This window comes from Danio rerio, chromosome 17 (genome assembly GCF_049306965.1).
Source record: "Danio rerio strain Tuebingen ecotype United States chromosome 17, GRCz12tu, whole genome shotgun sequence".
Lineage (NCBI taxonomy): Eukaryota > Metazoa > Chordata > Actinopteri > Cypriniformes > Danionidae > Danio > Danio rerio.
Window position 1 is genome coordinate 48,792,501 of NC_133192.1, and position 118,528 is coordinate 48,911,028.

The window sequence follows — 118,528 nt, forward strand, 5'->3', positions numbered from 1 at the left end:
TTTGAATTTACAAATGGATTTGTACATTTACGAATCGAGTTTTGAATTTACGAATTGTATTTGTGTATTTACGAATTGTGTTTTGAATTTACAAATTGGATTTTTGTATTTATGAAACGAGTTTTGACTTTCTTTATTGGATTTGTGTATTTATGAATCAGGCTTTGAATTTACAAATTAGATTTGTGCATATATAAATCGTATTTTAAATTTACAAATGGATTTGAGGATTTACGAATCGAGTTTTGAATTTACAAATTAGATTTGTTATTTTTATGAATCGTGTTTTGAATCTAAAAATTGGATTTGTGTATTTACGAATTGAGTTTTAAATTTACCAATTGGATTTGTGTATTTACGAGTTGAGTTTTGAATTTACAAATTGGATTTGTGTATTTACGAATTGAGTTTTAAATTTACAAATTGGATTTGTGTATTTACGAGTTGAGTTTTGAATTTACAAATTGGATTTGTGTGTTTACGAATTGAGTTTTAAATTTACAAATTGGATTTGTTTATTTATGAATCGTATTTTGAATTTACAAATGGATTTAAGCATTTACGAATCGAGTTTTGAATTTTACGAACTGGATTTGTTTATTTATGAATCCTGTTTTTAATTTCTAAAATATATTTGTGCATTTACGAATCATGTTTTAAATTTATAAACAAGATTTGTGTATTTATGAATCTTTTGAATTTACAAATTGTATTTTGGTATTTACAAATTGTGTTTAAATATATGAATTAAATTAGTGCATTTATGAATCAGGTTTTGAATTTATGAAATGCATTTGTGTAATCACGAATTGTGTTTTGAATTTACAAATAGATTTGTGGATTTATGAATTATGTTTTGAATTTACAAATTGGATTTGTGTATTTATGAATCGTATTTTGATTTTACAAATGGATTCATGCGTTTATTAATCACGTTTTGAATTTACGAATTGGATTTGTTTATTTACGAATCGTGTTTTGTATTTACAAATTGGATTTCTGCATTTACGAATTGTGTTTTGAATTTACAAATGTATTTTGTGTAAATCCGAATCGTTTTTTGAATTCAGGAATTGGATTTTTGCATTTACGAATCATGTTTAAATTTACGAAATGAATTAGTGCATTTATAAATCAGGTTTTAAATTTATGAAATGGATTTGTGTCATCAAGAATCGTGTTTTGAATTTCCAAATTGGATTTGTGTATTTACGAATCATGTTTTGAATTTACAAATTAGATTTGTGTATTTAAGAATCACGTTTTGAATTTTCTTATTAGATTTGTGTATTTACAAATCGTTTTTGAATTTATAAATTGGATTTGTGAATTTACAAATTGTGTTTTGAATTGTGAATTAGATTTGCTTATTTATGAATCGTGCTTTGAAATTATGAATTGGATTTGTGTATTTACGAATCAAGTTTTGACTTTACCAATTGTACTTGTGTGTTTATGAATTTTGTTCTGAGTTTATTAATTAGATTTGTGTATTTTTGAATCAAGTTTTAAATTCACAAATTGGATTTGTGCATTGTGGAAATGTTTTGAATTCATGAATTGGATTTGTGTATTCATGAATTGTGTTTTGAACTTGCGAAATTGATTTTGTAAATGTGACTTGTGTTGTGGATGTCTGAACAATATTTTGTAAATGTATTATTTTTGACACTTATCTGGCTCCATGGTAAGTTGCTTTATATGAAAGTTTCTGCCAAACGCGTACATGCTAATGAGAATATCCTGTATTTTGGGGGGCTTAGGTACATTTGAATGTTTGATTTAAATGCACAACAAAGGTTTGATTGAATGTTTGACGTATCCGCAGGAGTGGAATCCCACATAAACTGAGGCACTTGGATTTGTTTACAACAGAGAAAGAGGACACGCTCAAGAATAGCTCGTTGTTATTTTATTATTATGCTATGAGATGCTTGTCCTTCAGTGCATGTGCTCAGAGCTATATGCCCAGACTGTGAATCACAGGTAATAAAATTGTAAATAATGCTCAGAGCAATCATTTCTCTTCATAAGACAGCAGTTCATCATCAGGAGCTGCTGGTAATAATTATGATTTATTTTGAATGTGTTTTTTGAATCTGTGTTTTAACTCAGTGATGGCACACACTGACTGCCATTATACAGATATCAGAAAACAGCAGATCCAGCTAAAAAAAAAATCTTCTTTATTGTTCAACTGAAGAATAAAGGCATCTTCACCTTGGATGTCTTGAGGGTGAGTAAATTAATAGGATTTATTTTTACCTTTAACTGCATTTGAAAGCTTAGTTAATGTGTAAAACATCTACAAATGCATTTGAATTATATTTGAAGAATATACATTCAATCAAATTAATGCTACTCTATCCTCTGGGCACAAAATGGGTAAATTCTGCATTGTATAATAAATAATAGCTGCATGGTGGCTCAGTGGGTAGCACTGTTGGCTCACAGCAAGAAGGTCGCTGGTTCGAGTCCCACCTGGCGTTTCTCTGTGCATAAAAAATAGTTGACGAGAACACCAAGATGTGCATAAATTTGAAAATGCGCATTAAAAACACATGCGCATAACTGAGTACGATAACCTTTTTAGGTTAGATGTGCATGAACTGCAATGGACACACTTTTACAAACAAATTCCAGTATGTACATCAAAAAGCCATGTGATTTTGTTATTAGAGATCATGTGCTGATAAAAATGTGTGTGAATGGAAAAACCAGCAGGCTTAGCAGAAGGTAAAACATCTGAAATGTTGTTTTGTTCAATCTAAAATGCCTTAACCATTTAAGTATTAGTGGTCTTATATTATTAATTAGGCTACTGTACCTCCAGAACTGTCAATAGTGTCTCTGCACCCCGTTTCACCACACGTTCATTGTGTCTTCTGAGGTACAAGTTATTCATTAAATAAGGTAAAGATTCATGCAGCTTCTCCTACCGCAGTAAATTCTGTTTTTACTTTTGATATTTGGCGCCAGTTAAATTGGAAGTGATGATTTTGGTCTCTTTGACTCATTGGATGGAAACGCTGCTTTATTTGCACTTCTTTAATGCAATATTCCAGTTTTGCGCATAAAGTTAATTTGCTTTTGTGGATGGAAACATAGCTACTTACATCAGTATCAAAACAAATACAATGGAAGTTGATGGCTAACAGTTTCAAAAGATCTTTTCTAGATTACTATTAACTGGTGAATTATGCCTTTAAAGTTTCCCAGTACTGGGTTGTGGCTGGAAGGGTATCCACTGCGTAAAACAAAGGTAACAATTTATTTTAATGGTCCATTTGAGTATTAGTAGGCTGTCTGCTTAATATCTGTTGATATGCTCCTTTAACACACATTTAACTGACTAAAAGAAACTTTGCAAGAACAGTTGATACCAGAAGTTTACATACAATATAAAAAGGCCATTTTAAATAAAGTCAGATGTTAATGTGACTGAACTTTTTCTCTTTTAGGTAAATTAGGATTATCAAATTTGTTTCTGTTATTTTTTACACAAACTTTCTGTTTTGAGCAATTGTTATAACTTTTCTTGAAAGTCAAGTTTACATACAATAAGATTATTATGCCTCTGAAAAAGCTCAGATGATGGTGTAAAGGTTTTGGAAGTTTCTGATTGGCTAATTGACAACATTTGAGTTAATTGGAGGCACAACTGTAGAATACTATTTATGGAAAACCTCAAACACACTGCTTCCTTTTGTGACAACATGGGAAAATCAACGAGCCAGAATCAACCAAAAAAAAAAAAAAAGCCAGGTCATGGACCTAAAATAGTAAACGTTTTGTATAATTTACTATCACACTTTTTTTTTTATGGTTACGTTCCCTTTTTTAGAGTGTATGCAAACTTCTGGTTTCAACTGCATATGTCAACTTGCACTAACCCTAACCCTAACCCCAACCCCAACCTAACAGTCTATTTATAATCTTATGAGAATTAGCTGGCATGTAGATGCAATGTAACTTAATTCAATAAACGGAACATCACAATAAAGTGTGACCAAATTAATGAATGAACTATTCATTTAGCGTCTAGTTCAGTTTGCTAACAGTGTGCTATTGATCTTTCCAGCTTCTTTTTAACGCCTAAACCAAGGAAAAAAACTTCACCGTTTACTAGTTTCTGAAGCAGTCATATTGAGCTACTCTAGTGCTTCTGAATGAATGATTATGTAGAGGCATATGAGACTCACGCACTTCACCTTCACCTAGTTCACGCTAGAATAGCAAACTTCACATGTTATTAACCATACAGATGTGCCACCGTGTGTGTGTTTGTGTGTGTGCTCATCAGACAGACGATTTTTCTCAGGCTTTACAGCAGAGATGCTCAAATTAGAGTCCTCGATCCAATGTTGGCCCATAGTAACCTTTGATTGGTCCACTCTCGCATTTGAAAAGAAAGGGAGAATGATGAGGAGGTGGTTGGATGCCTTTGAAATAGATCTTTATTTTAATTTTAACGTAAACCCTTGTTTATTTGTTTAATTGCTGAGCAACAAAAAAAAAAACACAACTGAAATGAAATGTTTCAATGTTGTAAATGAATGATTTTTAAAATGTAAATACTGTCACTTCACCAAAAGCAATGCACAAGACATCGTGGCAAGCAAGGCAAAGGCAGGAGCAGGTCGACTAGTGTTTTCAGAATTGAACTCCATTGGGTTAAATTATACTGCACTTGTCAATATCATTTAAACCAACATTTTCTAGTTATTTTTAAGTATTCGGAATAAATTAGGAAATTACCTGTGGCAAATTTAAAGGGCTATGAAACCCCCTGACTCAGCATGGTGTTTAACAACTAGTTTGAAAAAAGTCAGGAAAGTGGGTGAGTCCAGCTTTGTTTAGGGGGAAATGTTGCGTGGCGAAAGAGGGAAGGGTTTGTATGAAATGAGGAGTTTCATTAACTGCACTACAGCTGATTTTTACACAACATAGATGAAGGGGAGAAAGACAGAGACTACCTTTACATGGACACCAATAATCAAATTATTTGCCTCATTGTGAATAAGACATTAATATAATTAAGATGTTTACATGATTTGCTTTTTAAATGTTCCTTTCATGATCCTGTTGTACATGTTATAGCACATAGATTCATTAATGTCACCATGATATTCACATTTCCTCCAGAGTTTTATGTAATTTTAGGTGTTTCATTCTTAATTTGTCGACTTTAACAGAAGTTTTGCAAATTCACTTTCATTCAGGAGCATTTCCCTCCCCCTGTGACAAACAGATATTGGATGCGAGTAACTGCTGGAGTAGTGTAGTTTTAATGCTATATGAGAGAGAAAAAACCCTTAGTATTTATCAGTAGGTGCAGAGAATACTGTCCAACAGCCGTGTGTGTATTATATTGCAATCCATTATATTGCAGTGATATTACTGTAAACTTAGTAACTAAATCATTTTGACAAAGGTATGTCTTTAAAAACTGAAAGAGTACTGCTGACGATACTAACTAACTTTGCCATCTAAATAAACATAAACAACAAACATTGATCGCTCATTTGCCCTATCTGTAGAGAAAGGACAATCAACACCAACTGGAACCATGTCTTTTTTTTTTAAGAAAACAAGTGACAAGTCCAGATTTCACAATTTCTTGATGCGTAAACCTTTCATGTAGAAAATGTTCCTTACAAACGTATTTTTGTCGCGTGTTAGCAGACCACTGTAATCCACACAAGTGGGTCCACCCACGAGCTGTGCTTTCATCTCCGTGAAATGGAAACAAAACCTTCATTGTGGCAAAACACTGATGACCCATGTCTCCAAACAATTATTTTTCTTCTACTTTTTTGAAATATGGTTTTCTGAACACTGTAACAGGTAAAAACAGTCTTCAAAGCTATATTGTGCATATTAATGAAGTTGCATCTCGTTCACAATTAAGCACGCTTATTAGTTCCAATTTTTAATTTGTAAGTTCGAACCAAATCTTTATGATGAATTACTGCTGAAAACTCAATGATGTCACTTTGTACTGGCCAGTACAGACATCCAATCTCCACGCTAGATTTTACACCATGATCTCATCACCATGATAACGAAAAAACAACCAATTTTCACTTGTTAGCTAAATATATGTGTCCTAATAGTGTTTTTAGCAACGCGGACATATATAGGGTTTCTGTAGATATCATAATGTCAAATTTAGGAATTTTATATCACAATATCATAAACACGCAAACACATAGAGAAGAGGAAACAATCACAAAAATAAGTGGAAAAAAAAGTATTTAAATTGAACAGTACTGAAGACAGCTTATCATTGAAATACAGAAAAAAACATCTTAAGGCTGATTTATACTTTCGCTTGTCATCGCATCATGCACCTTCGGTGACTGCACGCGCACCTCAAAGGGACAAGGCTCTTTAAAACAACAGGGGCGGTCAAAAAAAAGCCACTGTACAGTCAGACTAGAGACAGAGAAGTAGGAACTTTCCAAAACTATGCTATTTTATTAATATCATGCAAGATTTAAACTAATTATTTTTTATATTTTATTATAATGATTATAAAGATTTTTTATAACCATTCAAAAAAAAATTTAATCAAACTTTAATGCATCACCTGCTTTTGTTCATATCTTGGACAGTTCTGACTATTAAAGTTAAATATTAATGACTACAGAACATGGCTTCTCTACAATTATATTTTTATTAAAAGCAGAAAAAGTACACTTATCAAAAAATACAGATGTTTTTTTAGAGTTAGCCCAAACAACAATTCACACATAACTGGCTGGTTAGTTTCTGTCCTCTACTTATAAGCTAAAAAGGCAATAATGGTCCAACATTCCTGACCATTATCACCAATAAAGCCTAGAAAACAGGGCATCAGTATATTGTAAACAGATAGGTTCAAATATTCTTTTCCAGTTATCAACTTTTTTCATGTCCTCTTTTGGCTTTAACAAACATATCTGTTTTCCAAACTTTTTAACAAAAACTTTCCTCCTTTCCCACTGCTGTTGCAATTTCTAGCTAAGAATTATTGTTCATCTTGTTATCCCTATGATCACGCATGGACGGATAATAAAGATGTCTGTACAGTCGTACTTGTTTCAGACAAAATCTCTTCAAAGTGTTCCATATTCAACTCAAATCAAACATGGTGCTGCGTGAACTGTTCACCTGAGTCTTAAAAAAAATTGTGAACTCTGCCAGCCGAAATCATGTCGCACGCACCCACAAACTCACCACATTCACCCACGCACTGAGTTCAATAACAGAAAGCTGATTGGCTATTGCATGTTGGTCTCATTTGTAGTTGTAATAGAGCAAATTACATTTGGACTAATGAAATAAAGAACACCACCAAAACCAAGCAAAAACAACAAAGAAGAATTTAAATGAGCATTAGATGTAACATTACATGGACATTGGAAAAATAAGACCAGTGCAAAAATATTTAAGACCTAGAACAACAAATGTAAGAATTTTTAAGGCCGAAAATTTTACATTTTAAATTTTAGACTTTTTAAGACCCTGCGGAAACCCTAATATATATGACTGTTAACATCTCAAAAAAAAATGTGTTTTGGTGTTTCATGACCCTTTAATGTAATATGGTGTGTTATATTTGTTAGGTACATAATTGGCCCATATCCCTTAATCAAGTTTGGTTTTTAGCCCATTATAAGAAGGTTTGGGCAATCCTTCTCTATAGGATACATGAGAAGCCCTAAAATATAGTGCATTAGAGGGACACATGCTGTCATTGGTCAAGATGTGAGCGTGAGAGAATGCAGAGAGAACAGAGAGGATAGAGAAAACACCGTTTTGGAGTTGCTATGTTACCAACATCTCTGTCTCCGTCTCTCTCTCGGATTATCCATCTACCTTTCTCTCAGTCTCTCCATCTCCCTCAACTCCTCCTTTTCTCCCTGCTGTCTTTCATCCTCACCTTTCTCCTTCATCTTCTCACTGTCTCATACACAAAACACACACACACACACACACAAACTCTCTCTCTCTCTCTCTCTCTCTCTCTCTGGGTAAGGATGCGTGTCGGACACCAAGGTGATTTACGTGCACTCCTGCCATTATCCCCCAGAAGTGTGTGTGTGTGTGTGTGTGTGTGTGTGTGTGTGTGCGCGCCAGGCCAAGTGTGTGTGAGAAGCTGCAGCGTGAAAGGAAAACAGCAATTATTCATTTAGAGGAGATAATTAGTCATAGGAACCAGTCCTACTGCCTTCTGAACCGCACACACACACACACATTTGCAGTAAGCTTCATCTGTCCTGTGAATGTGAAGTGAGGCTACCATCATGCTAGGTTGTCATTTTTCACAGCAGCAGTTTTTTTTTTTCTGCGGCGTGTGTAATTACGATGATGTATGTGTGGCGTCTTTGAGTGTGTGTGTGTGTGTGTGTGTGCATCTAATATGGTATTTACAAGTGTGAGTGAGCTAACAAGAGGCTTTTCCTGCTATTCTCTCTATCACACATACACACACACACATAAATATTTGAATGCGAGTGTGTGTGTGTGTGTGTGTGTGTGTGTGTGTGTGTGTGTGTGTGTGTGTGTGTGTGTGTGTGTGTGTGTGTGTGTTCGGCCATGACGCGTTGACATGCTGTAGCAGGTCAAAAAAGCTTTTCACACATACACTCACACTGCCACACATACACGCACACACACACACACACACACACACACACACACACACACACGCACCTGCAAATCAACTCAAGCATTGTATACTCACACTTCTGCAGTATCTCTTATTGACAGACTGCAGGAGAGAAGCATTTACTCACACACACACACATACAAACACCACACACACACTCTCTCTCTCTCTCTCTCTCTCTCTCTCTCTCTCTCAGTAAACACTTCTCTGAGGCTTGTGGGAGGGAAACATTCACCGGCATCAGATTTCAGCCTGGACCACAGCCAGCACTCTGGCAGAAATGTGCTTATAGCATCAGCATTTACACACACACACACACACACACACACACACAAACCTGACACTGCCTTCCTGTCTGACAAACCACACACACTTTTTTTTTCACATGGAGATGTGTGTGTAAATATATTCAGTAAATTACAATAAACTGTTCCAATAATTTCTGCAACACAAGCGTTTAGCGAATTAGACAGGTCTGGTGATGTTCCTGATGAAAACAAAACTGTGTGTGTGTGTATGTGAGTGTGTGTGTGTGTGTGTGTGTGTGTGTGTGTGTGTGTGTGTGTGTGTGTGTGTGTGTGTGTGTGTGTGTGACAGAGAAAGAGAGTCTGGGGAATAAAAGCATGCTGCCAACATAGTAGCATGAGACTATCATGTGACTTTGTGCGAGCGTGTCTGTGTCTGTTGTACATTCTGTCTTTAGCGCTGAGTGCAAACACACACACTCACACACACATTCACAAGCTCTGTGATCCACGGAGGCGCCTCGCTGATCAATAATTTACTGAGCGGAGAGGGAGGGAGGAAAGGTGGGCGGGTGAGAGAGAGAGAGAGAAACAGACAGAGCACTTGTGGAAAAAATACTGATGAAGACGAGTGAAAATGTGAGTGTGCATGTTTAGAAAGTCAACACACATCTAAGCTATATCAAAATGTGATGTGTGTCAGACATGTGTAAGGTTCTTACTGCATTATTCTCCTTGTGTCATTAAAATCAGCTTCATTCAGGATTTATTTAAAGGTTTAAAGATGTGTCAAATACATACTAACTGCATTCAGCTCATTAGAAATAGTAATATTGTGAAATTCACTCCTACTTTCAGTAACTGTTTTCAGTTCTGATTGTAAAATGTGTTTTCGGCATCAACATTAGTCTTCAGAATCACATGATTAATCAGAAATCACTCTAATGTGATAATTTGATATGTTAAATACAGTCATGCTGGTAGGGCTATCACAATAATCAATATATCGACTTATGGCACAACACATCGATAAGACCTCAATCATTTTTGGCCAATTTATTAGGTACACTTAACTAGTACCGGGTTGGACCCCTTTTTGCCTTCAGAACTGCCTTTAATTATTTGTGGCATAGATTTAACAAGGTACTGGAAATATTCCTCAGAGACTTTGCTCCATATTGACATGATGGCATCACACAGTTGCTGCAGATTTGTCGGCTGCACATCCATGATGCTCAATTAGTAATAATGGGCCTAAAGTGTGCCATAAAAATGGCCCCACACCATTATTCCACCACCACCAGCCTGAACTGTTGATACAAGGCAGGATGTATCCAGGCTTTCATATTGTTGATGCCAAATTCTGACCCTACTATCTGAATGTCGCAGCAGAAATTGAGACTTATCAGACCAGGCAACATTTTTCCAATCTTCTATTGTCCAATTTTGGTGAGCCTATGTAAATTGTAGCCTCAGTTTCCTGTTGTTAGCTGACAGGAGTGGCACCAGGTGTGGTCTTCTGCTGCTGTAATCCATCTGCCTCAAGGTTGGACGTGTTGTGTGTTAAGAGATTCTCTTCTGCATACTTTGGTTGTAACGAGTGGTTATATGAATTACTGTTGCCTTTCTGTCAGCTGAAACCAGTCTGGCCATTCTTCTTTGACCTATGGCATCAACAAGACATTTGCACCCACAGAACTGTCACTCTCTATATATTTTCTCTTTTTCCAACCATTCTTTGTGACCCGCCAACCATTATGGCATATGTTTTGTGCAGCGAATGCCTTTCCAGCCGCAGTTCAGTACTGGGAAGCACCCATACACTCTCACATACACACTCATAAACTGCGGCCAAATTAGTTTATCCAATTCACCTCATCTCTTTGGACTGCGGGAAACGGGAGCACACAGAGGAAACCCATGCCAACAAAGGGAGAATATGCAAACTCCACACAGACATGCCAACTGGTCCAGCTGGGACTCGAACCAGTGACCTCCTATCTGTGAGGCAACGGTGCTAACCACTAAGGCACCGCTCAACCCTCACTATGCAATACATGATATAACATTTCCTTATAAAATGCTATTATTATTAGTTATGTTTTTTAAATAATCGATTTAATGATATTAAAATAAGTAAAACATATTCTTTAGACTTAATTAATTTTAATTCAGACTAAAAAACAAAGATGCAAAAGGTGCAAAGTTGCAAAAGGTGCAAAGATGCAAAAAGGTGCAAAGATGTAGTCTTTAAAACACTATGAATGAATGAATAAACGAATGAATGAATGAATGAATGAATGAATGAATGAATGAATGAATGAATGAAAACCAGTTATTCAGACTCTGATTGGCTGATCTGATGCATGCTACGCTATCCCATGATGCCCCACAAGAGAAATTATGAAAGGGAGTGAAGTGACACAACTGGTGCAAGTAGGTCACGTGATCAAGATAAAATGGCAGATGTAGTACATTCGAGTTACATTAATATTGCTCACATTCATACTGTAAAGAGGAATTACCAACCTATGTCACACATGACGTCACATAGGTTCCCAGTTGCAAAAAGAGACCAATAGCAAACATGTAGTATTGTGCAGTAAGATGCCAAATATGAAAGTCCAAAAATAGAAAACATAACTTTTACCGTACACCACACTGCTTTTAATGCCAACCGCAGATGTCTTTGGCTGAGCTGAATGAAGTGACGACCTAATTAAAAATGCTCTACTCAGCAGTTCTCATTTCATATCAGGTAGGTTCACGCTGTGCTGAAATTAAATCATACACATAACTTGTTTTTGATTGCACCAATGATTTCAGCAAAAACAGTTAAATATGGTGTGGACTGCGGACACTGAATGCTAAGAATGAAATGTTAAAGTGTAAGTTCACATACCCTGCCATACAGGTGCAGTTCGCTTTCAGAATGCAGTTTTGCTTGTTGAAGATTACCCAGACCTTGTGTAGCTTCATCTTTTTTTCCTTGTCTTTGTCTAGGCAGAACCTCTGTGTTTAGCACTTCATAGTTTTGAATCTAGTAATCATGGAACATTATTTCTTGCATATGACCACACAGAAAAAAATTGCTGGCATCCAAATACTTGTAGGCCTTTAACTTCTCTCTTGTAAAAACACTTAGAGCTTCAATGAGATTGTATAATTGGGGCTGGATGCCATTTCGTCTTATCCAATATTCATTGGGAGGGTGCTATCGCAAATTGAACCTGTCAAAGGATGCCGCTCACTTTAAGGTTAATTTTGCCGAACAACTGAGCTTATAACTGGGTAACAAGCTGTTGTAATACGCTGAAAGCTTTATGCAAATAATATATGTAATATGTAATCAATAAAACGTACTGCTAAGACAACAAGAAACTCTGTACCGCATCGGATGTCATTCCCTTGCTGTAAATGCTAGTGTTCCCATTTTTTTCTGCAACCTCGCTGTGCGCGCATCTTGAATGTTTACAAACATGGTAATACTTCTATAAAACATACTTTTTCAACGGCCGAGTAGTACGTTTCATTTCAAATGCAGTACCTACAGACGCAGACGTGGTCTCAGAATTTCATTCTAATTAAAGATCACAAGGGAAAACTAAATTTTTTGTCATAATGACATGCATATATGAATTGTTCACCACAAAACTAGCAATGTGAGCTATCAAAATATAAGGGTGCTTTTACACCTGTGAATCGATTCAGTTGTTCCGAAACAGGGATTAAAATTGTTACATTGTTGCTCTTTGCTCTTGGTGCGGTTCGCTTTCACACTGCAAAGTTTCTAATCGGACCAAAAGAGCTAAAACAGGTCATGTGTGAGTAAACTCTCCTCACATTGGTCAGGGTTTATTTTGCAGAGTCCCGCTTAGCTCTCAGGGGAGGTGGTGGTTTGGTGGTGTTAGACAAGGTGCGCACGACATGTCTGCTTCTGCTCCTAAAGAGCGAGGAGAGATGCGGTGGGGAGGCGTGAGAAGGGTGCGCGATGTATTTGAGGACCGGGAGGGAGACGCAAAATTACCGGGAGATTATCACTCGGTTGCAGGCATCTGGGAGACTCCCGAAACTTCCCGCCATACTCATAATTCTCTCTCTTTATATAGCCGTATGCCTATTACAGATCCATAAAACACTGTGATATAACCACACTCGGATGGTATCGCTTTCTCACTGCAATTGATCTGCTCCAGAGTTTGTTTTAATCAAACCGAGACCACCTCATTCAGGCGATCTCGGAGCAATTGATTTGGCGCGGATCCTAGCACGATTGCTTGTTTCACATATGCCAAACGAACCGCGCTAACTGGGCAAATGAGACAGGTTCCGAAACAAAAGCGTAGGTGTAAGAGCACCCTAAATGGTTAGTTTTGAATCCATGTGCATTTTAAAGTCTGAATGTTTTTAATTAAATTAGCTTAAATGAATCAATCAGCTATAAAAATATATATTAATCATCACATTAATAAAAAAATTTTTTAAAGCTGGTAAAAATTTACATTGTAAGAAATATCATTTTCGCAATACTCGCATATTTTATGCAAATTTTCTCACTATCGTGCAGATCTGTAATTTAATTTCTTAGCACATAATAACAGTAATAATAATTTGTTGCGCTACAGTTAGTGTATGTGTGCCAAGAGAAAAAGGCAGTGTGTTGTTTAATTGCCTCGTATTATCCAAGCAAAGCAGCGGCAGTCATTCTTTCACAGGAAAAAGTGAGAGTTAGACACCTTGTGCGGCTGTAGGCCAGCGTTCCAATCCCGTGACTGTGATTCTGTCATGCATGATATTCCACAGTTTAAACAAACTCTCTCTTCTGCCTGCCAAACACAAACACACACACACACACACACACACACACACACATACCGTCTCTGGATTTCACACTCTCTCCTGCGCACACATAAAGCCACGCAAACATTCGCACAGATAGTGTGAGAGTCAAAAAGACGTGCACAATTACACAAACATCCGAAACAGTCAGCACACTCCCCAGGGCTGTTAAATCAAAAGACGGAGATGATTTCAGCGAGTCCTGCAGGATTAATGGGAGATTCTCACATAAATACATACACACACACACACACACACACACACACACACACACACACACACACACACACACACACACACACACACACACACAAACATCTATGCAAAGTAATGCATCATTAGAAGAGAAGAAATGACAGTGTGGGAGTTAAAGCAGAGTTAAAACAGCTCTGTATTGTAGTGTGGGCTCAAAGAAAGTAATTTTCTCCCCAAAGTACCATATTTTTTTTTTCCTAATTTTTATTTTTTTTTAAGGATTACTTTTTCTGGATTAATAATATATTTTTTATGTATTTTTGGGATTGGTAAATCTATGAAAATCTATTTTATTATAACATCAAATTATGTTTTATTCCAGTTAAATCTTATAAGTGATTATTCTTTAGAGTTTTAATAATTGTATTTATTAAAATTATCATTATTATTACTATGAGAATTCAATTTTACTGTTCGGAAGTAACATGAAAAATTATTTAAGTGAAGCCAACCTTTTAGAGAAAATGCTTCATTTTTGGTGTGTAGATAATATGACAATAGTTTTGTCTCATAAAATGATAAAATTTGTTAATGTTCTCATACTCCAAACTTTTTAATTCTTCGGCTAGGCCATCAAAGTTTGTACAAAATTTACCATCTAATTTACTAAATAGTTTCTTTCTAATACAATATTTTGCTTTAGGTGACACGGCTGCTCAGGGGTTAGCATGGTCGCCTCACAGCAAGAAGGTTGCTGGTTCCAGCCTTAACTGAGCCAGTTGGCATTTCTGTGTGGAGTTTGCATGTCCCCCCTGTGTTCACAGGGTTTTCAAGTCAAGTCAAGTTGGCTTTAATTGTTATTTCAACAACACACAGTGCAGTATATAGTGAAACGAAACAATGTTCCTCCAGGACCAAGGTGCTACATCAAACAACACAAATTAACAACATTAGACAGGAATGTGCACTACTTTAAAAAATCTAGAGAATGAGATAAGATAAACTAAAATAAACAAATAAATAAAATAAGGCTATGATTAAGAGTATGAATAAGAGCGCAAAGTCCTCCGGTCTCCCCCACCCTGGGTGTTTCCCAGAACTGGGTTGCGGCTGGAAGGGCATCCGCTGCATAAAACATATGCCAGAGTAGTTGGCGGTTCATTCCGCTGTGGCGACCCCTGATAAATAAGGGACTAAGCCGAAGAAAAATGAATAAATAAATGAATGGAAACCATCATCAATGCACAATGATGCTCACTGAACCGATGAACCGAGATATCGAAGTACACTGAATCAATGACATGATAATCGTAAAGAACCAAACCCAACTAGTGTTGGTTCACACCCTTAAGTAATTAAAATCCATTTTTGTAGTGCAAAACAAGCACGTTTAAATAGTACTTTCACAGTTTAATACTAACACACACTAGTCCATATCATAGGTGTAAAGTCCTTCTTTTGATACATTCACCCACAATGTCCCAAATTCTGGGACTTCACACGTATAATACTGTAAATTCCATTTTTATAACTGGAATCATAAAGCCCTGTGTGTGTGTGTGTGTGTGTGTGTGTGTGTGTGTGTGTGTGTGTGTGTGTGTGTGTGTGTGTGTCTTTACAAGGCTTAGATCTACAATCACACAGTCTGAGCTGGGCTTCTTACGTATTTCAGGAGATAAGCTGCAGCAGCACTCTCTCTCTCTTTCTCTCTCTCACACACACAAACATACACAAGCAAAATCTGTCTGGTCTGCAGAATCACACATTGCTTCCCTGGCAAAGCTTCAAACCATCTGCCAAAGGTCAAGGGTCAAATGAAAAGAAAGCTGTATATAGAGCACGGCAACATGCGCAATTCTGCAGGCAGACAGACCGAGAGGGTCACAGAAACATATAAACAAGAATTCACAACCCGCATCAACCAGGCATTAGCAAGAGCGCGAGAGATTGTTCAAAAGAATGATTTGCTTCTCTCTGCATGAGCTGAGGAAATTCAACCCATGCCTCTGACACTGCAGAACCATATATTTCTGTGTGTGTGTGTGTGTGTGTGTGTGTGTGTGTGTGTGTGTGTGTGTGTGTGTGTGTGTGTGTGTGTGTGTGTGTGTCTGTCTGTCTGTGTGTGTCTGTGTATGTGTGCCTGTCTGTGTATGCCTGTCTGTGTGTAGTCAGGCAAACACACGTGCAGAGACCTGGAAATCAGCCCTCAGTATGTGAGCACATGAACAGATGAGGAGAGAGAGAAAGACAAGTGCTTAAATAAAGCACAGTACAAACACACACACACACACACGCAACCAGAGAGAGAGAGAGAGAGAGAGAGACAAGACAGAGACGAGGCCAAGCACAGACATCTGGCTTTAGTTAATGCAGTGCAGACCAGAATTAGAGTACTATCAGAGCGAGTCGATAAAACACACACGCAGCTGAAATTAATAAACCTCCGCATCAGACGGATGATTTCACAGGATGAATATCACTGCAGCATATAGAGTTGCACAATCCAGAGCGAAACACTGTCTGCACAAATGAAGCCTCCATCAAAACAGTGTTTGCAACAGCAGGCTGGACCGTAATGCAGATTCTATAATAATGATTTTAATAGAGGCTGAGTACTATAGCATAATATTATAATAGTTGTTATGCAGAATATATAGTATAATATTCTGCATAACAATATAGTACACAATCAGAAAACCTATTCGCTTTTGGAGGTGTAATTTAGCATCATTGATTTGAGCTAAATGCATTGGGTTGTAATAACACAGTATCAAGGCACTTTGTATAATTGCTTGTATACTGTTGTATCTAATCAAAATTAAATTTTGAATTTTGCCAAAACACAGCAAATCTTAAAGATTATTCACATTACCATCCCTTATTGTGTGATAACTGAACAAAAAGAGCTCTATTTTAATGATTTAATTACAAAGGAATAGCATTAATAGCATTTCCGGATCCACTTTTGCTATAAGGATGAAAAAAGACGCTTTGCGCTCTTGCGCATGGTCTAACAGGGTTGTGCTTATTTTCTTAATGAGTTATGGGTGTGTTTTGAGCATAACACGCATTAAAACAATCAGTCTTATCTTCTATTCCCTTTAAGAGCCAGTTGTGTCACGCCATGGCACATTTTCTATTTACATGGTGGCTTTGTAAGTGGAAAAACTGAACACTTGATTAGATCATTCATCAGAGCGAGGATTAAGAATGAGCCTCCTTCATGCGGCATCTTTACTTTCTTTTTACTTTACTTTTACTCTTTACTCCTTTACTTTTGTAGATAAGGAATCGGTGTTGTACGCACTCCACTCATTAGCCTACATATTTAAGTTCCTTTGTTAAGCGCAAAGATTTGTTTCAAAGCTGTTCCTAAATTCATGTCTAGTTTCCAGCAAATGAATAAATAAAAAACAATAACGAAGTGTGGTCAAAAACTTATCTCCAAACACACGTCCTATTGCTATGCCCTATAAACACAGGTGGAAAAATCTAAGCTTTTTTTTATTAAAACAAATTTAAATATGCATACAATATATAATACTACTGATAATAATAACATTATACAAATGCAAATTGTCATGAATAAACTTTTTTTTTTAAACTAACATGAAGAAGGCATGGAGGTAGTGTTTTTATATTTATGTAGAAAATAATAATTTTTGTAACATTGTAATCTTTTATTTGTCATATGTAAAGATATTTGTGTATTGCTGCACATCCTATGTGTATATTAAGTAACATGTAAGCGCATTGGACCTGCATAGGCGCATAATTAACATGCTCTGCGCTGGACTTTGGACCACCTTTTAGTTGGCCAATGGCGCAGTCTATTTCAGTTCCAGTCCCTCCCTTCAAGACTCCTTTCTATGTCTCAACACACATAAGTCCACAAAGTGGTGCACATTGATTTGCTATTTAAACAACATGGCACAAAACATGAAAATTAGGGTCGAGCTGGTATGAAAACAGAAACAAATCATGTCATATATGCTTTGCACCTTATTTTGCCGGGTGTAAGATAGGGTTTCATAGGGTTGAGAATGAAACGGCAAAAGTGAAACCCTAAGTTGGAGCTGCTCTCGACCAGAAGGACTTTTGTAGCTTTAATAAGAAACCAATCAAGTTTCATACTTACAGTGAAGATGTAGTTCTAGTTTGTACATTTCATTACGTTCTGCTTATAATGGTTATATTTAGGCGAGAAGTGAACTTACATATCTAAATTTAATTTATATCTTTATAATTTTATTAGATTATAGTTTTCATAAAATAGTTACACTATCTCTTGTTATCCCATGTCACACAAGTCATTTTAGAAACTGTTTTACTCAAATATCTGTAATTAAAATGTAACATAATAGGCTGTCATACAGATTATAAAAGGCTTCATTGTTAAAACTAATGCTGTTTAACGATTAATCGTGACTAATTGCATACAAAATTGAACATACATTCATTTTCCTTATTTATTAGGGGTCGCCACAGTGGAATGAACTACCAACTATTACAGCATGTTTTTACGCAGCGGATGCCCTTCCAGCCACAATTCAGAATTAGGAAACACCCATACACTCTCAGGCCGTACTCACACTAGGTACAGTTGCCTCGAACCGGGCCAAAGCACGCTTTTCCCCCCTCCCGTCTCCCCTTGACGGCCCACGCTCACACCACAAACAGGCCTCGGCACGCTTACGTCATCGCTGCTGCACTGTTCAGTGAGAAGCGCTCTCTCACTCAGCAGCACAGTGGAGATTTCTTTAGTTATATCGTTTTAGTCGTTTGATATGCAGTGACATGCAGTCAAATGTTTCGCCAAACAGTCCTTAGGGATGCGGTGACACGCAGTCAGATATTTCGCCGAACAGATCCGCCACTTTTGGCGCTCATAAACATTCATAAAGCTCTCGTTCTGCAGGAATGAGGAGGTCTGCTGAAGGCGCGCAGCTGTCGTGCTGTGAGGAGTTCTCGTCTTTAATAAACTACGGCAGTTTGCGTTCACTGAACAGTAAGAATGATTAATAAATCCATATGAAACAGCCCCTTAAAAGTCACATCTCGCTTTCAGTTTCGGGCTTTGGCGCGTTTTGCACTCACACACAAGCATACCATGAAAAGCCCAAGTGAACCGCGCTCAGGCACACCTCTTCCAACCGGGCCAGGGCCGGCCAAGTGAACCGTGCTTGAGCCCGATTCAACGCACTCACACTTCTCAAACGATCTGGGAAACAGGCCTGGTCACGGTACGGATGGCATAGTGTGAGTAGACCCTTACATTCACGCACCCAATTAAACACTACAGTCAATTTTGTTTTTCCAGTTCACCTATAGTGCATGTCTTTGGACTTCAGGGTACTCTCGGGATTCTCCAAATGAAATTCAAGGCTTTTTAGGAGCTTTTTAATTACATTTTAAATGAAATTCAATGTCAACTTCGTACCCATTCCAACAGAAGTATGAAGGGAAAATGTAAAAATCTGTATAAATTTTGAAGCCTAGAAAATAATTATATACAAGTGACTACTTGAATTAAATAAAACAGTTTATTTAAATTGGCAGTTATGTTTAATACATATGCAACAGCGTAACACACATTTGATTTTTAATAAACAAATAAATATAAACATTGTCTAGAACACTATAGCCTTCGCAGCTCTGCTGCCTTGGCAGCAATTTTTTCGCCCACACTCTTAAGTCCTGTCAACTTCTGTTTGTGGCTTTTTCTCAACGCGTTTGTCGTAGAGTTGGTGTTGAGCCACAATAAGATATGATGTTGCTTGGCTGTGGTGGCAATGCTTCTAATGTAGAAATTAGATTTGTGAACCTACACTGGTCTCACGGTTCGGTTCAGTTACCCTCGATTTACCAACCATTCCCATGCTTTATTCGGAAATGTATTCAAACGCCGGAAAAAATCTGGTTGGGTCCCAATGCAGACCTCTATCCAGAAGTATCACTGTAACAGCCGAGAGGAGAGGAAAAGTCACGCCAGCAGGTCACAGTGAGAGAGAGAGAGTTTACTTTCATTCTCTCAATTGCAGTGGAATAGGAGCTTCTGCTGTAAGCGTCAGTAAAAGACACTTGTCCAGAAAACACACAGGCAGTGAAATTGAGCACAGTTTCTGCGTTTTTAAGTAGTCAGAGCGTTGTAAATACTCGCGCTCGCCTCCCTCGCCATAGTAAGCTACGGCGACGCACTTTCTGCTATGACGTGGACTGCAAGATTCAACGTTACGCTGCATTAATTTTTTTAATTAGCCTACATTAGTAACAGTTAATTTTGTTATGGTATGAACTTTAATCCTAGGAAAGGCAAAAAATATATAAATAAAATTATATAAATTATAAAATTATATAAAAAAAGACCTTTGTAACAAAATCCAAGACTTTGTATACCAAATTCAAGGCTAGGCCTTAATTTGAGATTATCAAATTTAAGACTTTTTCAATGCTTTTAAGGCCCCGCGGGTACTCTGGACTTGTGGGGAAAACCAGAGCAAACGGAAGAAACCCACTGCAACACGAGGAGAACATGCAAACTCCATGACAATGACAACTGGCCTAGCCAGGACTCGAACCAGCAACCTTCTTGCTGTGAGGCGACAGTGTTAACCACTGAGCCACTTAACTTTATAACATAAAAAATCTAATTCAAAATCTCTCAATCTACAAGAAAACAACAAGCATAATTCAGGAAGGGAGCAAAAAACATCACATGTAAACAGTATACAGATGCGGCTTTTGGGCTGCTTTTTTGCCTTGTGGATTCACTAAACTTTAGTAAACCATAACAGAAAAGTTTATTTACAACAGGTGTTTGCAAACAAACCCAAACAGAAAAAATCCCACGCTATGTAGACCTTGAGATAACCCTCACAAACTGGCATTGCATGATGTTTTGATAAGAATAAAGAACAGCCAAGATCTGACTGTGCTATGATTATAATGATTTACACGTCATTTGAAACACCAGGAGGATCGACCAACAGAAACTGGATCTGGGGCATGACGAGTGTGTGGGCGGGTGTTTTATAACAGTAGTGAACATAAACTAGACTTATTGCTCTTGTGCCATTCAGAATACATTAAAAGATTACCGGAAGACCAGAGTTCATTCACCAGGATCTTATTAGTACTTCTGTCTGAATCTTAAAAGGGTAGTTCACACAAAAATTTATAGTTTATTTCACCTCATATGGTTTTAAACCATTTTAAGTTTCTTTACTCTATTGAACATAAAAGAAGATATTCTGATGAATGCTGGCTGATGCTGCGTTTAAACTACAAGCAACTCAGCAGCAAAGCGGCAAGCAATCATTCATTTTAATGGAGAGTAAGCCACTTCCGGCGACTTCCATCTACACGAGAGACATCGACTGTTATCGATTGATGCAATAAAGTTGAATATTCTTTAACTTTCTGCAAATAAAGAGCGACTTTCTTGAGGGACAGCCAGTAGGAGCACCAGTAGAGCTCACGTGATCCTCTCTCAGCTCCCATAGAGGCTGGTTGACTTCTCTGTGCTTGAGACCAACACAGACCTGCTTTTGCAGCAGATAATTAGCCACAGAGGACACACTTTTTTTCTTGGTCATCTTTGTAATTAAGCATTTTGTATACTGATTCCACTTATATTTAGTGTTTTCTCTGAACAATGAGGGTGTAACGGATCACGGATGATCAGAGATTCGTACTGATCACAACCCACAATTACATTATTTAACCAACAGGTAGTGACAACCAGGTATCAAAATATGCCACTGAATAATGCTGCAAAAATGATTCATCTAGCAATGAAACAAAGTTTAATGAGTGAATAACTGAATCATTTATTAAAAATGAGACAAAAAAATAAATATTGTTGTACAAATTATAGTGTCAGATTTCTACAATAAGAGTGATGAGCAACAGTAGCAGTAACAGTGACTTTTTCACGGTACTGAATATTTTACAATGTATTTTTATTCAGCCGATTATTTCTTCATTTTTATTTTTAATAAAATTACAGCTTCTAAGTTCTTTTTATTAAAACTAAAAGTGTCTTGCAGTACTGCTTTTGTAATAAATAGACAGCAAATTACATTTGTCTTCTCCCCTTTTTGGCTGATCTGAAAAAAAAGGTCCAATCCATGACTAAAAAAACCATAGTGTGATCCAAACCATGAGATTTGTGATCTGTTACACCACTACTGAACAATGTTTACTTTCGGCAGCAAATAAACTCATTCGCTCTCTTTAAATAACACCATAAACGTTACCTATGCAACCTCAAGGTGGGAACGGCCAAAACGGTTTCTATCACCTCCCAGAGCGACCGGCAGCTACAAAGTCGCTGCTATTGTGAATGAAGCATGACTTCTATAGCAAAAAAAAAGAAAATAGTTTTGAAGTCAATAATGTGTCCCAGTATTTTTCTTAATATCTTCTTTTGTGTTCAACAGAGGAATACACCCAAAATAGGTTTTGAACAAATGAAGAGGGAGTAAATGACTTGAAATGTTGCCTAAACTGTCTTTTTAAGATGTTAAGTTTCTTCTCGCCCGCAAAAATGATATATATTTTTCGATGGAGTCAATCTAAGGCCATATACTTGCAAAATTAAATAAAATTTTGCAAAAACAATTAAAGTATTGATCAAAAATAAATAAATAAATGCTAAGCTCCAAAAAAAATTTTTTTTTTTGAAAAAAAAGATTTAAAAAAATAAAGAACTGCAAAAAGAAAATCAGGTTTTGAGGAATAAAAAAGAAATTTGCTAAAAAAAAAAAAGAACTGCAAATAAAAATCAAGCAGTGCAAAAAAACTATATTTGCAAAACATTTTTTATAGGATTGCCTTTACTGCCATAAATTCTTTTGACTTCACCCCTTTGTCAAATCTGGGCCACAAAGTGAAATGCGCAGAAACTCACGGTTGACTAAAGAGCAAATCAAAATGAGCATTGTAATGCTATAAAAAAGTTTTGCAAATCTTTAGTTTTGTTTTTTTAATTGCATATATATCATTGCAAATTTCATTTTTATTGCTAAAAAATACATTATTGCTTTGTTTTTTGCTTTTGATTTTTGAGATTTGCATTTATTTATTCTTTTTTTTTTTTTTGCTAAATACTTTCTTTTTTGTTTGTAAAACTTTCTTTGATTTTGCGAGTATATACGGCCCTAGATTGACTCCATATTCTGAGTGTGCCAGAGCCTTTTGAGGTTTCTCCACAGGTTTGGAACCTGAGGCTATTTAAGTTATGAATTTTCATTACTGGCTTAACCGGCCTACTCAGTTACACAAACATAAACTGTTTTAATAATTATACAAAAATTTGATTAATATTTACCTTGGATTCAGAGCTGTTAACTTTTATTTTGCATAATTCAGAATTTAGGGCAACATGATTAATCTGTGGGCAGCACTGTCACCTCACAGTAAGAAGGTCACTGGTTTGAGTCCCTGCTAGACCAGTTGGTATTTCTGTGTGAAGTTTGCCTGTTCTCCCATGTTTGCATGGGTTTTCTCATGGTGCTCCAGTTTCCCCCACAGGCCAAAGACATGCGCTTTAGGTGAATTGAATAAACTAAACTGGCCAGAGTGAATGAGTGTGAATGAGAGTGTATGGGTGTTTTCGAGTACTGGGTTGCGGCTTGAAGCGCATCCGCTGTGTAAAACACCTGTCATTTCTCCCGTTTTTCCCAGGATTCTCCTGTATTTTACAATTCTATCCTGCCATCATCCCGTAAAGGTATTTTCCCGTATTTCTCTTGTATTTTCAATCTTTCTATAAAAGGTGGCAATAAACAATTAATAGTCGATCCTTCCTATATGCTACCCATACTGCAAAACCACCAGGGGACGCTCCTCGCTCTTTAATGTGAATCTCTTCTGACTTTTATTTTGTTTAAGCATGAAAACACTGAAATAAATATAAAAACAGCGGGATTCCCTTCATTTCCATTACAGGCATCGTCAACCCTCCTATGCAATCCTCAAAACAGTCATATAGCGATGCCTGACTATCAGACGTGCTCTATAGTGATAAACAGACAGTTTTCCAAACGGATTCTGCACATGCGATTTGAAGCGGAGCGAAAGTGGACACTCTGGGTTTTGGGTGCATGTTTGAACAGACATGTACATGTAATAATAACATCTAATAATTAATATGCCCTATTTTCACATCCCAATGTTGACATGTATGGTTAAACATATGCTGGATAAGTTAGCGGTTCATTCCACTGTGGCGACCCCTAATGAATAAAGACTAAGCCGAAGGAAAATGAATGAATGAATGGTTTACCATTGAGGCCCTATATCATGGCTACTAATTCGTAAAACTATAAACAATGGATCTTAAGCTATCTACTATCTAGATGTACTCAAGCTTTAAACCCATGAGAACACAGCAGAGTAAATCTACTGGTTAAAAAGGAGATGAGTAGCATTAGGAGGTGTGTGTGTATGTGTGTGTGTGTGTGTGTGTTTGCCCACTAACACGGCAGGAGGTTGTAACCCAGGGAAGCTGTCAATCACACAGCTAAGCCGATGTTGCCACGGGGACGTCGTCTAGCCAATGGTGTAAAAGACACGAGTCCCGAAAGACAAACATGCACTAACAGACACACACACACAAGCAGCACATGCTCATGAAACACATAAATACACCAGGAGAAGAGGCCGACAGCTGTTCTGATAAACAAGCGGAGCTGTATATTCCCAACCAGCATTAAAAATAAGAGCAGAACACTGGAGAGTTTCTTCATAGCAGAAATAAACCGAGGACATGATCCAAATGAAGCTTCACTGCAACTTAATAATGATAAAGTCTAGAATAATTGACCTCACAGAGGGCCACAGAGCTCTCAGACAGGGAAAATCCTGCTAGTTTACACTTAGACAAACATCCGGACACACACACACACACACACACATCCATATACACGCACACAGAAATACAGACAAACAAACAGGCACACATACAAACAGACAGACAAATACACACAGACAGACACTGTCACTGACACATACATACACTGATATATACACACTCTTACATGTACACACATGCAGACACAAAAACCCATAGACAAACACACACAGAGACATACATACAGACATACAAGCAGATAGATGCACACACATGCAGACACATACACAGATAGACACAAAAAGACAAACACGGACACACAAACCCACACTGATGCACACACAGACTGACATATACACAAACACATACATATACACAAACACACAGACCCATGAACACACACACACACTGTCATATACACAAACACATACAGATACACAAACACATAGACCCATAAACACACAAACCCATGAACACACACACACACACACTGACATATACACAAACACATAAAGATACACAAACACACAGACCCATGAAAACACACACACACACACACACACACACACACACACACACACACACTGACATATACACAAACACATACAGATACACAAACACACAGACCCATGAAAACACACACACACACACACACACACACACACACTGACATATACACAAACACATACAGATACACAAACACACAGACCCATGAAAACACACACACACACACACTGTCATATACACATACAGATACACAAACACACAGACCCATGAAAACACACACACACACACACACACACACACACACTGTCATATACACAAACACATAGAGATACACAAACACACAGACCCATGAAAACACACACACACACACACTGACATATACACAAACACATACAGATACACAAACACACAGACCCATGAAAACACACACTGTCATATACACAAACACATACAGATACACAAACACACAGACCCATAAACACACACACACACAAACACACACAAACACACACTGTAATATACACAAACACATACAGATACACAAACACACAGACCCATGAACAAACACACACACACACACTGTCATTTACACAAACACATACAGATACACAAACACACAGACCCAGAGCACAGAGACCCACCATGAACACACACAAACATTCATTCACAAACACAGTCACACACACATGCACACACTCACACACTAGCAGACACACAGATATAATCACACTCTCACACACACGCACACACACATTGCAGACACACACAGACACATACACAGATAAACACACAGTCAGAAACATACAGAGACCCATAAACACTGCACTTTCACTCTCTCTCACACACACACACACACACACACACACACACACACACACACACACACACACACACACACACACACACACACACACACACATATACAGACATACATACAGAGAGACACACACAGACAAATGCATGCACACACACACATGCACATACACACTAGCAGACACACACACATGCAGACACAAACACAGACACATACACACAGACACACACATAAGCAGGCACACACAAACACACATCGTCTATCTCTCTCTCTCTCTCTCTCACACACACACACACACACACACACACACACACACACACACACACACACACACACACACACACACACATAGAGACAGACACAATCTCTCTTACACACACACACAGACGCAATCTCTCTCTCTCTCTATCTCTCTCTCACACACACACACAGACACACACAGACACACATACAGGGACAAACATACACACACACACACAGAAAGACACACACACGCAGACACAATCTCTCTCTCTCACACACACACACACACACATAGAAAGACACAATCTCTCACACACACAAATATACATACAGAGACACACACAAACACAAACACATGCAGACACATACACACAAACACACACACATAAGCAGGCACACAAAGAGACCCGCAAACACACACAGATGCACTTTCTCTCTCTCTCACACACACACATACTCACACACACACATACAGAGACAAACACAAACTCTCTCTCCCTTATTCACGCACACACATACATACATACAGACAGACTCACACACACGCACTCTCTTTCACTCTCACACAGAGACGAGACACACGACAGTCAGACACATACATTTACATGCAGACACACACACGCGTACATACACAGACACACACACAGACAATACACACGGATGCACTATCACACACATACATATACACACAGACACACAAACTCAAATGCAAACACACACACACACACACCCAGGCACATACACACACACAGAAATGCGCACACTGACACATACTGATGCACTCTCACTCACACACACACACACACACATAGATATGCACACACACACACACACACACACACACACACACACAAATACACAAAGACACAGGCAGGCATATACACAAATATACAGCAGGCACACAAACACACACAGCTGTACAATCACAGATATAGCAGTCCCACACCTGTGCTGAGTAAATGAATGTGATTATGCATGCACACGGATGCAAGCCTCTGCCAACCAATCATACCACATATGATCTGAGCAACAACGCCAGTACTGTAATAACCAGTCACACACTCTCTTTCTCTCTCTCTCTCCACACACACACACAAACACACACACACTCACAGCTGGGAGCATATGACAGCAGCTGCAGGACCAAACTATCATTGCACAAAAACACTGAATACATTGAATAAAACACAGTCACGCACACACACAAACATCATGCTGCTCATTATTCATTCATTCAATTATTCTCCTTTGGCCATTTTAACCATCAGGGGTCGCCACAGCGGAATGAACCGCCAGGTATTCCAGCATATGTTTTACACAGCGGATGCACACTCATTCACACACATACACTACGGACAATTTTATTCATTCATTCATTTTCTTTTCAACTAAGTCCCTTTATTCATCAGGGGTCACCACAGCGGAATGAACCGCCACTATTCCAGCATATTTTAAACAAAGCGGATGCCCTTCCAGCTGCAACCCAGTACTAATATACACACTCTAACACACACAGACCTTCTTGCTGTGAGGCGACATTGCTAAAACTGGGCAATGATTCCACATTAAAAAAAATCAACATATTTCTGCTCTCTTTTTTGCACCCCAGCACATGTACCATTCATTTACAGGTAAAATGTCAATGAAACACACCGCCACAACTTCAGTTACGCAGTGTGTGCTCCTCAGAGGGAGATCTGCTCTTTCACTGAGCACTAGTGTAGGAGGAAAGTGCGCCTTTGACCCTCATAATTAGCTTCACGGTTGTAAAAATGCAAATATGCCTACTGCAGTACACACAGGGTGCCTGCGTGTGAAGCTTCAGTCTAATGAACCGTATACTGGCTTTACTGGAGTCAACATGCATTTGCTAAATGTAGTGATTCCACGGCTAATGAATATCCAAGGCGTTTATGATAGATTTGTGGAATAATTAATCAGGAATTTCATTCATTTCTTTGTTTTCTTCCCACTTAGTCCCTTTATTAATCAAGGGTTGACACAGCGGAATGAACCACCAACTTATCCAGCATATTTTATACATTGCATCACCTATGAAACCTTATTACTACATATAATTACCAAAATATATATTTTTTTCAGCTCTTAAATGTGTGACTAAAAATTGCTTATTGGGCAACACGATGGTCTAGTGGTTAGCGGCGGTTGGAAGTTGGCGGTTCATTCCACTGTGGCGACCCCTGATAAATAAGGGACTAAGCTGAAAGAAAATGAATGAATGTATAAGTTTTCATTTGTTAGGTGCATTAGATGGACTGGCATATAACCATAATTATATAGCATTTATAAGACTTAATTAAAAAAAGGTACGACTAAAGAAATAAAAGCTGTAATTTACTGTGAACTAACACAAAAATAAGTATAATACAACTTTGATTCGAAAGAAGGCGCCCGCTAAAATGTCATTCAGTATGATAACTAATGTTTTACATGTGTTTATGAATACACTTTTATAAATGTAACTTGATGCAGACACCAAAAATTATGCATCTTATCTTTGTATACATTGACAGGGAGATATGCACTGCAAAACATGCTTTTCTTAATTAGATGTTTTGCCTTGTTTCTAGTCCAAATATCTTAAAAACTCTTAAATCAAGAAGCATTTTCTAGACAAACAAAACACATTGTTTTAATTTAAGAAATAATATGGCGATATAAAAAAATTTTCCTTAAAACAATCAAAATAATCTGCCAATGGGGTGAGCAAAATAATCTAATGTCAAAAGAAAAAAAAACAGTTTATTAATCTTACCCTATTGGCAGATTATTTTGCTTTGTTTTAAAGAAAAACTCTGCCTTTACTGCCGTATTATTTAATATTATTTCTTAAATGAAGACAACGAGTTTTGCTTGTCTAGAAAATGCTTTTTGATTTAAGAATATTAAGATATTAAGACTAGAAACAAGACAAAAAAAATCTAAGTAAGAAAAACTTTTTTTTTTGCAGTGTGGTTAGGGTTACAAACAAGTTTCGTGGAAAGCTTAAAGCTGGATCAAGAGGTAAGAGTAAAGTTCAAGAGCCTAATTATAGATGTAACCACAAAAAGTAATTAGATGTAGGATCTATATGTGTGACATGGGTTTGTATATAGATATGCTGTAAAAATATACATGGTTAGTAACTTAGTGTATTATATCTTTGTTTGAGTCACTGCATTATATATTCGTCACACACTAATAATATATGAATATGGATATGCATACTAAAAGAAATGCTGCAAAATTGTCACAAACAATTTATATTTGCTGAATTTAAACTAATTAAATTTAGTAATGTTAAAAATTAATTTGTTTGTTGAAATTAAACCCAAATTAATTGTTTACAACCAATTAACTTAAAAAAAACATTTAGCAAATCCAAGGTATTATCTTTAAATATTTTTCAGTGTAGTTACAAATGCAAGTAACGCACATTATCGTTACAATCATGTACCTGACGGTTTAAGTGCAATTGCATCCACATAACTAGCGTTGTTCATTGGTTATTACAGTAATGCTAGACTGTAAAGTGTATCCCATCTTTCTCCAAATCCGTTTGAAGTAAATATCAGTCTATAATAAAGATAAAGAGAAGGTGTGTGTGTGTGTGTGTGTGTGTGTGTGTGTGTGTGTGTGTGTGTGTGTGTGTGTGTGTGTGTGTGTGTGTGTGTGTAAAACACGTCGTGATGACGGTTTGAGTGCTGTGGTGGAGTGATGGAGTCATTAGGCGCTACAGCGGCAGTGCAGTAAACTGTCTCACAACAGCTGATTAGTCTGAGTGAATCCCGCTGAGCCATGACCACACACACACACGCACTTACACACACACACACACACACACACACACACACACACAGTTGTGTTTTCCCCCACTCTATCATAGTAACACGCCCAGCCTTCATAGTAAAAGCCGCATGAATGTTTGTTGACTAAAACAACTGACAGAAACAAAACAATCAACTTTCGCTGTCATATCAGCAGCTCCGTCAAACTTTGCTCTGGCAAACATGTCAAATGCTATTTGTAGAAGTTATTTAAACTGGAGAACACACAAACAAACAAGCGTGTCTAACTAAATAATGAGCTTTTCTCTTGTATTACCGTGAGCGCAGGGCAGTCTGCAGCGGCCGCTCGGATGACTCCGGCTCTCCAGCCCCAGTGCGAGATCCCCGCGGGCTCCAGCAGACGATCTCCAGAGCCGCTCGCGCACAGGCAGCGCTTCCCCGGCAGCTCCACCGCCATAGTCCCGCAAAAAAGTGCGAAAAATGTCCACCGACAACACGCAAACTTCCTGCAACTATGGCCTGAGGTGTTGACACATTATTAAATTACGGCGATTAAATGAATATTGTGGTGTGTTTTGAGTACAGGGGGTTTAAATTCCCTGCATGCGTCCTCTGGCGAGCGCTAGTGGCTCTGTGCGCCGAGAAACTGATTTACACTAGGAGTAGTAACAGTCATTATGGCTCTCTCTCTCTAGCTCGCTCTCTCACTCACACCACACACACATTCTCTCTCTCACTCTCGCTCTCTCACTCACTCACACGTGGTATTCATCCGCCCCAGTGAAAGCATACAGGACTATCAGACCGCAGAGAAAACACTTGTCCGTCCGCCAGACTTGAGTTCACTCCTCTTTTGGAAGCACTGCTGCAAACTGCAGAGAAAGTAGTCCCTCGTCTGGATTCATATATTCTGAACTTCTGAATCACACTTTAAAACTACAGTTGAATTTGATTTAATTATTTTATCAGAAACTGGAGTGTCTCATTCAACATGTTATTATAATTTAATTATTCTTAATCATTATTTATTAATCTATCTATCTATCATCTATCTATCTATCTATCTATCTATCTATCTATCTATCTATCTATCTATCTATCTATCTATCTATCTATCTATCTATCTATCTATCTATCTATCTATCTATCTATCTATCTATCTATCTATCTATCATCTATCTATCTATCTATCTATCTATCTATCTATCTATCTATCTATCTATCTATCTATCTATCTATCTATCTATCTATCCATCCATCCATCCATCCATCCATCCATCCATCCATCATCTATCTATCTATCTATCTATCTATCTATCTATCTATCTATCTATCTATCTATCTATCTATCTATCTATCTATCATCTATCTATCTATCTATCTATCTATCTATCTATCTATCTATCTATCTATCTATCTATCTATCTATCTATCTATCTATCTATCCATCCATCCATCCATCCATCCATCCATCCATCCATCCATCCATCATCTATCTATCTATCTATCTATCTATCTATCTATCTATCTATCTATCTATCTATCTATCTATCTATCTATCTATCTATCTATCTATCTATCTATTACAACAAACATCATGTAAAGTGTTCCTCGTAGTTTTATTTATTTATTTTTTTTTTTTTCAAAATAAAAACGTATTTCAGTTTTTGTCCTTGCAACACATTTCAAAAAAGATTGTAACAGTAAAGCATTTACCACTTTGCAATAATGACATTCATTATCAAAAGTGTTTCAGGTCTAACTTTTGTCCCGTTCCTCCTGCAAACAAGTCTTAATGTGGGCAACAGTACAGGGTCTTTTGTTGTTGTACCTGTATCCTCTTCCATTGCAGCCAGGACTTTGTAATGTGTGCAAAATGTGGTTTTGGATGGTCTTGTTGAAATATACATGGGTGTCCCCAGAAAAGTATGCAGCATATTGTGCTCCAAAATCTCTATATACATTTCAGCATTAATCGTGCGATCACCGAAGTGCAAGCTACCTTTGCTAAGGGCACCGACACAACTTAATATCATGACAGACCCTGGCTTTTGAACTTGTTGCTGGAAACAGACTGGATGATCCTTTTCTTCTTTGGTTCAGGGCGTACAGCATCCATTTCTCCCAAAATACCTGACATACTGATTTATCTGAAAACAATACACATTTCCACTGTGTGATAGTCCATCTCAGATGCCTCTAAGCCCAGGGAAGTCGACAGCGATTCTGGACACTGTTAACATAGGGCTTCCTTTTGGCACAGTACAGTTTTCACTGGCATTTGTGGATGTAGCTACTGTGACAAGTCTCTTAGACCAACCCACTCATCGGCCGAAGCAGGAAAGACAGACTCATTTGCACAATTGGGAACACCTGGTTTCCCCTCTATAAAAAGCCAGCAGTGTTTGCTTGTTGAGCTTTTGCTCCTGTTTATTTTGCTTTGTTTCTTTCTAGCCTTGGTTAACATTTGATTTTTGCTAACCTAAAGTGAGCACTTGTTTATTCTTTAATGTTTAAATAAATATTTTTCGGTACCAAACCATCCTGTGTGTGTCCTCTCTTTAATTTGTCATTGCCTTTAAGCCAGGTCGAGACACTACATATTGCGACACTGGACAAAGGTTTGCAAAAGTCCTGAGCCCATGTGCTGATATTGCTTATATGAATTCTTAATGCTTGCATCCTTGTCCTTTATGCACTGAAATCCTACAGATTCCTTGAATCTTTTAATTATGTTATGCACTGTTGAAGGTAAATATCCAAATGTCTTTATTTCTTTTTTGAGGAACATAGTTTTTATTTAAAAAAAAATGTGTAAAATAATCAATTAAGGCATAGTTTTTTTTTTTTCGATGCATTTGATCTTTTGTAATGCACACATGGTCAATTTAATGACCTAGTTATTTTTAAAACAAATTAAAAAGTATAAACATGAGCCTAGATCAGTAATATTCATTTGTTTGTTTTTGTCATTTAACTCTAAAAAACTCACCAAATCTTTTACCTTGAAGACTGCAAACATTCTCAATACAACTGTGTGTTTTGAGTACTTAATTATTTCAATAACCTTAACAACACATAATTTAAAACTATATACAAGAACACGGTACAATATATAACTTTTATTCATTATTTTACTTACTTACCTTCCTGTTTATTTGTTTAAAGATTACCAAATATAAATCTGCATATTCTTAGTACAACTTAGAACAATCAATCAATCAATCAATCAATCAATCAATCAATCAATCAATCAATCAATCAATCAATCAATCAATCAATCTATCTATCTATCTATCTATCTATCTATCTATCTATCTATCTATCTATCTATCTATCTATCTATCTATCTATCTATCTATCTATCTATCTATCTATCTATCAATCAGTCTATTATAACAGTCGGTTGGTCAGTCAGTCATTTTATGTCTTTGTTAAAAACATTGATCATATGATCCTCCACAGCTCTGTCTAAAATACTTTAAAAATGTTGCACTTATTCATATTATATAACTTGCTATAGCCTTTGTTTGCAGTGGCTCAGTGGTTAGCATTTCTGTGTGGAGTTTGCATGTTCTCCCCATGCCCGCAGTCCACAGACATGCGGTATAGGTGAATTGGGTAAGCTAAACTGGGCATAGTGTATGCGTGTGAATGTGAGTGTTTATGTGTTTATGGGCTTTTCCCAGTATTGGGTTGCAGCTGGAAGGGCATCCACTTTGTAAAACAAATGCTGAAAAAGTTGGCAGTTCATTTTGCAACGGTGACCCCCGATGAAAAGGGACTAAGCTGAAGACATATGAATGAATGAGATATTTAAATACAGGGAGGGCCATTTAAATGGATACACGTTAATAAAATGGGAATGGTTGGTGATATTAACGTCTTGTTTGTGGAACATTAGTGTATGTAAGAGGGCTTGTAAATAACTGATGAAAAAATAAGGATACATTAAAACCAAGCATACCATTGTTTTTTCTTGTGAAATTCCCAGTATATATATATATATATATAACAGTTCTTTCTGGTTCTCGAATCTGATTGGCTGATAGCCGTGATATATTTAAGTAATATAAGAACCCGTACAGCCTCTTTACCCTATGTGTATTACTCCGCCCACATACAGCCAGCAAAAAGCAGACACTACAGATCTAAAGTTTAAAAGATGCTTGCTCAGCTGTTTAACTGTCAGCTTATGATTTGAATCCAATGTGGAAGAAAGTAGATCCTCATACAAAAGGGTTTTTGAGACTCTCCATGTTTGATTTTGTTTTTATATACACAATTATGCGGTCAAACTGTTGTATAAACGCAATATCACACGAGTAGCAGTGCGATATGGTTGTATATCGGCACTGGTGGGGCCACTAAGGCACTCGACCTGCGGCCTCGTGTCAATGCACGCCTCCCACCAGTGCCGATATACAGCCGATATATATATATATATTTTATATATATATATATATATATTATATATATATATATATATATATATATATATATATATATATATATATATATATATTTTTTTTTTTTTTTTAGAGAGAGAAAGAGAGAGAGAGAGAGATCTAATATGACACTCTTCCATATTAGATATATAATTTAAGTTTAATGTAATTTTGCTGTATTTAGATATTGTATTTGCAATAAAGGGAAAAAAAAAAAGCTTGGTCTAATTATATTAACATTTCTCCTAAAAGCGCCCAAAAGTGGTGTTTGTGGTTAATTCTGTCAGATGACTATAGTGTAAACTTGGAGAGGTTGAGGTCATAGAGCGTGACCAGTGTTGTCATGTGAATGATAAAAATAAACTTATGCAAGTGCAATGATATTTGTGTGCTTAACAATGGGGCAAAACATTATGCACAATTTCTACACTCTAATTACATGTTTTACAATGTAACTTCAGTTTTTTTGAAAATGAAACTCAGAACACTCCAGAACATTCATGACAGATAATTATAGATCATTAGGCTACAGATAATTACAGGACATTACTGTTATCTTACTGCCCTCGTGTGTCGTGAACTGGAAATGCATAGAGCACAACACAAATATATACTACTCGTCAGATTTTGCTACCAGTGTAAATTTTCATGTGGAGTGTGATGTAATAACGCCCTAACCTACCTAATCCCTAACCCCAAACTTTAGAAATATTCAAATACACTTTTGGTAGCATAATTTAATGGGTGGGATAAAATGTCAGGACACCCTGTTTTGCGGCTGGAAGAGTATCCACTGGCACTGTGTAAAACAAATGCCAGAATACTTGGGAAAAATCAGGGACTTGGCCGAAGGAAAATGAATCATTGGAAACCATTCAACCTTGACTTCATAATAAGGAAAACTAATATTGTGGAATTCATTGGTTACCATGCAATTTCCAGCTTTCTTAAGATTTTTTTTATTTAGTGTTCAACAGAGGAGAAGTAAATCTAACAACAGATTTGAGACAAATTAATGGTGAGTAAATTAAGACTTTTTGGGGGGGGGGGGGGGGGGGGGGTGAACTATCCCTTTAACTGCTGTACTTCTGCCACCTGCTGGTTATAAGTTGAGTTGTATGACTTTTTCATCTGACATATTTACATGTAATAAATGCTGAAAAACGACTATGAGTTTAAATATTGAACCAACTGTGTTCTGGTATTATGTATCTATTTACATTCAAAACCTATTAAAGCCCATTCCCGCCACTGAATAAAAAAATATTAATAATAAATGCAATGTAAAAAATATGTAAATTCAGAATTCCGAGTTATAAAGTCAGAATTGCTAGTAATTAAGTCAGAACTTTAATAACTTAGAATTCTAAGTTTATAACTCGCAATTTTGACTTAACAGGCTAACTCACAATTCTGACTCATATCTCAAAATTCTGACTTAATAACTCACAATTCTGACTTTATAACTCAGAATTATGATGTATAACTCACAAATCTGACTTAATAACTCAAAAATCTGACTTAATAACTCAGAATTCTGACTTAATAACTCACAATTCCGACTTAATAACTTATAATTCTGACTTTATAAATCACAATTCTGACTTAATAACACAATTCTGACTTAATAACTCACAATTATAATTTAATAACTCACAAATTTGACTTAATAACTTACAATTCTGATTTAATAACTCATAATTCTGACTAACTCACAATTCTAACTTTATAACTCACAATTCTGAATTAATAACTCGGAACTCTGACTTAATAACTGAATTCTAACTTAATAACTCACAAATCTGAATGGAAATCTGAATGGAATTTTGACTGTAAAACTCAGAATTCTGACTTTATTATTTTTTTTACATTGTATTTTTTTTTTTTTGTTTTTTTTTTTTTATTCAGTGGCGGGAACGGGTTTCAATACTCTACAGTCCTACCTTACCGTAGAATGAAATCCATGTCTTTTAAATGTAACTATCCGACACTGTAGCATTTTTTTTGTAAATATAAAAAATTTACTTGTAAAATAGAAATTCACAATTGACTTTTTAAATTATTGTTATTATTATTAAAATGATAAAACATAGGTAACAATGTACTGTTTACAAACGCCACGCCGCACGTGACAGGGGCGTTACCTTGGCTCGACCCACCTGTTCTTCCATTCATTTCTGCTTCAACACTTCCTGTAAAAGGTAAACAAATGGAGCTCCGCACTCCGAATCGTAAAATGGTTCAAAATGTAAGCCTAATGCGGATATTTAAGTATTCAAAATGCCCGGACAAAAGAGAAAGTTTAATGTTCGCTTTCCACCCGTGAGTATTTTTGTACTTGGAAGTTTTGTGAGCTTTGTGGGGCACCTCTGCGACTGCGAACCGTTCCACTCATCCTGCTGTTGTTCGACTTTCGGCCATGCAGGGACGCGTCAAGAAAATAATGCAGAAGGACACTGAGGTGGGTCGAATCGCTACAGCTGTACCAGTCATCATATGTATCCTTACAAAACAGTGAATGACGCATGCTGTTGCGTTCTGGGTAATATTTGTAGCTAGAATCATTTGCAAGTTATTAAAGTATTACAACACACTTAACAATTAGGGTACCTCAGTTTACAAATTAAGCATGTTTTATTTACTTATTTGTTGTTGTTGTTGTTATTATTTTTATTATTATTGTCATTTATTTGTTTGTTTATATTTATGCACTTATTTTTTTGCATATTTGTAACTTTATTTTAATGAATGTTTAATATGTCGATTCCTCAAACTTGACTTTTTTTGTTCCGTCCACGCTTATGCTGGTGATGCCCTGGGCAACATCGCAAGATCTTTGAGATTGGCTCAAAATAGCTCTCAACTATGACTCTATAAAGAGTCGGTTTCTCTGCATGGACCCTATGGCATGGACCTATGAGAATCTTTTATTCAATCTTTTGTTGTTAGTTTTTAAGTCAAATTAGATCAATTGTATTTGAAGAACAGCGATTCCAACAGGTTGTCTCTCGACTACTGCGTTATTTTGCTCTATTGACTCTTTAGTTCATAGAACGTCACGATTGGCACAGATAAGTTAATAGTTTTTAAGATTCAAACTTTCAAAAGAATCAATTTATTGACTTTGACTTTTTAGTGATTTTGTTCTGTATGGCCCTTAGTTCATATTTACTGAATATTGTAATCAGTTCAAATCAGTGAAATTGCATTTCTAAAACCACAACTGAAAAAAAAATTAAGTAATTTCATTGACTTTTTTGTCCTGTTGACTCCTTAGTTCGTATTTCTGAAGTTTTTATTGGTTCAAATCAGTGAAATAACTTTCTAAAAATCAACACTTCAGATAGGTTCCACAGAGGGGCAGACTGATTTTGAGGCCCTAACTAAGCAATTCCAGGTATGGGGCCCTATTGAAATATTCTTTCTCTATGAATATTTTTTTCTTTCGTTAATGAATTGCATGTTAAAAAGTATATATGTGTATATATGTGTATATATATATATATATATATATATATATATATATATATATATATATATATATATATATATATATATATATATATATATATATACGGTTGAAGTCAGAATTATTAGCCCCCTCCAAATTATTATCATCTGTTTATTTTTTTTCCCCAATTTCTGTTTAACAGAGAGCAGATATTTTTCAACTAATTCCTTAACATATTAGTTTTAATAACTCATTTATTATAACTAATTTTTTTTATACAGTACATAATCATACCTGCCAATATTCCCGTTTTCCCTGGGAGTCTCCCATCAGAATTATTAGCTACCTTTCATGTTTTCTTTCCTTTTTAAATATTTCCATTTAAAAATTGTTTAAAAGAGCAAGTAAATTTTCACAGTATGTCTGATAATATTTTTTCTTCTGGAGAACGTCTTATTTGTTTTATTTTGTCTAGAATAAAAGCATTTTTTTTTCATGAACCATTTTAGGGTCAAAATTATATTCCCCTTCAAGCTAAATTTTTTTCCCTACAGAACAAACCATCATTATACAATAACTTGCCTAATTAACTTAACCTGCCTTATTAACCTAATTAACTTACTTAAGCCTTTAAATGTCACTGTAAGTTGTAAGTATTCTGTAAGTGTCTTGAAAAATATCTAGTTAAATATTATTTACTGTTATCATGGCAAAGATAAAATAAATCAGTTATTAGAAATGAGTTATTAAAGCATTTAGAAATGTGTTAAGAAAAATCTCTCCGTTAAACAGAAATTGGGGTAAAAAATAAACAGGGGGCTAATAATTCTGACTTCAACTGTGTATGTGTAAAATATATTTTCATATTTAAAGTGACCCTTTATCTTCTTAATGTATAATTAAATACAATAAATTTACAAATAAAAGCAAGTTCACCAACTATATACAATTAAATAGCCATTATTTGTGATAAGATTTTAATATAAATAACAAAAAAACATTTGAACAAATTTAACTCACAATCAATCGAATTCAATAATTGCTGTTTGTGAATCGCAGTGGTTACTTTTTACTTGGTGAAATGCTCGTTTCATTGTTTGTCTTATTTCTACTTTTTTGCACTCAACTACAGCTTTACTCTGATTGCTGGCAGGCAAATGTCTTTAAACCACTTACAGCTCGAGCATGTGCAGTACGGAAGGAACGTCCCATTATTCATGGGGGCCCCCAGTTTTGAAAAGAAGTAATCTGTACAGTTATAGACAGATTTTACAACATACGATAGAAAATTTATAAAACAGCTATATGAATTACTGTTGAAGTCAAAATTATTACCCCCCCCTTTGAATTCTTTTTTTTTTTTTATATTTTCCAAATGATGTTTAAACAGATGTTTACTTGTTTAAAAGAGCAAGTAAATTTTAACAGTATGTCTGATAATATTTTTTCTTCTGGAGAAAGTCTTACTTGTTTTATTTCGGCTAGAATAAGAGCAGTTTTAATTTTTTTTAAACACCATTCAAGCAAATATTTATTAGCCCCTTTAAGCTATATATTTTTTCTCGATAGTCTACAGAACAAATCTTTGTTATACAATAACTTGCCTACGTACCCTAACCTGCCTAGTTAACCTAATTAAGCTAGTTAAGCATTTAAATGTCACTTTAAGCTGTACAGAAGTGTCGTAAAAAATATCTAGTTAAATATTATTTACTGTCATCATGGCAAAGATAAAATAAATCCGTTATTAGAAATGAGTTATTGAACTATTGTGTTTAGAAATGTGTTGAAAAAAAAATCTGTAAAACAGAAATTGAGAAAAAAATAAACAGGGGGCTAAGAATTCTGACTTCAACTGTATATAGGCTTCTTGGCATCGGTCCGGGCCCCCTAATTCCCAGGGGCCCTAAGTGGCTGCTTACCTCATTTATTGGTTGCCCCTACCTCAACACTTTTTGATTTTTTCATTCTTTTGATTACTTCATTCTTTTTTTGTAAATCAGTAAAAAGATGCTCTAGTTTCAAACCCGTTTCAAATAAGTTATCCTTCGACTCTTTGATTTTGTTGTTCTATTGACTCTTTACAATAACCCTCATATGAAATAAGAGAATTATCTGTCTTAAATTAAATTATGGTAAGTCATTAATATAGCTGTTACGTTCCATGACTTGACATTTAGCTAAAGCTTTAGAAATATTCCTCAAATCTCTTCTCACCATGACCTGTAAAATAACCCAGTCCAGAAACAGCAGAGTGATGTCCATCAATCACATGTGAGATTCCTCTTCTATTAAAAAACATATAATTAATAACAGTGTTTTTTTTCTTAGTTTGTGTCCTAAACATATTTGTGTTGTTTAATCTTACGTTGTAGGAAGCAGTGTATTAATTCAGAGAAGCTGTTTGACTTCCTGAAGGATGTGGCAGATCAGACCTCTACCTCATCAACATCAGAAACATGCAAAACAAAGGGCAAATGGCAGTCCCACAGGTACAATATCACTCATCAGAATGCACGTTATGTCCTTGAAATATATAAAAGTAAGCTTGTGCCATACAAGCAGTCATTTTAATCTAAATATTTTTCAGTAGGAGAAGATGGCAAAATGTTTCCATCAAAGCCAGGTCACCTGAGCGAGAGGAGACGCCTCAAAAAACTGCCAGTGATCTGGTCATCAACACTGATTCCTCCAGTGTAAGTGACTCAAATTGAAGAAGGAACATAGATTATATTTTATTTTTTTCTGGTTTTAGAAAGTAATAAATTAAATGAATGAGATGTGGGTTTTTTTTTTAGCAAACCTGGTAAATCAGCTCTCAAATACACAATTTTACTGATTCACGTAGATTTATTTGTGAATTGGACTGAAGTGATTGGATCGGTTCTCAAGTTAGCAGCTCAACATTTCATAGAGCAACAAATAATAACTTGACTTCTAGTTGATCTATTGGAAAAGTGGCAGAAGGTAGATTATTTTCAGATAATTCGTCACAAAAAACCCATTGGAATCCACATGGACCCAAGATTCTCATAGAAATCAGTCAAGTTTGGTGAAGGAAAAATCATGGTTTGGGGTCACATTCAGTATGGGAGTGAGCAAGAGATCTGCAGAGAGGATGGAAACATCAACAGCCTGAGGTATCAATACATTTGTTCTCCCCGTTAAATTACACATCTCAGGAGAGGAGAGAACTCTGGGAGTCCTTCAAGAACACTTTCTTTGCCATTCCAGATGAAGTTATTTGAGTCATTGCAGAGATGCATGGATGAAGTCCTTCAAGCTCATGGGAGTCATACAAAATATTAATTCTTTTCCACTGCACCATGACTTCATTTTCTATACTGTACAATATTTCTGTTACGTGCCAAGACGTTTGGCTAAGCAAAGTGAGACCTTACTTCCTAATTAAATGATTAAAAATCAAGGCATGATCGTATTTTATTCTTGGGAAAATAAGCGCAATGTAGAGGCATTTGCCCTTTATATAAGCCACTTCTGATACCCAATGATAAACTTGAAGTCAAGTTATTATTTGTTGTTCCTAAAACTTGGATAAACAATAAGACTTTTGTCAGGTAGTGTATGTAAAAACTTTTAGTTAACTGGTAGACTCAGACTCAGCTTTATTATCTCATTAGGGCAAACTAAAATTGCAACAAGGTACCATAACACAGGCGAAGTTCCATGTACACATTAAAAAACTAAATAAATTTTACCACACAACATCCACACATCACCACATAGAAACATCCCCCTCCCCCCTGGACTCATTTAAAGACCTAATGGCCACCATTATAAAAGAATTTCTGGTTCTATTTGTCCTGCACATAGGAACCCTAAAACGACATCCTGATGGCAACAGCTGAAATACAGAGTACAGAGGGTGATCCGGAGTGCATAGTATACCCTGAGCTCTCCTTAGAACATAATTATGGTAGATTACCATTAGACCAGTCTGATTAAAACCAATGATCTTGCCTGCCACCTTCACCAGGCTGCTCAACCTGTTCTTGCTTGACACACTCAGATTGCCGTACCATGCTACAATGCAAAAAGATAAAATAGATTCGATAAATTGTTTATAAAACAGCGTCATCATAGAGGTACAGACCTGAAATGATCTAAGTTTCCTCAGAAAAAACAATCTTTGTTGGACGTTTTTATATACAGCCTGGGTGTTAGGTTGAAATGTCAACATATTATCAATAACAACCCCTAGATATTTATGCGTATCAACAATTTCAATGTCCAAGCCTTTAATATTAGTTATGTTCGGGGTTGGAGAAGCCATCCTGTAATCTATCACCATATCGTTTGTTTTACTTGCATTTAACTGAAGAGAAAATCTATCACACCAGGAAGTAAACTCCTGCACAGCAGGACCATGCCCCAAATCCTGATCGTAGAGGAGACTCACCTAAAGTAGTCTAAATTTATTGCATTTCAAAAAAAAAAAAAAAAAAAAAAACCTTTAGCTTTTCACAGTTCAGAAGATAAATGTATTGTTTTTATTATGTTTTTTAGGAGTCTGAGCTGTTCATCTGCTTGGAAACCCATTCCCCTTGACTGGGCATTTGAAAAGGTGAGATTCATACCAATGTTTCTACTCATGTTTATAACTGTACTAGTCCAGTGCTGTGTTATAACCTTTCATTTTATTCTTATTTAAGTTACACAAGATCCGACAATCTCTTTCACTGAAAACTGCAGTATCATTTATGAAGACCCAACATCTTTTTTGGGGGAGGGTGTTATTGTTAACCTGACATTTATATTTAATTTTTAATTTGTGAAATTGCTCTGTTGTGGTGTTATATTTGCCATGAAGTTAACCATATAAATTTGTTTTCTAGTTTTAAATTCCGATAAGGAATCTATTGTTTATAAAATGATCGAGATTCTGCGATAGCGAGCAGCACCACTTATTTTCTTTAAGTTGGATTCATGATTAAAACTGTAGTTTGAACCGCCTACTGTTTATAAGCTGTGACTTATAATATTTATAAAGGTAAATATTTACCATCTTTAAACTCAAGTTTTCATTTTCCACAGTAGGATACCCAGGGGTTCTTAAAGCCAGTTGTATATTTTATAGTGGATATTCTTATCTATAAAGCATATTTTAAGATGTAGATATTACACTATTATATAAATATGCCTTTTCTATTCTTAACTCAACTACTGTGATGAAAAGACAAATGAAATGTAGTTAAAAATGTTACACGAACTGTTACAAGGCGTTGTCTGAATAAATTATCTGAGGATGATGTTTCAAACATACTTTTATTTGAAGGAAATGACGTTCTTTGCCTGGTCACAAAAAGTGTGATGCCAAAAATGTACAAGGAAATAAATAAAACTCATCGGGATCATATTTTCGGGGGCAATATATCCCACATTTTTTTGGGTTACTGAATGACTTGTGGTTCCCTTTTCAAGCATTTAAAACATGTCAGCAGCTAACAGTACAGTACTTGCAGTCATACAGAGCAAATAGAAAAGCAGTGATCTAAAAAATAACCAGTTTTTCATTTTACATGACTTCCTTTTTAATGTAGACACAAAAGAAACATCTTATCGTTTTCTTGAGCAATATAAATGGCTATGAATAAAAATCACATGATCATAATACTATAAGATGCGGTGACAAATGTACATGAGTAAGAATTCCATCAGAAAGAAACGTTAACCGAGTGCTCTGAAATCTCTCTTTATTTTTGCTTCTCCAAACATCCAATCTTTTCATAACTCCGAGACCCTTTCCAAAAGCCAGCCAGTGCATAAAAGGCACCGTTCGACCCTGTGAGCCCTCACAGAACAGGACAGGAGTGCCGTCATGCTAAAACAAGTAGACTATATTACACACATACACCGATATGACTCATGTCCCCTTTTTAACACTCTTTTCAGTCCTGATTTCCAATCATTTAATAACTGTAAACATCAAAATCATCCAAATAATGTGATAAGAGCAATGTGATGTTGCCTGCTGTTTCAGTAGAGTCACATTCAGATCCTCTGTTTTTGTAGGTGGAGCCAAATGAAGAGAAATAAAAACGGTTAAAGAAAGAGCCAAAAAAAAAAAAAATCCAACAAGATATCTCTGAGGCTGCTACATCCTGTGCTCAGCAGAGTCGTGCGCCATAGCCAAATGTCTGTTTAATAGCGTGGCAGTAGTACCTCTGCCATCCATCTCGTGTTCGCTCTTCTTCGCTCTCAGGAACTCCTCGACAATCCACCTTTAGCTCTGTCTCATTACCCTTGTCTGTGAAAGTCAATGTCACCGTTGCGTAGTGCTCTGAAATGAGACAGACAGATGAGGTAAACATCGAGCAGTAAAACACTAATAAATCTAGGACTGGGCGATAGGATGAAAATCTCATATCTCCATACATATATAATCACAATACTGTACCATTTTAGTAAATTCAATCAATTAATAGTTTATCTATATTGACCACATGGAACACATTCTTTCGTTTAACTGCACACATGTTGCAAATCCTCACAATTCAAACACATTTGTAAAAAAAAACGCACTGCATTTTCTCACAATGCTTGCAAGTAGAACGGAACACAACGAAAATGTTTCAAGGGGACCTTAAAACAGAGACGGCTAATTAGTTTATGATTATTTAGGCTAAAAAATCAGGATAATCAGGATTTGTCAAATCCAGACAATCAGGATTTTTCTATAAAAGACAACAAAAAACTACAACTGCACTGAGCACTAGTCATGGCCCAATAAACATTTCAAAGTAGCATCTGTCATGTTTTAGTAGGGGTGTGACATTTTAACATAACGTAATTCGTATGGATCACGACCTATGATTAAGAACACGCATGACCTGCATATTAGTACTTTTTTTTACTGGTAGATTAATCCTAATGTTGTAATTATCACAGATTGATTGGCTCTCACGTCATTCAAATCACATGTATTAAAGCATTTAGCCTTTCCTGTAAAATATGATGACAGAAGTAGTTTTGGGGGGTTTCTTAGGTTATTAAAACTGTTTTCTATCTCTACTTGTTTAGCCTGCATCAATGTATTCAGTGTAAGCTGCATGATTAATCATTAAAAGATCAGGATCTCAACACCCCCGCAACATAAATGATGGTGATTTGCATATGTCTATTAATCCTTCCAATCGCTGCATTCAAATCTGTTTGAAAAACACAAAAATCGAGAAAGACGTTACAAACAGTCAAATAACACAGAATTACTAGGTGAACAGATTGTAATTTAGATAAAACCACTGATGTTTATGGTAAAGATTAAAATCAACGTCATGTGCATTTAACTAGATGCTCAAAAATCAAAGTTGTAGGCTGCTATTGCATTAAATTAATAAAAAAAATAAATTAATTAAATTTGTTTTATTTTTATTCAGCTGCTTAATTCTTCATTTTAATAAAACAGGTTCTGTTTTGTTAAAACCACAAGTGTCTTGCAGTGCTGTTCAAAAAAAATGGTCTGATCTGAGACACAAAAAAATAAATAAATAAATAATATATAAATATAAATATAATAACAAATAAAAAAATATATACAAATCCGAACTGTTAGATTTGTGATCAGTTACAGCCCTAAGTTTTAGGGTCCCCTTGAAACATTTCTGTTGTGTTCCATTCTGTTTGCAAGTGTTGTGAGAAAATGTAGGTTAATGTACGTTTTTTGTGTTTGCATTGTAAGGATTTGCAGCACGTGTGCTGTCAAAGGGTTAAAGATCTTCACTCAATTTGCTGGTGGTGTTTGTAACTGCACATGTTTTCTTAATTTGCAGCACATTTGGCTCTCTTGACCACTGTAGAAAGGACTTTATTTTTTATATTTTAAAGTATATACTCAGAAATGTACTCATTCATATGTGGTCATTTCTCACTTTGAATTTCTAGGCAAATATTTGATAAAAATGCAGAAAAGTAAAACCAATGTTAATAATATATAAAACACTTTTTAAAAGCTGATTACAAGTCCAACATAAAAAAATATTGCTAAATGTAAACATTGTGCTATCAGGATATGCCGAGGAGTTTACACAATATAAACATTGTGTGTTCATAGGGAAGGAAATACTTTACATGTGCAGTAGACAAAAACTTAAACTCAGCAGATTAGATTGCAGTAGGTTAAACTCCACAAAAGGAAGGTTTTAGTTAAAGGCTCCATTCAATCTATATAATTTCATCCCCAAATAAAAAAGAATAAATAATAATATGAATATGAATTTAAATATTAATATGAATCAAATAATAAACTGAACTAATCTTTGAAATAATCCAAATGAAAATGACTTGTTTGTAATAATTTAACAAATTAAAATAATAATAATTATAATAATTTAGCCTTTATTGATTTTTTATTTATTTCTGTTGCACACAAAAGACTTTTTTGACGAATGCTGGAAAAAGTAACTATTGATATCTTCACTGCGTAACCAATTATATTATGGATGTCAATGGCTATAGGTTTCCAGCAACATTCTTCTAAATATCTTTTTTTTTTTTGTTCAGAAGATTAAAAAATTAAGTTGGGACTGCGCAAATGATTGCACACTTTTCATTTTTGCGTGAACGGTCCTAACCCAAAAAAAAAAACTGATGAATACTGAATAGATCTAAACCAATGTATCTGTTGATTTCACAACTTGTTAAATCCATTGAGGCCGGTCAGTCATGTGTAGTGTTTCAGCTTACCACAAGGCCACGTGTTGAACCTCCACTTCATGACTATCTTCTGCTCTGATACCTGTTGAACCACAGCAAAATGTTCTCAGAAATCATTATTCACTTATCACTATCAATACTCTAGCAGTTTATTTACAGGCTAGCATCATGTAGTTACGTTATATTTATATTTGAAACCAAAATCTCACCAGCTCCAGGAATTCTCCGTTCACATTTCCATTCAATAGGCGAAATTTGCCACCTTTTTCCCCTTCAACCATAGCACCGCTGCGTGTGAACGCCTGAACCAGCTAAAATGAACAATTCGAGATTCTTCTTAAACAAATTGTGTTATTAATGATTCTCCTTTCATTCTAAAATCCCACTGATTAGGGGATGTCTAGATGCTGTTTTAAGCAATGCGCCAATCTTAGCAATCTCACCTCCTGATTGAGAAAGACCCGATACAGCTCTTCTGGTGAGGTGAGGAAAGTGTCCCTTATCGAAAACTTGCAGGTTGGGATTTTTACTCCTGTGTTGGAAGGCGGAGGAGCAGTGCTACAGGAGCCAATCTAAAAAAACACACACAAATAAGGAGTTTCAGATGGTTCAGTTTCATTTATATCAAAATGATTAATAAAACCATTTTAGTGCAGCACATTTACTTAAAGGAATTATTTTGTTTAATAGGCTCATTTAACAAGTTTCCTAAGTAAAACACTTGAGTTTTACCATTTCTAAATCCATTCAGTCGATTTCTGGGTCTGACAGGAGCACTTTTAGCTTAACATAATTTACTAAGGGTGCTTTCATACTAGTGTTGCATCGATAGATGATGCAATCGTCCATCGCTGAAGGCCAATAGCCATCACGATGCTGAGCCAGCTTTGTGATGCTCCACAACGCCTAGCCCCGGTTGCAGCAGCAACCCACTCACAAAAAATACACACATGGCCCCGTACACATCACACAGCTGAAAACACACATCACGTAGGTAGGCTACAAATAATTAATTAATTAGTTAAGAATGAACTAATTATTCATAAATCATTCATTCACTGCCGCCTACAACAACGATGCTATCTTCCATCGCGATGTTTCACATTACACATCATACGATGCCAAATTAGTCGACATTACCCAACCCTATTTTACATCTGTAGATTGATTGTTTTGTTCGGAAACAGGGATGAAAATTGTTACAATGTTGCGTTTTGTTCTTGGTGCGGTTCGCTTTGCTTTCACGCAGCAAAGTCTCTAAACGGACCAAAATATCTAAAACAAGACACATGCGAGTAAACTCTTTTCACATTGGTTCCAGTTTATTTTGAGTCCCCCTCAGCTGCCATGCCTCCTTATTTTAATTTAAGGCAATAAGCAATAAGACATTAAAAGTGAAAAGCTGCGCTTTAATTTTGAATGGAGAGAGGGGTAAGATTTTCTCATACACAACTGTTGACTAGAATTATGCATTATAGGCTTTACATTATAGAGAGAAATAACAGATAAACCAAGACTGCTGTTCTGTAAATTTTCTTAATGGATAAAACAGCTCTTGTTAATATTTCAGCATGCCTTTACTTTCGTATTTGACATGAAACGCACATTTATCGGTAAGAATGACATCCCGCACTACTCATAATTCTCTCTTTGTATAGTCATAAATATGCCTATTACATATCCATTGTACACTGTAATATAAGCTGGTTCAGATCATATTGCTTTCTGAGTACAATGGATCCGTTCCAGAGTTTGTTTCAATCGAATTGTTCTGAAACAAGAGTCTAGGTGTGAAAGCACCCTTAATCAGATTAGGCCTCAGAGTTCCTACACAGACATATTAAGTGGCAGACCACCTCGATACCGCTTATTAATAATTATTTACTTTTACCACAACAATACATTGACAACCGCATCTCTGTATGCAAACATGAGTGGAAAACCTTAAATATAAATGAAAGACCATATTCAATATTATTGTAGTATACCTTTTGGTTTATCTGTATTCAAAACGGAACAAAAAAAAACTTTAAAGTAGCCTATTTGCCGACAACCTAAATGCAGAATTCTTTTATCCATTAGGCAAATATTAAGTAAATAGCTTGAACATTTATCTTAAATGACCGTTATATATTTAGATCCCTCCATTTCGCTTATCCATAATTTGTATATATTTTTTACAATTTCAAAATCCACTTTTAGATTTTATCTCAATTTAATGATAACTTATTAAATGTGGTTAATTAGATATAATTACATCCATGATCTGCTGATTAATTACATTTATTAAATACATTTCAAAAATGATAGAGTTCAGATGAATGTCTTTTTTTACTTTAATAAATGTCTGCAATTCCACTGCAAGTGTTTGAATTTTTTGTATTTGAAAAAGTCATTGATGTGACAAATATTCAAATACTTGGGAGTGATGGATATGCACAACAGTTAATTCAAAGTAGCATTGAAAAGGCTCACCTGAGTTTTGCTGGTCTCAGTTATAGCCTGGCCTGTTGGCTGTTTGGTCATGCCGTTGGCTGTGGGTAGGATCATGCCCTGTGTGAACTCTACAACAAACAACAGCATTCAACATCAGAAAAACGCCACAAACCCTTGCATGTGTTCGTTTTTTGGTGTCCCTGTGAGACTTGCCTGTTTTGAGGAAGCCCACATAGCTGGCAAGAGCCGTGCGAATTTTATTGGCTCCCTCCTTCCTCATCAGAGATAGCAGCGCTGTTTCCGGTTCATCTTTACAAAGACTGACACCGATCTAAGAGAGTCAACAAAAATATCATCAGCACTTACATAACAGATATTGCTGGATATATATATACACGGCCATATAATTATTCGTGTTTAGATCATTGGCTACATTTACAAGGATGCTTTTTCTTTAATTAGGAATCAAATTATTCCAACTGATGAATCAGACATGAATGCTAAATAAAGTAATCAGGTCCTTCTGTTTAATTTTTGTTCAAAAAGCAGAGTTAGAAATTACTGACAGGATCTCAAAGATTTTGAATCCAAGGGCCTTTTAAAATTTACTGGGATGGAATGTGCCAAAAAATTCTAGGCTAAAGCTGAAGACTGGAGCTTCTTTGTAATAATTATTGATTGCTTTATTAAATAATACAAAGTAAATTTTTAAGACTTAAAATTTAACTCAATAACTTGAATTTGACAGATTTTTTAAAAAACACAAGCCAATAAAATAACCACATTTTGTTGACAGTGATTAAGTATAGGCAGCATTTTTGCTATGACAGCACAGTCATGCTACAGGGTTTATGCATGCTAATAGGACTTTTAATTTGCCAGTAACCTGGGTTAACCGCTTCCAGTGAACTAAATGACATTGCAAAATCGGTGCGTTTGAGGTCTGTTTTCTTGAAAAATCAGCGATCTCCACTAGCTGAGTGATATCCAATATAAAGCGGGTCTCAGATTGTACAAGAAACACTGCATTAAATCACATTTTCCCCGCCATGTCTTTATAATATGAATAATTATTTTACCCTAGTATATTCAATGGAGCTTTTGCGCTCCTCTGCCGATTCTGACAAGCGTGTGCATGTAATCGGCTTTTTGTCTCGTTTTACGCTTGAGCAACTACATGAATGCCAAAGTCTATTTAACTGATTATATTTTAATTACAACATCGATGCTGTTAAAGGAACCATTTAAAATGGGAAAAAACTCACAATAAAAGGCCACCGGAAGTTTATCATTATGGGAACAACACTAGCTCGACATATACCCTATTGCAAGCAGCTCCATATATATTTTTATAAAGTTCCAAATAGCTCAGTATACCGTTCTGTGGAGATTCTGCTCATTTATAGCCTTGCTGTCCACTGCCCTTACGCTTTAATCAGAACAGCAACAAACAGCTCTTGCATGGCACAAGCCATTGAAATCAATAGGTTTTACAGCGCAACACTTTCTGTGTCCAGTGTGAAAGCTGCTTCAATCCACACAGGGACTATGGCTGAAAGAAGAGTGAAACCTGAGTGCTGAACACTGCTGTCGGAGATTTTTCTCTTTTAGGCCCAAAACCTAAAATGCCATTTTCAAATGCCAAATTCAATGAAATTTACAACCATGAATTAAAAATTGTAAATGCAGTTTTAACAATGTTCCTAGAATCATATATATATATATATATATATATATATATATATATATATATATATATATATATATATATATATATATATATATATATATATATTTTTTTTTTTTTTTTTTTTTTTTTTTTTTTAATTAATGTTCATATCTTTTCCTGGACTACAAATCAGAATTTTAATAAGAGGTTTCCTCATCTTTAACAACCAAAAATGAATTGAAGTGTAACATGCTAAATTATTCGTTCATATATTTTTCTTCGGCTTAGTCTCTATTTTAGAAGTTGCTACAGCGGATTAACAGGCACTGTAATTATTTTTAAATCAAATTTAAAATAATCTCAAAGCCCAATCAGAGGCTTTCTGAAGTCCTCTATTTTGGATTGGCCCTCTGGTTGAGAAACACTGCTTTAGTGGGCTATCAAGCTCATTTGGTGCTCACAGTTCGGTTTTTCTGGAAAACTTCAACACTGTTTTCTAAACCCAAAAACCAAACGGTCCACATAAAAATCAATCAATCAATCTACGGACAATATACAATACGTCAAAAAAAAAATCTATATATATATATATATATATATAACAAATAAACATTACTGAGTAACTTACATCAAAGTCATCGATGTCATTTTCATCCGAAAGATTTGGAATGTCAATGTTTCCCTTGTATTTGATACCCGATGTTGATGTCCCTATGAAAACAATACAAATCACAACAATTAAAATGACATTAATGTATTAAACTTCAATGTTTACTAAACTAGATTCAAATAAACCTTACTTTACTCTGGGCCATATTCATCCTTAAGTACCTTCTTTTTTGTACTTTAAATAACAATATAAATATGTAAGAATATTAGGAAGACACAAACAATATTTTTAAATACAACTGGGAATAAGTCAAGGTTCCTTACTGATCAGTTTATTTTCAATTTGTCCAGATACATGGTTACAGGTGTCCAACTTTGTATAAAACTTCATATCTTTGACATATGTTCCATTCTACACATAAATGTATGTTTTTATATCCACTGGGCCATTGTACGATGTGTGGTTTCATCCAATTAATTGTATGGATTTTCTAGCACTTTAAAAGACTATGTGTAGTATATGCATCTCTGTTTTTTTCTACATAAATCCTGGGGCATCCTATCAAGCAAGGAAACACAAGGGAGTTTAAAGCAAGTCTATATACAGTACAAATTTTACACAATCTCAACTTTTACCCTCTGCCAAAATGTAAATATTTTCAAACATTGCAAAAATACATTTAAGTGATCTACCTTTCCACACCCCATCCAACATTCCTCTGCATCTGTGCTGTTTTAACATTCATTTTTGAGAGTATGTTTAATTTTTATTATTGACTTAATAAAACTAACCAGAGAAAGAGTCGTTTAAATAAAAACAAACACTTTACAGCTGCTTTATAGCAGAATTGAACGTAATTTTAAGAAGAAAAAAAAACATTACTATTATCATCATTCTTCTTCTTATTATCATATGCTTTATAATCACTAATTTTAAATGTTAGTCTTGTTTTTGAGAGGAATTGCATCCCTGAACGAAGAAGAAAAAAGAACTTTGTTTGTGGCTACAATGGGGTCTTTAGTTTAGTTATACCTGATTTCAATCACAGTGTTCCTTACCTGTCCAGGCGGCCTTTAGATTCCACTCATAGAAGAATATAAGCTTTCCTTTGCGATTGTTGATGGAAGCTTCTCCCTCCACCTTGCTGACCTCTGTGATCTCACACTTGCCCTCTTCGCTCTCCACCTGCAACCCCATGAGTAGCTCCTTCAGCTTCTCTGATGACCAGCTTGTGACGTCCCTCTCTGTCCTAATAATACAAAGCACACTCTGTTATAGTATTCCCTCATTTCCAGGGCTCCACAACAAGGTCATTTTTTTTAACTAGTGCTTTTAGATTATTGCTTTGGATTCGTCATGCCAAAATCAAAACTTCTCCATTATAATTTTAAAACTGCAGGAAAGGTAGGAGTTGAAAAAGACTATAGTCAAACAAATGACAAGTGATTAACATTACATTCAAGTATATAAAATATGCAGAGGTCTTCAGCCTAATTTTACTGAAAACAAAGTGGCCAAGAACTACTCATCATGGACACTATATTGCTGGACAGATTAATGGCATCCAAAATGACATTGTTTTGACATAATATACCAGAGGAGAATGGCCAGACTGATTCTAGTCTATAGGAAGGCAACAGTAACTCAATCACTCATTACAACCAAGGTATGTGGAAGAGAATCTCTGAATGCACAATATGTCCAACCTTTTGGATGGGCTACAGCATAAGACCACACCGGGTGCCACTTCTGTAAGCTTAGAACAGGGAACTTTAAGGCTACAATTCTTTGAGGCTCACCAAAACTAGACAACATGAAAGCATGGATCCATCCTGCCTTATATCAACGGATCAGGCTGGTGGTCACAGTGTGCCCCATCTTCTGATGGCTATTTCCAGCAGGATAACACTCCATGTCGTAAAGCGTGAATCATCTCAGACTGGTTTCTTGAACATAACAACGAGTACACTGTACTCAAATGGCCTGCACAGTCACCAGAGCTCTGTCCAATGAAGCACCTTTGTCATGTGGTGGAACGAGAGATTCGAATCATGAATGTGCAGCCGACAACTCTGCAGCAACTGTGTAATGCTTTCATGTCAATATAGATCAAAGTCTCTGAGGAACATTTTCAGTACCTTGTTGAAACTATGCCATGAAGGATTAGGCAGTTCTGAAGATTATTTGTTTTAAAATCTACAAATGTAAGCATGCAGTGAGATCATAAAAAAATATTAAAAATTTGTACGTGCTGTAATGTGGCTGAAATGGAGCCTATGCATGTAATTTGTTTAAAATATTAAATGCAAATGCACTCGCCTACAAAAATCACACCAATCATTTAATAATAATAAATTATTTACAAATAGACATTAAATAATCTGATTAATTTTATTTTTATGTTTATACTATATATTATATATACCCAACTCCACTGACAATGCAGCACATTTGTCCCAAAAGTCTTTTAAGCTGAAGCCAGGCGATCACATTGTCCAGCCCTGTTCTATATCTTAATTAATCCTCACTTATTACTCCTGATATAATAACTTTGGTCGAAAAGTGGAAAAACAGGTTTTGTGTCAGAGAATTGTCTGATTTTAAAATGCATCCAGTGTGAAATTTAATTAAAGAAATACTTAATTTCGTCTTTGAAAGCACTTATTTGCAAAAAAATTACAATAAGCCAATGTCAAATGTTTTATGTTTTTAGGCTTTAAACATTAGGGAAAGAGGTACACTTCATATTAATATTGCTGAAAATGTATAGTATAGACCACAGAGAGAGATTGTTTTTTTATTTTATTTCAGAGGAATATTTTTATTATACCAAATTGTCATTTTCTGCAAATAAATGCTCTAAAAAACTCTCTAAAAAATATTTTAATGACATGTTTTCAGAAGAGAAGTATTAAACTAAACATGTGGGCCATTCTACCAGAAACATACATTTTTACTAATAAAAATGTGACAGGGTCTGACATAAGCTTGTCTTCCTCAAAAAAAAATAAATAAATAAATAAAATACATACAAAGCAAGTATAAAATCATACAATTCAATGATAGAACACATCCTTGATCCCTGCCAGCTTCTCCATCAAATGATGTCATATCCTTTGAGTCATAACCTTAAAAGTGTATTGCACGCATTTTATGTTAAATTTAATACAAATGTGACAGGACAGACAGAAACATGGGGGGAACAGTACATTTTTTTTTGTATTATATATTTGTAGTATTTATTTGTAGAATTTATTTTTATTTTCATATTTTTAATCAATTGATGTGAAAGAAAACAACCTAAACTGGCTATTTCTGAAATATTTTTTTAAATACCAATTTTTAGTATGACAAAACTAGTAAAGCTGTTGGTTCATTTGAGCTAAGGACAAGGACAATGACAGGGTTTACATTTGTAAAGTGTTTTAATAAAGATAAAAAATCTGAGAACCAAACGAATGACACATTCCTTTACAGAACAACTCAAAAAATCAGTCAATTTTAGACATTTTTTGGGATTAATTACTGTTTATTTACTGTATTAACACTACTGGTCAAAAGTTTAGGGTCAATTTTTTGTTTTTTTAAATATAATTTTTATTAAATAATTTAAATAAAATGATTCTGTTCATCAAGGTGTTTCCCAGTGATGGGTTGCGGCTGGAAGGGCATCCGCTGCGTAAAAATGTGTTGGATAAGTTGGCGGTTCATTCCACTGTGGCGACCCCGGATTAATTGTTAAATACTTATTCGTTAAATATTTGTTATTATTATTGTATGTAGTTTCAATTAAAATAATTACTCCAGTCGTTATTGTTTTGCTTTTATTACTACTATTAATAATATGTACGGTTCTCGTAGAATGTCCCACGTATTTATCAGTGACAAATCCAAATAACTGGTTCAACAGTATTTGCTGTCAAGTGTTAAAAGCGGAGGATGGAGATGTGGCCCATGGCAATGTAATGCAGGGCTCAACAATAAGGACCACAAAATGGCCCGGGGCCAGCGTGAGGGATGTTCGGGACAGTAGAGAGAATTGTTACTGGCCCGATCAGGCCAGTCTGCCTTGTCACAAAATTTTAAATTGCCTTCGAGTCTTCGACTATTTGTCAATTGCGTGCATATATAAAGTTTTAGAATTGAGAAACAATTTGTGCTTTAAAGTCTTTGAATGTTTCGCCTTTTCTATGAAGTCGTAAACCCCATATTGGTTTTTGGTTCCTTTTATCTGATTGGATGTTGTGAGCACGTTATTTTTTCCACAACCTGGTAAAAACCAGTTAAGTGAAGAGACGACGACATCAAATTAGGCTAAAAGAAAGTCTGTTTCTAACGATGTGAAAACAGATATTTACATGCGTACAACACAATGAAAAAAATTAAGTGATGTTTAGCATAGTTTTCTTTCACCTTTAGGTCAGCCATCTTTTGTTTTGCAACAAAATACCAGCACATTTTCCATACAGCTTTATTTTACTGCTTAAATGTGTAATTTTTAAAAATATTTTAATTCTAAATTCACAGGCATTATTTTTGACACATTATTTAAAATATGTGGCTAAGAATTAGCTATTTTTTATTTCATTTTTTTGGTGGGGCAAGTGAAAATTTTGGCAGGGCAAGTAACAATCTAAATCACTGGTCCAATCAGGCCAGTAGAAAATATCCTTAGCGATGAACCCCGTAATGCTTTACTAGACTGATCAAATCCAATCCCTACAGTCCTTTCACAGTTCGTGTTGTTAAACCAATTAATTAAACACTTTAGTACATTCAAACCATTTAAATTGCTGTAGGAGCATCTCTTCTTCAGTAATGATGAATACCCATGCCACCTTACACTGTTGAACCGGAGACGCTAACGAGTAAAGCCGAAGTGAACTGTCGCAGAACAGTTCACAGCTCGAGTGACAGCAGGATAAAAACAAACATTTCCTGAATATATATTATTAAAAACACCAAAGCGTCAGGTGAAAGAAACGTTACAAGCATGGCATAAATACACTTGTGACGACACTAGCCAGACATCCGCATTTGACTTCGTAAATAAAACATAAAAACAGCAACAACAGCTTGAGTGGTTTCTAATACAGCGAGCTTTTAATCCAACACCGACCTAACCGCATTTTCTCCGGGGTGTTCGACACGGAAATGACGGCTGGATCAGTGGAGAGTGAGTGTGCTTTAGCGTGTTAGCACCAAGATGGCTCGAGCAGTGAGTGTGAGTGTATTTGCCGGCTGAATCTCACCAGTGCCAGTTGTTGACGTTTGTGGCGTCCGCTCGCTCCTCCACGATCCAGCGAGGGTCTCCTTCTCCCCACTTTGCCATCTTGGGTGAATACAGATGTTGTATGCGCGTCTGTTGTATGTAACGAATGAAGCCGTGGACTCGCTCTGAATGTGTCTGTCACGCGTGAAATCTCGCTTCTGGAAACCTCTCGACTGCTGCCGAAGGTTTTGTTGCTCGTAGAAATTACTGGAAACGGAAGTGAGTCGCGCGCTCAGAAATCCGTGCTGAACACGAGGCTGAGTGGAGAGGATTCCGCGTGAAGCAGGAGGACGGTTTGATGGTGCAATAGTATCCAGGTATAATTTTACTAGACTTTCGAAATGAATAGTTAGGGTTACCTTTATACAAACACATTTCAAAATAATTTAATTAGAATTTTAATATGCAAAATAACAACATGGAGTCTATGTAAATGGAAGATAACGTCTGAAAATGACTTGTTTCTGAAGTAGCACGAATGAGTCGTTTGGACAAAACTCAATCTAAAATAATGCTGTTAAAGTCTGTGTGAAATCTTTTTGTTTGTTTGTTTGTTTCTTTCTTTCTTTTGCTTATCCACCTTGTAATTTTTTAAATGAAAGATAAATCTCTGAAAGTTAATCTTTTAAAGCAGATATGCCCAGAGTTGGCCCACCATCTCATCTCATCTGAGAGGAGAGTGAGCATGATGAAGAGTTTTTGGGTAATTGCCTTTGATCGTCATTTTTTATAGTTCTATATTTTGTTTGCTTTATTTCTGAGCTATAAAAAAGCTAACTGAAATTAAATGTTTCTATTAAATGTTCTAACTGAATCTAAATGTTTTTAAAAATGTATGTATATACTATCACTCGACAGATAAGAGGACTATGCAGAACACATTGGCAAGCAAATTCTTGACAAACACTAGTGTAATTCTGTTATAAATTAGATTTTGTTTTTTACTGTAATAAGTTTATTGTACAATGTAAAAAATACTATACTTCTAGGCCCACACGTAATCTGTGCACGCAGAATTCTGCGGATTTCCGCAGATTTTTAGCCATCATTAATTCTGTTTATTTACTTATGTAAATGTGTGTAAATTTGTATTTTTTAAAGTAATTAAAGTAATATTATTGACTAATATGAAAATGTTCATGAGATTATTGTACAATGTATTGTGTACTGTCATATTTTCTGTCTTTTAGTAGAGATATTATATGAGAGACTTTCTTTGTTTACCAAATAAAGTGAATCTAATTGGGTTTGCATTTTAAACATTAAATAAAGGTTAAAAAGGTATTACTTTTTATTTCATATATGCATATAGTTACGATACTCCCAAAATAATTCCGCAGAAATCCGCAGATTTTTACCAAAATTCTCAGCAGAAATAGCAAAAAAACATCCACAGATTCCGTCTGGCCCTAGATATTAGTTAATTTAAAGCAATGTTTTGTAGTCATTTTTAAACATTATTGAATAAATTAGGAAATTATCAAGTTTAGTTTTTGGCCCTTCATAAGAAAACGTTTGGTCACCCCTGCTCTAAAGATATTGTTTTGGTAAACTTTAATCAAAGTCTGACCATTTGTTTACTTGTTGTTGTTTTTTTGATGTTGCATAGTGTAACCCAGGGATCCGTTCTTCGCACCTTGCTTAAATGATCTAAGATGATTTGGCAGATCCTAGATCTTTTAATCTTCATATCTGATCTCTGGCTAATTTGATTCTTCAATTTCGCGAATAAGATTAAAATTTCTGGATGAACTGATCTGAGATCGCTGCGTGTGTTGTTAAGGACTGATCTATCGATCCTCAAAATCATGATCAGCAATGCAATGATTAGCTGAAGGCACAGCAGCGTAATGACATCATCTGATTAATAATCAATTATCTACACAAGCTAAATTACATCAAATTAGTAGTAAACGGTTTGTTAAATATGATGCATAATAACTTCACACCTTGTTGTGGGCTGCATGCTTGGCCCTTTCATGTGTCAAGAGCAATTTATTTAGATTTACAGTTTGAGCGGATTTTCCTTATTATAGTAGCCATAGTAGTATTATTGTAGCCGTGTTTTTAACCAGTGTAAAAAATAACTGGATGTTTACTAAAGACTTTGATATTGTTGAAGGCGTCTGCAACTTTTATGAAGCATCAAATCCCCGTCATATTAACTGTCAAAACATGTTTATGACTGCATAAATGTATTATTGCTTTTAAAAAAGCCACATATTCTGCATTTCTATTATCATACACAAATTATACTAAAGCGATTCAAAAAGTTCATATCAATAAGTTTTCTCTTTGCACCACCAGGTGGCAGTCTTTGTACTTTAATTTCGGGGATGCAGATTGCATAAGTTTCATTAATATATATAACTTTATTTATTTTATTAATAACTATAACTTTATATATTTTAAAAAAATATTATTTTCCCAAGTGTATATAACTACTACTGTAAGAAAATATCAGAATTCGGTACATACTTTCTGTATTATCTTTGCTTGATCTGACCCGATCAACTCCTGTTTATATGAATTAAACCTGCTTCCGACCAGGTTTGAGCTAGCAGAACTGTTGGTATGACAACAACTTTCAGATCAGTTTTGAAGATCCAGGAGTCTGTTCTTCGTACGTGGAAAGCTGATCGGAGAGTTGTTGTCCAAGCAACAGGGGTCTGTTCTTTGTATCTCGCTTAAATGATCTAAGATGATTTGGCAGATCCTGGATCTGTTCATCTTGATAACTGATCTCTGGCTAATTTGGTTCTTCAAACAAGTTCGTGAATCAGATTAGAATGTCTGGATGAACTGATCTGAGATCGCTATGTGTGTTGTTAAGGACTGATCTGTCGATCCCCGAAATCATGATCAGCAATGCAATGATTGGCTGACGGCACAGCAGCGTAATGACATCATCTGATTAATATTCAATTATCCATGTGAGCTAAATGACATAAAATTCACAGTGAACGGTTTGTTAAATGTGATATGCAAATAACTTTACACCTTGTTGTGGGCTGCATGATTGGCCCTTTCATGTGTCAAGAGCAATTTATTTAGATTTACAGTTAGAGCAGATTTTCCTTATTATAGTAGTATTATAGTAGCCGATTTTTTTAATCGGTGTAAAGAATAACTGGATGTTTACGAAAACATTTTGATATTGGTGAAGGCGTCTGCAACTTTTGTGAAGCATCAAATCACCGTCATATTAATTGTCGAAACATGTTTATGACTGCATAAATGTATTATTGCTTTTAAAAAAGTCACATATCATGCATCTCTATTATCATACACAAATTGTACTAAAGCGATCTAAAAAGTTCATATCAATAAGTTTTGTTTTTGCACCACCAGGTGGCAGTCTTTCATTTCTAAATTTAGTTAAAAAAATATTTACTATTTTCCCAAGTGTATATAACTACTACTGTAAGAAAATATCAGAATTCGGTAAATACTTTCTGTACTATCTTTGCTTGAACTGACCCTATCTAATCCTGTTTATATGAATTAAACCTGCTTCCGACCAGGTTTGAGCTGGCAGAACTGTTGCTATGACAACAACTCTCAGATCAGTTTGAAATAATGAAACGACCCTGGATTGTGTCAAATCGTCAATAACCAAATCCAGCTAACTGAGTAATCCATGTAAAACGGACCCCTGGTTACTAGTGGGTACAATAGCACCCCCCCTCCCCATTTACATGATCGATGTCTTCACATGGATGAATATCATTAATTATTAATAATAGCATATAATTAAAAGTAAATTGCGAAAATTTGATATTTAAGAAGTGTGTATTAAACTAGCAGCCCTTCACATTAATCGGTACCCAAGAAGTAGTTCTCAGATTCAAAAAGGTTGGTGACCCCTGTTCTAAAAGATTTACATATAGTTTTAGTAGTCTTTTATAAAATGGGAAAAGTTTATTTACTCATTTGTAAGTGGGGACCCTTCTCTGTTGATGTCATTCATTCTTTTCGGCTTAGTCCCTAAGGGGTGGGGTGGCGGCATAGCTGCATAAAACATGTTTTACAAGTTGGCGGTTCATACCCCTGATAAATGAAGGGACTAAGCCAAAGGAAAATGAACGAATGAAGTGATGAGGATACAGCACAAAAGTGAAAATACTGCTACAAATTTAAATCAACCAAAAATGTTACCACTGTAGTCCTATTGACAGCCTATTGGCTACAAATTATTCTGTTCATTTTAAAACTTGTCGTATAGAATAATTAATAAAAAAAAAAATCATTTGACTTAATTGTTCAGCTTTATCAAGCAACTAACTCTATAAACCAATACTGACAGCCCACAGGCGTAAAGTTCACTGCTCTCTTCTGAAGTTTGGCATCATTTCAGAAAAGCCAAGGACAAGATCTGCTAATATTGTGAAACAGAAATAAAAGCAAATAATACTGTTTCTTTCGTGCAGATTTAAAACAAGATTCCTCAGCAATAGAATTGCATCTTCTTCAGCAGATGGGTTACAGCACTTCTCTTGTCTCTTCTCTTGACTCTCTCAAACTGTAGGTGATTCTTCAGCATATGTGACCCTGGACCATAAAATCAGGTAATTTTAAGAAAATAAAAGTTATACACCATCAAAAATCTAAATAAATTTGCTTTCTATTGATGCATGAAACGTATTGGACAATATTTAGCTGCAATCTGAGGGTTAAAAACACAAATGTTAAGAAAATTGACTTTAAAACTGTACAAATTTTATTTTTGGCAATGCACATTACTAATAAAGGTTTTGATATATTTATAGTAGGGAATTTACAATATAATGCTCATATAACATGGTTTTTATTTATAGTTATAATCATTTTAGGCTTAAAAAGGCAATAATTTAAAAGCATACAATTGATTTTTGACTTTTCCCTCAAGGATATCTAGGGTAATATGACCTCATTCATTGGCTAGTGTTTATATTAGATAACTCTCTCTCAGCTGTTTTTTTATGCGCAAAGGGACAATGAAGCTCCTGGTTGTGGCTGCTCTTGTAGGACTGTGTCTTTCCCAGCACAACACTAACTTTAAACATAACCGGACGTCCATCGTTCATCTGTTTGAATGGCGTTGGGCAGATATAGCTAAAGAATGCGAGAGATACCTGGCACCAAACGGCTATGGAGGAGTACAGGTAAGGTGCATTTACTGCACTCAACAAAAGTATAAACGTAACACTTTTGTTTGTGCTCCCATTTTCACAACCAAAGCTCTTTCTATGCTTACAAAAGACCTATTTCTCTCAGACATTGTTTAAACATTTGTCTAAATCTGTTAGTGAGTACTTCTCCACTGAGATAATCCATAAGTGTTGCATTTTTATTTTTGTTGGGTCTAGTGAAAGAATGATGTGTGATCTTTTGGATCTTTCTGAGCTTTTAAATGTGCTGTGTTTAAGTTTTTGACTGTTCTAAAAGATAAAAACAGCATAATATGTTTGCAGATATTTAAGAAACGTGCTAAGTGAACATTCTTGTTTATCTGAAGAACAATGCTGAAGTCAGATATTCTGCTTTGAAAATGTAAGTTACGTGCCGGAAAGTCTGTCTCTGTTTTGGTCCCTTTAACCTGCCCAGTTTAGTCAATTATGTTTTAGCACTCCGGGTTACCTTGGAGGAAAACAGCATTTTTTATTTACTCAGTCAGGAAGGCTCTCAAAGCATGTGCCCGCAACCAAAATGCGACCTCCAGTGGACAGTAGCATACTCCAAAATGAGACGCAGATTCAGTGTTCCACATAAGGTGGTTATCAATTAACAAATAATATAAATAATACAAATGTAAACATTAGGTGAGCAGGTTACATTGTAACCCAGTGTCCCAACAACACTCTACATGACAAAATTTGCAGTGATAAGCAGTTTTGCACCAGACAAAACATGACAGAAATATAAATGCAGCCATTCAGGAGCACAGAATATGTGCACTCACTGCACTTCAACGAAATGGTAAGGTTTATAATCTAATTAGTACATATCAAACCTCTTTAACATTATGTACATGCTGAATCACTGATATGTGTTGGTTTGCACTGAGTCACAGTTCTGAAGTTCAATTTCAAACTGTTTATTTTATTTTTAAGATCTGAGGTGAACTATCTGCTGCTGCTTTTAGTTTATGGCAATAAATGAAACATAAAATGGCATTCAAACTCACATTATTAGCATTTAACACTAAATGAAGTGATCATTGTCAGTTTTCTGTTGTTCCCCTGTGAGAAATAGAAGCCGTTTCTAAAATAGAAATTTCAGGTTTTGGTTATAAAAAAAAATATTTCTTCTAGTGCATGGCGTTGCTTTTAGTTAGAGAATGGTTCAAATCAGCCATAAATAAGCCTTTAGGCTAGATAGTCAGACAAACTTACATCAATCTGTGAACCTGTGGACCCATGGACTAGTCGGAGAGGAGTGGAAATGCATTTTGAACCAGGAGTGCAATACCTAGTTCAACCACTGGGTGTCAAAGTTACATACTGCACCTTTAGGAGGTAAAAGACTCCAACGTTAAAAACGGTAAATAGCAGCCGTCTTTGATTTTGCAGATCTCTCCTCCCAGTGAAAGTATTGTGCTGACAAAACCTTGGCATCCTTGGTGGCAGAGATATCAGCCAATCAGCTACAACCTGTGCTCCAGATCAGGAACTGAGGAAGAGCTGAAGGATATGATCGCACGCTGTAACAATGTTGGGGTAATGCAAAATAAATGTGAACCTTGTTTTTACTTTGGTTTTTAAGGGGTGGTTTAACACCAACCAAAACTTTTAAGGGGTGGTTTAACACCAACCAAAACTTCTGTCATAATTTACTCTCCCTTCACTTGTTCCAAACTTGTATGAGTTTCTATCATCTGTTAAACACAATTAGTAACGTGTTTTGAAGAAAGCCAAGAACAGGTAACAATTGACTTCCATACTATTTGCTTTTCCTACTATGGAAGTCAATGGTTACTGGTTATCAGCTTTCTTCAAAACATGTTTATTTGTCTTACAGGTGTAGCAGGATCCCAATAAACATAAAAACTCATATTTACACAGAGGTTGATATTAATTTGCCTGTGTTTTCATATATGTTAAAGCTTCAAAATACAGCTTTCTGTGAAAATTTGAAAGGATTTAAAAAGGTAATTTATGAATTTGCTAAAATATTTTTGACAAATGAAGGATGATTATTTTAGAGTACTTCATGCTGTGTGTGTTTGTGTGTGTAGGAGAGAGTTAGAGAGAGCAGGCATTGGCATAAGCTGTGGATCAGAGCAGAACTCATTAATATTTATGACCCTTCCAAATATGGTTAAAATGCATCTTAAATAAGCTTTCCATTAATGTGTGGTTAAAGTATGTAAAAATCTGTAATCTGAGGGTTCAAAATTAGTTTTGTTGAGAAAATCACCTTCAAAGATGTCCAAATTAATTTATAAGCGATCAATATTACAAATACAAATGTTGTTATCTATATTTACAAAGGAAATTTACCAAATGTCTTTTATAAAACATGATCTTTGGATAATATTACAATGACTTTTGAGATCATTTTATTGTCCTGAGTCACATAATATTCTTATTCAACTATTAGCCCTATTCAAGTGAATAGAAAATAATGAAACTCTTTTGAAGATGAACTTATGATTGCTTAATAATGTTCCAAATTTATGAATTCTACATATTTATTTCTAATAAAGGTTACTCTACACAGTTTTAAAAAATGTCACTGTACTTGTACAGTCCTGTTTCATGTTTATCAACAAAATGCAGTACAAAAATGTGTAAAAAAAAAAAATGTTTGCAAAATTTCAATCTTTGACTAAGAATAACGCATTTTTAAAAAAATATTCTTCTGGCTCTGAATAACCCTAAATGCAGGATAGTTAAAGTAATGGATTCATCTCCTGTGTGCTGGTTTGCTACAGGTGAACATATATGCAGATGCAGTGATCAATCACATGTGTGGAGCTTCTGGTGGAGAAGGCACTCACTCCAGCTGTGGAACATACTTTAATGCAAAGAATGAGGACTTCCCCTCTGTCCCATACTCATCATGGGACTTCAACGATAATAAATGCAAAACCGCCAATGAAGACATTGAAAACTACAGTGATATTTTCCAGGTAAAGTCGTTTATGTTTTGGTTTTCTACAGTGTGCCTATAAATTAGGACTAGTGTAGAAAAAATATGCTGAATTTGATGAAGTAACTACAATTATACTGTAAAAATTCATGGGTGTTTGGTCAATTTGATTTACTTATCCTCTGAAACTGATTGAGTTTCTTTTTATCTGTTGAAAACAAAGAAAGATATACTATATATAGGAAGAAAAAAAGAAAAGCCATTAGCTACGCTTCTATTCCCTTATTTTATGCGCTTTTTGGAATATTATAAAAATGCTTAATGAAAACACCATGATGGATATAAATTCAGAATTTTCATATAAGAACATACGCAAACAAGTAACAACTGACTATGATAAAGTTTTTATTCAGTAATAGAAAATGCACATGAACTACGATGGAAACACATTTACCAAAAAAAATCTTGCATGCACATCAAAAAGTCATGTGATTTTGTTTTAAAAGATTGTGTGACAACAAAAATTGTCACTAAGGGATGCATTAATGGACAAACCAGCTGACCGACCATATCGTAAAACATTGTTTTGGTCTTTCTAAAATCCTTCAGTCAAAGTCTGTCATTAAAGTGGTTTAATTTTATAATCTTCCAGAACTATCTTAAGCGTCTGCACTCCCAAAGACATATCTGTCAACCCTCCTTTTTTGCCGGAATTCTCCTGTATTTTACAATTTAACCCCGCTATCATCCTATTTAAGTATTTTTTCTGTATTTCTCACATATTTTTTATTTTTCTATGAAAAGTGAAAGTAGCATAAATCAAGAGAATTAAGCTTTTGCTTTATTTCAGCGTGAAAGCACGTGGAAATTAATATTAAAACAGCTTCATTCACTTCATTTCCCTTCAAACTATGCATTGACCATTGCCCTTCCTATGCAATTACTGAGTCAGTCCAGTCATGTATCGCTGATGACTGACAGATGCGATGTGTAGTGATAAAGTCGAAGCTTCTGTACACGCGATTTGTAGAGGAGCGAAAGTGGACTCTTTTGGATTTGGCTGTGTTTGTAAACAGAAAAATACATTTATTAATATGTAAACATGTCCGACTTGGTGTGTTATATTTTAAACACAAAAATTTTGTCAAAAATGAGCACAAACAGTTACTAAAGTAATCGAATGCTTTCATTATAGATCTGTGCATTCTTACTGTGACAGCTTTGTTATCACACAAAACAGTGTATCAAAATGAGAGATTTGCTCTTTACTAAATAAATATAGTAACTTTAATCAGTATTTAAATCAATTCAATAAAGGTCAACAAGATTTTATGACTTGATTTCATTTCTGTATAGGCAATAGATTTTAATAGGCTCAACCTTTTATTATAGTGTCGTTATGTTCTAATGTTTGTTAAGTATTCTATAATTTGAGGCTAATTTCCTTCCCATATTTGTAATGGTTTGAACTAGGCTTATATACAATTAAACTGCTCTGAACAGATTAAGGAGTTTTTGGTCGCCATTTTGGTAGTTCTTCTGGAAAGGTTTGAATTATTATTATTATTTTATTTTTATTTTTTTGTGGGTATGCGCGGCAGTATCCCAATTTTTACATCCCAATGTTGATAGGTATATGTCTAAAAAGCATCTCACAAAATAAACTGTGTTCACTGCGTTCTGAGGCAATTTAACAAATTTGAAAAAGGGCCCACAGTGGATTCTCCTACCAGCAAATTTAGTTTTTCTGTTTGATATTTGGCACCAGTTTATTAGGAAATGGTAATTTTGTTCTTTTTAACTTATTGGACGAATAATGTTTTATGGGATATTCCAGTTTTTTTTTTTTTTTTTTTTGGCATAGGCTTAATTCGCATATCTGGCTGGAAACATGGCTTTATATAGTACTTTTGTTTTTACTATGGCTGTCAGTGGCTGCTTGTTCCCAACATTCTTCAAAATATCTTCTTTTTTGTTCATCAGCAGAAATATTTTTAAACTGTATTTTTATTCATTTTTTACATTTAAAGAAGAAAAGTAGAGAAAAAGAAAGAAGGAAATAAAAAAATGACAAATGAACAGTTGACTGGTCATGTAGGTCATTGCAAGTCATGCTGACAGGTACAAATCTAATAAAAAAAGTCAGGTTACACAATATAAAGGTATAAACAAAATCCATTTCTCCCAATATTGCAAGTATTTGCAATTGTAATTGTAAAAGTATTTGCATTTGTAATAGCAGAAATGAATTCATTAAGTTTTAGAACCACTGGAGTATGTGTAAATGATGTAAATTCTTTTTAAGCCGTGAACTGTCCCTTCAAGATGTTTTGTTTTTGTTGTTGTTGATGACACATTTTTTCTATTTCTTTTTTTTTTATTATCAGGTCAGAGATTGCCGCTTGGTTAGTCTGCTGGATCTGGCCCTGGAGAAGGACTATGTTAGGGGAAAAGTGGCTGAATACATGAACAAGCTGATTGACATCGGTGTTGCTGGATTCAGAGTAGATGCTTGTAAACACATGTGGCCTGGTGATCTCAGTAATGTCTACAGCAGACTCAAGACCCTGAACACTACTTGGTTTTCTCCAGGCACCAAGCCCTTTATTTATCAAGAGGTATCTCTCTTCCTTCAGGACCACAAGAGTTATCTAAAATACCTGTCAAAAGCATTAATATACATGTCCTTTTTTTAGGTTATCGACTTGGGTGGGGAACCTATTAAAGCCAGTGAATATGTTTCTCTTGGAAGAGTCACAGAGTTTAAGTACAGCGCAAAACTGGGAACAGTTATTCGTAAATGGGAAAAGGAAAAGCTGTGTTATCTCAAGTAAGCAGCAATTGCCTCAATGTTTTCAATTAACCTAAAAATGAGTGGTCTGTTGTTATTTTTTTACATACACTTATTATTGACAGTATGCCAGGTAAGTTACTTTGAAAATGTATTAATTACATATTACTTAATTATAATTGTGTTAAAATTACTTTCTGAATACTTTGTCTAAAAAAGTAATTCAGTTACTCAATCTCAGTTAATACACAACATAAATTGAACTCTTTTAATTTGCTATAAAAAAGAAGCTTTTTTTATTACTTTTATACATACCATATATGGTCATTTCATTTGTTAATTCATTTTTTCTTCAGCATGTGCAATTGTTTTGTATATGGGACCTTATATTGTATACACAGGATGTCCACATGGTCTTAAAGGGGTGGTCCAAGCTGTATTTTTAAGGTTTGGTTGTGTTTAAAGTTTGTAAAGTAATGTGTGCTGGTACTTCATTTGTAGAAAATCACGTTGTTTTTTCATATATCTTACTTTGATTATATACAGCTACTCAGCCAACATGAAAATGACTGTTATATTTCCTAATTCCTCTAAAAGCCTTCCCTCAAGAGGCTCTGATTGGTCAGCTAACATAATGTGCCATTATTTGCGAATTGCGTTCACGTCACTAGGAAGCATAATTATTATTAACAACATAATTATAATTAAAATGAGAGAACTTCTTTCTTTGTGTCATGTCCTTTGGAGGCCCAAATACAGAAACAGAAGAAGCTCTTTGAAAATAACAGCGTTTGGACGGCATTTTAGCTTTCTCTGCTATAACATAAGATCGCCTCTGGTCACCTCCCTTTGCTGCGTAGGATGTACACTTGTGGAAATGCACGTAACCTGAAGTGTTTGTGATCTCACTAACCCAGATGTATTTTTTTGTAGTCCACAACTTCGTTCGCTGTTGGCTTTGCTAAGCTAACTCTGTAAAAGTCAGTGTCTCTCTTTGAGCATATTACATTCAGAGTCGTTGTTAATGTTCACACAGGTACATTACACATCAACTAAAGTTTAAAAAATAATATCGTAGTGGACCACCTCTTTAAAGTGTCTTAGGGTGCTTTCACACCTACATTTTTTTTTCGGAACCTGTCTTGTTTGCCCAGTTAGTGCTGTTCGTTTGGCATATGTGAAACCAGCAATCGCACTAGGATCCGTGCCAAACCAATCGCTCCGAGATCGCCTGAATGAGGTGGTCTCGGCTCGATTGAAACGAACTCTGGAGCGGATTGATTGCAGTGAGGCAGCGACACAATCAGAGCGCAGTTATATCACAGTGTTTTATGGAATAGGCATATGGCTATTTGAAGAGAGAATTATGAGTAGGGCAGGAAGTTTGGGAGTCTCCCGGATGCCTGCAAACGAGTGATAATCTCCCGGTAATTGCACGTCTCCCTCCCGGTCCTCAAATATGTCGCGCACCCTTCTCACCCCTCTCCACAGCATCTCTCCTCGCTCTTCAGACACATCGCGTGCACCTTGTCAAACACCACCAAACCACCACCTCTCCTGACAGCTGTGCGGGACTCTGCAAAATAAACCCTGACACTCTGACCAATGTGAGGAAAGTTTACTCACACGTGACTTGTTTTAGCTCTTTTGGTCCAATTAGAAACTTTGCAGTGTGAAAGCGAACCGCACCAAGAGCAAAGAGCAACAATGTAACAATTTTAATCCCTGTTTCGAAACAACTTACATTTACATTTTACATTTAGTCATTTAGCAGACGCTTTTATCCAAAGCGAATTACAAATGAGGACAAGGAAGCAATTTACACAACTATAAGAGCAACAATGAATTGAATGAAGTGCTATAGGCAAGTTTCAGGTCTGTAAAGTCTAAGAAGGAAAGTATTAGTAATTTTTTTTTTTTTTTTTTTGGGTACAGTTAGTGGTATATCCAGAGAGGCAATTGCAGATTAGGAAGTGAAGTGGAGACTAAATAGTTGAGTTTTTAGTCGTTTCTTGAAAACAGAGAGTGACTCTGCTGTTCTGATGCAGTTAGGGAGTTCATTCCACCAACTGGGCAGATTGAGCGTGAGCGTTCGCGAAAGTGATTTCTTCCCTCTTTGGGATGGAACCACGAGGCGACATTCATTCACAGAACGCAAGTTTCTGGAGGGCACATAGATCTGCAAAAGTGACAGCAGATAAGAAGGAGCAAAGCCAGAAGTCGCTTTGTAGGCAAACATCAGAGCTTTGAATTTGATGCGATAAGCAACTGGCAGCCAGCAGCTGAATCGAAAGCTGGTGTGAAAGCACCCTTAAATTTCACAAACTAAATTTTAGGCTTTAAAAAGTCTTAAATTCACTGAAATATTGTGTTGTAGGTCTTAAATCATTTTAAACAGGTTTTATTTACCCAATCTGGCCAACACCTATCCAATCACTAGCAATCCATCTCAATAAAACTTTTTACAAGTTAAAGTTATTAACTTTATTTACCAATATGATTTAATTATCTTATTCACATCCATGCATAAATATTTCTTTAAAAAACAGCATGTATTTATAGCTACCTGGTGAGGTCACTTTTTTTTTTAAATTGTCAAAAAAAGAAAAGCATGCTGATAAAAAGTTTATGTATATAACTAGAGTTTGTTCTTTTTGACAAATTATTTGAAAAATGTGGCTAAGAAATAACTAAATTATTATTATTTTTTTATGGGAATAAAAAAAATAATATAAGTCAACAAGCAAACTTTCTACTGTACATAAGAAAAATACTTCAGGTTTAGCCCTGTATTTAGTTATAATTTAATTTAGAAGTCTACTTTTTATCTTTTTAATTTCGTTACCTTTTTAATTGAAAATTAGAATTAGTCTGCAAAATATATTTTCTATCATGCAAACATTAAACAAAATCTTTGAGAAATGCCACCTTGGTAAATCTCTGTCATGAAGAATAAGGCAGTTCTGAAAAGATGGTCTAACTCAGTACTAGCCAAGGTGTACGTAATAAAATTGAAATGCAAGTTAAGCTGATCTACGATATCTTACAGTGTTTGATCCATTGTTATGGGTTTATTTTGTGCTGCTATTGGAAGACCATATGTTGTGGAAAGTGTGTTAGTTGTTGGGGAAAGTTTCTTTTAAAATGAATGTGTTACAACCATAGACTGAAAAAGATATGGACGTAGTATCTGTGACCTCACCTATTGGTTTCTGAAAAACGCAAAAGAAGCTACAAGTAGGCATTGCCAACCATCGCCATTTTGTTCGCTCATCATCGCACCAACCGGTGGAGACCAAACATTTTGCTTAGACAGGCTTGTCTTCGGTAGAAACGCTTAATACTTCATTACCTGCGACTCGTTTGTGTTCTGACCACATGTGCTTGGTTGTACACTATATCAATAAAGTGTTTAGTCTTTTAAAAACACTGCTGTAATACACAGAGCCACTAAAAATTGTTCTACAGGAAGAAAACACAAATTACTTAAACACTTAAAATATAGTCTGTGTTAGTAAATGCAAGGTTATTTATGAAATCCAGGCATAACACTGGATGACAACATTTAAGATGACTGTTCTAGAGCCTACAGCTAATCGATCTGTCAGATTCTGGAGTGCATTACAGGTCTAAAGAAAATTATAAATGATAAATGATCCTAAATAAAACAAACGCATTTATAGAAATGGTATAAGTATATAATTTCACTCACCTGGGAAATGGAGACCACTTGAATGGTTTGTGAGCACAAATAAGTGCACACAGCATGCCATATCATAATTGTAAGAAGTAATTCCATAAAGCATTTGACTGTGTAAAGTCCCCAAAAAACATAACAAAACATACGATGTACTGTATATGCTGAGTTCAGCAACTAATCAGCCAGAATCAGCTGAAGTGACGGCGACCAACGAGACCTAGCTGTCACTCAAGTGGCCACGCCCTTAATTATGCAGACTTAACATAACCTAAAATAAATGAAACAGATGAGTTCTAAAAAAAATTCACCCTCCCACAGTTGGCATGAAGGGTAATATTAAACAAAATCGATCTTTGTATCAGGCTGTAAACACCTTTTTTTTCTGCTGTAAAGTTGGCCATTTTGACAGTGGTGTCAATAGAAATTTCTCTATTATGGAGCCAATTTTGATGAATTGCAGTTTCAGTAACTTCCGTATTTGGTTCAAAAGGGAGAGCGGGAGGTTGGCGCTAGGTTACAACATTGAGTTACTTTACAAAAAAGTAACTAGTTGCATTACTTTGTTACTTTTTATGGAAAGTAATGCGTTACATTACTTTTGAATTACTTTTGCATTACTTTTTATTACCTGGCTGAGGCTTGTTCTCTTTCAGAACTTGTTTTTTTTTTCCTTTTTAATAGAGGATCTCTGCAATAAGCAACACACTGTATAACTTTTATTTACCTTTAAAAAACACATCAAAAAATTATACCGTTAATAACACTATCTGAGAACTTTCTTACCCCAGAGCTCTATATGCCGTATATACAGATTATTGAAAGTTTAAAGCAATGTGTTTGCTACTTTTAAAATAATGAACTCATTCTCTCATTGACTGTGTGATTCATAGTGACTACTTTAATTTAAAGCAGCAGTTTATTTTTAAAAGCTCAAATATTATTTCTTATTTTTTTTAAGTAATGCGTTACTTTACTTGAAAAGTAATATTATAAAATAAATTTCACTTCATGTTTCAGCTTTAATGGTTTTTAAATGGTGTTTTGGTTTAGGAACTGGGGAGAGGGCTGGGGGTTCATGCCCTCTCATAAAGCCTTGGTTTTCGTGGACAATCATGATAATCAGAGAGGCCACGGTGCTGGTGGAGCTTCTGTTCTGACATTTTGGGACTCTAGGTAAAATCAAATGTTTTAATTTGTATGACAGCTTATGCGTATTCCTGCTGCAAGTGGTTTGTTTTATGCTGTGTATTTTAGGCTTTATAAGATCGCGACAGGACTTATGTTGGCTCATCCATACGGTGTAACAGCAGTCATGTCCAGCTACCGATGGGATCGACATTTTGTGAATGGGAAGGTAAATACTTGCACTTAAAGTTATGACTATACTGTCCTGTTTATGACTATGACATAAATGAAGAGAAGGAAAAAAGATAGATGCTGTGTGTGTTGGTACCTGGATGGTTTTGTGATTAAATATATTAGCAAAAAAAAGGATGGCATGATTTTCCTGATTTATTATTTATGCTTAAAATTGTGGAGTTCATGCTGAATACTGAAACTTGCTGTCTTTATTTTAAAGTGACATATTTAAGTATATCACCATATTTGGATTGAAACGTTTATATAAAAAAAAAACATATTTTATTTAATTCTATATTAAACAATAAATTGTCATTATGGGGTCCTTTAAACATTATTATTAAGATCTTGGAATTTGTAAAATTTTTATGTATTTCCAAAAGAGCATTATTTGTTTATTTTTTTTTTACATTTTATTGACCAATATTGACTATGAATTTATTCAATAAGTTAAATAAATGACTATTATTTTTTATTACATATTTTTAATAAAGCTGCATGTACTATTTATTTATGTTGAAAAATTATATTGTTTCAATAGCACACAGTGGGGGAAATAAGTATTCACGTGTTGTTTTTCTTAGAAAACGTATTTCTAAAGGTGCAATTGACTTGAAATTTTCACCGGATGTTGGTAACAACCAAAGAAATCCATATACGCAAAGAAAACCATATGAGTTTGTTTACAAGTGAAGTTATACTGTATGCAATAAAATAAAATGACGCAGGAAAAAAGTATTGAACACATGAAGAAGGGGAGTTGTAGAAAGGCAGTGAATGCCCAGACAGCAGCTGAAATCTCTTAGTGTTATTCAGCAACCCTCTGTCCTTTGTCAGTGTAAACTATTATTAGCTGCTGTAAGGTCCACCCAGTTGGTCCAGTGGAGGTATCCACAGGTGGATGAAGGTTTAATGCCTGTTCAGTCTTTCCAGTGCACAATGTTGGTTTACTTTAAATTTAACTCCTATCTAACTCCAATTTGAATACAAGGTGGTTTAGAATATTAATATATTTATCTTTTGTTTTATTTGACTCCAGTCATAAAACATTAAGAAGATTATATCAATATATAATTTAGATAAATGTTTGAACCTTTTATCTTCACTCGTAACCATCACATTTGTTCATTCGGGTGCTCCTGTCGCTCAGAGAGATCGCACCAGCCGACGGCGTCCCTCACGGTCACACTCTTATCAGTCTTGAATATTAAACAGAGGTATATTAGGTATATCAGAGGTATATTATATTGAATATTAAACTTTCAGATAGCCGCCCCCATGCTTGCTCATTCTAAAGTATTTTTGATTAGTCCTCCTTAGATGTACACCCTTGAGTAAAGACAATATCATTTCCAATTAGAGGTTAGGGCTATTATTATAAATGTAACTGACTATTGTACTCTATAATAATTTTGTTTTAGCCAAGCCCATGGTTACCCATATACACTTAATTTTAAATAACATTACTTTCAAACAAGGGTCGGGTACCCAATCTAGGTTAGTCATGCAACTCCTTGTTGTCCTAGACAGAAGTTAACGTCCTTTCCACCTAAGTACACTTGAATCAATATCAAGAGTTTGTCGGATCCCTAAAATACAATTAGTGTGCCCAATGCTTCATCTCAAATGGATTTTAGTCCATCTACTGACCTGACACAGAAAGTGCGGAAACAAGGATACAGCGTAATCTACTAAAATGAATAATTACAGAGTAAACTAAATATGTTCAAACATTTTAATAGTCAGGTAATTATGTATTATGCCAATTATTCAGCAAATTTATAAACAATCAATACAAGACAACAAATCCTCAAAGGTATATCCAAAATCAAAAGATGCATACCTGACTTCAAAATATACATAGTATAGAACATGAAGTTCCGCGCTATGAGCTGATCTGGATAACAGAATTGTCTCAAACATTTAGAAACTTTCCCTTAAGTAGTAAATCCAAAACTCCCCTCAAGGAAAGGGGTGTGTGAATAACAAAAGGCATTTGCATTTAGTGGAAGAATTTCTGCCTATAGGAAAGGCACACCCTTGGCAGTGGTTCAAAAGATACTTGAAGTTGTATATTTATTGTTTTGATTATGTCTATTTCTGAGGGAATAAGACCATTGTACCAGTCGCACTGAGACATTTCAAATGATATCAAACATGATAGATGAAGTCACTTGGGTTGATTTAGAACATTCCGACTTTGAAATGACCATTCTGTGCGAGTAGAGTAAAAAGGGGGCTGAGTAACCAAGGTGGGTTTCGAGAAATGTTTTAAATGTAAATGGAGGAAAGGAGTAGAGTTAGTTTTCCCGCATTCCCACCTGGGGGTTTGTGGAGCCGATTGTCTCTCTGTGTTTTCAGCTTATATTTAAATTGTCAAAGACATCAAGGTTTTTGTGATATCTCAAGTCTCACAACTACAACATCTGCATTAGCAGGATGATGAAGATGAAGCCAGGGTGGACGTTTTAGCAAGACAATGATCCAAAACACAACCAAAGAAACTCTCAAATGCTTTCAGAGAAAGAATATCAAGCTGTAGAATGGCCCAGCCAATCACCTGTCTTAAATTAAATAGAAAATACAAAATAAACATCAGATTTCATAGACGAGACCCACAGAACCATCAAGACTCTGTTGAAGTCTGTGAAAAACACCCAAGCAATGCTTGTGACTTCATTCTCCATATGAGAGGCGCTTATAAGTTGCCATCAGCTAAAAGCCCTTAATATAAAGTATTAAATAGGTTTCAGTAGTTCACTACTTTCTCCTTGTGTCATTTCATTGTTAGATTTTTCTTATTTTTGGGGGTTTTTGTTTTGTTATATTTTATGGGTTTCTATTATGTTATTGGTTTCTATTATATAATATTGTGGGTTTATATTATGTTATATTAAGTTTGTGTTTTACCAAAATCTGGTTAAATTCCATGTCAACAGCTCCTTTATTTATATTATTCCCAGAATAAAACATGATGAGTTGAATACTTTTCCCCCCACAAACTCTGAAATGCTTTCAGAGAAAGAATATCAAGCTGTAGAATGGCCCAGCCAATCACCTGTCTTAAATTAAATAGAGAATAAATAGAGAATACATTTAATTTAGAGAATACATCCTGGCCAAATCTGCCCACTGGCCTCTGTCCATCATGGCCTCCTAACCCTCCCCATATCATGATTGGCATATCATCACTCTGTCTCCTCTCCACCAATCAGCTGGTGTGTGGTGTGCGGTCTGGCGCAAAATGGCTGCCGTCGCGTCATCCAGGTGGATGCTGCACACTGGTGGTGGATGAGGAGATTCCCCCCCATTGTGTAAAGCGCTTTGAGTGCCCAGAAAAGCGCTATATAAATGTAACGAATTATTATTATTATTATTATTACAAAATAAACATCAGATTTCATAGACGAGACCCACAGAACCATCAAGACTCTGTTGAAGTCTGTGAAAAACTCACACCAGAGCAATGCTTGTGACTTCATTCTCCATATAAAAGGCGCTTTTAAGTTGCCAATCAGCTAAAAAGCCTTTAATACAAAGTATTAAATAGGTTTCAGTTGTTCACCACTTTCTCCTTGTGTCATTTCATTGTTAGATTTTTCAGATGTTTTGGGGTTTTTGTTTTGTTATATTTTATGGGTTTCTATTATATAATATTGTGGGTTTATAATGTTATATCAAGTTTGTGTTTTACCAAAATCTGGTTAAATTCCATGTCAACAGCTCCTTTATTAATATTATTCCCAGAATAAAACATGATGAGTTGAATACTTTTCCCCCCACTGTATATTAAAATTATCTAATGTGTTGTGGTTTTAACCCTTTAGTACCTTACTGAACATTTTATGTACACATTATTCAAAATCCTGTATGTTTTTTTTATTTTTATTTTTTTAACTACAACACAGGACCAGAACGACTGGATGGGCCCTCCTAGCAATGCCGATGGATCCACAAAGTCAGTGCCCATCAACCCAGACTCCACCTGTGGAGACAACTGGATATGTGAGCACAGATGGCGTCAAATTAGGTAGCTATGATGTTTTTTTTTCTGCTATACTAATCTTGCTGAAGTCACTGTCACATACCAACAGTCTTCATGTGCTTCCTTTGTTGCCAGGAATATGGTGATTTTCCGTAATGTGGTCAACGGTCAGCCACTCTCCAACTGGTGGGACAACAATAATAATCAGATCGCCTTTAGCCGCGGCAGCAAGGGCTTCATTGTCATCAATAATGATGATTGGTGAGAAACAGGCAGAGCTCATACATGAGGAATGAACATCACAGTGTAATAAAACACATTTATCACATTACTACATGCTTAATGCAAGACACCGAAAGATGCAAACATAAGTCAAGTCAAAGTCAGCTTTGATGTTAATTCATCCACATGTACAGGACATACAGAAAATTGAAACTGCATTACTTTCAGACCCTATGTGCATAACATAATATTGAGACAAAAAGTAGAATTTTTAAATTAAATAAATACAATAAATAAAATTGTATACAGTACAATTACAATTAAAGGCATAGATATAACTATATAGGGCATAACTGTAGTTATCACTATATTTTCCTACTTTATTATTAGTTAATTATATCAAGCATTGCATTTATTTTAAAATGTTATTTGAATGTAAAAAAGTATTTCTTTAAATATGTTTAAAAATACAGAAATAAAGCCATACAACTGAACAGTCAGGTACAAAATTATTGTTTATTTATTTATTTACATTTTAGAGTTGGAGTGGATTTTTGAAATCTCAATATAATTACAAAAATAAAAAAAATAATTTTTGTAGAATATATTGTTGTTTATAATCAGGTGTATCATGTATGAAAACATCCCTCCATAAAAAAAATTTTTAATTTATATGTTGAATAAACTTTAACTCAATTTAATTAGTTTATTTCTACAGCACTTTTACAATGTAGATTGTGTCAAAGCAGTTTCACATAGAAGATTATAGTAAATTGAAACAGTATCAGTCTAGTTTTCAGGGTTTAAGTTCTGTTCAGATAGGTTTAATTTTCAATCCTGAAAGTGCAAACACTGAGAAACAAATCCATCGATGCACAGCTTCACAAATCCTGAACATGCAAGCCAGTGGCCACAGCGGTGAGGAACAAACTTCACCAATTGATGAAAGTGAAGGGAAAAAAACTCAAGAGAAACCAGGTTCAGTTGGGCGTGACCAATTCTCCTTATTCTCCAATGTCTCGTGCAGAGCTGCAGTTTAGGCCCCAGAGGCTGGAAGTCACTCACTAGCCACATTATTAGGTACAATTACTAGTATCAGGTTGGACCCCCTTTTGCCTTCAAAACTGCCTTAATCCTTTGTGGCAAAGATTCAGCAAGGTACTGGAAATATTCCTTATAGATTATGGTTTATATTGGCATGATAGCATCACACAGTTGCTGCAGATTTGTCAGCTGCACATCCATGATTGAATCTCCCATTCAACCACATCCTAAATGTACTCCTATTGGTTTAAGATCTAGTGACTGTGGAGGCCATTTGAGTACAGTGAACTCATTGTCATGTTCAAGAAACCAGTCTGAGATGATTTACGCTTACTGATGTACCACGATACACTGTGGTCATAAAGGGATGTACATGGTCAGCAACATTACTCAGGTAGGCTGTGGTGTTGACATGATGCTCAAATGGTACTAATGGGCCCAAAGTGTGCCAAGAAAATATCCCCCACTCCATGCTTTCATGTTGTTGAAGCTAAATTCTGACCCTACCATCCGAATGTTGCAGCAGAAATTGAGACTCATCAGATCAGGCAACGTTTTTCCAATCTTCCGTGTCCAATTTTGGGGAGTCTGTGTAAATTGTACACAGCAACCATGCCATATTCAAAGTCCCTTAAATCACCTTTCTACCCCAGTTTGAACTGCAGTAGATCGTCTTGATCATGTCTAAATGCCTAAATACATTGACTTGGTGCCTTGTGATTGGCTGATTAGAAATTTGCATTAACAAGCAGTTGTACAGGTGTATTTAATAAAGTGGCTGGTGAGTGTAGGTGCTGTTGAAGTGGAGACTTAAGGTGCTTTCACACCTGTGAATCGATTCAGTTGTTTCGAAACAGAGATTACAAATGTTACATTGTTGCTCTTTGCTCTTGGTGCGGTTCGCTTTCACACTGCAAAGTTTCTAATCGGACCAAAAGAGCTAAAACAAGTCATGTGTGAGTTAACTCTCCTCACATTGGTCAGAGTGTCAGGGTTTATTTTGCAGAGTCATGCTCAGCTGTCAGGAGAGGTGGTGGTTTGGTGGTGTTTGACAAGGTGCGCGCGACGTGTCTGAAGAGTGAGGAGAAATGCGGTGAGAAGGGTGCCTGACGTAGGAAATTTGAGGAATGGGAGGGAGACGCGAGATTAACGGGAGATTATCACTCGCTTGCGAGCATCCGGAGACTCGCGAAACAGGGTGCTTTCACACCTACGCTTTTGTTTTGGAACCTGTCTCGTTTGCCCAGTTAGCGCAGTTCGTTTGGCATATGTGAACAGGGCAATCGCGCTCTGTTCCGCGCTAAAGTAATCGCACCGAGACCACCTGAGTGATGTGGTCTCGGCTCGATTGAAATGAACCCTAGAGCAGTTCGATTGCAGAGAGAAAGCGATCCAATCCGAGCATGGTTATATCACAGTGCTTTATGGATATGTAATAGGCATACGGCTATATGAAGAGAGAATTATGAGTAGGGTGGGAAGTTTTGCGAGTCTCCAGGTGTCCGCAAACGAGTGATAATCTCCCGGTAATCTCGCGTCTCCCTCCCGGTCCTCAAATAGGCATCGTCTCGCACTTTTCTCACCCCTCCCCACCGCATCTCTCCTCAGACATGTCGCGCACGCACCCTGTCAATCACCACTAAACCACCACCTCTCCTGACAGCTTAGTGGGACACTGCAAAATAAATCCTGACACTCTGACCAATGTGAGGAGAGTTTACTCGCACGTGACTTGTTTTAGCTCTTTTGGTCCGATTAGAAACTTTGCAGTGTGAAAGCGAACCGCACCAAGAGCAAAGAGCAACAATGTAACATTTGTAATCTCTGTTTCGGAACAACTGAATCGATTCACAGGTTTGAAAGCACCCTTAAAGCAAAAAAAAAAAAAAAAATGAAAACAGCCTTTAAAACTGTATACTGTAATTGTATATTGTGGCCAAAAAGTAAACGTCATAGATGTAAACAATTTTTTTCAATATACAGTATATAAGCAAACCATAAAGGCCCCAAATCTCCAAAAAGCAGTAAAAGCTGTGTTTTTTTACTGTAGTGTCTCATCTTAACTTAATTTGTTGAATGTCTCAGGGATCTGAATGTGACGCTGAAAACTGGCCTGCCTTCTGGCACGTACTGTGACATCATCTCTGGAGACAAGAGCGGGAACAGTTGCACAGGGAAACAGGTGACGGTGGATTCTGATGGACAAGCCACCTTCAGCATCTGCCACACAGAAGAAGATCCATTCATGGCCATCCATGCTGACTCCAAACTGTAGATTCAGTTTCATTTATAATAAACACATTTTAATTTAAAATAAACTTTTAATAAAGCAGAATCACTTAAACCAAGAGTGTGATGATATTGCTGTTGAAGAACATTGATTGTTTAAGATCATGTCATGAATTATAAAAGACAAGCCACAGGGGCTTACACAGAAACACAATCTTCTGATTCAGGAAAAACTCCTGTATTAAACTGTATCTGAATCTCATGACCTCCAGTTTTATGATAATAGCTTGTTTGGTTTTACAGTGGCAATAATATAAAAGCAGTTTTCATTTTGAAAAAAAATATATTTACAAAAATCTTTAATAGTTTTTTTCAACCAATTACAAGGACAGGCATATTTAGTTGTGTGTTTATGGTTTCACTACAAAAACCTTACTAGTTAAACTTTGGTTACACTAGTAAAACATCCTGGACATGTTGGGCTTTCAGGAAATAAGCGAGCAGATGCAGCTGCTAAGAACGATTTTAAACAAGTGGTGAACAATTACCAAATTTCTCCCGTAGAGATGAGACCTTTTATCAATGTTTACATTTGAAATAAGTGGCAAATGGAGCGGGATGCATTGCAAAATGATAAACTGCATGAAATACAACCTGAAATTTCAAACAGAGTTGTAAGACATTTTAAGACTAGAATTAATCAAGTGATTTTTACCAGATGTGGTGTTAAACATATGATTAACCATGTTTTTTTGCTCAAAGGTGAAGACCCTACTCAATGTTGGTTTAGCAGACAGTAAAACGCATCTTACTGTATAACACATTTTACTGGACTGTCCTGTTTTCATTCTAGAAGGCGTATTTATAAAATGAACTCTCTTGAACACATTTTTAGCAAAGTGACACCAGGAAAATGTTTTAGAATTTTTATCATGTACAAATCTGAAAATCTACTTTATGTATTTATTTGTTTGTTGTTTTTAAGCATACATTTATCATTGAAATGTTCTTGCCATGAAAATAGCTTTGGTTGCTGACATGGCATTAAATCAAAAATATATATAGGCCTACACCAGTAAAACAATGATTGATTGATTGGTTGGTTGATTGTTAAATTTTACAACAAAAGCCAGTTATTGTAGCAAATCAAACAATTACGTAGAAAAAAATAGTAACTATTAATCAAAGACAATAACAACTGATGTTGTTTAGACAAAAACGCAGCCCTGAAGAAGATCATTGACTGATTCAAATGATCAAATCATCAGTCCTGTAATCAGAGTGCAACTGCACATTTACTGAAGGGTATGCGGGTTTTTTGCCCCCAAAATATTTTGTATAAATAAACTGAGGATATTTTTTTCTCGCCAACGTGCTTCAAACAAATACATTTCACAGTTCTGAACACAACTAAAAAAGTATGAAGTAGTAAAAGTAATTACACTAAGTTAAGTCACAAAGACTTGAGATCTCATCCCACCCCAAATTTCTTCTCAATTTCATTTTCCCCACTACATGATTATAGCACCTTGACATGCCTCGCTTTTGTAAGTTTTGTACTATATTTGTCAAAAACAAAATGATAGATTAAGGAGTCCTAAGGGAAAAACTTAAAAGTGCAATCACTTCTCACATGCTTACTGTGAGAGGTGGAAGGTTTGCCTTTGCATGAAGAATTGCCTGAAACATCTATTACACTTCTCACAAAGGGAAATAAAAAAGACTGTAAAATGTTTGGTGTAAAAAATAAAGACAAACTGCCTGAAATGGTAAACTTTGTCAAAATGTAAAATGTAACTTTTTTTGTAACTAAAATAAAAAAAATCACCAAATTTTAAAAAAATCACCAAAAGGCCTGATGTATCAATATGATACATAATAAATTTATAAAACATGGTATAAAAATAGATCTTGATAGAAGGATTAATTAACATTTCAGTTTTTAAAAATGTGAATATTCTGACTATTCATGTGTGAGTTTTAACAGGGTTAAGAAGCGTTATAATCATCATACAATTTATATAGGGGACTTTTTTTAATCCAAATATTATTTTCTATTTTTATCCAGCTGCAACGGATCAATCAAATCGTCAACGGAGGGGGAGGGGTGGTGTGATTTTTTTTTTAATTGAATAAAATAAATATTATATTATACTCGTATAAAATGCAACATAGACATTAACAAAAAAAAATAATATTTGAAACTTTTAACTTCAAAAACAGTTTTGGCACAATGGCGTCCCCCATGAGGCGCGCGCCCTTCATGCGCCGCATCATATGCATACCCCCTTTTTGCGCCTCTGCCTGTAATAAAAAAAAACAAATAGACATGTATATTTAAATTGAAATTATAAGAAAATACATAGCTGATATTATACACCATCATTCCTAAAAAGATAAAAAGAAACGCCACAATTATTAAAAGTATCTAATATTAAGCAAAAATATAACAAACTGCTTACTATATCTCTAGGCCATCCGCGTTATCGTAATAATTGCAGACTTTGTTACAGTATTTAATGTTTAACAATTTGAGTAAACTAAATTTTGACAAGAAGTCCCTGGTGAATGGGTAAGTGTCCGGATTCAACATAGCCTGTAACGTAGTGGCGCGAAAAATGAACGCCATCGTCAGTGCAGGCGTGCAGCCGTTAATGTTTTGACTTTTCCTGAGGTAAGAAATAAGCTCGTTTTACCCCATAAAATAGCCGAATTAATTTCAAGCCACTTCGTTATCATGACACTGACACCAGAAACACACTTTAAAGACGTATACTTAATCTATAACTATTTAAATAAAAAAAATTGACGTGAAGTTGAAATTTGCAGAGTTTCAGTTGCGCAAAAAGATGCAATGTTAACTTACACCATCACTGCAATCCTCGAGGTTTTGATTTTCTCAGACATTTATTTGCAAGATAGGTTCTAAAAGAGATAGCCCATGGTGGTCACAAAGACAAGCCTTAATAATCCCAATTATGAGCTTTCACTTCAGGTCATCAATGTTACCGAAATATCTCTACAAGCTCCACAAACATGCGTTTATTACTGTATTTAATGTTTAATTTGAGTAAACTAACTCTTATTTTGCCATGAAGTCAAAGTTTGCTTCTGGTGATTTTTTAAGCGTTTCAGTGACTTATACAAATAACCACTAGATGGCACTAGAACACAAATTTAACCCTTTTGTACTGTTAAGGACATTTCCATCCACTCTGGGGTGATTTTGTTTCTTAATTTGGCCATAACATTTTCTGTTTCTGCTAGCAGAATGAGTTTTGCTGACAAATCTTATTTTGACACATATTTTGATAAAATGCTAAGGTTTAAAAAAAAAATCCTTTCTAAATAAAAAATACACTATGGGTAAATGTACTACCCGTTGTTATGTTTGGCGAATGCTGTAGAAATGCATCAGATGAATATTTGTTTCAATTTTTTTTCATAAATCTGTTAATCAACCTCAGTCCTGATCAAAACTACTAAATTGTTTGGAAAATTTACAGGGTTGTAACTCTTTAATTGCCAATTTCATAAATGATGTCACCGATTTGGGTGAAAAAAAACACACAAAATGACGTATTTTTTAATAAAAGCTGTGAACTGGATTTTTAAAAAACCTTTTATCACAGTCTTTTTAGTAGCAACGTTGGTTTTGATGCATTGCTAGATATAATTTTTTTAATGTGTTTATAATATTGTAAAATGTTTTTGTATAGCCAAATTTGATAACGTTTTGTTGTTTTAATTTTATACTCATTGGTATATTTATTTGATGATATGGTCATTTACTGAATGCTTTGACAGTTTTATTTAGTTTCTTTAGTTATCTTACAGCTGAGAAAGCAGCCAGATGTTTTGCAGCAGCACAGAAGAGGTGACAGCGGGTTCGAGCTCAGAGCCCGAGCGGAGCAGCAGCACTTTAACACCATATAACCTGATGAACTACAGTCAGATATTTGGCAGACAGCAGGATCCTCCATCATCTTCTGTCCTACTGACTTCACGTGAATCTGATGATGTGCGGATCAGTGTGTGTCCAGGGTCGAGCTCTGATACTCTGCCATCTGCACTCTCAGAAACCACACCGACTGCAGGTGACTGAGTGAATGAAAAATAGTAACCTAAAATAAATGGCTGTAAATCTTATGAAAATAATCATTTTCCTTTGGCTTAGTACTTTTATTTATCAGGGGTTGCCACAGGAATGAACCAGTTTTACTTACTTAACCGCTTTATTTAATTCATCTACTTTACAATTGAACTTTATATATAATTTATATATAATATATTTATATTTATATAATATTTATAATATATAAAAAACATTTTGTACAAAGTTGAATGAATTCCGAGCCCCTCTCATTGTCAAAAACAATATTTGATGATGTGAATATTTTTGGTATTTATTTAAAGGGGTGGTCCAGAATGTTATTTTTAAGGCTTGGTTGTGTTAATAAGATGCAAAGCAATGTGTGCTCATGTTTAACTTGAAGGAAATCGTGTTATTTTTTCATAAATCTCACTTTGATTATACACAGCTACTCAGCTAACATGAAAACGACTGTCATATTTCCTAGTTCCTCTAAAAGGCCCACCCTCAAGTGACTCTGATTGGTCATCATCATAATTTTTTTTTTTTTTTTTTTTTTTTTTTTTTTTTTTTTATTGCTTCAAGAAACTGTATAATACAATTTAGAATATAGTAAAAGATAACAGTTCTTTTACACAACAATCACATTACATACACAAGATAAAAGTAAAACTAAAACACAGTACATAAAAAAAAATAAAATATAAATAAAAATAAAAAAGACAGTATAATAAAAAAAAGAAATAAATATTCAAGTAGCATGAAAGATCTCATCATATTTGCCCAAGAAAGAAGTACATTTCTTATTTTCAATTAATCTAAGAGATTTAATTAAATGTTCTATTTCACATAAGGGTCATCATCATAATATGCTGTGATACGCCGATCGGCTTCACGTCACGCCCTGACAAGCACGCGCGTTTTGTGTAAACAGTCAGTCAGTCAGTCAACACGTGTCTGTAACGAGTGAAAATGGGATGCGGCTCCTTTAACTGTTTCTGTGCCTTTTAGTGTGTTTATGCGTGTATACGATGAAGCATCTGTAACACGAGAAGCGCATGTGCGCGGGAGAGATTTTTATTGTTCTTTTTCTCTCATGCTCGGATTAAGTTATTTTCTGTGGTGACAGAATAAAGCACAAGATGTGAGATGAGACCTTTGTGAGCCTGGATTGATTTGTTTTTGATGTTACACTCCAGTTGGGAAATCATTGCTGTATTTTTTTTAAATCAACGCGTTACAGGACGTCTTTCATGCATATGCGGAATATGCCTGTGTAAGTAACATGAATCGTTCACATATCTTTTGCGACTTTATTGTCCGAGTTGTAAAACGCATAGCATAGCTGCCTATAGAGAGAAACTCTGCCGTCTCACACAGAGAGACGCAGGTGCTGGCCAAGAGTGCGTGTATGTGTATGTGTGTGTGTGCCCGTTTACAGCCGTTTGATAAATATGGATTTGTAACGTTAGCTAAGTCGTTAGCGGTTACCATAATTTCCCGTTGTTTACATCTTTGCTACAACACACCGTTAAAGTTAGACACTGTACATGTCATGATCAATTTTAACAAATAAAAACACTTACAGGTCATGACTCAGAGTTCACAGCGTCTCCTTGCTCCATCTTTGAGGAGATTTTAACTGAATCCAGCACTGAACTGGGAGAGATTCTGGAAGCTGTGTTTTGTCAAATCATGCTTGCTATGTATTTTATAGTTCTCTGGAACATAATTAATATTGAACTGTAAGCATTTCTGTGTTTGGGTCGTGTCATTTGGAAGCCCAACAACAGAAACAGAACAGCTCTGTGGAAACAGCAGGATGGCATTTCTCCCTCTGCAGTAACGTTACAGCGCCTCTGGCCACGGCCTTTACCTGCGCAGTGTGGGATGCGCAATAACGAACTTTTGTGATCTCACAGGGGGCGGAAGTATTTTTTGTAGTCCCCAAAATTCGTTAATTGTAGGCGTTGCTAAGCTAACTCTGTACAAATCAAGGTCTCCCTTTGCATTAAACTTTGAATATTTTACATTCAGAGATGCTGTTTATGTTCACACAGCTACATTACACATCAACTGAAGTTTAAAATATAATATCGTAGTGGACCACCCCTTTAACTTAATCCTGGGAGTCATTCATTCATTCATTTTCCTTTGGCTGTTTTTCAGAGGTTGTCAAAGCGGAATGAATCGCCAACTATTCCAGTATATGTTTTACACAGCGGATGCCTTTCCAGCTGCAACCCAGTATTGGGGAAACACCCATGCACTTAATCACACACATAGATTACGGACAATTTAGTTTATTCAATTCACCTATAGTGCATGTTTTTGGACTGTGGGGAAAACAGGAGCACCCTGAGGAAGCCACCTAAACACAGGGAGAACATGCAAACATCACACAAAAATGCCAAGTTGCCCAGTCGGGACTCAAACCAGTGACTTTCTTGCTGTGAGGTGACAGTGCTAACCACTGAGCCACCATGACACCCCATTCTAACAGTTAGAATGGGCTATTTATTTAATTCAACTTTTATTTGTAGAAGCTACTTGTGAAATAAATATAAAATTAAAAATGTAATTAATTATAAATTATTATACTAAAACAAATATTTTAAAAAATCACAGAAACCCCTTTTTTCTTTGTCTTGACCTATTTGAAATACAATTGTTTGCTATAGAAACATCTATAACTTTTCACCAATCAGAAAAGTTTCTATTACATCCAGGTTTTCCAACGCAATCTCACGACAATTTATAACTTTTAGATTTTTTGGCTAATTCGTATGAATTCGTACAATCTAATTTGTACAATTTAGTATGATTTGCTCATCACCCAATGACGGTTGGGGTTGGGTGCCACGCCTCTTTTTTAAAATCGTACATTTTTGTATTACTGAACTCTTTGAAACACTGACTCTTAAACTCAAAGCTTAGGACCTTCTTATTGTGGGTCAAATTGACATAGATTTATTTTAAATCTCCAAAAATCATAATAAAAGTCACACAAAAAATAAAATAAGTTTAGTTCTCGCAGATTAAAAAAAAAACTCATATTATTTTAATTTCACAACAGTATTCAGTTCACCAGAGTTTTAAAACAGTAACTGTTTTTTAACAAGCCTGATTTTTTATAAACAGTATTGAGTGTATTTTTTTAATCATTTATCATTATGAATCAGTTTAATATTTTAAACCGAAAATATGTGATAAAGAACTTTTTCTGTGCGCAAATGAATGCAGTTTTTTTGCTATCAGCATTAAGATCAACATTTTATTTCCAGTTAAATTAACAATTATTTCAGCTTATAATCTATTTGCAACTGTCACGTTTGGGTTGAGAGAGAGGAGGTGATGACCAGAATGCAGAATATAAAAGACTTTATTACATAAAAAGTAAACAAAAAATTTTAAACAACCCAGTGGGGGAAAAAAAAACATAGCATTAAGAAACTGACTGGACTTGACTTGGCAGGGCTTGGCATGACAGACACAAAGGAGACCAGCAACCACGGGCCAGTACAGGACAGCACGCTGGTAGATGAAATAGGGAAGGCAAACCAAAAAACTTACAAGCGGGTAGTTGAACACACACACAAAAAAATAATAATAGGATAACAAGGTGGGTGGGACAAGGCGATTGACAGCAGAGCACATGACACAAAGAAATTAATCGCGTGTTCTCATAAAACACGACACTGAAGCATGCGGCACATGTAAACATGAACCATGTGCTAAACACAACACCAACAGAAGACTGATCATGAAAACACTCACCGTGCAGGCGTGCACTCACATGTGGTATGCATGTTTCCGATCCCAGCGTCAGCAGTAACCAAAAACAACTAGACTGGAGCGCTGAGAACGAAAACTACATGCTGCAAACAAAACAAGCACACCAGGAAGAGAGTGCATCCCAAGCATGGCCTGAGCACAGCCAAGACGGTGCGCTTACAATTACAAAGACAGACAATGAGTGCTCGACATGGCAGGACTAGTGTCTGGACTCTGCCACCAATATAAGAAATGACAAGACAGAAGTGGCAGAATCCTGACTGCATCAATGTCCATAATTCATTTTTGCTAGGTATTACTCTTTAATGTGTAACCTAGTCTTCCAGACAAATCGAAACTCAAAAGAACACATTTAATTGTTATCAATCATGCCATCTAGACGCAGAATATGCATGCAAAACTTGTATGGATTGACTCCTCTTGTGGTTTGTCCTCAGCCCAGGGTCACCTGAACATCAGTGAAACAGCGTACAGGACCAACTCTTCTGGAGGATCATCTGCTCACTCCTGGACCTCCAGCACTCCACAGCTGAAGACCACACCTGCACTGTCACACCACAGCCGAACCCCTCGCAGAGACCTCAACAGTACCCAGCACTTTAGCGTTTTCTGTAGTCCTCATTCAGTCTTTTGTTTAGAGTGAATGTGCTCTTGAGTTCACTGTTCAATGCTTTCACTGCAGTGACAACATCTTCATCTGCATCTGCATCTCATGCGGCGCGTGCGCCTGTGATCGTGGCTGTGGTGGAGGGACGAGGTTTAGCTCGAGGGGAGATTGGGATGGCCAGTATTAACATGAAATACCCTGAGCTGGTGCTCTCACAGTTTGTAGACACTGGTACTTATACTAAGGTAAAACTTCATTCATTCATTTATTCATTCATTCATCCATCCATCCATCCATCCATCCATCCATCCATCTATCCATCCATCCATTCATTCATTCAGTCAGTCAGACAGTCAGTCATTAGCCCCTTTCACACATACAGACCTTTCCGGAAAATTGCCGGCAATTTTCCGGAAAGGTTGTATGTGTGAACAGGTCCTTTTTGAAAATACCGGTAAATTCGTTCTGGCTTTTTTCCGGAAAGAGAAGTTGTAACATTACCGGCAATTTGCCGGAATGCTGTGCTGTGTGAATGCAGAAGGAAGATTGCCGTAATAAGCGCGTGCACGTCTAGAACGTGCTGACGTGAGACGTCTGCTTTAGCCAATCACAACAGTCAGACGCATTTACGTCCGCGCGGTTTGTGAGGATAAAAGCCTTTGAATATTTTTCCAGACACATTTAGCTGCTAGAAGTTAGTCAGATCACGTTTATATGTTCTTCTTAATGCCAACTGTGTAAATAATCATCGATGAGATGCTTATGATAAGCCGTTGTTTGTTTACCTTCAAGCTTTGCGTGTGCCTGTGGAACAGCCTGTGAGCGCCTGCACACGCACATATTATGAACATCTCGACATGAGAAAGTGATCCTGTGAAAGTTGTTCACAATATTGATCATCCACAGAGTTTGTAATTTAGTCAAATGTTTACAAATACAAGCACAGCCGTTTAAAGCTCATTTGTGGTGAATGATGTCAGAATTTACCGGTATTTTGGAATGGATGTGTGAATGCTCTTTTCCGGAAAATTTCCGTAACGTCCTCGCCTGTGTGAACAGCGCTTTTTTCAATATACCGGTAAAGTCTTTCCGGAAATTTTCCAGATATTTAACGGTATCACTGTGTGAAAGGGGCTATTTATTCAACCATTCATTCATTCATTCATTCATTCATTCATTCATTCATTCATTCATTTATTCATTCATTCATGCTTTCATTCATTTATCCATTTATTCATTCATTCTTCCATCCGTTCATTCATTCATTCGAATATTATAGATGAAACCACTTGCTAACTATGGATGCAATGCATACTGTATTATGAAAATGTGTGAATGAAATCCCAACTCCAAACACATTTCAGTGACCAAACAGAACTGAGGAACAAAGTCTTTGCATTGACTTGTTCCTGGACTAAAATGTAAACTTGAAGGAGATCTATTATGCAAAAATCACTTTTATAAATGGGATAAATAAATTTTTTGTGGCAAGAGTGTGTGAATAAAGACAGCCTTTAATGGTAAAAAAGAAAGAATTCTGTTTTATGTTATCACACTTGATAAAAACAGTCTGCAGAAACCATTTGATTGACATTACCCCTTTGTACAGGTCGTCAGAGGGGAAAAGCCCCACCCATTATCTCTCGCTCATTAGCATAAACAGCTCTAAGTGAGAAGCAGCCATTTGCCATTAGTGTTTTCACACCACACCTGCTGAAGATAATGTCAGCAACTAAGAGGCATCATACATTTTATATTTTAGGATGGACAAATGAACTGAAAACAACTGAAGACCGAAGAATACCTCCATAGAGTACATTTCTGAGCCACTTCTTCTGACATTATATGTTTTTAAGGCACTTCACTGGCTTCCTAGTTTTAGAGTAAATTTTAAGATTCTGGTAAATATATATAGAGCTCTGCATGATCAAGCAAACCTTTACATTCAACATCTTTTACGTAGTCACTCATGTAGCCGCTTTCTGAGGTCTTCTGGCAAAGACCTTTTAGCCATTCCCACAATTCGTCTTAAGACTAAATGTGACCCAAGATTCTGGAACTCTGGGATCAGTTGAACTTTTTAAAAGGTATTTAAATACACATCTTTTTGGTCAAACTTTTAATTAACAGCATTAGTGTTTCTGTACTTGGATTTTTAACTTTTTTTTAATGTTTTATTTTATTGATATGTGTTCTTTTACCTGTTTTCTGGTTTTCTCTTGTTTTAAAGCAGTTTGTGACTCAATGTCTGTGAAAGGTGCTATATAAATAGATTTTTACTTATCTAACTAGATTTTCAGTTTTTAATAGAGATAACAGTAGTCATGTTTTGAGTCTACCACTATGCTGACACGTAGGTGTTTGTAGCTTCGCCTTCTTTTAAAAAGTGTACAATCTCATTTGAATTTAAAGTGACAACCATAATACAGCACAATTTGGATAAAAACATTATTAATGTGGTATTTTGAGCTCAAACTTCACATAGACTCATGTTCGCGACTTATGTTACTTGTAAAAAGTGCATTTTAGGTCCCATTTAAACTTGTTTTTTAGATGCAATTGTGTCTCAGTCTATATCACGTTCATATTGTTTTTACGAATCCAAATAATTTAAATTTATTAATTAAATTAATTAATTTAATGTAATATTTTTATCCCACAAAAAAATGAAATATTACAAAATGCCAAAGTTTCTTACTGATTTTATTTTAAAGTGTGAAAATAGAAAAATATATAATTTAGTGCCATACAGTAAATCATTCAATCATTTTCCTTCAGGATAGTCTCTTTATTCATCAGGGGTTGCCACAGTGAAATGAACCGCCAACTATTGTGGCATATGTTTTACCTAGCGGATGCCCTTCCAGTTGCAACCCAGTACTGGGAAACACCAATACACTCTCACATTCACACACATACACTACGGACAATTTAGCTTACCCAATTTACCTGTAGTGCATGTCTTTGTTATCTGAATTGTTACTATTATGTTAATGAGTTCATGACTGGGAAAATACTGTTTTCCTGGCTGACTCCTGTACTTCATTTGCATGCTTTGTTTAGATTTGTCTCCACCTCCTTAACACTGCTCCACCTAAAACACATATGATAATCGGGACAACAGACTCTTGTAGACTCTCAGAGACTCTTGTAGACTTCTTTGAAGATGTTGTTTGTCTGCAGAACAACCAACACTTTCTCAATAAAGATTTCTCCTTGAAATAAATGTCCTGGCTTGGGTTTTAAAATTCCCAACAATTTGGTGCCGTGACCCGGATAAAGACTAAAATCACAAATTTCCTACAAAAGCCATTGCTTATTAGCAACAATTTTTATTGTCATTTATTCATCTTTGATCACAAAGCAAAGATGAGTTTGTACTCTTGAGACCTGTGGTATCCTGCAAAAGATTTGTAAAAGTGAATAATGTTGGCTGTTGTCACAGGTAATCACCAAGCTGCATAACCTGACGCCGATGGAAATTCTGATGCCAGACACGGCTAGTGTAAAAGGACAGGGAACCAAACTCTACAGTCTCATCACAGAGACCTTCCCGGTACAATCCTAGTTTTCTACCTCTTTCTTTGCTGTAAATCAGGCCTGTATAGGTGACTCACACCTGTAAATCAGCACTAATGTCAGAGATCTACAGCGTTAAAGTTATAACTGATTTTAAAAATTATAGTGCAGATTTTTTCCCTTTGCTCTCTGTGCAGTCGGTCACATTTACTGCGGTCTTGAGGAGGTACTTCAATGAGAAGAAGGGCCTGGAGTTCATACAGCAGCTCTGTGTGCCTGAGTTCACCACTGTGCTGATGGAGGTGCAAACCAAGTAAGAACTCCATCTTTACAATAACATGAGTTTTGCACATTTACATTATTTTTATGTTTCAAGATTTGTGTTTTTTTTTGCCGTTTTGGACTGCAGTACCTCCAGTAGGTGTTTATAAAAATATCCGTGCAGTGTTTCCTAATCATTACCCAGACTCTGGCCTAATTATCTCAATATTTGTTTTCTATATTGAATGATATCAATATATATTTTAATATAAGTTGTACCCCATCAATGACTGAATCCACAAAAATTAGAAGGTCAATTAAATGGCATAACATATTTTTGGCAGATAAATTTTTGGTGGCCAAAAATTTGGTACATCTCTAATTTTAACACACTTTTAGATTCCCATTGTTGCACATTTCTGCTGTGTGATTGGCTCTTGGATTTTTATAGAGCAAAACAGTCCAGATCTAATCATTGTTATTGATATAAATTTTATCACGATTCAATATAATATTGTTTATCGACCCAGCCCTTCTCTGGCCGCCTGTCATGGCATAATTTGTTCTACCAGAATCTAATAATAAATCCAAAATATTTGAAAACTTCTGCCACAATGGTTTCTGAAAGAAGATGTGAACACAGCAGATCTATCAACAGCTATACCTTTTATATATCAAACAAAAAAAAGATGACTAACAGAGGTTAAGTGCAAAAATCACAAACAGCATCGTTTAGACAGGGTGTCTGCAGGGTCCTAAAATGTTTTAAATCTCAAATAAAATTTCAAACTTAAGCCTTAAAAAATCTTAAATTCACTAAAATATTGTGTTGTTGGTCTTAAATAATTTTAAACAAGTCCTAATGTTCCCATGTCCCTGTAAGGTTACCCAATCTGGCCAACACCCATTCAATCACTGACCAACTTTAGGTTTTATTCATTAACTTTGTTTGTTTATTAATAAGTTTTAATTATCGTCCATAAAATAACATGCATTAAAAGTGGTGTTTAAAGCTACCTGGTGAGAATAATGGTCTTCACAGACTATGACATTTAATTTATTGTAGTTTTTAAACCATTTTTAAAGTAAAAAGTTTGCTTTATTTGCTAGTATTTAAAATATATGGATACAAAATAACTAAATTTCTGTTTAGCTCTGTGCAAGTCAGAAATTCAATTCACAATGGTCTTTACAAGGTCTTAAAAAAGTCTCAAATTTGAGTTTGTTAAACCTGCAGAAACACTATTGTGTAAATACTGAAAAGAAAGACAATATATACTTAGCAAAAGCAGCATTCACACCATCTTGTTGTCCTACCAGGGCTGGGTGATATTGCAAAAATCTGATATTGCAATATTTAATTTTTCTGCAATGAAACAGTTTCAGAAGAGAGTTTGAATAGTTCTATTTGAAGGTTATCTATCAGTATTCAGGTATAGAAGTTGAATGATGGCAATACATAACTGTTTTTCTTACTTTTTCTTGTCTCGTTTCCTGTCAAAATATCAACAAGCAAAACTATCTACCAGTGGAGTAAGGGAAATAATCTTGTTTTCGCTTTGAAATGTTGACATTCTGACTAGAAACAAGACAACATTTTTGCATAAATCATATGAATTTAATATAAAAATAGTGATAAAATACAGTCTTATAGCTCTTGTTCAAATGTAATTTAGACTCAACATGGCATATCTTTGCAATGTGACAATTGCGGATGTGCACATTGCGATATCCATGCTCAAACAATATATTGTGCAGCTCTACTATTTACTTACATTTTTTAATGATAACAGAATTTTGCATGTATGAACCCCCTAATCATTTTACATTGTAAATTATTTTATATGATTTGTTAAAACGATTTTAATCCAAGGGTTTCACTTCTGATTTGTCATATAAACGTTTTTATACAAACTAATAATAAAAAATGAAAAAAAAACATCATTTTTATTATACTGTAAATATGTCCGAAACAAGTATCAAATAAAATATTATCTTTTCTGTCTAGATACTACTGCCTGGCATCTGCATCTGCCCTTCTGAAATACTTTGAGTTTGTCCAAAAATCAATATATGCTCCAAAGTCATTGAAAGTGACATTTAGTGGCAGTGAGCAGACCGCCATGATCGATGCAGTTTCAGCCAGCAACCTGGAGCTAGTGGTCAACCACAGAAATCACAGGTGAGAAAACAAAACACAAAGCACATTAATTTCTGCAGATTTATTTAGTTGAAATCTCATAACAGAATTTGGACACCTATTGTAATGTGAAGTAGACGCTGACCACAGGGGTGCTGATCCAAACGCAGGGTTTATTGAACAGAGTTGGTCAGGCAAGCAATGATCAACACAGGGGCAAAATGATGTATATTTGCAATCCAGAGTCATAGTCAAATAAACAGGCAGATGGTCAGAAGGCAGGCAGCAGACAGGAATAAACAGATAAACAAAGCGAGGATCAAAACAAGGCAAAGCAAGACAAAATAAATGCGTTGTAATGTCACAAATACAGTAAACAAGACTCAGCAATGAGTGTCTCAAAGTGAAACTTGTACATGTGTGTGTAATCAGTACTTGAGCAGCAATATCTGTAGCTGCGTCCCAAATTGCATACTTATGCACTATTCTACGCCATTTTTTAGTATAAATAGTGTAAGTAGTGCGTTCACACTGAAAACCTTAAAAATAATAAGTGCACTTTAATTACCCGGATGATGCACTCATTCAGCCGCTAAAATGAAGTGTGTAATGATGGACACTTCACGCACTCAACGACTGCAGGTTTGCCTACGTAGCAGAAGAGGCGGAGCTATCGGACGCACATGTTGGATAACTTTATTTATTTTGGATGGTGAAAGCAAAATTCTCCTATGAGAGTGATTATAGAGCCTCCCGGTGGTGAATGCGGCAATACTCACGGCAGGTATTATTTGATAATTTGGTCGTTTATTTTACTGATTTGGCAACCGTCAAACGTCATTAGGGAAACAGTTTGAATTTCTGCTTAGTAAAAAAACATAAGTGTGCCATTTGAGAAGACACTACATACACATACTATCCTGTTGAGTGTGTAAGTGCATAAGTACATAGTGCATGAGTGCATAGTGTATAGTGTGCCATTTGGGACGCAGCTTGGGTGTTTGCAATCAGTCAGGATCAGGAACCGGTTGTGCGTGTGGTACATGACTTGGTCTTGTAGTCTATTTAATGCTGTATTTGTAGTTCTATGCAATGTGAATGTTCTCCAGTGATCCACTTATCATCCAGAAAGATCCACACATTGCTTCAATTTTCATCTCTATTTCTCATAGGCCCTGTTTATACCAGGCGTAAGAAGGTGTGATCATACTGGAAAATTACACCAAACATCTTAACACCTAGTGTAAACGGCCACTTTTTACCATATTTAGTTACAATTCCAAATAAATAAAAATTCAATGTTGTAAGAGACAAATTTTAATTAGTTGAAAAATATTTAATGTCCTTTTTTCTGCTCTTCAGTATCTTTACTTTGCAGTCGGGATTTAAATGCATCCGAATGTCAGCAACCATATGCTGTTATATTTGCAGAAGTGAACACACTCTATTTGGAGTCCTAAATCATACTAAAACTTCTGGTGGTGAGCGGCGGTTGCGCTCTAATATTCTCGAGCCCCTGCTGGAGGTGGACACTATAAAGTCACGTCAGGACACTATACAGGTGATCTTTTTTTTCAGTCTAAAATTTTCACACACTTGTTCTGCCATTAATTGATCTCTTTTTTCATTTTCCAGGAGCTTTTGCAGAACGAGGAGCTCTTCTTCAGTCTGAAGAATGGTAATGTTACTCTACACTACCTGAGAAATATCTTGTCATTGACCGCAGTTGTAAGAGCAACAAATAATAACTTGGCTTTTAGTTGATCATTTGGAAAAGTGACAGAAGGTAGATTTTTCTGATGAATCATCTGTTGAACTGCATCCCAATCATCACAAATACTGTAGAAGACCTATTTAAACCTGCATAGACCCAAGATTCTAACAAAAATCAGTTTGGTGAAGGAAAAATCAGGGTTTGGGGTTTCGTTCAGTATGGGGGCATGTGAGAGATCTGCAGAGTGGATGGCAACATCAACAGCCTGAGACATTTGTGCTGCCCTCTACATTACAAGCCACAGAAGAGGGTTTCTTCACAAATTCTTTCACAAATTCTTCAGCAGGATAGCGCTCCTTCTCATACTTCAGCCTCCACATCAAAGTTCCTAAAAGCAAAGTAGGTAAAGGTGCTCCAGGATTGGCCAGCCCAGTCACCAGACATGAACATTATTGAGCATGTCTGGGGTAAGATGTAGGAGGAGGCATTGAAGATGAAACCAAAGAATCTAGATGAACTCTGGAAGTCCTGCAAGAATGCTTTCTTTGCCATTCCAGATGACTTTATTAATAAGTTATTTGAGTCATTGCAGAGATGTATGGATGCAGTCCTTCTAGCTCATGGAAGTCATACATAATATTAATTATTTTCCCACTGCACCATGATTTTATATTCTATTCTGTGAATTATTTTTGTTAAGTGACAAGAATTTTATCTAAGCAAAGTTAGACCTTACTGTCCTAATTTTTAATAATTAAAAATCAAGGCATGATCATATTTTATTTTGGTAAAATAAGCATAATCTAGAGGCCTTTGTCTTTCATATAAGCCACTTCTGATGATCAAATGATCAACTGAAAGTCAAGTTAATTTTTGTTGTTCCTAAAACTTGAATAGGCGACAAGACTTTTGACAAGTAGTGTAGATAAAGAATTAGCTTTTTTGGAACTTTTGTTTCAAGCTGTTCTGCTCAATTCACACTTTGATGCCTGCAATTTATCATCTTTAAATGTTCACTGGGTTTTTACTGCATCGCATTCATAAACAGCATGTATGTGGATTGCAACAGCGGGATGATGTTGTGATTTACACTCTAATGGTGTTTGAACGGTAACATAAAATGCTTGTAAAGAGTGACCCACTGGGACAATATTCTTTACATAAGGAGGGAGGCCTAAAGGTATAGATTCAGTCATTTGGTAACACTTTACAATAAGAGTACATGAACAATTATGTATTAATAATTTGTGATGAGTTAAGGCGCTGTAATGAGTTATTATGTGATGAGTTAAGGCGCTCACTAATCACTAACAGCTGCCTTACTTACTTGTTAGTATATGTTGTTAATATATTACTTAACATTTAAGTTAAAGCCAAATATAACCAACATAAGCTCAACAGCTGTTATTGTATAGTTATATCATGACTTTACTTGATGGGGCACATCTTCATTAACTCATCCTTAGCTACTCATGAACTCCTGTTTGAATTGATCATGTTGATGTCGACAGAACACTTTTTTATTGTTATTCAGTGTAAACCCACTAGACGGACATGCATAAGGTGTTTTTTAGTAGTTAAGAATGGATTAATGATGATGTGCCCCTCCAAGTAAAGTCACGATATAATTATACGTTAACATATCATGAGTTCATCATGGTTAAATTAAGTATAAACGATTGTGGTAATTAATACATTTGTTAACAAACAAGCATATGCTAACAAGTAATTAGGCAGCCGTTATTCACAAATTAACTCATGTGGGATATGCGCATACATTATCTTATCATTAGTCCATAATGAAGTAATGTTTAGTTTGCATATTAATACATTATTATGGATGTACTGTTATTGTAAAGTGCAACCAGTCATTTTGTTGAACAGAAATGTTGTAACTTGGGATTAGCTGAGTGAGTAGCTTGCTCAGATATTTAAATTAAATTAAGTTCAATTTTATTTTATTATTTTAGCCTATTTAGAAATGGGCTTCTTAAAAAAGTTGTTCCTTTACAAATACAAATGTAAATTAAAAGCAGACATTAACAGAAAACTGTTAATGTGTGAACCAAAATAGGTCTTACGTGTTGTGCAATTTAATGATGATCTCAGTAGCTCTTAAGCACCTGGATCACATCTACCCGGAACTGCACCCACAATCATAACATATCAATCAGATGTCTTAATGTTTGGCTCATGGCTCCACACCATGGCGGGACATTACTGATGTTGTCTTTTATTCACAGCCATTGCACACTTCCTGGATATAGATGAGCTGCTGTCTGCTCTTGTTCAGATCCCAAAGCAAGAGACGGTAGGCACACTTTATTTCTAAACATTGCTTTCTTTAGAGAGCAAAGAAGTTTGTCATTGATTCAACCTTTTCTTTTAGAATGCTTCCTTTATGATCTAGAACAGGGGTGTCAAACTCAATTCCTGGAGGGCCGAAGCACTGCACAGTTTAGTTCCAACCCTGCTCCAACACACTTACCTGCAGGTTTCAAACAAGCCTTAAGGACTCAATTAGTTTGATCAGGTGTGTTTTATTAGGGTTGGAACTAAACTGTGCAGAGCTGCGGCCCTTTTGGAACTGAGTTTGACACCTGTGATCTAGAATATCATTCGTGAGAGAATATTTTTGGGTTGTCCAAAAAGGGTAAAATTTTATTTGTTCACTGGTTTTAATCAAGCCAAAAAGGTTATTTAAAATCACTGAACGAACCTTTGATAGTATCAAAATAAATGTATTATCATTAGTAAAAGAGGAAAAATAGCTTAACATATTTAAACAAACATTTTAGCATTTCGGTGGCATAGCGGCTCGGTGGTTAGCATTGTAAACAAGGCACTAAACCAGAGGAAAATGAATGAATGAATGAATGAATCTTAGCATATTGAAAATCTAAAGTAACATGCGAAAGATTTATCTTGTTAATTCAAGCTGTCTTTTTTTCAATCATCCTCATTTCATGTAGTGCTTAATAGCTTAGAGTTTTATTTGTGATAAGCAAAGATTTTTGTGGTTTGCCTTTTAGATTGCAGTGGCTGAAGCAAAAATAACACAAGTTATTCAGCTGAAGCACATCGTGGAACTGGTCCCATCGCTCAAGGTGTCTTTTGTCTATACATTTTTGATCAATTTTATCAAACAACAGTTACACATAAATCCATGACCTGACTAATGACTCATTTGTTTTTACTATATTTTCAACTGCCAATAATGTAAATTCAACATTAAAGGTCCCGTGAAGTGCTTTGAAATGTGCATTTTTATTCAGTGTTTGACGTAATCTCAACTGAAACACGAATGGCCCTATCATACACCCTGTGCTATTGTTGTTTTCCACCACATTGTTTAAATAGCAAATCCATTGCTATACAAAGCAGGGTTAAAGTCCAGCGCAGAGCGTGTTAGTTGTGCTCATTAGACGCATACGTATTGCTTAAAACAATACGCAAATATCTTCACAATTGAAAAAGAATTAAAAGATTAAAATATTACAAAAATGGTCACTTTCTACATAAATATAAAAACCACTACCTCCTCTCGGGGGCATTTTTCAGTTAATTCACGACAACTTGCTTTTAGTATAATGTTATTATTATTACTAGTAATATTATTTATTATATGCATATTTATATTTGTTTTATTAAAAACAAACTTAGATTTGTCCACCTGTTAGGTTTTGGACCATATGGGGCGTAGGACGTGTGTTTGGATATAACTAGTTTTTTGACCACACTTCATTGTTATTGCTTGTTTATTCATTTGCTGGAAATCAGAATGCGCTTTTTTCCACTTACAAAGTCCGCCATGTAGATAGCAAATGCACCATGGTGCAACGCAACTGACTCTTGAAGGGAATAGGAGAGGAGACTCTGATTGGTTTATTCTCAAAATACACCCATATCTCATTAAGAGAATAAGCACAACCCGGTTAGACCATGATCTGCAGTGCAGAGCGTATTTTTCCGTCCTTAAATTAGCAAAAGAGGATTCAGAAACGCCCTTAATGGTTTTGAGCCCTGCGCTTTAGACTTTGCGCATAGATCGTAAAAGTTGTAAGATTGTAAAGCGTCTTGAAGGGGCGGGGCATGTCAGAGCATTTGATTGGTCAAGATTTGATGAGAAACTGAGGTGACGTGAAAAAAAACATTTATCCATTTAGGCGGATGTGACAAATGACAAGCTTTACAAGTTTATAGCAGTTATATCTTTTAAACATGAATTTTGTCATTGTTTTGGAGCACACTAGCTAATAGATATCCTAAACACTAACAATACTAATTTTAACATCTAAAAAATTTTAAGAAATGAAATTAATTTTAATTTCATGGGACTTTTAACTGACCTGATTTACTATTGTTTTTGTTATTTTGGAAAATCATGATTTTAAAAATAGCATAAGCTTTGTAACAATATCAGTGTTACAGTTATTTACTGATTGTATTTTCTGACTTGCTCGAGAAAGCCTAAAAAAAGGCACAGCTGCAAGGATACCACATAACAGTAATTACATTTCTCCTTGATTAGGTGATGCTGCAACATTCTACAACGCACTTGCTGACAGCGTACTGTAAATCACTTGAAGACTGCAGGTAATCATATTCATGCTGTCAGCTCTGTGAAGTATATACAGTATTTGCAAATCTGCACACATCCGCACTGACCATGTTAGTTTAATATGAAGCATCAGCTTGCTCTGTAAGCAGAGATAATAAGAATGTTTTGTACATAGAAATAAAACAGTGGACATAGGATTGTGCATATAGAAATAAAACAGCTCATACTTTCATATACAGTTAAAGTCAAAATTATGAGAATATTCTGTGAGTATTTCTTTTTCAAATATTTCCCAAATGATGTTTAACAGATTAGGGAATTTTTCACAGTATTTCCTATAATATTTTTTCTTCTAGAGAAAGTCTTATTTGTTTTATTTTAACTGGAACTAAGCAGTTTTAAATTTCTTAAAACCATTTTAAGGTAAAATTATTAGCCCCTTTAAGCTAAATCTTTTTTTAATTTCTACAGAACAAACCATCATTATACAATGACTTGCCTAATTAACTTTAACTTGCCTAATTAACCTAGCTAAGCCTTTAAATGTCACTTTAAGCTAAATACCAGTGTCTTGAAAGATATAGTAAAATATTATTTACTGTCATCATGGCAAATGTAAAAGAATCCAGTTATTAGAAATTAGTTATTAAACGTATTATGTTTAGAAATTTGTTCTTTCTGTTCAGCAGAAATTGGGGGAAAAATATATAGGGGGGCTAAAGATTCAGGGGGCTAAGAATTCAACTGTACAGTATGTATACAGTCCACCATGTTTATTGTTTCTTATTCGTGTTGATTTAGGTTTAACAGCATTCTGGATCATATCAAATCTCTGATTAATGATGACACCAGCTACATGAAAGGCAGTTTGACCATGCGCACGCAGAAGTGCTACGCTGTGCGACCCAACGTCAGTGAATTTCTGGACATTGCACGAAGAGCTTACACCGAGGTGGTAGATGACATTGCAGGTGAGCCCTCTAAAGTACACTTATGTGTACAGTTACATAATATGTAGGTGATGTCTATACATGTGTACATGTTCAATTGTGTGTATTAGGTGAATGGATGTGCAGGTTATTGTTGAAGGGATAGTTCACCAAAAAATGAAATCTCTACCAAAAACCAGTTTCAGTTTCACTCTTCTGTTGAAGATGTTATTTTGAACATTGACTTCCATATTAATTGTTTTTCTACAATGGAACTCAGTGGGTACCATCAACCAGCATTTTTAAAATAACCTCTTTTTTGTTCAAGTAAATGGTGAGATACTTTTTTATTTTTGGGTAAACTATCCTTTTAAATGGCAATTCATCAGCTTTAACTACTCCAGATTGCACAATTTTCCAAGGTAGGAGGAAGTATTACTGATATCTCTGCCTGGTCTACAAACATTTCATAATAACATAAAGGAGAAGTGATACAAGAAACTACGCAAGTTCACGCTTAAGACATGCAAGATTTCATTTACTCATTAAAAGGGAAAAATTGAAGAAAGAAGAACTTTTATTAAAGTAAAACTTGCTGACTCTGACTCCTCCCCCTGATCTTCCTACTTCATCATGTGTTGTAGGTTGCAAATATAATTTCCAGCCAAAACACATTGAGTCACAGTCAGAACCATATAATCAGCATTTTCATCTCTCAAAAAGGGTTGTTTAAATTACACTATTGTCACTAATAATCTGAATGACCACCAGCTTATCATGAATCGGTCTGCTATTTACACATAACTATTAGTAAGGAAAAATCTGATTCAAAACTACTTTCATGATGACCTGGTTTGCCAAATGCCACAATAAGTTTTGCGGTTTATATAGTAAAACTTTTCATATTCCAGCCTGTTGACAACATGTTATTTATGAACTTCAGCATTATTGTTGTGTTGTGCTGATCAGGATTAGTGGCTCAGCTTGGAGAGAAGCACAACCTTCCGCTCCGGACAAGTTTCAGCAATGCACGTGGCTTTTTTATTCAGATGAAGCTGGAGGGGGGAGCCTTGCCTGGTGGGAAATTACCAGACGAGTTCATCAAAGTGAGCCAAAGTCTTTACAATCCTTAATAAGTGTTCAATATATTATATATACTGTACAGTTTTTTTCAATTGCTTCGGTGTATTTCTGACAACAATATTTACATTTGCACAACAGTTAATGCATTTCTCAAAACAATAAGTAATTTGTGCACATCATAAAACCAGTTTCTCATTCTTTCCAGCAAATTGTAAATGCTTTTGGACATGCATCAATTGCTTTCATACAACTCCCTGCAGTTTTCTAACGTTATCAATTGCTTCTGTCATGTCAGTCAAAATTACCTAAACTTGTGAATGCTGAATAGTCATTCCATATAAAGCTAATAGTCCTCATTTCATTACTTGAGTCATTACATACAAAAATGTTGAACTAGTTTTCAAAATCTATCAAGCTAATTTTATTCAAACAAATTTTTATCTTTTTTCCCCTAAAAATGTCTTCTAAATTGAACAATTTCCTGAATGATTTACAGACCTATGTATATTTTAGGTTCAGTTCCAATATGTTCTGCAATATTGTTTACAGTTGTGCACAGCTCTACCCAAAGGAAGTTTATGTTTGTTGTAAATAAGGCTGAATTTATTCTTTTGCACAATACTGTGAATAAATTAGAATTGCAAAGAGCAAATGCAACAGAAATGTGAAACATACATATCCAGTCTTGTACTCAGACACCTCACTAAATGCAGTGATGTCTAATTCTACTGTAGTTTTCAAATGGCTGTGCAAACAGTACTGTATATGTTGCTGTCTTGAGAATTTTCAGGAAGTGTCAAAAAATCTGACTTTTTTTGCATTGGAAAAAATCTACGGAGTAAACTGTCATAATGAAAACATGACAAAACCATTTGACTATCTTGTTCATAAACAATGGTGTCAGGACTTTTCATCTGACACTGACAATTTCACTGACATCAATACTTGCTTTTGAGGAATGAACTATCCATTTTGAGCATGTGAGGCACTTTTGCAGGTTACCAGCTAGGTTTTGCAGTTTGTACTAATTGTTTTGAGAAACACATTAACTGTTGTGCAGAAATGCACTAGTGTTGTGAGAAACTCACCAAAGCGACTGAGAAAAACTGTAAACACACCCTTATTTACAACAAACATAACATTTATTTGGGCAGAGCTATGCACAACTGTAAACATGTTGCAACTGAACCTAAAACATACACAGGTTTGTAAATCATTCATCAAATTGTTAAATTTTGAAGTCATTTTCAGGAAAATAAAGATTTACATTTTTTGATAAGATTTGCTGGACTGATTTTGACAACTAGTTCAACATTTTTGTATGTAATGACTCAAGTAATGAAATGAGGACTATTATTTTTATATGGAATGACTATTCAGCATTCACAAGTTTAGTTAATTTTGACTGTCATGACATTAGCAAATGATAATGATATAAAACAGCAGAGAGTTGTATGAAAGCAATTGATGCATGTCCAAAAGCATCTGCAATGTGTTGGAAGGAATGAGAAACTGCTACTATGATGTGCACAAATGACATATTGTTTTAAGAAATGCATTAACTGTTGTGCAAATGTATATAGTGTGGTGAGAAATACACCAAAGCGACTGAGAAAAACTGTAATTGTTTTGAGAAATGCATTAACTGCTGTGCAAATGTAAATAATAATGTTGTGAGAATTGCACCAAAGCGACTAACAAAAAACTGTAAATACATTGTCTATGTTGACAGACAGACAGACAGACAGACAGACAGACAGACAGACAGACAGACAGACAGACAGACAGACAGACAGACAGACAGACAGACAGACAGACAGACAGACAGACAGACAGACAGACAGACAGATAGATAGATAGATAGATAGATAGATAGATAGATAGATAGATAGATAGATAGATAGATAGATAGATAGATAGATAGATAGATTAATTACTCTAAGTAAAACAAATTGGGTTGAGCAACATTTTAGTTTTTCAATTTTATGATGATCCATTCAAGATACAGTTTAAGTCAGAATTATTCGCCCCCTGAATTATTCGTCCCCCAGTTTATTTTTCCCCCGATTTCTGTGTTACGGAGAGAAGATTTTTTCAACACATTTCTAAACATAATAGTTTTAATAACTCCTCTCTAATAACTGATTTATTTTATCTTTGCCACGATAACAGTAAATAATAGTTTGCTAGATATTTTTCAAGACACTTCTGTACAGCTTAAAGTGACATTTAATGGCTTAACTAGATTAATTAGGTTAACTTGGCAGGTTAAGGTAATTAGGCAGGTTATTGTATAACGATGGTTTGTTCTGTACACTATCGAAAAAAAAAATTTGCTTAAAGGCTTAAATTAGCCTTAATTAGCTTTAAAAAAAATTTAAAAACTGCTTTTATTGTGGTCGACATAAAACAAATAAGACAAATCTTCTTCAGAAGAAAAAATATTATCAGACATACAGTGAAAATTATTTTGCTCTGTTCAACATAATTTGGGAAATATTTAAAAAAGAACAAAAATTCAAAGGATATATATATATATATATATATATATATATATATATATATATATATATATATATATATATATATATATATATAATTTCAATAACTCATTTCTAATATTTTACTAGATATTTTTCAAGACACTTCTATACAGCTTAAAGTGACATTTAAAGGCTTAACTAGGTTAATTAAGCTAACTAGGCAGGTTAGGGGAATTAGGCAAGTTATTGTATAACAGTGGTTTGTTCTGTAGATTATCGAGTAAAAATATAGCTTAAAGGGGTTAATAATTTTGTCACTAAAATGGTTCATAAAAAATTCAAAACTGCTTATATTCTAGCCAAAATAAAACAAATAAGACTTTCTCGAGAAGAAAAAATATTATCAGACATACTCTGAAAATGTCCTTGCTCTGTTAAACATCATTTGGAAAATATTTAAAAAAGAAGAAAAAAAATCGAAATGGGCTGATAATTCTGACTTCAACTGTATATATAAAATAAAGAGAATAATATAATATAATGTATAAACAGGAATGCATAAGGAGCAGAAAAAGGGAAAGGATCAGCATAGGACCTTGAGGCGGGAATCAATCTCGGGTTGGCGTAAACACTGAAGTGCCATGTGTCGATGCACTAACCACTACACCATTGGCGCCAACATCAGCATATAATGATCCCAAGTTTTGTTCTTTATTTTAATTTTGAAATACTGTAGGTCCCATTTTATTGGTCAAAACTGACTATCCATTGAAATGAATGGAAAAGATTGAGAACAAGAGTATATGTTTTAGTTGGCTTTAGTTGATTATTAAACAATATATTTTTTTAGTAAAATCATGTTAAAAGGTATAAACATCAAATATGATACATCAGGCCTTTTAGTAATTTTTATTTGCATGTTTATATCTCATCATTGCATTACATTACATTATATGTTCTGTAAAATAACAGCTACAGAGATTTAATCATAAAAATAAACATTTAAATTTTATTAACAGATAATTGGGATATATAAACTTAAAATTGATATTATATATTTTGTTATTAAATTATAAATCCCAATATATATATATAAATAACATCCACACCAAATAAAATGATTTAACCATTCTATAAAACTGAGATGTTTATGGTTCACTGTCAAATATAAAAAATAAATAAATAAAAAATTCTGACTATTATCATATATGTCTGACTTTGGACTCAACATTACAGGTTTCTAAACAAAAGAACAACTTCAGCTTCACCACTTTAGACCTCATGAAAATGAACGACCACTGTGAAGAGGCCCTAAAAGACATTTTCCACATGTCTTATGTGTGAGTATACTAGTTTAGACCAAAGTAAGACTACTTCAAGGATAAAAAATGTACCATAATAGCCATACATGATGTGTACTTATCATATTTAGGGTGGTTTCCAAGCTACTGAATGAAGTCCATGAACAAATCCACTGCCTGTACAAACTGTCTGATGTTGTTTCAATGCTGGACATGCTGCTCTCTTTGGCTAATGCTTGCACCATCTCAAATTACGGTAATGTATAATGTTTAAGGGGCCGAATGGTCATAATATAGATTATTACATTCATAAGAGTGTATTTAGTCTGCTTTATCAGATATTAGTGCAATTGATTTCCTTGAAATGTTTATATAATAAATAGGATATTTGTTTCCTGCAGTGCGTCCTGAATTCACAGATACTTTGGCAATACAGCAGGGTCGCCACCCCGTCCTGGAGCGCATTTCTGGGCAACAGCCCATCTCTAACAACAGCTACATCTCAGAGGGAAGCAATTTTGTGATCATAACAGGCCCAAACATGAGTGGCAAGTCCACTTTTTTGAAACAGGTGGCCCTTGTCCAGATAATGGCTCAGATAGGTACACAATTTATATATATATATATATATATATATATATATATATATATATATATATATATATATATATATATATATATATATATATATATATATATATATATATATATATATATATAAATATATATATATATATTTTTTTTTTTTATATATATACAATACAGAACAATAATTTAACAGAAACAAACATGCTAACATATACATACATACACATATATCAGTATGCACATACATAATTACCTACAGTATATACAGTTGAGGTCGGAATTATTAGCCCCCTGTTTATTTTTTTCACCAATTTCTGTTTAATGGAGAGCAGATATTTTTTAACACATTTCTAATAACTGATTTATTTTATCATTGCCATGATGACAGTACATAATCTTTTACTAGATCCTAAAGGATATCCACCAGTGCTGATATACAGCCATATCGCACTGCTACTCGTGTGATATTGCGTTTATACAAGTTTGACGACATAATTGTGTATATAAAAACAAAATCAAACATGGAGAGTCTCAAAACCCCATTTGTATGAGGAACTACTTTCTTCCGCCTTGGATTAAAATCATAGACTGACAGTTAAACAGCTGTTAAAACAGTTAAAACTTAAAAAAAAACTTAAACTTTAGATCTGTAGTGTCTGCTTTTTGCTGGCTGTATGTGTGCGAAGTAATACACAAACTGTAAAGAGGCTGTAGGAGTTCTGAGATTGCAGAATATTGCACGGCTTTTAGCCAATTAGATTTGAGAACCAGACATAACTGTTGTGTGTGTGTGTATGTATATATATATATATATATATATATATATATATATATATATATATATATATATATATATATATATATATATATATGTATATATATGTATATATATATATATATCCTTAAATTTGAATTCTTTTTCATTTGTAAAGATATTTGCATATTGCTCTACATCTTGTGTGTATTAAGCAATGTGTAAGCCAGGCGAACATCTAGCGCACTCTGTGCTGGACAATAGACTGGTTTTGTTCTGGTCTATAAAAAATCTATAATAGTTTATCAAAATAGCAACGTGCCAGCAATACACCCTTACATGCCTTTCTTTTTAGACCAGAACACCTATGGGCGCACATATGAGCGCAAATGCATTTGCTATTTAAACAGTATGGGGCAAAAAGTCAAAAAGACTCTTGCGCTGAGCTGAAACTAGTAAACAACAATTGCGTCGCGCCTTGCGCCACATTGCGCCGGGTATATGATAGGGCCCTAAATGTCACTTTGAGTTCTAGTATACTGAAAAATATCTAGTAAAATATTAGGTACTATCATCATGGCAAATATAAAATAATTTAATTATTAGAAATGAGTTTTTAAAACTATTATGTTTAGAAATGTGTTGAAGAAATCTTCTGTTAAACAGAAATTGGGGGAAAAATATTGTAAAAATTAATTTTAAGGGCTAATAATTGTGACTGCAACTGTACATGCACATATTTTTGTAACAAAAAGTTGATTAATGAAGAGGAAATTACTCTTTATGTCACTGACATAATGTAAGAGGTTGTGTGTGGTGATGAGTAGGTTTGGGGTAAATTTTAGGATCATGTGCTTTGTGCATGATTTAGCAGCTGTCTCTAAATCCTGCAGGATCCAAATACACTTCTTTACACATTCTTCTTTGTACTAGGATGTTTTGTGCCTGCGGAGTACGCCTCTGTTCGTATTGCGGATCAGATATTCACAAGAATAGGAGTGGACGATGACTTTGAGACCAACTCCTCTACATTTATGGTTGAGATGAAAGAGGTCAGATTTAGACAGATGCATTAAGATTATCGCACATGCAATCAGAAATATATAAATACTGTATATATTTGGCGCAGTAGGTAGTGCTGTCGCTTTACAGCAAGAAGGTAGCTGGTTCGAGCTGGTTTGGCATTTTTGTGTGGAGTTTGCATATTCTCCCTGTGTTCGCGTGGGTTTCCCCCACAAGTGCAAAGACGTGATACAGGTGAATTGGGTATGCTAAATTGTCTGTAGAGTATGTGTGTGAATGAGTGCGTATGGATGTTTCCCAGTGATAGGTTGCAGCTGGAAAGTCATCCGTTGTGTAAAAACATGCTGGATAAGTTGGCGGTTCATTCTGCTGTGGCGATCCCAGATGGGCGACGCGGTGGCGTAGTAGGTAGGGCTGTCGCCTCATAGCAAGAAGGCCCCTGGTTCGAGCTTCGGCTGGATCAGTTGGCGATTCTGTGTGGAGTTTGCATGTTCTTCCCTTTTTTGCGTGGGTTTCCTCCGGTTGCTTCGGTTTTCCCACAAATCCAAAGAAATTCGGTACAGGTAAATTGGGTTAGCTAAAATTTGCTATAGTGTATGTGTGTGAATGTAGGAGTGTATGGGTGTTTCCCAGTGATGGGTTGCAGCTGGAAAGGCATCTGCTGCATAAAACATATGCTATATAAGTTGGTGGTTCATTCCGCTGTGGCGACCCCAGATTGATAATGAGACTAAGCCAAAAAGAAAATGAATGAAATATATATATATATATATATATATATATATATATATATATATATATATATATACACACACCAACACAATGGATGCACATATGCAAACTGTTGTAACTTCTGCAGCGTTCACCTGATTTGGATGTAAATACCCTCAAATTAAAGCTGAAAGTCTGTAGTTGCAGCACACATTTCATTTCATATCCATTGTGTTGGTGTATAGAGCCAAAACTGTTAGAATTGTGTCAATGTCCCAATATTTATGGACCTGATGTATGTATATTTTTCTTTTTTTTTTTTTTTTTTTTCAAAACTGCACATTTAGGTGTCTTACATCATCCACAATGCAACCAACAGTTCTCTGATCATTATTGATGAGCTGGGTCGAGGCACCAGTCCAGAGGAGGGCATTGGCATCTGCCACAGTGTCTGTGAATTCCTCATTAATCTTAAGGTGACTTTTTTTATTTATTAACACTGTATTTACATAAAATTAAATGAAAAACTACAAAGCAAGTAAATATTCATAGTAAAAAAATTATACGTTTTATTGCACATCAACCAATCAACATAGTTAAAGGTGACCTATTATGCAAAAATACTTTTTATAAGGGGTTTAAACACAGCTGTATGGCAACAGTATATGAATTTAACCAGCTTCTAATAGCAAAAATTCATTCATCTATTTATTATAAACACTTGATAAAAACAGTTTGCAGAAACACTTTAAACGTTTTGACGCTAAAAAGTCCTGCCCATTAGTGACCATCTCTCTTTTATTTGCATAAAAAGTTAGTCTTGTTTTTCAATTTGCTGCTACGCCCCATTTGGCCCATGAAAAGGGCCAAACATAATTATGACAACCCAATATTTTTTAAATTCCCATGAGACTGCTATGGATCGTCACAGACAACAGACGTGGCAAAAAGTGGTTCTCTTTATTTACAATAGAAGTAAAGAACAAACGAACACTTAATTACGCAAAGTATATTTACAAATGTGTACATTAAACACAAAATAAGTAAACAAATCAATTGAGGGAAGGGAAATAAGTGGTGCCAAATCTAATAAAAAACAGAATAAACAGCAACTAACTAATCCCTCCTCCACCTCTAAATAGCTAAAGAGAAATATGAAAATAGAAAAAAAAACATACGGCGTCACACGCCACACTAAACTGCACTCACTAGACAAACATTCAAAAGGTAGCACCCCCTTCTGACCTTATAGATTGACAGAGAATGCAAGTCACATGACATACTTCACTTTCACTTCCCTTTTAGTAGATTTAAGCAGATTTAGCATGGACGTTCTGAATAGATGTACAACTCAAGAAAACTAAAGTGAACCAGAGAACAGGACAGGCACATAAATGTCACACAGAAAACCAGAGCAGTGACAAGAGACAAGGATCCCCCATCTGGTCCGAGTCTTCATTAGAGCGCTTAAATGACCCCCATCTTCTTCTGATTGGTCCTCTCGTGAAAACTTTGCTTGCCAATTGAAACACCTAGATTTAAGACGAACAGCAGACGGCAAATAAAAACGGAAAGGGGAGGAGGGGACATCAGAGCATCACCCCAGGCATGTAACACACAGGCTCTTGTAGCTCCGCCCTCTTTTGAAAAGTGTTCTCATTTGAATTTAAAGCAACAGTAACTAAAATGGCACAATAAAGATCAAAGTCTTAAAGGGTTAGGTTTAAAGAGTTTTAAAACATTATTTGTGGGGTATTTTAAGCTAAAACTCCACGTTTCCCTTTTCTAGGGACATCCGAGACTTATTTGACTTATTTTATCTTGTAAAAACAGGCATAATACTGTAGGTCACCTTTTATATTTATATTATTATATTTTCTTCACCCTAAAATATATTTAGAAATATATTTATTTTTAATGTGTTTTATTGTACAACACAGATGCAACATATTTAACATATATTTAATATATATTTTTTACCATATGGGTACAGTGCTTTATTTATTTGTTTATTATTTCACATGTTTAAAACTTTACCAAAATAGATTAAATTCATTATTTTGCATCTAATTAAAACAATACCTCATAATGACAATATGAATGAAGTTTGTTTAAAAAAAAAAAACATTGTCCTGCAGGCCTTCACACTCTTTGCCACACACTTTCTTGAGCTGTGCCAGTTGCAAACTCTTTACCCCAACGTGGAGAACCAGCACATGCAGGTGCAGCACATCCGCACAGGAGATGGAAGAGCTGAGAGGGTCGTCTACACCTACCAGCTCAGCCGAGGACATTCAGAGGAGCGCAACTACGGTGTCATCATTGTTACACGTTTTAAACAACCTATTCTATGGTTGCACAATGGTTGAAATCCAATCATATGTATGTTGAATGTCCTATATACAGTTAAAGTCAGAATTATTTGCCCCCCCCCCCCCTTTATTTATTTATTTTTTTTAATATTTCCCAAATGAAGTTTAACAGAGCAAGGACATTTTAACAGTATCACTGATAATATTTTTTTCTTCAAGAGAAAGTCTTATTTGTTTTATTTTGGCTAGAATAAAAGCAGTTTTTAATTTTTAAAAACCATTTTACGGTCAAAATTATTGTCCCCATTAAGTTATTTATATTTTTTCGATAGTCGACAGAAGAAACCAACATTATTCAATAACTTGCCTAATTACCCTAACCTGCCTAGTTAACCTTATTAACTTACTTAAGCCTTTAAATGTCACTTTAAGCTGTATTGAAGTGTCTTAAAATTTATAGTAAAATATTATTTACTGTCATCATGGCAACGATAAAAGAAATGAGTTATTAAAAATGAGTTATTAAAACTATTATGTTTATAAATGTGTTATAAAAATCTTCTCGTCGTTAAACAGAAATTGGGGGAAAAAATAAACAGAAGCGTGAATAATTCAGGCGGCTAATAATTCTTACTTCAACTGTACATAAGTGACATCAACACATTTTCTGCTGTTTGTTTAGGCATAAGGGCAGCAGAGATGACCAATCTACCACTAGACATCATTCAGGAGGCTAAAACTGTTGCAGATAAAATCAACCAAAAGCTCTGGGTTTGTTTCTTTTGATGACAGATGATTAAAACATTCTAGCTGTGCAGACCTCATATAAAGCTATTGACCCTGTTTCAATCATTCTGACCACAGGCTAAGCATCATAGTGATCCTGCCACTCTTAAACAGAGAGCAGACTATCGTCTAGCCACCCGACTGGTGCAGACCGCCCGTAACTCACAGCTGGACCGTGCGAGCCTACGTCACTACTTGAAAGGACTGAAAACACAATATCTGGCTGAGATTCAGATGATAAAAGAAAATGCTACAGAGTTGGTAGAGATTGAGGAGTGAGGTCTGTGATGGTGAAACAAAAGGATAAAATACACATTTGGAAAAACAAAAAAAGTTATTATAAACCTGTTTGAATTTCTTTCTTTTGATGAACAGAAAAGAGGATATTCTGAAGAATGTTGGACACCAGTAACCTTTGACTTCCATAGTATTCTTTTTTTCTAATATGGATGCCAATGGCTACCAGTTTTCAAACATTTTTCAAAATATCTTCTTTTTAGTTTAACAACAACAAATTTCTTAAAGGCGTAAGAATCCGATAAGTGTGAAAAAATTGTCATTTTGGGAAAATATAAGGAGATTAGTTTTAGATCAGTTTTAAACCATACCCACAGTGTACATAATTTGTTAATTTAATGAATTGTTGAATTGTTTATTTAATGCTGTTTTAGCATGAGACCAAAGTTAAAAGTGTATTTAATGCTTTAAAAGCATTCTCTATAGAGAAACTATAGGACATCTGTGCTTAATGAGTTCAATATAAATGTTTAAGCAAACAAACATGTTCATGCACAACACCAATGCTATTAAATGCAAATGTTGACATCCTCAATATTAAGAAGTTCTGTCTATGTATTGTAGCAGTCTATTAGACTTTGTTTTATATGCAGTATGACAATTCATTTCAACGTTTGCAATGTGTTGTTTTTTTAAGTCATTTTTAAAGAGCCTCTATTACACATTAAAAAGGGTCATATTTTGGTTTTGGGGTCTCTAGCAACAGTCTGATGTGCATGCAAGGTCAAAAATCACTTTCATTGTCTTATAATATGCATTTATTTTTACCTAATTACCCCAATGACTCTTATATAATTTGTTCAGCGATTCATGTGTTCCCAAGGCCCTCTTTAGCATGAGGCTAATATGCGCTGATGGTCTGATGACCCACCCTGTTTTGATTGGTCTGCTTTCAGTGTGAGATAGAGAGAGATGCCCAGCACGGCTTATCAACAAGTAGACAGAGTGCAGAGTGTATGTGTGAGGTCATGCTGGAGTGCATTAAAGCAAAGCAGTTTAACACCAGCATATTGCTGTATTCTTAACTAAGTAAAAACAGTGACACATATTCAGTATTAATCCACTCAGTGGCAAAAGCTGAACTATTTTGAAACTTAACCGCCGCACATGCGTTGGGACAGCTGATGACGATCATAGCAAGTAGATCGCAAGCTCACAAACACATTTAAATCCATAAACAAAGCGGCACATGGTGTATTTTCAACGGGGCTTCAGACGCGGTATGAGAATATAAAGAGTTAACCAGATACAGTACAATGGTTACAAGTAACATAACACAATTAAATACATAATTTGCAAGCTAGAGAAAACAAGGGGCAACCATTTTATTGCATTTACTTAAACTTGTAAAATGGAGGAAAAAACTGGTCCATGAACTGTGTCCTGTAAAGTTCTGACAAAGCCAACAGTCGATAATCAGAAATTAATAGTCTTTTCTGATCCTTCTTTTAACAAAGGCCAACAAATCCCTTGTTGTAAGTGTAGATTGCTGAAGCACTCATCCGAAAAATGACGGGAACACCGCACAAGACTGGGGCTATAATGCTGAGGTATTTTTCAAAAATTAACTTGAACCTCTGACTCTTCACAGCCTCATCTTTGGGTTGGGAATTAACACAACCTTTCCCTCACACTTAAGAGCACAGCGTCTTTGCGAAATGATTCATCCGGGATCTGCTACAGTGTTTATCTTCCTCTTTTTCTTTCTACAGTGTTTGTGGGTGGGTTAGGGTTTCAATTTCCCCAGGTTTGCGAAGCGCAACAAATGGCTGGGGCTTGAATTCCGTATCGACATCATGCCAGCATGCCTAAAAACTTGTTACAGTGGCGATTTATTGGAACCACTATGAGTCGACTCTTTTGATGAATCAATAGTTTTAAACACCGTGCACTTTCAAATTTAAGCCTTAGCTGGATATTTCACTTTACTTAGAGCTGTGTTGCACACTGCATAGAAGGTCATTTTCAAAAACCCATATAGGGGCTCTTTAATGCATATTTTATTGCAGTGTTTCTCAATTATGTTCCTGGAGGACCACCAGCTCAGCAAATTTGTCATGTCTCCTAAACCAAACACACATGATTCAGATCATTAGCAGAGACTGAAAGACCTGTAATGTGTGTGACAGACAAAGGAGACATTCAAAACATGCAGTGTTGGTGGTCCTCCAGGAACGTGGGTTGAGAAACACTGCTGTAATGCATTTACGTTTTGACCAGCAGGTGGCCCTAGCATGTGGTGTTTTTAAATGTTTCGAAAGTGAATAATGTTTGTAAAGCAATTGGTTTAATTGCTTCTCTCATCACTATTTGGCATTGATTAATTTGATATTGCTTCAAAACAATATATTTAAGAAATCCTCAGTGTTGCCAATACCCTAACCCATTTACAAGTAGTTGTTAGTGGTGTGGATGTTTCAGGGATTCTTCTTGTTATATTGTTACACCATGATGTGGCAACAAGTGAACATCTTTATATTAGAGTCATTAAATCATTCACTCAACTGATCAACTCATTCAGTTAATCATTCATTTATCTAATATTCATATTTAATCAACTCATATACTGATTCAAGTTGAAATATCTTGATTAATTGACAATGTTTCATTGGTTATGGATTATTTGACAATGATTCTTTCATTGATTTGCTTATTTAGACTGGTGATGCAGTGTGACTTGCAAAAAGAATCACTTATTCAATCTTACTAGCGCACTGACAAATTGAAAAGCTCACAGACAAACTTAAGGTGTAAAACTGAATTTTCCTAGGAATTTTTCAGATATTCTCACTTAATTTGATACCTTTTATATCACAACGTGTTCTGTCTATCACAGTTTACAAGGAAAGAGAATTTGGAGAAAAATAATTAAAATAACTAAAATTGTTGGAGGGAACTAAAATAAAATTTTAGTTTACATTAGATAGCATTTCAAAAGGTGAGCCAAATGCAGGGAAACAAACCAGTGTGATCATGAAATGTAGGAATAATAGAAAGACAAGATTTAACAAATATGTGTGAAACAGCATCTTTTCATTTCGCACTTCATCATACTAGGTTGCAATGTGCATCTTAAAGCATGGTTCGTAACCCTTCATTAAAAACTGAAAATTTTGTCATGGATATTTTTTACAGTTAATTTTGGAGTATCTCTTTTTTGCATCTTTTTATTAATATTTTAACTATTAATCACAAAACACATTAAAACACCAACAGACAATGCCATTTTAACAATGCAAAGCTAAAAAATATATAAATAATAATAATATTAAATTAATAAACAGAATACGTACATACATGCATAATAAAATTACAATAAATATATAATAGCATAATAGCAATGATAATAATGAGAAAAAAGAAAAAACATAACGATAAAATAATGAAATAAAATACATAAATTCAATTATGACATACCATCACTCAAAATGCAGCTTAATGAAACATCAATAAGGTCTAAGTAAGGAGTCTAGACTTCATGAAAAGCCTCAGTGGACATATGAATTACACAGGTAAGAAAATCTAAGCGAATCATTTTCCTAATAATATTGTGCTACCCTTTTAAATATGGGGGTTTATCACACTGACCCAGTTTAACAGTATATTTTTCCTGGCAGCAAAGGCTAAAATGTCAAATAAGCATTTGGTGAATTTGTCAGGCAAACGTCCAACCGGGAGACCTAAAACTAAAGATAGTGGATCCAACTGTAGCTGAAGTCCAAACATACGGCTCATAAAAGTAATTACTTTTGCCCAATAAGCTTTAATAACAGGACAATTCCATAATAAATGGGTGTAGTCTCCCACTTTCACCTTACAAATTTTGGAGTATCTCTTTAAAAAATGCTTGATGGAAATTTCAAAACTGCATGAATTTTGAAAGTGCAAATAAAGATCTTACAATCACAACTGAAAAGGATAAACAATGTATTTGATAAGACAAAATGCGCATAAACTACAATGGAAACACATTTACAGAATAAAGTCTAGGATGTAGATAAAAAATAATATGATTTTGTTTTTAACAGATCATGTCATAACAAAAACATATGCCATGAGACAGCATTAATGGACAAGCCAGCGGACAGACCACATCATTTGCCACACAACATAATTGATCTTTATTTCTATTTTGATTGCAACGTCAGGTGACCAAAATTTTATGTCAATTTGCTGTCTAGTACCGATGTCAGATGGCACCTACTACCAATGTCATCTGGCGCTGATATTTGGTTGGTTTTAGGCTGTGGCATTAACTAACTAAAATCCAACATCATTTTAACATCATGATTTGACTTCCATACAACGTCAAAGTCTAACATCAGTAGACATTTATCTTTGGTTGGTTTTATGTTGGGTAATTACTTAACTAAAATTCAACATCACTTTATTGTCATTATGTGACATCCATTAGCTAAGAGCATTAGACGTTGACCTTTGGTTGATTTTATGTTGTGTCGTGAACAAACTAAAACTTATCCTGATGTTGAGGTCTGAGCTCAAATTGACGTTGGGTTCTGACATCAACCGGATTTTCTTATCCAACCAAAATTCTAAGTTAGTCTGATGTTGGAGTCCAATATTTTACTTCTGTGACGTCTGGTGAAGGCTGGGTTGGTTCTAAAATCCCTCAGCCAAAGTCTGTCATCAAAGGGCTTTGGTATTATGAATGTCGACAGTCTCACGCCACCAGAAGCCCCTGTGCTTTCAGTGTTTTGTTTTCCTATTCTAAGGCGTTAGTAATTTATTATATAAGAAAAGGCTCGCACTTTTTCTTTTTTGCCGCTAGTTTATCAGAAAGTGACGATTTTGTTCTCTTTGACTCACTGCATGACAAATACTGTAAATACTGCAGAAGACCTATTGGAACCCACGTGGACCCAAGATTCTTGCAGAAATCAGTCAAGTTTGGTCAAGGTAAAAATCATGGATTGTGTTTGATTCAGTATGGGGGCTTGTGAGAGATCTGCAGAGTGGATGGCGACATCAACCGCCTGGGTTATCAAGACATTTGTGCTGCTCATTACATTACAAACCACAGGAGAAGGCAAATGCTTCAGCAGGATAACGCTCCTCATACTTCAGCCTCCACATCAAGGTTCCTGAAAGCAAAGAAGATCAAAGTGCTCCAGGATTGGCCATCCCAGTCAACAGATATGAACAATATTGAGCAGGGCCGGAGTGGGACTCTTTTTCAGCCCTGGAGTTTCTAGCTTCAGACCGGCCCACCTTAGTTCACCACTGACTATATTAAAATAAGGTTATTTCCAATTCAGTTTCTAATTACACTATCACGTCTTTTTTTTGAGAAAACAGCACTTTTAGAACTTCAAATGTTCAACAACCCTTACAGTATTGTCTTAACAATAAAAATGAAAAAAAAAATTGTTATTTAAATAAGGACCGAACCCAGGTTGGCCGCGTCATAATCTAACATACTAACCACTGTACCACAACAGCTGTACGT

General features: G+C 35.4%; 5 protein-coding genes across 36 annotated transcripts in view; 3 read left to right on the top strand and 2 right to left on the bottom strand.

The window, feature by feature from the left end:
* jmjd1ca (jumonji domain containing 1Ca) overlaps positions 1-30,835 on the bottom strand; it is a 139,943-nt gene extending 109,108 nt beyond the window's left edge. Inside the window, exon 1 of the mRNA XM_021467470.3 lies at positions 30,459-30,835. Within this exon, the coding sequence (XP_021323145.1) occupies positions 30,459-30,599 (141 nt within the window). The 5' untranslated portion in view covers positions 30,600-30,835. The remainder of the gene's footprint in view (positions 1-30,458) is intronic.
* Positions 30,836-36,790: 5,955 nt separating this feature from the next.
* Positions 36,791-44,064, top strand: LOC100535468 (dr1-associated corepressor). 5 transcript variants are annotated; one of them, XM_073927744.1, is made up of 8 exons: positions 36,791-36,912; positions 37,016-37,088; positions 37,934-37,987; positions 39,174-40,315; positions 40,417-40,533; positions 40,635-40,737; positions 42,569-42,626; positions 42,715-44,064. In XM_073927744.1, exons 4-7 carry the CDS (start codon positions 40,260-40,262, stop codon positions 42,608-42,610), a joined length of 318 nt encoding a protein of 105 aa, XP_073783845.1. In that variant the 5' UTR covers positions 36,791-36,912; positions 37,016-37,088; positions 37,934-37,987; positions 39,174-40,259; the 3' UTR covers positions 42,611-42,626; positions 42,715-44,064. The 5 variants fall into 5 exon arrangements, with proteins under 5 accessions (XP_073783845.1, XP_073783846.1, XP_073783847.1 ...); XM_073927745.1 differs by having other exon boundaries at positions 40,281-40,315; positions 40,632-40,737; positions 42,715-43,320; XM_073927746.1 differs by having other exon boundaries at positions 40,281-40,315; positions 42,715-43,320.
* Positions 43,309-56,922, bottom strand: ahsa1b (AHA1, activator of heat shock protein ATPase homolog 1b). 2 transcript variants are annotated; one of them, XM_073926966.1, is made up of 9 exons: positions 56,682-56,861; positions 51,753-52,678; positions 51,448-51,663; positions 49,364-49,481; positions 49,190-49,278; positions 47,158-47,286; positions 46,924-47,025; positions 46,745-46,796; positions 43,309-44,342 (listed from the first exon to the last, which is right to left on the bottom strand). In XM_073926966.1, the coding sequence occupies exons 4-9, from the start codon at positions 49,428-49,430 to the stop codon at positions 44,170-44,172; spliced, it is 612 nt and encodes a 203-aa protein (XP_073783067.1). In that variant the 5' UTR covers positions 49,431-49,481; positions 51,448-51,663; positions 51,753-52,678; positions 56,682-56,861; the 3' UTR covers positions 43,309-44,169.
* Positions 56,923-56,964: 42 nt separating this feature from the next.
* On the top strand, positions 56,965-80,219 carry amy2al1 (amylase alpha 2A-like 1). Of its 22 annotated transcripts, none has more exons than XM_073927053.1 (13): positions 56,965-57,018; positions 57,333-57,404; positions 61,132-61,269; positions 61,653-61,845; positions 63,253-63,399; positions 64,617-64,814; positions 67,162-67,392; positions 67,471-67,604; positions 72,316-72,438; positions 72,520-72,619; positions 76,533-76,654; positions 76,745-76,870; positions 79,961-80,219. In XM_073927053.1, exons 4-13 carry the CDS (start codon positions 61,663-61,665, stop codon positions 80,148-80,150), a joined length of 1,554 nt encoding a protein of 517 aa, XP_073783154.1. In that variant the 5' UTR covers positions 56,965-57,018; positions 57,333-57,404; positions 61,132-61,269; positions 61,653-61,662; the 3' UTR covers positions 80,151-80,219. The 22 variants fall into 22 exon arrangements, with proteins under 22 accessions (XP_073783154.1, XP_068070449.1, XP_073783160.1 ...); XM_068214348.1 differs by having other exon boundaries at positions 61,673-61,845; XM_073927059.1 differs by having other exon boundaries at positions 61,709-61,845.
* Positions 80,220-82,356: 2,137 nt separating this feature from the next.
* On the top strand, positions 82,357-113,712 carry msh4 (mutS homolog 4). Of its 6 annotated transcripts, none has more exons than XM_068214634.2 (22): positions 82,357-82,778; positions 83,942-84,201; positions 88,430-88,579; positions 88,675-88,844; positions 92,045-92,155; positions 92,316-92,431; positions 94,388-94,561; positions 95,951-96,080; positions 96,155-96,197; positions 98,477-98,544; positions 99,266-99,340; positions 100,765-100,829; positions 101,596-101,765; positions 102,693-102,829; positions 106,526-106,629; positions 106,722-106,846; positions 106,992-107,192; positions 108,866-108,984; positions 110,014-110,142; positions 111,805-111,979; positions 112,661-112,749; positions 112,843-113,712. In XM_068214634.2, exons 2-22 carry the CDS (start codon positions 83,958-83,960, stop codon positions 113,041-113,043), a joined length of 2,796 nt encoding a protein of 931 aa, XP_068070735.1. In that variant the 5' UTR covers positions 82,357-82,778; positions 83,942-83,957; the 3' UTR covers positions 113,044-113,712. The 6 variants fall into 6 exon arrangements, with proteins under 6 accessions (XP_068070735.1, XP_073783841.1, XP_073783842.1 ...); XM_073927740.1 differs by having other exon boundaries at positions 82,359-82,778; positions 83,931-84,201; XM_073927741.1 differs by having other exon boundaries at positions 82,426-82,778; positions 106,992-107,138.
* Positions 113,713-118,528: the final 4,816 nt, after the last annotated feature.

Coding starts and splice junctions, on each gene's coding strand:
- ahsa1b (XM_073926966.1), bottom strand. CDS start 49,430: ATGAGGAAGGAGGGAGCCAATAAAATTCGCACGGCTCTTGCCAGCTAT. Junction 47,287..49,189: donor CTGAGACCAGCAAAACTCAG/GTGAGCCTTTTC, acceptor GTGTTTTTTTAG/ATTGGCTCCTGTAGCACTGC. Junction 46,797..46,923: donor ACGGAGAATTCCTGGAGCTG/GTGAGATTTTGG, acceptor GTGGTTCAACAG/GTATCAGAGCAGAAGATAGT.
- LOC100535468 (XM_003200371.7), top strand. CDS start 36,871: ATGCCCGGACAAAAGAGAAAGTTTAATGTTCGCTTTCCACCC. Junction 37,089..40,221: donor AGCTGTACCAGTCATCATAT/GTATCCTTACAA, acceptor CTTGACATTTAG/CTAAAGCTTTAGAAATATTC. Junction 40,738..42,568: donor TCAACACTGATTCCTCCAGT/GTAAGTGACTCA, acceptor TATGTTTTTTAG/GAGTCTGAGCTGTTCATCTG.
- msh4 (XM_068214634.2), top strand. CDS start 83,958: ATGTTTTGCAGCAGCACAGAAGAGGTGACAGCGGGTTCGAGCTCAGAG. Junction 101,766..102,692: donor GGTGGTAGATGACATTGCAG/GTGAGCCCTCTA, acceptor TGTGCTGATCAG/GATTAGTGGCTCAGCTTGGA. Junction 107,193..108,865: donor CCAGATAATGGCTCAGATAG/GTACACAATTTA, acceptor TCTTTGTACTAG/GATGTTTTGTGCCTGCGGAG.
- amy2al1 (XM_073927053.1), top strand. CDS start 61,663: ATGCGCAAAGGGACAATGAAGCTCCTGGTTGTGGCTGCTCTTGTAGGA. Junction 63,400..64,616: donor CACGCTGTAACAATGTTGGG/GTAATGCAAAAT, acceptor GGTTTGCTACAG/GTGAACATATATGCAGATGC. Junction 64,815..67,161: donor ACTACAGTGATATTTTCCAG/GTAAAGTCGTTT, acceptor TTTTATTATCAG/GTCAGAGATTGCCGCTTGGT.